General features: G+C 46.3%; 4 protein-coding genes across 5 annotated transcripts; 2 read left to right on the top strand and 2 right to left on the bottom strand.

Moving 5' to 3' along the window:
• Window positions 1-19,674: 19,674 nt before the first annotated feature.
• On the top strand, window positions 19,675-22,086 carry NDUFB4 (NADH:ubiquinone oxidoreductase subunit B4). The gene is made up of 3 exons (XM_084302480.1): window positions 19,675-19,896; window positions 20,158-20,304; window positions 21,932-22,086. The coding sequence occupies exons 1-3, from the start codon at window positions 19,696-19,698 to the stop codon at window positions 21,989-21,991; spliced, it is 408 nt and encodes a 135-aa protein (XP_084158606.1). The 5' UTR covers window positions 19,675-19,695; the 3' UTR covers window positions 21,992-22,086.
• Window positions 22,087-25,771: 3,685 nt separating this feature from the next.
• HGD (homogentisate 1,2-dioxygenase) lies at window positions 25,772-38,747 on the bottom strand (the record flags this gene model as incomplete). The annotated part of the gene is made up of 14 exons (XM_084295798.1): window positions 25,772-25,903; window positions 26,275-26,456; window positions 28,009-28,135; window positions 29,109-29,213; window positions 29,788-29,912; window positions 31,863-31,962; window positions 32,149-32,228; window positions 33,086-33,120; window positions 33,501-33,592; window positions 33,823-33,882; window positions 36,413-36,518; window positions 37,106-37,194; window positions 38,524-38,595; window positions 38,697-38,747. The coding sequence occupies 14 exons, from the start codon at window positions 38,745-38,747 to the stop codon at window positions 25,772-25,774; spliced, it is 1,356 nt and encodes a 451-aa protein (XP_084151924.1).
• A 12,816-nt stretch (window positions 38,748-51,563) lies between these two features.
• Window positions 51,564-63,307, bottom strand: RABL3 (RAB, member of RAS oncogene family like 3; the record flags this gene model as incomplete). Its single annotated transcript, XM_084306391.1, has 8 exons — window positions 51,564-52,377; window positions 54,944-54,982; window positions 55,475-55,546; window positions 56,444-56,594; window positions 58,972-59,086; window positions 61,925-62,054; window positions 62,976-63,067; window positions 63,262-63,307. The coding sequence occupies 8 exons, from the start codon at window positions 63,305-63,307 to the stop codon at window positions 52,312-52,314; spliced, it is 711 nt and encodes a 236-aa protein (XP_084162517.1). The 3' UTR covers window positions 51,564-52,311.
• A 197-nt stretch (window positions 63,308-63,504) lies between these two features.
• On the top strand, window positions 63,505-109,087 carry GTF2E1 (general transcription factor IIE subunit 1). Of its 2 annotated transcripts, none has more exons than XM_084305787.1 (5): window positions 63,505-63,577; window positions 71,580-72,057; window positions 101,299-101,500; window positions 105,363-105,607; window positions 107,579-109,087. In XM_084305787.1, exons 2-5 carry the CDS (start codon window positions 71,610-71,612, stop codon window positions 108,007-108,009), a joined length of 1,326 nt encoding a protein of 441 aa, XP_084161913.1. In that variant the 5' UTR covers window positions 63,505-63,577; window positions 71,580-71,609; the 3' UTR covers window positions 108,010-109,087. The 2 variants fall into 2 exon arrangements, with proteins under 2 accessions (XP_084161913.1, XP_084161914.1); XM_084305788.1 differs by lacking the exon at window positions 63,505-63,577 and adding an exon at window positions 70,929-71,028.
• Window positions 109,088-120,369: the final 11,282 nt, after the last annotated feature.

Genomic DNA, 120,369 nt, shown 5'->3' on the forward strand with positions numbered 1-120,369 from the left:
AGCATTCAACTTGTGCTTGATTAAAGCACTTCAGCTTGCAGGTAGTAAATGTGGAGTATTCCCACCAAACATAATCCTGTGTTATCTGCAGTGCCTCTGACTTTAAGTCTCCCCCTCTTGGTCTCTAATTCCTGCTCCACATTTTAGGAATTAATCCAGGGAAGGAGGCGGCTCCTGGCTCTTCTCCAGCTGCCTGGTGGCTGCCTGGGACCCTCCTGAGCACTGGGAGCACACGCAGGACGTCAGTGGTCACTAGCTGGCACCCTTGTCACCTCTCCCTCGAATCCTGTGGCTAGTGCTTGCTTAATTTGCTCACCTGTAAAGAACTTAACATCCATCCACTGAATTATGGTTTAACTGTGCAAGCTTCCCTGATAATGCTGCTCACTGACATTCAGAAAAGGGCCATCCAGAAAATGGCTGTAAAGCAGTCAGCAGCCTCGAAAATCAAGCTGACAGTGGCATGGGACCGGGGGGTGGGATTGGACATCCCCCCGGTTCGGCACCCTGGCCTGAAAACATTCCTGATGGAAGGCATCCCGTGTGGGCAGCCCCAGGCAAAGCCCTTCCTTCTTTCTTCTGACACCTGAATCTGATCTGAAACCATGGATTTCTTCTTTATTAACAGATGTTAAAGCCCTATCAAAATTACCAGAATCGGAGACTGGCAGTTTTGGTAGCACATCAGAGACCCAAAGTCTTGCATTGTCTTAGCTGCAGTTGCTCAGAGCAGTGATCAGCATTTAATTAAGACAACTTTTCAAGCCTCCCTCACACCTCACACTACTCAGTTAATCTCCACATACATGGATGTGCACATACAAGAGGAAACTGGATCCCAGTATCACTTCCAGTCTCTCTTAAAACCTACCGGCCTAAAACCTATCTTTACATCCCCTCTACAAATAAAGAAGCTCGGATGATAACATATACTCTTATTTGATTAAAATAAGGGGCAGCTGGAGGAGGTAGTGGATGGAAGAGGAAGAGCTTGTTATTGCGTATAAACTCTATTGTGTCATTTGATGAGCATGTCCCTTCTGGCTTAAATGGCCTTCCTGCTGCTGACAATGTTTCTAAGGCCAGCTCAGAAATTGTAAATCATAACAAGCATTAGCTGTACAATTCAATGCATGTCTTCATCAATAGCTGTCTCCCGGGCTCTTCATGACCCCAACGCTTGACACATTGATCACACAGGCAGCACTTGATGTCCCAGGGACTTCTCTTAAGCCATCCCACCCCGCTATCTTTGTCTGAAGAACTGCAGACATTGTTCTAGACCGAGTTAATATTGTCTTTGTGGGATTTGCCACACTGATGGAAAATATGTTAGCTAATGGCGTAGCTAAACAAAACCTACCTCCTGACAATAACTCACAATAAGCAGGCTGCGGTAACCCCTGTACTGAATACATCAATTGGCAGTTGCTGCCAATAACACAACACACGATTCATTCCTTGCAGTACTGCTTCCATTTGAGCCACAATGCCCGATATTTCCTTCTACTCATGCTTTCAAGCCATGTCAAAAAATTATGTTTACCATTTACTTTCTTTTTGCAAGGCACTATAGCAAAATGCCTCTTACCAACCTTTTTTTTTTTCAGGTTCATTGTATCCATTTTCCTAGGAATCACTGTTTGTCCTTACCCTTCAGCCTTACTCTTTTCTCTGCAGACATTTTTTTTTTTCATTCCAAGAGCCTGCAAGAGCCAAGGGAGCTTGTTAGTCTTGAGCAGGTCAGCCTGCTTTCCTTGTTTCTTTCTAAAATCCAGCACATCCCACACTCTGCTTCTCTCACTATTTCTAATAACTTATTTGTAGGCACTGTAGTGCTGGACTTTCACATGTATTTCCTCCTCAAACTCTTCCTCCTCTTTTCTCCCAGTCTGTAAGAAAATTATTTCTTGAAACTATTTTCTAGGAAAATAGTTTTGCAGCATTGCCTTCAGTTCATCCATATACTACCAGAGCTCTTCCTATTACTTTGCCTGTCTGAAGTGGTATTTTCCTTGCTTTCACCATGATTTAGCCCGCTTTCAAAGCAACTTTTTCCTTGCACTACCCCTTCCTCTTTTATACCCTCTCCCCAGTTATGAGCAGTGAATTTATGCTATTCAGGGTGTAAATCTTGAGGGCTGTGTCAATATTCCTTGAGCAGTTGCTGACTTCCAGAGGGAGGCTGCTGTTTTCATTTTGAATCAAACCTGATGCCTTCTCTTTCTGCAGTGTGGCCAAAACAATTCAGTTCCTCTGGGTGGATTTGCATTTTACTGTGGCTTAATTTTAGAATACATTCCCTGCTTCTTGTAGGTAATGCTATTAGGGTGTTTTTTTTTTTTTTTTTTTGTCATGTTTCTCTCTGGGTCTGTCATGCATAAGAATATCATCAGGAGTGGCTCCAGCTCTTCACAGTCTTTATTTTATGAATAATTTGGGGCATATCTCTAAGACAGGCGATATTTTAAGAAGCAGGCACTTGAAGTTCTGCCTTCTTAAAGTCACCAGCATCCTCCTTCCGTGGTCCAGCCCAAACTGCCAGTGCCCAGACTGAATGTTTAGCACACGGCGTGCATTTGCTGTAGAGAACAGATAGGTGACCTCATCTTGGGCCGTAAATAGCACCGTTTTTTCCTTATGGCTCTCTTTGTGTCTCAGTAGTCTATGCACCTACGGATAATAATGAGGTTTCTCCATTTTTTCCTGTGATTATTGTGCAAAATCTGCCCAGTGCTTCCACCACGCTCTCATTCATCTTTAGCTACAGCACGGGCTCTCTCCTGCAGTCCTTTCTCAGTCATGCCAGTGGTGGGTGCCACCGTGTGTGTGCCACCAGGTTCATAATTCTGGGTAGCTGCTGCTCTGGGTAGCTGCTTGGTGCTCTGCACAATGCCATGTGTTGCACCAGTGTCCTGCTGGCGTGCCTTTGCTACGTGCTTCCCTTTAAAACCTGCATGTGGCTCAGGCTTTCTGCTCGCTCCCTCTTCTCTCAGCGATGTGCATGCCTGTCTGCTGTCCGTGCCTCTCTGTTTTAGGAGGTACCACCCCATGTCCAGCACTAGCAAGGGCTTCTAGATGGCTGCGTTGTCCAAACAACCTCTGTTCAAATGCTGAATCGTTCTTCATTCCTGATTTTCTCTGTGTCTCTTTCTGGCTGGGTCTTGTTAAGATCTTTTCCTTCAGCACGTCTTCAAGGCAGTTTTTGTTATTGCCTCAGCTATCCACTCACTATCTGTCTCAGCCTGCCTGGGGCTTTTTTCCTAGAAAATTTGGGCTTGTGCATTAACTTTTTCCTTTGGAGAGCTTCCATGCGTGCTCTGTTCCTCTCCACAGCATTATGTCACCCCGTTTGCCCTTGCAGCCTCTCCAGTCCCCACAGATCACAAAAGGCTTTGCTCCACCCCACTTCTTTCGCTGTCTTTCCAGAAATTGGACTCTGCTCACCCCAAAGCAGAAGCAGGGGAAGCGCTCGAGGGGGGCTGTGAAGGTCAGGGTCTGGCTCCTTGCACAGACCTCAGCAAGAGGAGTGTGTGTGCGCACCCCAGCGAGGCAGTACCCATCATAAATCACCCCTCCCTTTGCTCCCATCCAGCCACAACACCACAGCCACACAAAACAGCCCAATATGTCCTCTTACTGGACTTCTGGAAAGGTGAGGCTTACTGAAAGGGCTCTCCTCTTTCCATCTGACAGGTCAGAGGTGGCCAGAAGCCTCCGAGGGAGATGCAGAGGAGGAGGAGAAGTGCTGCAGCCCCTTTTGTCAGCCCTGCAGCAGCAGATCAGCTGAACAGGACCATGCAGGACCCTGGGAGAAGCCAGTGGGAAAGAGGCTGCTGTTTGGCTTCTTTCAGCAGCCCGATGGCTGTTGCAAACCTTCTGCCTTGCAGGGAGAGGCTCAGACATCTTTCTTCCTGAGTCACGCTATCAGGGGACTGGCAAATGATGGAGTTTAGAGGTAATCACGCTCAAAAGCCCAATCAGATGAAAAATGTGCCCACTGGCTCTGCAGGCACAAAGCCCAGTGCCAGCGACAGTAAATACGGGCCCCGAGCTGTAATACAAGCAATAAATAACAGCACCAACGAGGGCTGGATTTCTCTTGTTAAGCTGGGGAAACTCTCCTCAGACGCCGCCTTTGTGCTGGTGTAAAATGCATGTAAACCGAGAGCAGAACCGAGCCCCGGGAGCCTAGCTCTTACTTCATGCGAGAGAGGCTGTTCAAGAAGTACTCCTCCCTGAAATCAGAGGGAAGTTATTGTGTTGTTTGGCACCTGCCCAAAGTGATTTCATTTTCTGTTGGGGATTAAGATGCATTAATAGCCTGAAGGCAGCACTTTCCTTGCCAAAAATGTCTTTCTTCCCCCCACCCCCCCCAGCCTCGCTTTAAATATGAGGGCTTGCGGGTCAGGAGTGAACACCCAGCAAGTATAACTCCAGCTATCAAATTAAAGTGCAGCGGTATCATTTTCTTTTGAGCAAACACTGAGTTAATTAAAACGTGCACTCTGAACTTGGCAGATTTCACATTACTCACGAGAAAGGTACAGGTCTGCGTGTTGCAAAGGCAGACTAAAAATAACCAGCGGCGCAGCACCTGAATGACAGCCTGTAAGGCGAAGCCACGCTAAAAGTTTTTCTGGCACAGCCCTATCTCTAAGACTGTCATTTACCTTCAGCCCGCTCTCTGCCCCTGATCAGTATAGCAAAGCTGGCAAAAGCCCTCGTGGAAATGCGATTGTGCTGGCCAGAAAATCCTTTCAGCAGCAGAGCTGTGCTCTTGTTGGGGAAATGGCACAACCCACATGGGCCAAAGCCCTCCAGACCTGTGAAAGTCTCCCTTTGAGCCTGGAGAGGGAGCTGAATCCCCAGAGAGCCACTGTGTCGGGTGGGACTGGACAGATGTGGGGCAAGAAACCCGGCGAGCCCAATGTCACCAGAGCCGGTGCTACATAAAAGCAGCAATCTCGGTGCTGACAGAGCCAAGGCAATTTTGCTTTAGGGTTTTGTGCAAAAGATACTGCAAAGGGAGAGTAGCATTTCTCTTGAATACCATATTAATAAACGCCTGTGCACAGACCAAAGAATGACTTACCCTTTTTCCCCCCTTCCCAAACTGTTTTCAATTACTTTCCCCTGATAATCTGGGTTCGGTTTATTTCTGCAGTGACATCCAAGTATGAAATTTTCCTTCTCTCCGCTGCACCTGTCACTCTCCGGCAGATTGATCTGAAAAACACAAAGGCACTTTAGTCATCTGAAAATCCCAGGCAGCAGTGTTTTCGTTCCTACCTGTGTAAATCTGGGGCAATCTCATCTGCTTCAGTACACCCGTTTGATAGCTGAAGGAAGCCAAATAGCTGGCTGAAAAGCATGGGCTGTGAGGGTTGGCTGGCTTGCTGTACATCCAGAACAGCTCAAGAACAAAATGTTTTTCTGTTGCATGGTGTGATGACGTGCCAGCCCTCAGCTGGGCACTAGAGGGGTCCTTATAAAAGATGCTCCGAGGGGGGATAGTAAGCGGAGGGGAGTGGGTGTGTTAGGTTGTGGCAGAGACATAGCAAATCTCTGATGAACGACTTTGTCTGGGTGTATTTACCACGTAATTACTGCACAGCCTAGCCCCTGGACAGGTAGGTGCCAGACACCGGGAGCATCTGTTCATCCCCAAGACGTCCTCTTATCTTTGCCCTTGCCTCCACAAAGTAAACAGGAGCGTGCGTGGAATTCGCTGCATCTATTATGCACTGAGTGAATAACACGAAAGCGTTTGATTCTCGCCTAAAAGCATCATCTGCAATAGATCCCACTCTCACAGAAACGATGAGGCTTTAGGAGGTGTGTTGGAAGTGTGGGCATTAAGCAGAAGAAAGCGGTTTTGTTGTAAGAAGGGTTTCAACCAAAAGGAAAGCGAGCCAACACCCAGCTGCAAAATAAAAAAAAAAACAAGCGTCACGGGCAAAGTATGGCTAAGGAGGGAGACGTGTTGTATCTCTAAAGGCACTCGCAAGGAGAGGAATCCAAGTGATGAAGTCCCAACAGGCTCATATCAGGAGCAGGTCGCTCTGCTAGGTCCCCTTGTAAAAGGAAAACAAAACGGCTCGTCAAGAACTTGCCGAAATAACAGGCAGGGAATGGCTGTCTGGGGGCTGCCAGCTTTCGAAGGGATGCTTAACTTGATGGAGGAGACATCTGGAGGTACGGATGGGCAGAGCGCCACGCTCTTGTGGAGGACACCTCTGCCATCCTCACAGGCTTGCCCAGCCTGATTTTTTTCTCCTTGGGCAAAGCAAACTTTGGTATCCGGATCAGTCTGCTGTCACAGAACAGCCATGGTCTGTGTAGCAAGGTCTGGAGCAGGCTGGTGCCAGAGCTGCTTCCCCTTCCTTACACAGCAGCGAACTGGGAAATGCCATCTCCTGCCAGGAACGGTGCTGCACTCCGTAGGGTGCATTTTGCTGAACCTGGAGCGAATCCTGGGCTTTAGCCCACATCCTCAGAGGTAATTTACATGTCAACAGCAGCTAGGATCAGTCACAGAGAGTGGTTTGCTTCAAATCAGTGTCATAGCCAGGGACCAAATCCATTCTGGAGCACCTTCATCAGGGGCATTTCAATAGCAGAGCTGGTTTCCTTAACCTGATCTCCTATTTTCCTGGTCACAAGTATGAAATGCACAGGTATGGTCTCATCGAGAGGTTCGGCCGCCCCTGTTGCCTTCAGGGTGGATGTTAATCCTATAATCTCCCTCAGATTTGTTGGTGTTGAAATGTCACCTGTGTAAATCTATCGCAGTTCAGGCCACGCAGAACCTGCTCCATGGAGCCTTCCTTGAGCACCGTGAGGACAAATGGGAACTATAGAAGATGCATCTTCCAAAAATCATCACAAAAGTTGTCAGCCTGGCACTAGGGCGAGGGGAAACTCGCTGAAAATTGCTGTGCAGCAAGCAGACAAGACCCCTGTGTTGGTGCCAGCATCACCCTTGTGTTGGTGACCAAAAGCCACCACCATCCCACCATGAATCACAGCGGTGGTGCCTTTGGCAGCAAAAGGACTGCCTGGACGTCATTTTCCTAGCCAATTAACAACCCTAGCTAGCAATTAGGCAGTGCAGACGATGACAGACGGGCTGGTGCTTCAGCTCGTGTTTAGATTTACTAGTGCAGTCAAAGCCTCTGCTAATACAGTGGGCCAAATCCAGGGCACTTTTACAGGGGCTTTGGCTGCATGGTAGCCCAGTGCATTCAGCCAAGGGCCAAACACATGTCTGAGAGCAGGCTATAACAATAAACAGATTTTTTTTTTACTTGCAACATAATAAAAAGTCATCTTAGGAAGTTAAAAGTAGGGCTGCGTGCGTGCCAACCAGGACTGCTTAGCATAGGGAAGAAGTAATAAATATCACTGGCTGGGGGGCCATGGGCTCTCCTGGAAGCCCAAAGCTTGTTTCCTTCCCTTCCCTTAGGAAGGAGGCTCTGTAGGAGCCTATAGTCTATAGGACACTATAGGAAATGTAGGAATCTTCCCTGGAGATTCCTATAGCTGCAAGGACTGCCCATGTTTTGGTGTTGTATCATTGCCATCATCCTGCAGGGACATGTGCACTGAGACAGTACTTTAATACCTTGTTATAAAAAAGCTCTTTGCGAGCTGAAAGCACGTTGGCCAAATGTGGATTTGGGTCTAAAAGGTTGGCTCCAAACCTCTCATGAAATATATAAATAATTCAAGGGATTGATATCCTGCATCCTCAAACAATAAACTCTTCAAACAAGAAAAATCTCCACAGAAGTGAAGGGCAGAAAGGAAGCTGAAAGTCCTCCTTTCTATTTCTCCAGGTAATTTAGGATCCTTAAAAATTGCTTTCAAGTTGCAAGAACAGCTTTCACTATTGCAAAAATAGACAGCCATTGCTAGTTGCTTGTGCGAAAAGAGAAGCTGAATGCCCTCTGCTAAACAGTATTTTTTGTCCTGCTTTTTTTTGCTTATGAATTCTGAATTTCAAGCATTTGCTTTCTTGAACTTTCTGTGGGAAACAGAAAGTCTTGCAGTAGTATCATAAAGGTAATATAGCAGTGGGTTAAAATTTTAACTTAGAATTAATTTCTCTTCTTGCTAATCTGTTAAAATGACTTCTGTCTGCTTCATGTTAAAAAAAGTTCAGCTCAAGTAGCAGAGAAGCAGTAAGGGGAATAGATATGTTTCCTTGCCCTTCAGTTCAGATCTGACAAAATTCTTATTTCTCCACTGACTCTGCAGCAAAACCTCTACAAAATCAATGATTTTCCAGGCTTGGCATTGTCGCTTGAAAAGAAAACTTAGGCAGAAAAAATGCCAAAACAACAAGCCAACATTTTTATATTTTCTGTATATTTTGTGAAGAAATAAGAAGTGAAGAATGGTGCAGTCTCTTCCTGTTTGTGGGACACCTTTGGAAATAAATCTCAATCTGTTACCTTATCATCTGGAACCAGTCTGCACAGGTCCATTGGGTTCAGCAGCTCGAGCAGCCCGCTGTGCAAGGAGCTAGAAAAAAAAAATTAAAATCATTTATAAGCTAAGAGGCTATTGCAGCAGCCTTCCCTGGCAATTAATTTCAGGTGTGACTGACCAGATAGCTTTCTCACCCGAGCTGCTTTAATTATTTCCAGGAGTGCTGTAACCATCCCTAAGCTCTCCTGGGTGTGACTCCACAGCTGAACACCCCCACAAACAGGGGGTTATGTGCCCAAGCACAGATCTGGAGATCTGTGCAGCCACAGGGCTGTGCAAACCTTTCAGCTCTCTACAGAGAGTGAGGCAAGGCAGTGAGAGACAGAGTGGAGTCTTCTCTTGGAAACTTCTTCCTTGTTTCATTCTTCTGATTTGCTTTTCAGGGTCAGCAGGCCTAGTCCTGATGCTGCACAGCGAGGAGTGGAGATTTTCCTAAAGGTTTTAAACTTATTTCTTCCCTGATCTGCCACCAGAGGGCACGGCTCGCTTCCCTGCAAGGCGAAGCACCAGTCAACTGCAGGGGATTTGCCTGCTGGAAAAGCCTGGTGCCCTTTACCTCCCTCTGCCCTCCGTGCCTCCTTTGGCTGGACCTGAAAACCTGTCCGAAAAAAAAAAAGAAAGCACCTGCTCTCCAACGATGGCATCATCATTTTTGGGGGGGCTTGTTGATTAGAATAATGAAAAATTGCTTTAAAACTTCACAAATCAAAGGAAACAGAAATGGTATCAGTGTATCAATAAATGTTATTTCCATTTTTTTTTCAGTGATAGATATGAATGAGAATTTGGTTGTAAAAGGACAAATAAAAGGCATTCTTTAATATTTCCATGTCAAAGTGCTCGGTATCAGAGCCTGCTGCGATGGAGAAGACGAGGAGTCTTCAGATGGGTGACTTAGGGCATACAGATTTCCCAAGCAACGAATTTCCATGGAAATGATCAGGCTGCTAAAAATAAATACCAGGAAATCGAAAGGATCCACTCCACGCAGGCAGAAATGTGTATAAATCAGCATTTCGTGAACACTCACCATAGGGCATCAGCAGGTTTTTAATGGGTGTCTCACACGTCTGTTTGCATCCCCTGTCTCTGAGAAGCTGTCTGTGGGCACACTGGGTGTTAAGGCTGGGCTGCAAATGCCCTGCAAGGCCCTGAGGACAGCGTGGGCCCACAGCTCGATCCAGCCCCTGCTTCTGCTCCACGCTTGGTCTCCAGCCTCGGAGCCGGAGTTAAGCAACAGCAGTAAAAGCACATCAGCATCGAGGTAAATACCCTGTGATGTGACCCGCGGTTTCTTTGGGTAGCTCCTGCCCATCACGAGGTGACTAAAAATACTCCCTCGGTCCCCTTTTAAGCCTACATCCCTCCCTTGCCAAATGGCTCTTAGCCTTCCCTGCCAACAGCACAATAGAGGTGGTGCTGAGGGACTTTGCTCTGGCAGCGCTGAGATCCCACTGCATTAATCTCGGACGAAGGAAATGTCCGGTGCTAAAAACAGCTCCAGGTGTATTTCCAAATATTAGGCAATTTGAAACACCCCTGGGCAAAACTTCTGAATTAGGAATTCGGGAAAAAAAAGCTGGACCGCCTCCTGACCTCGTCCACCAGGCAGCTAGATAACTCAGGCATCAAATCCTCTTTCTGCACAGCCTTTTGGATGGGGAGGTTCAGCTCTAATGGTGCTTTTGCAGTGACTGGAGGGGATTCTTCACCGAGTTTCCCATAGATAAACTCTTGCTTCATCTCTTGGACACTGGGCAGTGTCTCCTGCAACAGCAGGGTTAAACCTCCAGAGGATTATGGATGCTCCAGGTTTACTCTGGGGCTCCTTGCAAAACTGAACAAGCAACCTTACACTGAATAAAGGGCTCTGTTTAAGAAAGGATCGTGAGTTTTCATCCCCCCACCACCCCTAATTTTGTTTTCTTTGGTGAAACAGCAGCTGGGAAAGCTCAATTGCAACCCCGGTGTTATTTTCTGAAGCAGATCCTTATTTCAGTGCTCTACATAGGAACAATAGGAAGCTCCTCTGGAAGCAAGAGCACTGCAGCTTCTTTAAAGCCACCGGCGTCTTGGCAGCAGCTATTTTTACCAGCAGAAAGCAGCCCAGGGTTAAGAATGAAGCTGCAGAAGAAGCACTACCCATCACAGCTCCGGTCTGCTCAGTGCTCCCATTACAAACCTTTTATTTTTTTCCCTCTAGGAATTTTTACTTGGGACGAAACCCAGCATACATAAAACTGGCCAGAATTACTGTTGATCCTTATTACTTTTACTGTTGCTGCAGAGATGCGTCTTGAGAAGATGTATGAGGTTGTGAATGAGACCAGGCTGCCCTTCCTTTTTGAACCCTTCCACGAGTTTGAGACCGTATTGCTCCAAACCCTCTCCCCATTCAGCTATGTGTATTGCTGACTACCTAATGACAAAGTATTCCAGACTTTACTAAAGACTGATCTTTTTTGCTGCCAGACATGATTACAGAGCTTGTTTTGATTCTCTTTCGGTCCCTGCAGGATAGCTTGAAGGCTGGTAGAAAAGCTCTCCTTCTCCAGGAAGCAGCTTCACCGCATCGCTGCCATTTACCTCCTGCTTTCTGCAGAGATTCACTGATTTCGTCTCAGGAGAGGCAGCAGAAGTTTCAGGTCAACAGCAGCCCTCTTTGAGCACGACCCAAGCACACTCCAGCAAACCAGGCCAGCCTGTGTAGACTTTCATCACTCATGCAGAAAGGAGCAACTTAAAGTTCCTTCAGAAAGTGAAGCACCAGTTACAGGCGGCTGTTGAGGAGATCGATAACAAGAAAATAAAAATATAAAGCAAATTTGCTGATTTAACATTGCTTTTCTGCACTTCTAAAAGCCAAAGCAGGGATGCTGCCAGACGCCAACATTTTTCTGGATGTCTCATCCTGGTCTGCCTGTGCTGCCTTTGGAGAGACACAATGCAGCAGGAATTGATTTGAGGAAGTATAGAGAAATGGCAGTGTTTGCTGAAGGGAGCATTCTTGTATTTTTATCACGATGATATTTCTGGCCTTGATTGAAAAAAAAAAAAAAAAAAAAAAAAAAAAAAAGCTTCAAAATAACAAAAACTTATATTGTTTTCTTCTCCGTTATCCCTCTCTCTCTTCCCTCTTGTTTTTTTCTCTGTTTTCCTTAGCAGCTCGTATATGGAGGAGAAAGGGAGGTGAAAAATAAACAAGCAAAAATATTTGTTTAATAGAAGGAGGGAAGGGTGTTTCTGTTTTCTGCCAAATAAAACAGGAATGTTGCAACAAAACAGAGAACCTGTGAAAGCGGTGGTGATGGAGGAATGCCACCAGCCTATTTCTGGCACTATTTTTATCACCACCATCATTAACCCACTGTGCTCTCAGCACTGCCCCTCACTGCTAGGAAACGCTGATGGTACCTTCAGAAGTCCTGGGGTAGATCCAAAGACCCCTAGTAAATAAAAGCAAGTTAGGAAGAGCATGAATGCCTCTGCTGCCAGTGTGCCAGGTAAGCGGATGGAGTGAGGGGCAATAGGAGAGTTTTTAGGTAATTTTTCCCCTTGGCAGCTGCCTTCCCCACTCCCCCCAGCGAGACACGTGCAACCTGATGGATGCAGGGTCTGCAATGCTAAGGGACGCTTCTGTCTTCATTTACATTCCTGATTTATACAACGATAACAAGAGCCCGAAGGAAGCACTGCTCTGCCATTCTATCTCTGCAGGTCAGAAGTTTAAGGTTTTGAGTGTTGCCATCATTTCTCAAGCAATAAAATAGCCAGGCTGCATCGTGTATATCTTTCCCACTAGCTGGCATTCCGCAGCAACAGCCTCATTTGTATTCTGTCTTTTACTTGAGAAAAAAAAAAAAAGAAAAAAAAAAAGAAAAAAAGCCACTCTGCATTGCCACAACTAAGTACTTCCCCACTGCGATACCGAGATTGCCAAACAGTCGCACTAAATTCAACGTGTCCCTGCTAACACATTTTATTCATACTGATGGCCTGCTTCACAGTGTGTTCTCAATGCCTTGCTTTAAAATTTAACCTCCAGACTCTTAACAAAATATATAAAGCAAAATAAAGTGAGTATCCTATTCTGTACAGCTGTGCAGTGGAAACGCCGCTCCTTCAAGGCTGATCCAGCGCAGATTTCAGGCTGGTTTTTGGTGTTGTTCCCCACAGTTTTCACCCGTGTGTTTGGGCAGAACTGACAGGAGGATCCTTCAGGTAAAATAAAGGCTGTGCAACATTTGGCCCTGGGCTACAAGAGCCACGTCACCCCGACACACTAGTTTCTCTGGGGGGCTGGAGAAGAATTCACCTCACCTAATTTTAGCCATTTAAAAGTAGATGTGTCTAGGCTGAATTAGACTCATTCCAGAGCCCATGAGGAAAGACAGGTCCTCTAGGGGATGGCTCACAGCCTCCTAGACACGTCTCAGGGTAGAAGGACTCACGGTCTTGAGCTTCCTCCACCACGTCAGATAGAAGAAGGTGAAGTTCACAGTGAAGTTCAAATTGAGTGGGACAGATCTAGCCTTTCTTTTGTGGACAGAGCAAAACAGCTGGGTGGAAATAGAGGGGAAAAATAGTCAGCTGGTGGCAGTGCTGTGTGTCAGGAGCAGCAGGCCAGAAAAGATTCCTCTCCCTACAGTGTGTGAGACATTTCCTGCAACACTTGGCTTTCCTCTCCTTGAGAGTTGTGGTGAACAGTTAGGGGAAGCCTAGGAGTAATATTCTTCCTTGGCTGGTCAGGCACTTCTACCACAGACGTAGACTTAGCCAATAACAGGACTCATCCATAGACATTCAGCTTTTTAATTGCCAGGATACTTATATTCTCAGACCTCTTGCTTACCCACTCTAGTTTCTCCTCAGCGCTGTGTGACTATTAACAGGCTCCCCTAGGAGGAGCTGGAAGCAGAGAGAGAACTATGAGCATGAATTATAGGACGAGATGCTACAATCGATGTCCTGCAAGCAAGTGGAGACGAGCTGTTCACTGACAGGTTCTCTTTCCTCCACCAGAGCTGCCCAGGCAGCTCCAGCTCCTCCCCAGCTTGGGCAGCTCAGCCACAGCCGTAATTCAGCGCGAGTCAAAAATTTTATTTCAGCAGGAACAGCTGAAACAGCAGAGGGCTTCTTGTCACCGTCTCTGGACATGCCCAGGAGAGGCAGAAATGGTTTGTTTAATGCTGTCTCTCATTACTCCTGGCAGTTTATGACTCATTAAGTGTCCTAGTTTTGTAACTAACTCCTGCTGAGCTCAACACTTGATGTACATTTATGGGTGGCCTGTTGGCTGTAATAACGATTGAACTATCTATAATTCCCCTAACCATGTTAACTCCTTCCTTTGTGTGCCAGGTTTCCTTTAAACAGCTGTAAGATAAAGATACTGGGGACCCTGGTTCTTAGCACTGAATGAATTACATTTACCTGGACAATTTATTAGCATAGCTGTATACTGCAATTAGACACACTCATTTCTAAGCCGAGATAAACTGTGCTGTATCCCAATACCTTTTACACTGCTCCCCTTCTCATTCAAGCCTTGGATTTAACCGTGGGTTTATCCATGCAGGTGGATGACTGATATTACTTCCACACAGACGAAGGTTGGCAGCATACACATCAGTATTCAGTCCCTCGTATGGAACGGGAACAGGAACCAAATGACCATTTCTGTCCATTACAGGTAGAAATTAGAAGTAAGAGACCTCTGTTTGGGAGCTCTCTTGTGATATGAGTGACCTTGTCAGCTTCTGCCCTTCTTTCCAGCTTGCTTTCTTTCTAAACTCAATGAGAATTCAAAACAGAGCCCAGCAACGTGTTGACCCAGCCCGACAACTAACGCAAACAGGGCAACCACAAGCACTCCACAGAAGTTTGACAGACACAAAGTATTTTTTGAGATGACAGCATATTTAACCCGTCTCTTCTGAAAGTGTCATGCTGTACTGGGTTTATGTGGGAAGGTTTTGGTAGCGGGAGGCTGCAGGGTTGGCCTCTGTGAGGAGAATCCAGGAGCTGCCCTATGTTAGATAAGGGCCAGTTTCAGCCGGCTCCAAAGGGACTCACTGCTGGTCTGAGCTGAGCTAATACGAGATGTTGTTTGTGCCTCCATGAGAGCAGATTTAAGGAAGGGGGGAAAAAAACACCTGCTACTTCACAGCAGATGGGAGAGAGGAGTGTGATCCAGCCCTGCAGCCCCCAGGTGGGTGCAACAGGAGGGCAGGAGGTGCTGCAGGCATGCAGCAGTTCCCCTGTGGCCTGTGGAGAGGCCCCTGGTGGAGCAGGCTGTCCCCCTGCAGCCCGTGGGTCCCACATGGAGCAGATCTCCATGCTGCAGCCCCCCCGTGGGTGGAGGAGCCCCCGGTGGAGCAGGTGGATGTGGCCTGGAGGAGGCTGCGGCCCATGGAGAGCCCCTGCAGGAGCAGGCCCTGGGCCGGAGCTGCAGCCCGTGGGGGACCCGTGCTGGAGCAGTTTGCTCCTGGGGGATGGACCCTGTGGTATAGACCCATATTGGAGCAGTTCTTAAAGAGCTGCTGCCTGTGGGAAGCCCCCAGAGATCAGTTGGGGAAGGATGGCATCCCGTGGAAGGAACCCCATGGGGAGCAGGAGCAGGGAGTGACCATGAAGGAGCAGCAGAGATGAAGCATCGAGGACTGACCGCAGCCCCCATTCCCCTGTGCCGCTCAGGGAGAGGAGGTGGAAGAGGGTGGATGGGGGGAAGGTGGTTTTTGTTGGCTTGTAGATCCTCACTGTTCTAGTCTGCTAGCAATAGGCAATAAATTATATTAATTTCCCCATGCTGAGTCTGTTTTGCCCCTGGACATACTCGGTGGGTGATCTCCCTGTCCTTATCTTGAGCCCTTCCCACCGTATTTTCTCTCCCTTTCCCTTTGAGGAGGGGGGAGCGAGAAAGCGGTTGTCGAGGAGTTCAGCTGCAGAGCAGGTAGAACCACAACGCATGTAAAATCACCTCGGAGACAGGCAGACAGGTCTGTAATTTGGCCTAATTTTCCTTTCATTCACTTGCAACGCAGAGTCACTTTGCTGGGCCGCTCTGCAAAGGTGCCACTTTGCGTTATCTGTTGAACAAAACGAGTCTGTGCATATATTTTGGAACATAACCGAAAAGTCACCCACAAAGAGCAGCCCCTATGGTGCTGTGCTTTGCAACTGTGTCTAGAGCAGCGTTGGTGGCACACCAGTGTTTTGTCTGCTGCTGAGCAGCGCTTGCACAGCTTGAAGGCTTTCAATCCAGCATCCTCCCACCTCCCCCAAAAGCCAAGAAGCTAGGAGGGGACACAGCCAGGACAGCTGACCCACAAACCAAAGGGATGTCCTGTACCAAATGGCATTGTGCTCAGCAATAAAAGCTGAGGGGAAAGCGGAGGATGCAGGGACATTTGTGGGTATGGCGTTTGTCTTTTGCTACACACACTGGGGCCCTGCTTCCCAAGATATGGCTGGACGTCCGTCTGCTGATGGGAAGCGGTGAATGAATTCCTCCTTTTGCTTTGCTTCTGTGCACAGCTTTTTCTGTTTTTTATTAAATTGTGTCTATCTCAACCCATGAGCTTTTCCATCTTGTTTTCTCCCCTTGTTCTGTGGAGGAATGGGAGAGAGAGAGGGCAGCTGGGTGGGCGTCTGGCAGCCAGTCAAGGTCAACCCACCAGAAGGTTCCGGACAAAGATTAATTTTCCTGGCTGCTTCTCTCCATTTCGGTTACTGCTGATCATAAAGAAAACAGATGATGTAAACTTCAAAGGCACTCTCATATGAGAATTCTCGATTTGATTCAATACTGCCAACCTCAAACATTCAATAGCCAGTGGTCCTGACTAAAAAGAAAGAAAACACTTGGGGTCTAACCTTTTAAGCCTTGATGTTTGAGTGCACAAGGATGTGATTTTAAGACCAGCATATTCTAGTTCAAGCCTGTGGCCCCACTCTCACCAGTGCCTGTTTTACATTCCTGCTACTTGACAGGTCAACACCAGCCACTGTGCGCTCAGGAGGAGAGTCAAATGAGCTTCTTGATCTGACAGGCAAAAACAGGGACAATTTGTTCATTCTTGCAGAATATTTTGTTTCAAAGGTGTTTTGTAGCATGCTTTGAATCTGTCATACGGTGGCTAAGAGCGAGTGGATGATGCAGGAGGTCTGCACAGGAGCCCAGTTTGTCACTGCAGCATTTCAGACTGTGTGCAGCCATTCCTGCCAGCAGGAAAAAATGCAGTCACTGATTTCTGTCAAGGACTTTGACCCTAGTATTTGCTTTTCCCTTTACATTGTTTTATGCAAGTTTTAGACCCTTATTGTTGGTATCTTGGGCTTTTGCTGAAGGATGATGGTATTTTGAAGTTAGAGATATGGCTTTTGTTAAACAAAGAAAATGCACAAAATCAACTCTGGAGGAGTGAAAGCACCAAACTGCAATGCACAGGCTCGAGTGTCAGGGAATATGCATCTCTGGAAGCCATTTAGTTATTTTCTTACCCCATAAAATAAGTGACATCACTCAGAAAAGACTCCCTGTAGGGAACTTGATCCTCTGGGAGAGAGGATAAGTTAGTGATTAAAGATGAAATACAAAGGTGTTTTCAGCACAGTGGCTGGTTGTTCAATTTTCTAATACAGTACATTACACTCTTAATGGAAATGTTGCTTTGCACCTTCTGTTTTTCTCCCAGAAGAATTAATTTCAGCACCGTTTGCATGCCAAGCATGCACACTCACAGCTGTGAGCTCTGGAGAGAAGGAGAAGGCACAGCTTGGACCTGTGGAGATAAGATCACACAGAGCCTGTAACAAGGCTGGGAACAGAACCCACTGCCTTTGCCAAGTGACTTCACCACAAGACCATCTTTGCTCCTGCCCACAGCAACTGTCCCGCACCATTGCAGATAGACCTCAGAAGCCAACAGACTGGGGGAAAAGCATATGGTTGTTCCGCTGTCCTTTGGGATATCTGCAGGGACAGGAGTTTTCTGTTCCACTCTGTGATCCAGCAAAGAGGGGAAGAAAAAACCAAAAAACAAAAACCACACTCGGCATTTCCTTCAGAGCAGCTATCACTTCCAGTACGCTAATCTTCAATCCTAGCTGCAACATGCACCCCCATACCTGGCAAGGTTGCGTGTGTCAATTATTCAGAAATAACACAGAGCAGGGAGGAAGAGCTTTTACATTTCAGAGAAAGAAGAGGGCCATGCATGGACATGGAAACACAGGCTGCTATGTGATTGGAAGCCCTTGGAGATAAAAGTACCACAGGAGTGCCACATGGCAGGGCTGCTGGAATACGTACTGTGCTGCTGAAGTAGCTCTCCATACGTGCCAGTTATGGAGAGAGAAAATTGTGGAGCTAGAGACAATCACAGAACTCTTAAATCCGATGGCCCTGGTATGTAATGAAAGAGGAAAGTAAAGGGAGTAAATTTTTCCATATAATAGAAACCATGATCCCAAGCACTGGCCATGCTGAAAGACCTGGGAAAAAAATGCAACAGGGCATGTAAGAAGGACATCCTTTGGAGATGACTGTAAATGAAGCAGCTGAAGTTTTCACTTGGATTAGTAGTTGTGTCTTTGTGAAGAAAACAGGGGAAAAAAAGCCAGAGGAACACTGAGTTTCTGAGAGGACTGTAGGCTTGTACTTGAGAGAGGGAAAAGTGCCTCCTGCTGTGCTGGTATGTGCAAGGTACACAAACTGAAGGAATATCCAGCTCATATTTCTTCCTGTTGGAAGCAAACCACAGAGCTCCAGCTCCTAATTAACTGCTCAGACCAAACGGAGATCATCTATTTTCCGAGCACTTGGGTAAAAGCAGAGGGAAATTGTATGAGGTGAGGAAAGCTTCCGCTCTTTTCTTGTGTTGCCAAAGCACAGCGTCCTAAGTAAAGTCAGCAATTTTATTTTGTGTATGCTTAGGAGCAAACTGTAATCCCTCACCCAACATTACCTGAGTCTGTAGAGTTACCTCGGTGTAAATGAGATCATAACTATATATACATACATACATATATATATATATACAGACATAATCCTACTTGGTTCCAATCAGCATAGCCACTATCATTGCTTTGTAAGTTGAAGAAATTAAAAAAAAAAAAAAAACAAAAACAAAAAACTTGTTTATTGGCAAGTTTGTTTCCAGAAAGGCAATTTGCATATAGTTTTTATTTCTCTGTAGGACAAAGCTCTTAACTTTGACAAATCAGAAACTTCCTAAAGTCAAAACCTACAGGCCAGAGCTTGCTCTCTTCACCTTGTATTAATCAGCAGATGTTGACTTGTGAATGCATCGATAAGGCGATCAAAGCAGTGAGTCATCACCAGATGATTCTGAAGGTTATCTGGCAGCTTATCTAAGCAGCCTGGCCTTGGTGTGAGAATCAAAGAGATGATTTGAAGCTGAAATCAATGACAGAGGGATTGTGCAACTTCCAGCATGCCTGCGATACATCACCGACGTAACAAGAAATTGAGTATTTTGCTTAGAGGTGCACAGCCTGCTGCTGTGAAAGACGCAGTGGTAACAGTGTGGTCTGATCTGGTGCCCAGGTTCAGGAGCACATCTCCACAAATCTCCCCACACCTCAGCTCTGCCCTGCAGGTCCTTTTTTTTTTTTTTTTTTTTTTTTTTTCTTCTTCAGAGCCACAGCCTATTTAAACTGCTGAGGCTATTACCAAGAAAGGGATCGACTCCCTTTTGCTGGGAGCACCCAAAAAGGTAAAAATAAAGAATGAAACTTGACGTGAGCCCTCAAGAGTTGCCCCAGGAGGAAAGGATCAGGCAGGCAGCAGCCCGTGAGAGGAAGGCACAGCGACCCTTCTTAGGGATAGCTTAGGGATATGGTTTAGTGGGGACTGTTAGTGTTAGGTCAGAGGTTGGACTCGATGATCTTGAGGTCTCTTCCAACCTAGAAATTCTGTGATTCTGTGACCCTGCACGCTTCCCACTCCTGCGTGGCGATGTTTCGGCAACCCTTGTGCTTTCCACTACAACACAGACAACCCATTTTCGGGCAGCCCGAAGCATAAAGCCTCAATACACCACAACACAGCCCCGCCGGGCCGGCGGGCGGCAGCAGGGAGCGCGGTCCCCTGATGGCGGCGGGGGCAGCGCCTGCCCCTAATGGCGGCCCCGCCCGCCGCGGCTGCGCGCTGCTGCCGAGCGAGGGCTGCACAAAATGGCGGCCGGGCCGCCCCCGAGCGCGGCTAAAGGGTATGGCCCCAACCAGTTCGTCTCGCTGCCGGCTGAGCTCGACCCCGTTGGTTACGATGCCTCGCCGGAGAAGCGGCGTGCTGAGGCTGAGCGCTTGGCTATCCGCGCCCAGCTGAAGCGGCAGTACCAGCTGCAGCTCAACAGCCCGAACCCGCCGACCGTCATCGTGAGTGTGGGGTAGGGGGGAGCCGGGTATGGCCGCCCGGCAGCGGGGTCGGCCCCTGGGGTGTGGGGTGGTGCGGGTGGTGCGGGTGGTGAGGCGCCTTCCCCTCCTCACGGTGACCTTGGTGTCCCCGCTGGCTGTAGGACGGGGATTTGTAGGCCGTGGTGCTGTGTCGGGGGCAAATGGGGTCGTGAGACATGGGGCGCCTGCTGTAGGACTTGTGGTGTGTGAGGGCAGGGGCTCAGAGTTTTCCTTCCCTCACAGGAAGATCCTGCCCTGCTCCGCTGGGTCCATGCGAAGACGCAGAATGTCTACCCTACCTTCCGCCCGACACGCCAGACGTCCTTTAAGGGAGCTTTGTTTGCCATAGGTCCGATCCTCTTCTGGATGGCTGCCTTTAAAATTGAGAGGGTGAGTCTGGTGGTGACACTGAGTGTGAGTGAACACCAGGTTGTAAAACTAAGATCCTTCTGGTGACTTATTATTGGGGTCCCCTTGCATCTAAGAATGCTTGATACCAATAAAGTAACAAGGGAAGGAAAGCTAGATCATAGTACCTATGATCCCAGAGGTGCCTAACAGGTTGCAAAGTCCTTCAGTGCTAAGAGTCCTGTATTGTACCCACAGCTATAGGCAGTCAGTGTCTCTGATCAGTATGTTTTGTTATAATAAAGCTTTTCATACCACTCACTGCGTAAATTAATCATACCAGACTACTATTTTCCACTGTTGGCACACTTTAGGTGTGCTCACTGAATTAAAAAACGAGAGGGAGCTTATGGGTGGCAGGCCTAGCAAGGTCTCTGAATTGCTTGGCCATTTCTCCAGCCCCATGAAGCAAATGGGGAGGAGTATTTATGCTGAGTACCATGTCACATCTCACCTGGATTTTTGAGCTTTTGGACAGCATATCTTGCTTTTGTTCTAAATCCTGAAAGGTGGGTGTCAGAATCTGAGCAGTTGTGGGTCATTCTGAAGATCCTTAGCTATATAAGTAAGAAAATGGTAGGCAACTGGCAGACAGTGGCTGCTATTTTAGATCAAACCATAAACCAGGAAGCACCGATATCAATTGAAGTTAATAGAATACTTGTAATTAATATTATTTTATAGGATAAACCCAAAATACAGGCTTTAACAGACTTACCCAACATGTTAATACAGTTGCTTTTGAGACTTCAGATTTCCTGCAGTACTTTGTTGCACTGGTCTTGTTTCATATGCTGAACCATGCTTGCACTTAGCTAAAAAGTGTGGATTAGTATGTGAGTACTTGAAAATAAACCTGAATGTGTGTGAGAGACATCTAGATATATTTGCCAGGAAGTCCTTTAGCTAGAGTCTTTGATACAGTCTTCAGGATAATGCGTCTTGCGCTATTCCAGTTCCTTTACTGATGTTTGGGGATCTTTCTTTGTTTTACAGTAGTATATAAAGCACAGCAGTAGTCATGCTTCTCTCTGAGGAGTGATTGTTGTGTGTCTGGGAAGGCAGAAGAGAAATTTAAACTGCTAACTCTTGAGCATTTCTTCTAGATTATTCCAGCACAAGTAGTTTGGGCAATACCTTCTGTGTGCCATAACAGTACTCTTCTGAGGAATGGTACTTGACTGTCAAGTGAAGTACAGATGGGATGAAAGTGAAAAAAGGAACAATTAGAAAAGTTCCTAAGAAGTTTCTCCATAATCATGTTTTTAAACTAGATTATTCAGCCAGAAGGAGGAGATAGAGACTAAGTGTATAAATTAACTGGAACACAACTAGTTTGGTGAAAGATATATCAGAGCACTTGGTCTGTGCTGGCCAAGGAGAGGAGACTGATCTGCAGAGATCAGTCTGAGCATCTTTCCTAGCAGATAGGTGAAGGTAAATGCCTTATTTGTTTTTATTTTTGAATTATGACTGCTAGCAGAATTTGTGCTTATGTGATGCTATCTTGCTGTATTCCAGGCTGAAACATTAGAGTAGCTTTTCTGTTAGCCTAGGCTGATTGAAGCTGCTTCTAATAGAGTAATGATGAGTGTTCTCTCTTCCACAGGATCGTAAAGAGAAGCTTATCCGAGAAGGTAAATACAAGCGACCATTCAGTGTTTTTTAAGTTGCTGGAGTCGCAGTGCTGCTCTTGGGTTATGAATAAAGATGTACTGTATGCTGACACTTGTCCTTCATAAGAATAAATCTTAATTGCTCATTGGTTGGCTTGCATCTTTAATAATTACAGAAAGTACTACAGTGTGGGATCTTTATATCTAATACAAATAGATATGGAGGGGATGTCCTGAGCTCACCAGTTAACTCCTTCGGTCTGCATACAAAGGTTCCTTTTAAACTGTGGAAGTTGCTGCTGTCAGAGCAGCTTGGGCTGAAGTTTAAAATTAGTAGCAGGCTAAATAATTAAGCAATCTCACTGTAGTTTCCTAAAGAACTACTGCTCATGTACCAAGTATTTCTTCTGGTGTTGGTTTAACTACGTAGATTGCCAAAATCAGATTATAGGTAACTCCAGTGGTATATTTTAATCATCTTTTTAGGAGCCTGCCTGCATGGTCTCGAAGTTGAGTTGATTTTTTTCCTTTCCCTAATAAAATACAGCCCTAAACCCTGTTTATTTGTTTATTGCAATAAACTTCTTGGTAAAATTGCTGCAGCAATTCTGGAAATAGTGCCTGGGTATCACTGTGTTATATGTGACTAAGAGTGTTTTCACTAATTTTGTGATTCTCATGAGTGGAGGAACAGAAAGTAAAAATGTAAGGCTTTTTTGATTCCTTCACAGTATAGGAGCCCTACCTTTATTTATTCCATGGCCCCTGGAAATAGGCTGTGAGTTAAAAATAAATAAATAAATAAAAATACCACATCACGCATGACTGAACTTTGTATCTGCAAAGATATGTTATCTGCTTATTCTTACAAGAGCAGAAATCTCTTCTGCTGGGGTCAACTGGTATAGGGCAACTCTAAAGCTGTCACTGCCCAGGGTAGTGAGATGTGAGCGAGGAAAAAAGATCTTAAATCAGTCTTGAATTTTCACATGGCCTCTAGGTGCCGTCACAATCCAAACCACCCCTGTTCTTCAGATGCTGTAAAGGATTTTTTTTCTGGAATGTAGAGGTCAATGCCAAAAATGCAATCTTAAACAAGTTAAAACTCCTGTGTGTGGTGTGAAAGCAGCCTGCATTATTGACTGAAGCAAGAAAAGCTCTGGTAAGCGTGCTGCCCTGCGTGATTAGGATGTAAGTACGGGCCATTGGGAGTCCCCGTGCATCAGAGTGAACTGATGAGCTTCTTCACATCGTCACAGAGCAGTTGGGGTTGGAAAGGACCTCGGGGGGTCATGTCCTAGCCCTCTGGCACAAGCAGGGTAACCTGGAAGAAGTTGGCTGGGACTGTGGAAAGCTTCTGAGAGTCTTGACTACAAAGGGAGACTCCAAGACCTCTGGGAAACCTGTTCCCGTGTTGTTACTGTCACAGCAACGGTGTTTACAAATGTTTTAGAAAAGGGTTTTTAAAAGTGCTATCTGTTTTTGCTCCTCATTTTCCTGTCTAGGCCATGAAAGACTCAGGCTGTGGGGGGCTTGGCAGTAATTGTGTGCAGCAGCTGCTCAGGACTGCGGTCTGCTTTTTCAATCCCATATGTGCTCCCAGCAACCCTTCTGCACCTGTCTATGACTTGTTCTTCTACCTTAGCTAAAGCACACCCAGATTAATTCTCTCTGCAGAACTGCTTCTAAAAGGTTGTCACAAATGATATCACAAGGTACGGCTGGGGGTCAGTGCGGGAGAGAGGCGTCAAGACATGGGGAAAGTAGTATTTAGGGAAAGAAATAATTGCTTGTCTGAGCATGCTAAATTAACTATCTTCCTGCTGCCACAAACTAATTTGATCTCCCAGGACCCATTTCCTCGGCTAATTGGAACTTGAGTTGCCACACATGTAAATTCTTCCTTGCAGCTGTATTTGTTTCAGGACGGTTGAACAAATTGTTCAGGATGGGTTGTGGATGAGAGCAGCGCCTCTGGACTTCTAGGCCAGCATTTGTTTGGCGTGCTGCACCTGCCTCAGCCCTTGCCTTTGCAGACAGGAGTGTCTGATGCTCCGTCCCTGCAGATTTGAGCACAGTGCTTGGAGGAAAGCTGCCCTACTTTTCCCTCGTGCTATTTGCAGAACCCCCTGGGCTGTTTTCTTAGGAGGAAAAAAACATGCTGTGCTACTTGAGGTGGTGCTGGGCGTGTAGGGGAAGGAAAGAAGTGTTTCCCTTCAGAAATAGGGAGTGAAGACAGAAGAGCGAGTGTGCCTGATGGAATTTTACCCTTTACTGATGTGTAACCACCCGTGTCTGCTTCAGAGATGAGTCGGTAGCAAGAGGAACCCAAGCCTACAGGTCAGCGGATCATAATTTATGTCCCAAACAGAAAACAAGCTTTTCCCTCTGCCTGTGAAACATTTAGACCTCATTTATCCCTGGGTCAGTCTGATTAAATCAACCTCTCTGGCACATTGAACCTCCTGATCATCCTCTTCGGAGCTCGTTAGAGTTTGCCCTGTAGATTTTATAATGTAATACTTTGCTCCAAGCTGATGCTTTGCTTTTCCCACCCCAGGATCTGGTGCAGATCCAAATCTGGTGGTGGATGTGGCTGACTGAAGTTTGGCCTTACAGGACTGCATTTCCTTCGTTTTTGGTCAATTGGAGATTGTATCTCGGGGGAAGTAGGGAGCATAGATCCCCATGGCACCAAAAATAGTAACTGTTTCACATCCTAGACTCAAACACTTACCCAAATCTCCTCTTAGTTTTGGCAGGCTCAACAGGAGAAATCAATTTCACCAGAAGACGAATGAGGTGCGTGGTTTGTGAGCAAACTAGTTCAGGGTATGCGCGCGTGAGAGACAAATGGCTTGGTAGCAACATCTATCACACATCTGTCTGGCTAAATTCTCCAAATCCTGTTTTGATATGATGAAAAAGTGGGCATGTGCTAAAGCAGAGGCCTGAGGGTTGGGGTGCCTGCTTGTGCGCCCGGTTCCTAGCCTGTTTGCTTGGGCCTTCCCTGTCCGTCCAGGAGACTGACTTGAACTCGCCACCTAGGGCTGAGGACTGAATGTTTCAGTGTTTTTTGAGGTCCATAAAAGTGTGTCTGCACTTGGCCTTTCTTCCAGGTAGCTCCCCAGGAGCAAATGTTTGGGCTGGCCAGACAGGCCCTTTGACATCCACTGAGCTGCAAATCAGCACTAGGGAGAGACATTGTCAGTTGCAGGCAATCAAGTTGATATCGAAGGATGGCTAGAATGAGACTGAAGAGGAAACTTTCCCTCACTTAACAGTGAAGCACTCTGGATTCTCTGACCTTTTCTAATTTGCAGAATGCTTTTCTGACAATAAGGGCTCTTCTTGGCAACCCTCCACAGACCAGCAGGTTGAAATGCCCCCAGTAGAAGGCTTAGGCCTGGTAGAGCCTCGAGCTCTGTTTGGGAAGATCTTCCCTTGCAGACAACATAAAATGCTTTGTTGATCTCTAGCTTTTCCCTGTGAAAGACATGTCACACCATATATTGGAGGCTCTGAAGTGGCGACTGTCACCTCATATCCACCCAGGGTACAGCATTCACACCAACTGCACATGGTGAAAACCCTGCAAGTATTTCAGCTTTGGTGTGTCACCAGGAGGGCTTTAATTGGGTACTTGAAAGCTAAGAATAGTGGTTTTTATTGCATTTCCCAAGTTACATGAACATGATCATTTTGGTGGCTCGGTGGCTGCTGGAAATGCCATTCTTGGAGCACTCATTGCCTGAGTTGACTGTGCCACCACATGCAGGTATTCTGGATTTCCCCATCTTCATTTGTGTACTGCAAGCAACAGATATGTCTCTTTACTTGCGGTTGGGGTTGAAATGGCTTTTCAGAGGTTCCCAGCACTTGTAGTAGTTTTTATCGAGGCGGTTGGAGGTCTTGAGGCCCCACTTGGTAACAGCCATGCTGAGGGAAGATTCAAACATGAAGGCCTGGCGGGAACAGGAAAGGTAGATTAGGCCAAGAGAGTTTGAATCCAGGCAAGGGGGCAAGAAAGGAGGACAGTCATGGTCTTGACTGCTTTGCTCATAGGCTGAGACAAAAATTAAATCAATCAGCATGAAAATTCCCATCCTCCTGCTCAGGCAACTATTCATGTGGGCAGATGATCAGGGCTGCCTGGCATCTAGTATCTCCAGAGGAGCTCCTGGGAGCTGAGCAACGTTGATGAGTATGGGGCGTGAATGCTGCAGCAGTTTGGTCCAAGCACTTTCCAGCTTTCCTGCAAGAAGGTAGGCTGTACTTTGGGAGTGGCAGCATGCTGTGCTGGGTACAAAGCCTTACCGGCTCCTTGGCTCCTTACCATAGTCCCTTCTGCAACCCTCTCAGGCTCCAGCTTGGCTTTGCTCGCCTTCTCAAAACAGTCAGCATCCGGCCCGTGAGGAGTCATCATGCTGTGCAAGCTGGCCCCTCCAGGCTGGAAGCCCTCCTCCTTTGCTTCATAGTGGCCTTTGATGAGCCCCATGAACTCACTCATGCAGTTCCCTGTGGAAGGCATAGAGAAAAGGTTGCAACACAGGAGGAGCACTGGAAAGGCAGTTCAACATAATCACCTCTGCGTTATAGGCACTGAGGCACAAAGCTCATAGCCAGCACTCTGGTGAGAGCCTGGTCTGCTGTCCCAGGTCATAAGCACAAAAACATTTTGTTTGATGTTCTTCCACCACCTCCAGTCCAGCCAGACACTTCCAAAATTTATGCTTTTGATTCATGCAGGAACTGCTTAGTTCTTGAGAGCCACTGTATGCCCAAAGACAAGGAGCCAGATTCTGTCCTTCCCTGAGGAAGAATACTTTAAGCAGACCCTCTGAAACCATCAGTGACATACCACGAACCTAGCTAACAATGGCTAAATCTAATCACTCAGGGGCTTATTAAGTTATGCTCCCTGCTAAGGAAGTACTTTAACAACTGCCATCCCAGTCTTTAGTGGAGCTGATGTGACTAAACATTACGGCAACTTCCAGCTGAGTGGTCATTTTTTTGCAAAACCAGAGCGTGCTTCTGTGGCTCTGCCTTCTATAACCCCTTTTTGCCTCTAGTTCAGTATATGACTCTAGGGGGGAAGTTAAGGCACCAGGAAAACTGGGACTCCGAGTGCACCAAAGCTCTCTCTGAGCACAGAGATTTTTACTGCACATGAGAAGTGCTTGGGGGTTTCTGGCAAAAGAACTAGACCTCTTGAAAAAATGGTTGGAAGAGGAGAATTGCTGAGGAGCACTTCAAAGTGACTGTAGGGAGACATTGATGGAGCTTTTTGTCTGCCAACAGAAGGGCTGCAGGATGGGCAGGCTTTCCCCAGTCTCCTAGTGCCTCATCCACATCCTGCAAGGGTAATCTCAAGTGGGGAATGGGATTTCTAGCATCCATTCATTCTTACGGGTGGCTATGCTCAGGGATTACCAAAAAGAAGCCACCTCTGGTGGTGGCAAACAAATCACCCCAAATGCAGCCAGTTCTCCGAGAGGGATCCCAGTTCCTGACCTCTGGCTTTCCTAAATGCTGGAGGTGCCTCCACCACCACCACCATCAGGAGAGCCAATTCAGTCCTTTGCTGCAAGCCAAATCTCACCCTGCGAGATCTTGGGCAGCTCTGCATCTCCCAGTGCTTCTCCCCACCCATGCTGTCATATTTTCATTTCTCCTGCTCTTTGAGGTGTTCTTTTTGTTCTAATGAGATGTTAAGCAATTCATGGCGGGATGACAGGACAATTTCTGATGCGTCTGCGCGGTGCCAAGTTCGATACGCACCCGATCTCAGCAGGAGCCCCTTGAGTACAGACACATCCATCTACACAGACACAAGCAGCCCATCACCTCCGAGTTTTCCGGAGGTGCTGTAAATAGGAACATCTTTGGTTTTGTTCATTTTCCAAGGAGGACTTGCTGACTCCAAGAAGCTGGATGTAACCGTGCCAAGGGCAACAGATCGGGCTACTCCTTCCCTGAGCATGCTCTCAAATAAATGGAGGCTTGTTGTTTTTTTTTATTTTCTGCCCTCCTGTACTCACGCACAACCCACAAAGAGCAGACGTACTGTGGTAGTATGGTGGTCGGAAGGTGTTGTTGGCTACCCCCCATCGGGGGGGGAATATGACAAAGTCAGCGATCGCCACTCCAGGACGGGTCGACTTGGCTGTCAGGACAGTGAAGATGGAAGGATCCTGGGAAAATAAATAAATAAATAAATAAAAAGGTGAAAAACATGAAACAGAGCAGGGCTCTGCTCAGGTCATCCCAACGGCAAATCTGACTACTGCAGCCATGCTGAGGACTGGAAGATAATTTGTTTTCCATCTCTTTTCCCCCTAATAGCTCAAAATTCCCCTCTGAGCAGAGGGCAGGAGCATCCTACTGGAGGCTCTTTGCCTCACAGCCCCGCTGACTGACAAACTGGGAGAACAAAGGGCAGAGGAATTGTCACTCGCTTCAAGGATTTTTGAGGTTTCCAGTCCGGTAAAGTGATTTTCTGGGCTTTGATCCCAAAACCATCTTTCTCCTGGCAGGTTTCTCCGGAGTTTAAACAATGCTTTCTGTTAGTTGTCTCGCTAGAAGTGCTCCTGTCTCCTTGCACACCCACTCGCGGAAGCAGTGCCAGGAGATGGCACCGCTGCGGGCACCTCTCCCACTGGGCTGGTTTCCTTTTCAGAAGAGCTGCTCACATTGATTTTGGCTTTAGTTATTTTCCGTAAGATCTAGAAATTATTGCAACCAAAGCTGCCAGCTCTTCAAATGAATTTCAGCACTGGGCTCAGAGGAACAAGGGAAGGAGCCCTTACAGTTGTAATAAATAAACCAAGGCAATCATTTGAAGCAAAGGTCTTTTCTCAGAGTTGCATGGTGCATATTGGCTCAGTGTTCAGCCCTCTGTCAGGGCACAGAAATGCTATGCTAAGCTGCATAAAGCTGTTTAAGAAGCTGATCAACCTCCAGTTCTGTCATTGTACCACTAAAGAGGTTGTATGTCTTTGCAATATCTCATTTCAGGCCCAGAAAAACAAGCACAAGAGATTTCACACTACTTCTTACAGGACGGCATATTTTTTATCAGGCACTGAACCCCTGGAGCTCAGAGTGAATTTTGGTGGCACAGCATCCACAAAGCACAGCTCTCCTTTGCCTAGCTCCGGGACTTACCGCGTGGTCAAAAGCAACAGAATTAATGACCATGAAGTTTTCCAGATTGTATTTGTATGGCGTGTAGTTCCCATGCCAGGCTACCACGTTGAAGGGGGAGAAATCCTATCAAAGCAATAGGGACAGAGACAGAGGATTAGCACACACAGCCCTCCAACTTGCTGCACATACGCAGGGCACTGCTCTTTCCCAGATTGAAAATGGGTTTAGTGCTGGTGAGAAGTACAGTGAGAGCGTGAAGCCCTTCGGGCACAGCCCAACACTGCAAGGACATGGTTTTCCTCAGCATTTCCACCTGGTGAGCCTCAGCCCTCCCTCCAGGGCTCAGTCTCTGAGGACTTTTGGATGTCCAATCAGTGCTTGAACAAGGTGCGCTCCAACACTGGCTCTTTGGTATAGAAAATTTGGATTTTCCCAGTTAGTTTTTTTGGGGCTCAATAGGCAAGTGGAAACAGGGAGGCAAAGACCATCACTGAGTCTTTGGGTTAACCAAATTTCCACAGACACATTCTCCAGACTGTGGAGCTTCAGCTGGGGAGACGAAGAAGCCAAGAAGGCAAAGGCTCAGCCCTGCTCCACTTCCCCCAGCAGGACGTCCTGGGACTACACGCATGCTGGTGAGTTGTAGACCCCAGATCATGCACCAGTTTTCCCTTCTGTTCTCCTGGGGTCTCCTCACCTGCTGGGCTGCAAAGAGTTTGCCCTGGTACTTGCTGATCACCGTGTAGCCCCCCGGCACTTGCCGGTCCTCATACCACGCCACGGGCACCAAGAAGTCGCGTGGATTGGCCAGCCCATTGGCTCCTGTGAAAGAAAAACACCAGAGATCTTTGGGCAAGGTGCAAACAAGGTGGCTTTGTGGGTGCCCTTCTGCATTTTGAATGACCCTATGGCTTCTTAGAGCACCATGAAACCTGTGCTGTTCGTGTACTTTTTTTGCTCCTACAACTAGGTAATTGTAATACATCCTAGCATTTCAGTCCATGCTCCCTTACGTGACTAAGGCAGGTCTCCCCCTGTTCTTTTCTGAACAGGATTAGCCCTTCATCCTCAATTAAAGGCATGGAACGATTGGGGAATTAAGCGAAAAATGGAGAGCGAATTGCTTTCAGTTGGTGAACATCCACCTGCTTGGACGCTTAGCCATGCAGAAGCTCTGAAGCTCGTGAGGGGGCCTAACACATTTCTGAACACCTGCAAAAAGAAAAAAAGTAATAAAATAAGGGCTAGTGGTACTTATAGACTCTGGGCACACTGAGGGGTTGGTTGGTGCAAGGAGTGCAAAGTGCAAAGCGCAAAGCGCTGTATGGGTGCTGAAGTATTCTTCTTCTCGTTAGGATTATTGTTGCGAAGTGTTTTGAGTTTCCTGGATAAAAATGCCAGACATTACTACCTGCTGCTAAGGTTTAACAGTCGGTGCTTTTCTCCAGCTGTCATTTTTCAAGTGAAAAGTGAAGTTAGAATAAAATAAGAATGAAATACAAAGGATCTTGGTCTCTGAGGGGAAGCCAGGTAGGTGGTGGGAAGAGGAGCTCTTATAATTACCAGCTCCTGAAAAGATTTACAGGCAAGCACACTCCTTTTCTTTTCTCCAGAAAGTAAATGTTATAACAGATTCCTGCCTTCTGCAGGCTCAAAAAAAAAGCTCCTTCCAACAGTGTCTGAAAAACTAGCTAATGGGAAAACTTCTTACCAACAGGCAGGTGTAACAATACCAATAATCACGTGGAGCAGGCACAGGGCAGAAGCAGCATGGTAAAGGCAGGAAATCCCAGCTTGCTGAAAGGAGAGCTGCTGAAAAACCTTGCAGGCTCGGAGCAGAAAGAGCGTGGGAGAGATGCTGAAGGTTGGGTCGGTTCCTGCCTGTGGGAATGGCCAGCTCCGGCTTCACCAGGGCTGTGAGATGCTTACAGAGGCCCTCTGAGTGCAGATGGGCCATGCCAGGCTTGTTAGTGCTTTATAACACCTATACAGTTTATTTCAAGCATGGCCAGTCTTTTAGATCCCACTGAGAGCTCTAAAACGAGCCTGATCTAGGTGAAAAACAAAACAAATAACATCCCTGCGATGAAAACCAAAACAGAACAACAAAAAGCACTGGTCTAAAAGCGGAGAACTATCGATACTGCTCCTGTAGTTGTTTTAGCTCTTACAGGGGAAGTGAAGCTTCCCTGTGACAATCTCAGCAGCATTAACCAGGACAAGGGAGTAGGAGGTGTTTTCTCAGCCAGAGATGTCTGGAGGCAAGCCCTCCGGGGATGAGGATGGTGAAAAAGCCCGTGCTGAGCACCCGGGGAGAGCTGGCCAGGAGATCACAGCGGGGTTCAGATGCTCTCACGATATCTTTGTCACAGCAGCAAGCGTGTCTGCTCAGCCTGTGACAGCTCCCAGGCTGGGAAGCAGCTGGCAGGGAGGGTCTAATGAGGGTCTAATGTTAATGAGCTTTAACGAAGAGTGGTGCCTGTATGGGCAGCAGCAAGGTGCTCAGGTTTGCACAGGCAAGCACTGGCTTGTGCACGCACACAGACGTTTTATTTTCCCTCCTTTTCATCTGGCATCCCTGTTGTGCTGAGGCTCAGGCTGTGCTTCAGAAAGCTCTGCTGAGGGATAACTGTGCCAGGATGGGAAGCACCTTTGGGAGGAGTGCATGCATGGGAGGATGGATTACACAGGAGATAAGAGGGTGGTTTGGGGCTGGCAATTCCTCACTCTGTCCCTGTGAAATTCACTGTAGGTCTGATGGGAGATGGTTACCAATGGGTCCCAGGTCAGGCAGCTCAAAGTGTGCCCCATACACCTCCAGGATGTAGCCTCTGGTCTCTCCAAACACCTCCACGCTAAAACGCATTCCTTGCTGGAAAACAAAGGAAGAAACCAGGATCATCCCGGGACCTGGCTGACAAACCAAGGGCAGCTGAGGTCCTTCTGGGTCCATCCAGCCCCCAGAGCTCAGCAGAGGCCACGCAGAGCTCAGGTTTTAGCTGTCTGCTTCAACACCGGGCTCTGAGCCCCCTCACCTCCCGGATAACACAGCCCTTACCTGGATAACGCAGATTTCGTTGGGCTCCACGAGCATCTTCCCAAACTCAGTCGTGATGAGCAGTTTTCCTTGCTGGGGCACTGTGGATGCAAATAAAGGTAGAAGAGTAGGGGTAGAAGGTAGAGGAGGTGAAGCAACAAGCTGACACCAGGTTGGCTTGCACACCTTCCTCTCTGTCCCCTGAGAGGGAAGCAATTACATTAGCCAGGGAATAATGTCTCCTGGAACTAAAGAGCTCACATTTTGACTTGAAAAAACAGCAAAATTGCAGAACCTGCCCTAGTAATTTTACTTCATGGTAGCGAGCATGAATGACTCAATAACTATTTTATGGGAGAAATGTTTCTGTCGGTGACCCCAAGGCATTTCTGTCCCTCGGTCAAGAAAGATGTAAGTAAATATCAGGCTTGCAGGGTTGTGATGCTGCTCAGAGTGTTTTTTTTTTTTGGCGTGTGCTCACTGTATGTGCCAAGCTCAGCACTCATTGTGGCAGCCTGGTTGCCCAAGGCTGGTGGAGTGCAGGAGCTGAGCTGCCATGCCAAATCATCCTGGACTGAAGCAGTGCAGGCATCTCGCTGTGAGCTGCTCAGAAATCCCAGGGATTATATTTTCCAGAAAACCTCCACAGCGTGCCTGATACCAATCTGGGAAGCACGGGGGAGAGATCTCTGAGCACCAGGCTGGGGAAGCTGGGTCACTGCTCAAAAGCAGCGTTGGGTTTTGGCATAGCTGCATGCCCTCTGAGCTGCTTGGGAGCGATGGGGCAAGCCTGACTGCCCAGCTGCTGCCAAGCCACCAGGTCTGGATGGCACGCGGGTGAAGCCAACCCTCCTCAAGTCCCTGCAGCTGGCTGGCAGGCTGGAGGAGGAAAGAGGCAGGTGGGTGGCAGCCCAGATACGTCCTGTGGGGGAAAGGAGAAGCCAAAGCAACCACTCACCAATCAGGAAGTCACCGTCTGAATTGTAAAGGCATCTAAAGAAAAAGAAGAGGAAGGTCAAGGTGTCAAAAAAAATAAAAAATAAATAAAAAAATCAGGCATTTGCACACGCTGTCACAGAGTCACAGCATGGTTGGGGTGGGAGGTGACCCCTGGAGGTCACCTGGTCCAACCCACCTGCTCGATCAAGGCCACCTAGAGCTGGTTGCCCAGGATCATGTCCAGATCTCCTTGGCAAGTTCCCCGCCTTTGTGGCCTTGGGCGAAGCAGCCCTTGGTCAACGGGTAGCGATGCCCACCAGAGCCTGCGTGTTCACCTCCGGGGAGCAACTCCAGTCCCAGCACCACCCCTCTGGCCGCAGCCCCGTGCCCAGCTCCCTCCTTCACCCCCAGCCCCTGGCAGCCCAGTCCCTGACCTGTCGAGCATGGAGGTGTTGCAGACGAAGATGTGGACGGCGATGCCGTGGCGTCCCCTGGGCTCTCCGGCGCCGCACAAGGTGTGCAGTCCCTGCGGGCAGACCCCCAGCAGCATGGGGAGTGAGGGGCAGGTAGTTTCGGGGGCAGCCCCCTTCCTGCCTCACCTCATCCCTTTGCTGGGGCTCACCGCACACACAGGCACCCCCTTGCTCCGTATGGCTTTGGCCAAATACATTGTTGGCTTTTCCTTAAAATCTTAAGTTTTTTTAGAAGCCCGAGGCAAAAAATGAGGGCACCCGGCAGCTGTGGCCCCCCACTTACGCTCACAAAGTCCAGCTTGTTCTGGGGGGCTTTCGGGATCTCGAAGGGTTTCCATCTCAGCTAGGTTGCAGCACACAGAAAGCAAGAAGAGAACACCAGTGGTTATAAAGCAAATGATAATATTTCATAAGAAAGTACACACACACACACACGCCCTCCCCTCGGCTTGCTGAGATAGCTTTCTCTTTCCTCTTTGCCTTGCTTAATTTGGTCTGCAGGTTTCTTTTGATTTATGGGGCTTTTTCGCTTTGAGCTGTAATTTTGTAAAATCATTGGCTGGCCTGTGTGGGTGCCAAGGTTTTTTCAAAAAAAAAATAAAATATCCTATTTAAAAGCTGTCTCTTCCACTATTACTAACAACATTGTCGAGAGCAGGAAATTTCAAATGAGCTGGCTTTCCACGACCAAATTTCCCTGCTCCTGCACTCTGCGCTGCACCAGGCCATTCATCCCTCCATGACTCGAGCACGTTTCTGCACACTCCCTCTCATTTTCCCCACACCCAGAGCAGGCACATCCCTTCCTGCAGGACTGGGGGCTGCCAGCTGCACTGATTGCTCCTCCCAAACCTGCTGAGACCCTCAGGCAGAAGATGCTGGGGGAGCCCAAGGTGTTCATTACCACTAATAGCATCATCTGGGGCTCTGCAGCTCTGGGTTACCAGTGCCACAGCTGAGAGCCCCTCACAGGTGGGATTTTGGAGCAAATTCACCCAAACACCCCAAATCCTCACGATGGGGCTGGCTTTTAGCCCGATCCTACTGGCACCAGCCACCAGAAATGTTCCCGGCACGGATGTGCTGTACCCCAGGTGAAAGTGCCAGTGGTCCTGGGCATCCATGGGGATGCCTTCTGGCTTCCAGCTACATGGCCTGGAAGGTCTTGGCATGTTTTGGGGCTGATTCCCCAAGAAAAAATAAATAAATAAATAAACATAATATTATGGGACTGTGTGTCTGTGCCAGCTGTTTCTGAAAATTGTGAACTCCATGGGCAAATTTCTGCTCAATTTGAAAGGGGTGAAAAGAGATACAATCCCCCCATGCCTCGCAGATGTTTTTCAAGCCAAAACCAAAATGTGGGGCCCCAAGTGACTCATCAAGCTCTCCTTGAGAGCCTGCCTCGGGGGGGAGCAGAACCACTGCTGTGCTGGACCCAGCAGGTGCATCCGTGCACGAAGTGAGACAAAGCAGGGGCTCATCGCTAATTAGCCAGCAGCACCCCAGGCCCGGCCCCCAGCTCTGCTCTCCAAAGCCATCTGCTTCCCAAATGATCCTGCTAATGACTGTTTGAAGCCTCCATGGTTGGGAATTGGGAACCACTGGCAGCAAGGACACGCAGAGGGATAACAAGAGGAGACACAGAAGAGAGCAGGGAGAAAGGCTGAGTGGGGGAAAGAAGAGAAATAAATATCAGGAATGGAGGTGGCCTAAAGGGAAGGAAACTTTCTCACTGGGGGGTATTGAAGGTGACAGTAAGTCTACAGGTTAAATAGTAAGTTTAGTGCAGTTCCTGTGTAACCTCTCCATTTTCACTTTGGTCTCAGAGTGGGTCCCTGTTGGGTTTGGGTTTCACCAACGCAAGAGCAGCAGAACAGGGACCCTGAGACAGGAGAGAAGTCCAAGAGGGTGCTTGAAACAAAGAAGCTTTCAGTGTTGACTCATTTTCTCCCTGCCTGTCAATCACAGTTTCCCTTTGTCACCTCTTTTCTAAGCTGGAGAGCTTTCTTTGGCATTGGCATTGCTTGCACCCCTTATTTTTTTCATCATCTTTGTCCTCTTTTATGCTTTGTGCACGGTATCTTTTATAATTCTGCCCTTGTCCTTGAGCAAGATTCCAAGTTTAGAGATTTTTTCCCATTGACTTCAACGAGCTGTGCATAAGACGCGTCCATATGGTGATGCCTTTAGATGGATGATAACGGGGAAAGCTCCTGAAGCGAGCTGGGCAGGCCACAAAACACCACAGGGAGCTGAGGATGGGCTCTGTGGCAGGCTGCGAGCACTGCTGCCAGCCAGCAGCAGTGAGTTTCATTGGGGAAGGAGCACCACGGGCACCTAAATGTGAGCCTGTCACCACCGCTGCTCGGTCAGTGGTTAGAAAACATATTCCAGCAGAAATGAGAAAGTATTTAGACAAATGGCGAGGCTGCTGGCAGGCTGGGAAATGGCTGAAGATGATGCATCAAAGGGCAAAACCTGAGAGGAGCTGAAAGCAATGAGCATGGGGTTGTGTGGAGAGGAGGGCGGCAGCTGGGGAGAGTCAGATTAGCAAAGCCAAATGTCCCGGGGCTGGCAGGAGAGAAATCATGATTAAAGATGATGGCGGGGCCGTAACAGAGGAAGACAAATGCCGTGCCTCTCGAGAACGAAGCCTGATTTCCCCTGAGAAACGGGCTGGCAGCCTCCCCGAGAGCACGGGGAAGGAGGGGACGGGCAGCAAAAGCACAGGGCGGCTCGGCCCCACGATGAGCTTTTAACAGGGGAAGGAAGAGAGGAAGAGAGAGCAGCCCAGGTGGTGGAAATGAGCCCAGCCTGAATCCTGCACCCTTACACCCACCGCAGGTTGTCCTCCCCTGGCCAGCAGTTACCTGGTTGGGGTCGGGCTCCACCTCGTCCCAGCTGTGTGTCAAGTGTCCCTCCTGCAGGGGCTGGAAGGGCTTGTGGCAGACCGAGGGCAGGATCCGATAGAGCCAGCTGCGGGGAAGGAGAAGGCGAGGATGAGCCTGGGGATGAGGTTAGGTCCTCCCACAGATCAAACCCCTATGGGCCGGGGTACAGATATATGCTGTTACAGCTGGGTAAATCTCTCTCTAAATCTCTCTCTGTGTTTACATATGCTCATGCTCACAGACACACGTACATATATAAAAAAGAAAAGCATACAACCCAATCTGTGGCTGAAATAGGGCTATCTCCGGGGTGGGAAGCCAAGGCTACTCAAGCACAGCAGTTCAGAGGGGGCAGGGATGAGCACAGTACCTAAATGAAGGCCTAGGGAGGGCTTCAGAAGATACAAGGTCACAGCCAGTACCTGTTTTGGGGTGGGTTACTGAAAGCAGCATGCTGAGGCTCATTATACCCATAGGATCATTAATGAGCCCATGCGGTGAACACCAGATGGGGGTGGCACCACGGGCAGGACGTTTGCTCCAGGGCTACACAAGCTGGCCCCCAAATCGGTCATGGCTCAAGTAAACCCCACACCAGGTGATGGTTTTGGCCTTGCTGCTCCAACCTCTGTGCCCAAACACCCCAAAAAACGCCCCCCTGGCCCATGGTACCTCCTCCTGTTGGTGGGCCGGGGGCAGGTGAAGGCCGAGCCCGAGAGCTGCTCCGCGTAGAGGCCGTAGGGGCAGACCTGGGGGTTGTTCTGTGGGGGGGAAGGAGAAACCAGCAGTGAGGGGCAGCCCCATCTGTATCATTTAACTATTTTATTATTATATTTCATTGTTTTATTATTTATTACACCATTTTTATTCTTAGTTTGACCACCAGATATTCAGAGGGGCTGCCCCAGCACAGGGAAGCAGCACGACTGTCTGGCTTTTCCCTTCCTATGCCCTAAGCATCCCTGACCCTTCTGCCTAGGGAGAGATGCCCAGAGCAGGCATTTTGGTAGCGTGGAGCTTCCTCCTGCCATTGGAAATTGTTGCCTGAGAGTGGGAGCAATCACCGTGGGATCCCTTGCTTTTCTGTGGGGTTCCTGAGATGTGGGAGCTGGGGAGAGGGCTCACCCTGCAGCATCCCCTGCTGCCCGGCCAGGTGAGCCTAAGGAAGAGGTAAAATGCCTGGCACGTAGCTCCCGGCCCTAAAACTTTGTCTTGTTGGCACGGGCACGCAGCGGAGCAGGGGGATCAATAGCCCTTGTCGTTTTTATCTTAGCCAGCACTACTGCAGATGCCAATCTTATAAACACTGCAGAGGAGAAAGGATCCACCCCTGGGACTGGAGATTTTTCGTCTCACTTGCGTTCAGGTTTTCTATTAACTCTTCTGACACCGAGCCCAAACTCAGCCAGGATGAGGGCACCTCATTCGACCCCGGGGAGGGCACGGCCAGCCTGGAAATTTGGGCTGGAGTAAGGAGACAGGCGTAAAGGAGAGGAGGGAGCTTCAGTTCTTCAGGGGTTCCTCCTGTATCTGCAGACTGAGCAGATAGCACCAAATGGAAGTGAATCTTTTCTTTAAAACAACCCAATATGATGTGTTTTAATCGGCCAGTTCATGGCTGCAGGCATTCCTGTCCCCTCCCTGCAGGGAAGCTGCCAAAGATCGGTAACCTGGGGGGATCTAAGCCCATTCCTGCAGAGATCTGCGAGCACTGTCTCTGTGCCAGCCTTGGACTTCTGATCCGGCTCATCCCAGCACCAATTCCCTCATCCTCAGCGTGCCTGAGCCACTGTCATTCCCAAAATCCTTCCTGAGAAGCTGCTGCTGAGCAGCGGCAAGCCAGGCAAGTCATAACCCCCAGGTGAGACTTGGAGCCTCTCAAGTAACCTAAACATAGAAGCTATGAAAAGAAACACTCCAATCTGATTTTTGCCAGCATCTTATTATTCTTGTCCTGCATAAGGGAGGCTCCTGAAGACTTCTGTGGCGGCAGAGAGTAAGAAAATACATTAATTTAAAAAGAAGCCCAGGGAACAGATATTCATTCCACTCCATGTCATTTTAATAAAGCACTTTAACACACTCAGTACCTGTCCCTCTGGTAAAGCTCCAGGACAGCGTGGATCCTCAGAAATGTGTTCATTTCCAAATCCTGACATGTACTGCAAAATAAACCACACAGCTCATCAGGCTTTTGAAAACACATCAAAACCTCCCCAGACAACTCACCCATCCCATCCTCATGCCTTTTTTTCCCCCATACTCTTTGCAGGCGTTGAGAGTTTCCCCAGGCGATCTGCATGATGCTTTCCATGCACCATTTTCCCAGCTCCTGGGTTAGGTTCATCAGCTAACTGTGGGGTGGGCTGGGAGGCACTGACAGCATTTGCTCTTCTGTTAGGTCTATGTGTACATTTTGGTGACATTCTGTGCCATAAGGGCACTCGAGAAATATGCCAGCTATCTCAGGTACGGTCGGGCTCAAGACCAACGGGGTGATGGCACAGGAACATTATGGAGTGTCTCCCAATGGGGCCTGAACTGCCTGCCGTGGCAGCAAACAAGAATTAGGGTGACAACCTAGGCTCCTCACGTGATGTGTAGCTGAGGGATGTGTGGAAGGAGCAGACCTGTGTGCTTTCCTGGGGCTATGGTCTGAGGGAGAGCACGGCCAGCAGCTGCAGGACCCCAGGGGATGCTGCAGGACCCCAGGGGATGCTGCTCCCAGCTTTGCAGGGCCAAGGACAGCCCTACATCAAACCTCAGACATGCAAAGGGACAAAGCAGAGCCCTCAGCTTCCCACTGACAGAAATGTAAATACGGCCCCTTCAGGTCACAAAGCACCTCCGCCGAACCCTGCCTGAACGCAGCGGTATTTCGGCAGCGATCAATGAATGGCTCAGCCTCGTGGCCCGGAGAGAGAGTTAAATATTAATGCTCCCTCCTACCTCCTCTGCTCGCCTGCAGCCTGAAGGCGCTCGTGGCATTGCTGAGAGAGGGTTTGTTCACCCAGACCTCCCAACTTTAGGTCGACCTTTTTTCTAAATTCTTTACTTTCACTGTGGAAACTGTCCCCACATCCCCTCCCCGAGCAAAAAATGTTGCAGCCTCATTTCCCAGGGCAGCCAGGAGTGCATTTAACACACATCAATACAAGTTTGCACCGGTGCTTGCCCTGCTCTCTGGGACAGCAGAGCCTGACCACGTTATATTGGTGCCTGCACTGATGCTCCCAGGGGTCCTCAGCCTTCTGCAGGCTGCAGACCCCTGGATATTTCCTGGATATATCTGAGCTCCCCTGACAAAATATGAGTTTTCTCAGGTGCCTGTCGGGTATCTGTGAGTAAAATCCATTCCCAGAGGGACCCGGGCTGGCCAGCAGCCCTGCTTGGCCCAAACCTTGGTTCCTGTGGGGTCACGGAGGATGTTTCTCTCCTTGCACACGCTGCTGGGGCTCTGCTCTCCCCCCGCTTCTGCACGAAGCAAATTGATATGCAAAGCAGCAGGTCACCTAAGCAGCCTTGGCAAGTGTAGCGTGCTGGTGCATTTCTGTCCCGTTTGAAGGGAAATGCAGCACCGTCTGGTGGGACTGCAGCACTTCCAGCTGAACCCAGACCTCCACGCTGCATTCTCCTTCACCAGCACCGTAAAGACAGCAGGAGGGAGCTTTTTCCAGCAGGGCAATCTTGGTAAAATGGGGAGGAAAGTGGGCAGGGGAGGATGCTTATTTCCTCCTTTAAATCACAGCTGGTGAGGCCCACAGATTGCCATCAGCTGATGCTGATGCCCCATCAGCTGCCCCTCACACGGGCTCCCACTCAGCCCCTTTTCTCCTGCTTGGTGGTGTAGGACTAAGAAATAGATAAAAAAATAAAATAAAATAAAAATATAAAAGCTCAGCACAGGGGTTTGGTGAGGAAGAGTGGGGATTTGGGGGGTGAACCTGTCCCTTGCATTGCTGGATCCCCATGCTGCCATCCCCAGCGGTGAGTGCAGGGAGAAGCTGCTGCATCATCGTTTGGGCAAATCATTTTTCCCTGCTCAGAAAAAAAATAAAAAAAATCTTCAGGTAACTGCATTGAAGGCTGAAAAAAATAAAGACAAAAAATTCCTTCTGGCAGTCAGGACTGCAGCTGCAGGAGGGGAGGTGGTGTCCTGACGGTGATTTATCACCCGGAGGTTTTGTCGCTTCAGGGTTTTGCCTGGCTGTTCCGTGTGGCTTTTCTCATTCACTCTCTTTTTTTTTTTTGTCTTCCCCTACACCAGAGGCTTGTCTCCTCTCCTTTCCCTCGAGGGTCAGTGCGAAAGATGACGTGGTTTGCAAAAAAAAACCCACAAACCTCTCACAAGCCCCCACGTGTAAATGCAGGGCTGGTGAGCCGGAGCCTGCTATTTGCATCCTCACACGCTGTCTGGGGGGTAGAGTTTTTTGTCTTCTTCCTGATTTTATTTTCCTGGCGGTTTGTTTTCCAAATAAATCAGTGCCGAGAGGTGCTAAAAATGTCATAGGGCTCAGATGTTTCATATGGAGAGGAAAACAGTGCTCGGGTCCAGCTTTGAGCCCAGCTGGGGCAGACGGAGATGCTCCTAACAAATTGTTTGCTGCCTCCAGAGAGTGCCAGCCCGGGGGGCAATGGGGCTGTGTAAATATGGGGCTGTGTTGGGCCAGGGCAACTCATCTTCCTCGTGATCAGCCCTTCTTCTCCACGATCAGCCTTTGGTCTCCACAACCAACCCTTTTGCTCCGCGGTTTTTGGTCCAAAGTGACCTTCTGCTGGCTCACTGCTTTAATCCCACGGCTCCTCCCGATCAGGGGTTATTTTGGTAATTTGGAGAGTTGGTTTCTCTGTGAAACAAAAAGTTCTCCGCGGTCCTTTCCTTCCACTTCTGCTTATAATTACTGTTCTTGTTATTTTGCTCGCGATCCCGCAGCTTTTCATGAAGCAGGATCTTAGGAATTCATCCAATTCCACCTTGTTTTTGTGTTGTTGCTCTTCAGTGAAATTGGGAGAGATGAAAGCCCAGCGCTACATAAAAAATTCAGCACAAATCATTGATTGGGATAACCGGGATGCAAAGCAGAGTGCTCGCAATGGGCGTCACGATCTGACCTATAAACCACAACCTTTTGCTCACCGGATTAGACAGCAGGGATGGGGGAAAAAAAAAAAAAAAAGGCATTTGAAGTCCGAACACACGGGCTGCAAAATAATTAAGGCCCTTCTTCAAACGCTGCATAAGACATTTCTCTATCCGCTGCTGCTGTGGGAGGCAGGGAAGCGACAGCCAAACAAACCTCGCAGCGCCGTGCATCAGCTTGGGTGGGCGAACACGGGCACAGCCAGCACAAACCCAAAAGGAGATGGATGAGCACAGGGGCAGCAGCAGGGAGAAAGCTGGGGGGTCAGGGGCTGGCAATGGGATCTGCAGAGGTGGTTTGGGGCAAATGGTCCTCCATACTAAAACAGTGGGGTGTTGGCACAAATTGGGGCTGCAATCCTATAAATGAAAAATCAACCAACATCCCACCCTTCTTGCAACCCACCCCGTGCTGGGAGAGGATGATATGGTTTGCTGGGAGGAGCCAGTGCTGGATTTTACAAGTGAACTGAGAAATTGCCCCAGGATGGAGCTGCTGGGGAAGATTGCAGCACGGGTTGCAACAGCTGGGCAGATGTTAGCAGCCAGATTTCATAGGCTGAGGGGGAAACACCCCCTGGCAGCCAGGGCAGGAGGGAGTGGGGGAAGAACAAATACGGTGAGGAAAAGGTCCTGAACTGGCCCTGACCGATCGAGGATGATTTCCAAAGGAGGAGAAAAGAGCAATAAAAGCTCGTTCAGGTGAAGCATAGCAGAATCCTTCATCCCCGGAGAGCTTTAAAACACACCTCGAAACATAAAAGAGGATCACATTAAAACTAAATGAGACATGCAATCTCCGGCCAAAACATCAGCCCAGATCTCAGCTGCACACCTCAATCCCTGCCTGAAGTTGTCCTGCCACCTCGTTGCCACCAGCCCCCGTCCAAAGGGACCACGTTTGGGAAGTCTGTCACCAAATGGAGACACAGGGGGTGTGCTGGGGGCAGGCAGCCCCACCACCAGCGTGCACGGCCCCTTACCTTCAAGCCCAGCATTCTGCTCCTGGTCCTCCCCCTCTTCTAGCAGGTGCACACCCCAAGGAGGTATTTGGCCAGTGGCTTCTTCAGGTGAAGTCTGCAAGCGGGTTTTTGTCCAGCAAGGGGGGCTGCATCCACCGAGCCCGGCTGGCCGCGGGCTGGAAGTGAGAAAGTCCAAGGGAGCTCTCAGACTGTTTGCTCAGCCCAGTCCGTGTTTAATCAAACACCGGCCTTTCTGCCCAGGACCAATCCCACGAGGGGTTTGGAGATAAGAAACAGGGGGCGAGGGGGACACCGATTCCTCACCGCTCCTTTTCCTCATCAGCTGCTGAACACGGGGTCATAGCTCTCACACGCGAGGGAAAAGAAAGGACAGGGCATTTAAGAACAAGGAAATCCCATTTTTGATTTTTTTTTTTTATGAGCCTCTTTTGTAAATTATACCAGCACTGTTTGTACGTGACCCTCTAAATGAACACATTTGTTCATTTTGCTTCTGTGTCTGGTACTTAGGGGATAGAGAGGATCACATCCCTGTGCTGGTGAAGACAGTGATACTTGCGAAACAGTGTGCGGCAACATTACACAGCAGTTTGGGGCAAAACGGGAGGATTCTGTATTCCCGACACTGGAGCTGGGGAAGAGAACTTGCAAAACTCTGAAATATTAATATTTCAGGAAAGCTGTTGCTGAGAAAGAAGCAGAAGCACGCAGGTAGCACCAGAATACTAATGGCAACAGGGCTGCATTTCCAGAAGTTGCAGAAACAAAAATGATTGATTTTTTTTTTTTTACTTTGAATTCTCTTCTCTCTTAAAAAAAATAAAATAAAAAGTAGCCATATCTTCTTCCTTTTTGTGTCCGGCACTAAGGCTTACACTGAAATTCAGACATGACCCTGCAGTTGATGTCTCCCCCTCTCCCGGAGCACCCTGGAAGCCCAGAGCAGTCACTGGTTACCTCCTGCCACGGCAGACATCAAGGGCTCTGGCTGCAAGAAGGTCAGATCCTGGCAGTTTGTCTTCTCCAAAAACATCCTTACAGTACCCTGAATAATACACCAGGGCCACTGAGCCTGCCCAGGACTTTATCCAGTCTTGTCTTGAAGACTTCAAGGATGGAGACTGCACAGCCTCACTGGGCAGCTTGTTCCACTAGTTGATGTCCTCGTGGTCAAAAAGCTTTTCTCCTATGCAGCTTGATCTTCCCATGTTTCAACTGGTGGGAGCGTTGTGGAGAGATGACCTAAGAAAGGAAGTGTCCCATCCTCTTTTAAACTTTTTGGGGACTTTCAGCCTGCTTGGGATCCAGCTTGACCCACTGTCTCCAACTCTCCTTGCTCGGGGACGGATCAGGGGCTGAGCTCAGCTCTTCTGATTTCATGAAGCTAGTGTTTGCATCCCATAGTCACCAGGAACAGAACAGCTAAACTGGCTGTACAGTGTTAGCAGTACCTATTTGATGTTTACTCTAAAACGGATCAAAATTTAAGCATATTACAATGTGAGTACACTGGTGACAAGTTCACCTAGGAACATTGCTCATTTCATTATGGCAGTGCCTGAAAGCCTGAACCATAGACCCCTGACTCCCTTGTGTTAGGCTCTAGAAGAATATAGACATAGCAATCTCCAAGTTATAAGCCTTCTTTAGGTCTCTGTTACTGCTTGCCATCTCACCACAAGCCCACAAAGGCTCTCTCCATACCCTGGCCTCTTCCAGCTTTGCCACAAAAAAATCTTGCCTGCACTACAGAATTCTCCAGCTCAAGGAGAGCTGGAAATAATTTAGCTCACCCTGAGTAGTGATTCATCATCGCCAGAGAAATAAAGCACCCGGCACCTGCCACCCACCCTGGAGACTCCTCTCCTACCAGACAATATGTCAGAGTAGAGTTCTTCTCACGCTCCTGACAGTGAAGAATTACCCATTTGACTACAGCTGTGGAAAACAAAGTTGCAGAGTTTCAGGGGCTTCAAGATTCCCTTATCCCCCCCCCGAGCCATGCAGCAGTAATTTTAGCTTACGGTCCCCTTTGAGAACCTACATTTCTCTTTGCTCACACCTCTTTACAGGTCCTGCTCTCTTGTCCTCGTGGAACAGGCAAAAATAAAGGGCTTGGTTTTGAACTGTGGGTAGATCTACTTCCTGCTTGCTCTTGTTTTCTTCTCTAAAGTAGGGAAGGACATGCTATGATCACTTTACAACACACTATGTAAAGTTTTCAAAGCTAATTAGGTTGTCTAACCTTGCTTTTCCATGTAATTCAGGGAAAAACATAACTTAATGAGATGCTGTTGAACTGATGCTGTTGGCCTTTGTGATTTATTGACCTTCAAATTATATGAAATGCAGAGAAGAAGGATTCTGAACACTTCTGGGGTGTTCCTGACTTAGCCCATCCCATTTAAGAGAGAAATCATAAATCCATGCTGACTACTCCCATCATCTTCTTGTCCTTCACGTGTCTGGAAATGGTTTCCAGGGTTCACCGTTCCCCCACCACCTCAGGGATGGAGGTGGGACTGGCTGGCCTGTAGGTCTCTGGACCTTCCTTTTTGCCCTTAAACGTGAATGTTAAGTAGTGGTCAAACACTGTGATATATTGGATGGAGAGGTTGTGTATTCTCCAGCTGTGAAGACAGTCAAAACCCTACTGGACCTGGTTCTGGGCAACCTGCTCCAGTTGACCCTTCCTGAGCAGGGGGGTTGGACTGGAGGATCTCAGGGCATCCCTTCCAACCTCAGTGATTCTGGGATTCAGCTTTAGCCAACCCCCTTAGTTAGCTGCAGTGGCTCTTAAATATAGATCTTATGAAATATTAAGTATAGAGGTACTTCATTTACGTTAGAGCAACTACCCTTTTTGCTATATGAATCATAAATATGATTCATAGTCACAATGAACTGCTATCACATAAACATGATTCATAAATATAATAAATAACGGGTGGAAGAATAAGCCTTAAAAGTGTACAGTGTCTTCTCAGCTACTTTTCTGGTTTTATGACTTCTGCCCATGCATGGTTCCACGTAGCCTCTACTCCAAAGAGATTCCAGCCAAAATTTATGGCAAGACCCGAGAGAGATATGTGAAGAAGCATGTCACCAGTATCGGCAGCCTCGTGATGTACTTGATGTACTCATAGGCACCGTGGGGTAGCTTTGCAAAGACCTGCAAGGAGCTCATCTCTGTCAGAGAAGCAGAACGAGAGGAAGCACCAAGTGGCTTGCTTGGAAAGGTAACAGCTTGAAAACGGCAGCTGGCATTCAGCATTGCAATGTGAATGGAAGATGGGGAGAATGGAAAAAGCCTCTTAAATAGAAGGCGAGGCAGCATATATTTCACCGAATAGACAAAGGGGACTCAAATAACTAGACTTCACGGCATATACCTTAAACAAGTGGATGCCCAACCCCCAAACTAAAGCTGTTCTGGCCTGTGTGTGTAGACCTGAACCTGCTCACAAGGCTTGGAGAAGGGCACTGGCATGAGCAGAGCCTGCTGGGCAAACGCCAATGCAGCAGCACAAGGCAGCAAGGATGGGTTTTGTCACCGGTGCAGGCAAAAAGCCCTGCCAGAAATCCCAGAAATCCAGCGTGACCGCTTCAACTGGATGTCACACAACAGTCAGAACCACAGCAGACGTCATCCCAAATGTTTGGAAATGCCTGGAGATTTTCCTCTGCTAAGCTGCCAGATTTGGCAAGCGTGTGCAATGTATGTAAGAGGCAGCAGAGAGGCAGGTCCTTTCGGACGTGGCCGTGAACCTGTTGCAATCACCTATTGCTTCTCACGGTGACATTATCTTACTTCCAAAAGGACCAATCTCTTCTCCTATCCACCCTTATCCAGCCAAAATGCATTGATTAATGTATACATTTATTAATCTATCCATTCATTCCTGTGTCTGTGATCTCATCTTCCCTAACATACATTTTTTTCTGCTATTTGTTAACCCTTTACACATTGCCAAATCCTACAGAAGTTCTCCAGAGCAGCTGCCTTTGTTCATGTGCTAGTATACTGCCTAGTACCAGGGGATTTAATCCTTTCTTGGCACCTTTCATCATAATATAGGACAATAAAGCAATAATATTTACACTTTTTTTTTTTTTTTTTTTTTTTTTTTATCACTGCCAACAGCTTTGTGGCAAAAAGGCCCTTTTTAATAACATACTTTTTTTTTTTTTTTTTTTTTGGCTGTTATGAAATATGTCCTTGTCATTTTTTATTTTTTTTTTTCTGGGACCATTCAGCAGCAGATGCCAGACAGGTTAATTATTATCATTTATTTGTGCAGGAAAGGTCATAAAAGTCGTCTGCGGCAGAGAACACCCGCTCGTTGTCACCCAAAAACAGATGCTGCATGGAGAGAGGCTGGAGAAGCCACCTGCTCACCTTGTTGTCATGCTTCTGCCTTCAGGCTAGTAGGACCACTTCCAGGAGCCAGGGGGGAAATTCAGTCACCTTGGCCTCTTCTGTCCTTCCCCCTGAACAGCCAAGGAGGGTGCTCGATTTGGACAGTCACTGAATTTTGTGATCTGACCTTTTATTCCTCAGGGATACGACAGCCCCTCAAGCCCACGTAAACTGCAGCAGAGCAAGCCTGATGAAGAGAGGATGGCATCAGACCGCAACATAAAAAACTCTGAACTTAGTCCTAGCCTTCAGAGCGAGTAGGCCTCCTTGTCCTTTAATAAATCTTTAACCCAAAGCCAGCAGTCCATTTCCACTTTGTAAATGTTAACTTTCAGGCCGAGGGGACGTAGCGGTGCATGGGTTAATCACACACCGTTTCACTTCATGCTCCTTCTCCTAGTCTGAAAGAAATGACTGCTCCTTGGCTTGGATTGTTCACACAGCACTGACTTTCCTTCGGTTGATCTAGTCAGGAAAGAGCTTGCATTTTTATTTATGAATTTGACGGGTGTTTGACATCTGGAGAAAAAATCCGTGCTGCGAGGGAATTTGCCTGTGCAATTTCAGTAGGTATTGAAGCAGAGTTTCTGCGCATCGATAAGCCCAAGGGACACAACGAGCTGTATCTCAATGATATAACGTCGAGGCAGGGAAAAGAAAACAAATCTGTACTTAATGGTAAGAAACTACATCTGCAGCTACGGATCTAGTTTCGAGAACTGTTTAGGCACAGGTTCTGTGCCTAAAGAGCCACAAAGGGATCCCATGCTTCATTTTCCCCATTTGTTGACCAGGTCCTAGAATAAACCCACGGCAGTGCAATGTGTAACACCAAGAACAATGCTTCAGTTTGTAAAGCCAGCATTTTGGCTGTGTTAGGCTCTCACTACTTTAGGAGAACTTCGCAGTTGATTGAATGATTGAAATTTGAGAGGATCGGGACTGATGTTGTCCTCCTTTCTCCTCTTCCACCCAACATCTACCCCATTTATTTATTTATTTATTTTTTCCCAAACCGGTGTCTGTCTGAGGACTTAATGCACAGTGCTGCAGCAAAGCACACCCTAAGGAAAGCTTTACCTCTGAGCACTTTCTGGTAACTTGCCAGCCAGTGACAGGTTCATCAATAATGATAATAGCTTTTTGTCAAAGAAAACTAGCGCGCTAAGCCACAGACAAGCTCAGCCCTATAAAAGAATCAAAGAAACTGGCATCCTCTTAAGGAAAGCGAGACAGGAACATGACTTCTAATGGGAAGAGCTGGCTAACAAAAGAAAAGGAAATAGAAGGATTAAGCGCTCTTTGCTGAAAAGCAGAAGCAGCCCTTCTCTCAGCAGAGCCTGTCACCTCCTTATCAACTGAGAAGCGATGATTCAAGCGCTGACTTCACCGCACCGAAAAAAAACTGAAAAAATCTACTGACTGCAGGCTCCGACACCGTAGTTTGTATCTCGTTTGTGATAAATGAAGCACCTTGCAGCTGCCTCTGCAAATATTATTGTTATATCAATAACGAAAACTGGTATTAAGTTTGCCCCCCAAACCCCATTACTGGGTAAGTTCAAATTGCTTAAAGCCAGTGGCACCTTTGCTGCAGATTGCTGCAAGGAGCAGGCAATCCTGTTGCTATTAACCCAAAAACATACATTGAGGAGTTTAAGGTTACTGAAGATACGGTTTTCCTGTATTTCTGTTTGGAAATCAAGAGTGCAGCTTGAGGGGTTTTCCATAATTGGGACATATTTGTGCCCTAAGTCACTCACCTGGACATAAATCCACCAGAAAGCTCTGCAAGCCCTCTGGGGAGAAGGGAGGCTCTCTGCTCATCTGAAATACTTTTCACCTGTGTCTGCATCCAAGTCTAACATACCTCAAAAATACATGCATGAGCCTTCTTCCCTGACGCCTTAGACTGGCTGAGCATTAGGTACACAGCACCTGGGCACTATTCCTGCTGAGAAAATAACAGAGAGAGGGAGTAGTGGACCTAGCACTTCGTTTAGAAGTAAATGTAATTGTGTCGACATCCGTGATTCTATCACACACCGTGTTGTCCTAAAAGGAAAATAATATGCATGATTGTAGAAACCCAACTACTTTATTAGTTTGGATTGATTACCTCTGATTAAAACCAAGAGAAAGATGCACCTGACCACACACCCCACCTACTCTGCAGGCTACTGGTGCCTGTAAGGGACTCTGCCAATTCCCGTGGTTTGTCTAATTTATTATTCTCTTCCCAGAAAACAGAGGCTACCACTCCAAACCAAAACAGTATGGAGATGTTTAATGAGAGCTAAGGCATGTGCCAGCCACGTAAATGCAAAAACCACAAAACAGGGATGCTGCAATTATCCTAACCCCAAGCACAGGAAAACCATGAAATTTGGGGATTATATTTAAACATAGCTTGAATATGCTAATATCCCTCACTTGGCCCCAGTGAAATGCTACAAGAAGAAAAGTAGGTAAAATACTTGGGGGAAAAGAAAATGCATAAGTATTTTACAAAGTAATCTATTCTAATCTGGGACCACAGATGCTAAAACACTGTAATCACGGTCACATGGGTCTGCAATCATTTTTCAGGGCCACTGACAGAGAACAGCACAGAAATGTAGCCTTTGCCCTTTAGAATTATATCCCAGTGACAGATTTCTAAAGGATTTCAGTGCATTAAAATTAACTGTATTGAAGTTTAGATTTATTTATGGCCTGGCAGAGTTAAGGGTGGTGATATCTGAATAAATGTTTTGACAACACAAACAGCTTGGAACAACTTTGGTTCTCATTTTCTTTAAGTGAAACATCCAGACTGAAATAAAAAAGGTAGATTCTTTAATTCTCAATGTCTTGAAAGCACTATAGTTTGATAGACAGATGCATCAGAGCCATGCCTCCGGGGAAGCAGGCTTCACTTTGCAGAGGAGACAGCGGGACTGACCACGAAGTCACTCGTCACACCATGCAGCAAGTCAGTTCAACAGTGGATGGAGATCACCTGGCCTGGACAATGAATATTTGGGAGGAAGACAAACACAGCTCTTTCGGGTGACAATTTTCAACTGGTGTTGGGACATTTTCAGGCCAGGTTGAGTTTTATGGCCCACAGCTGGATGAGTGAGCCCAGATAAATGTAGCTCAGCTCCAGCAGCAGCCACAGCCTCAAGAAAACGCCGTCAGCCTGCTAACCTTCTACTGCTTGCCCACATGCTGCATATTTTTCCTCACTGCTGGTCCTTCACCTTCTCTTCCTTCTACCACAAGAGTATTTATTTCTCATTTGTCCCTACATCCTGATTGTCATAACCTTCAGTCCCACTGACACGCAGGACCTGCGCACCCTGTCCTGTTTGTGAACTGACCATCACAAGGTTTCTCACACTCTGGCTTTGTTTCTTTGTGGAGGCTCAGGAGTGAAACGCTCAAACACAGGTGAGTTGCAACCAGAGCTCACCCTATAGCATGCTAAGCAATGCTCCTTTTTTATTAAGCGAAGAGGAAAAGCTGCCTTGGAAAGCTGCTGCTTTCATATCAAAGCCCTGCGCCACCGTTGCTTCATGCAGCATTGTAAACTGAACAGCTTTCCTCACTCTGCAACGCTTTCAATTCTCGTAAAGCCACGGGGTGAAGGAGAAAACAGGCCTAGCTTTCTTGACGTATTCTACAGCTCCTTGGTAACAGGAGGGACTCCAGAGCTCCACAAGACAGAATCTGACCTTGAGAAAATAATTCCAGCTTCCATTGTCAAAGCAGCAGAGACAGACACTCGTGCTGTCATGAGCTGCATAGCTCAGACATGAGTTTTCTGCTGAGAATATTCTGATACCTTATTTTCCTTGGCCATATAGTAAGCGTAAACTAATAACCTATTTCATACAGGCATCTATAAACTTAACGCACTCACATTTGCAAATGTTCTGAGACCTTTCTGGAAATGGCCTAAGGAGAAGTAAAAGATCCATATTTTTAGTAAGTTTGACTGGCGCACCTAGCTGTCACTTTTGTCCTGATTAGCGGCAATCGGCAGCTTTCCATTTCTTTCCAAGCAGCTGCCAGGGAAGAGCTGCAGGCAGATGTAATCTGGAGACTGCGGAACTCAGCTCGCTGTCATTTTCACACCAGCATTTTACTTTCTCCTACTCCCATTTATTATTAATCTGTAATTATATCTAACTCCAGCTCCTAGTTAGCCTTTGCCAGAGGCTTAACCATTAGCAGTGACTGTGAGAAAGGAGGGGAAAGGAAAGAAGAAACTGCCATGAATCAGGCTTTCACCACTCCATGTAATTCTGGGGAGCTCGGGCTATTTCGGAAGCAGCTTCCACAGTAGATGAGACCACCCCAAGTGGACAGTCCTGTGTCCTTAGCACTAAATGTGAAAAGGAAACATCTAATCAAAGAACTTATTTTCTAATCATACTCAGTTTCTACTTTTTACAGGGCTTTGTATCCCTTTTAAATTTCTATCCATTCTAATTCAGCACTGGATGTTCTTATATTTCATGTTTTCTGAACCTACTGAGTGTTCAGGCTCAGCAAGACCACGTCGCATATGTTCCACATAAGCACTGTATAAGACCACACTTTTTCCAGCACTTTTCAGTGTATTGCCTTTTAACTTAAGAACAACAAGACACTCAAGTTTGAACAGAAAAACAGGAGTACCCGATTCACTTCTTCCTCTCCAAAGTAAACAATTTGAATTTAAGCAGCAGAATTAATACCATTTGTTTTCCCCTTGTGATTTTTTTAGACTTCAAATCCTTTTTCATCTCTCACCAATTGCTTTTATCCCTTCTGTTATATAGGGCTGAAGAGTGTGTTTCAGGTGAGACAACACCATTAATTTAATAATGACATTCTATTATTTTCCAGACCATTCTTTACCCATTCTTACATTTTGCTCGTTTGTTTTGTTCACTTTACTGCAAATAAGAAGCCCATTCGGTGTCATCTTTCTGTTAGAGGTAAGATGAATGAAATTCAATGCAAAGATTGTCCATAAGCTTCCAAAATATATGTCAAATATATGTGCTATGCATGATAGTTTCCCACAGCAGTGTGGGAGGCACTGAATTTATTGCACACTTTCCCCAAATGTTCCCATATCTCCAGACGGCCTGCAATCCTAAGAAAGACTCTAGGTTTCAAATTAGATTTCTGGAAACTCTTCAAGTCTTTTCCAGCAAGAGTAGCTTCAGCAGTCTACCCAGCCAAAGCATGATTTCATTTTATTCTGCCTGACATAAGAATTATTGTCTTTAAGCATCCAGTGGGAATGGGAATGTGGTCAGAAACTCAGAGAAGTCATCTTCCACTTCTCCTTCAATGTTCAGTCGTAATGAAGGCTCTTCAGCGTTCCTCCTCCAAACCTCTTTCTTTCCGAGAAGCCAGGAATCTAGAGACAAGAGATACGTCATCAGAACCAGCAGGAGCTCCCTCTAGACCATATTCATGTGCCTGTTACCAAGCCAACTGCGACAATGCCTTCCACACTGTCTCCAGAATCAGGACTAAAACGCTAGCTTACTGCTAGTGGAGCACCATCAATTAACCAAGACTGGAGCATGGATCTTTTTGTCCGTAAGGCTCTTTTGGCAAGGCTTAAAATGAAAGCCTTGATTTCTTGGGAAACTCTTAAACCAGTTAATTAGAGATTCCAAAGTCCGTATTTTCCCCCAGATTCAAACAGTAGAAGAATCGAATCTCCACTGATTTTTGAAACTGTAAAATATTACTACGTTCCATTAAACAACTGTTGATGCTTAATGCTGTCTAACCTGAGACAGCAGTACTTCCCTGGTAGTTGAAAGCAGTGTTATCAAACGATGAAGGCTTTGAGAAAGCCATCAGAATAGAAATGGCTGCAACAATGCAGAGGATTAGCACTCCTGTTTTCGCAGCCTATCTGTACGTACTGCTTACACTGTGACAATGAGCGCTTACAAAAAAAAATCTACTCAAAACCATCAGAAGCTTCTCTGGCTTAATGGTATTTCAAACAGATTTGCAATTCAGTGCACCCATGAATCCCCTGTAAGAAAGAGATACATTGGCCTCTAATACTGTATTAGATGGCTGTCCTATTGGTGGCATCACAAAACGGTGATAACAGTCTGGAATAACTTTTATGTCTAACTGCACATAAGCAGAACCAGCAGCCTCAGTAAGCACATCCATATTCTGATAGGAGATATAGTATATTAAAATGGAAGGGGTTGGCCAAGCATACAGATCACGCCAGAATACGGGCATGTATGGATGATACGGGAAGAGAATGTAATTCACAATACAAAGCAGGTTGTGTAGGTTACACACCTCACTGGTAAACTGAGGAAGCTAACGAGCTTACTCAAAATAAAAGCTCACTACAGACACACAACTTAATTTTAGTTAGGACTTTCAGACCTGAAACACGAACATATATACAACGTACTCATCCAAGAATTATTTTGTTCAAGCCTGAAAAGCAATCAACTCTAGGAGAAGCCAGGCAATTTTGCACACAGGTTCAACTCATCTAAATTGCTCTGAGAATTCAAAAATCAAATCATTATAACTCAAAAGCAGCAAGACACCAGAGCTAAAAACTTAGTTGCTTTAGCATTTTTTGTATTAAAATCAGTAATTAAGAGTAATAATTATTTATATGAGATCTGATTGAGGCCACTGCTATCAGCAATTTGAAACTTATCATTCATTTTGTCCTGAGGTCTCGGGTACAAAAGTACCCGAGAACACAAGTGATTGAAGAAACCTGTTGTAGAAAACCCAGAAGCAGAATCATAAGAGCTACATTAAATAAATCACTTCTAATAATAGCATCATGAGGTTACACTGAAACCTCCAGTCCAATTTGGATTTTGTCTCTTTAAATATGACTGCCCTCTGCCCAGGATTTGTTTTAAGCTTTGGAGCTATTGTCAGAGAGGCAGAGGAAAGTAGCAATCAGCAGGCTGTAATCTTTGGCATGAGGCCACGAAGAATATAAAGTTAATCCCTGGCTAGCCACTAAAAGTGATCAAATAAGAAAACAAAAATCTTACGTCATGCATCAAAGACAACCAGCGCACAAGCAGATTTCTGCATTAAGCTATTATCCCCATGAAATGGGGACTGCCTTTCTCTAGGATGAGAGGAAAGGGAGGAAAAAAAAAAACAATCTTGCAGAACTCAAAGAGGAAAAAGCAAATTTATTACTAAAACACGTAAGAACACCCTCATAGAAAGTAAGCAGTTTGTAATTCCAGATTTTTTTCCACTCGCCCTAAGGGGCTTTCAGCACAGCTACACTTCGTGATACATTTGATTGTATTTCACAGGTGCTATTCACTCTAATTTGCAAGCACCTCACAGACATGATGAGTGGAACCTCACTATTCCCTTTACGGAAGGCAACGCATGGGAAAACTGGGGCAACAAAAAGTTGAAGTGACCTGCCCAAGTCATGAGAGTCACTTCTCTGGTTCTTCACCAACTGCCCTGAACACAGTTCATTTAACTGCTTAGGAATGAATTACACGCTGGTATCATACTGCTGTTTTTCCTGTGGTTCCACATGCTCTATGATAACTACCTGTACAAAATACAAAATGCTAGTTCTAGCTGTGCAAAAATGCTTTTTCACTGACCTTCAAGACAGCATCTCTAGCCTAAACATGTAAACAGGCAGCCTGAAGCTGAGAGATCTGAAAGAGATTTTATTTGCTCATTCTACCTCTACTAGGTTAGCATACTTACTTATTGCACTGCTGATCACATTAGACAGAGATTTCAGCTGACAGAAGTCAGGCGTTTTTCTTCCTATCCAAAGCAGCTGTGCTCCCACAGATTTAAAATCCCAGCAACCAGCATAAATTTGCCTTTAAGTCACATGAAGCCCATGTTTTAAAAACAGCCTCCATCAGCAGTTCATATGACACGGGGAAAAAACAAAACAAAAAAGTATGAAAAAAATTACACACCTGATTGCCATCTCGTAAGAAGTATCTCTTCTCTATAACCTGGGAAAAACAGTGAGAGAATGATCTTAGCAGGCACACATAACTTCAGATTCCGGCCTTACTCGGTCTCCGAGAATGATGCACACACTGTCTGTATCGAAGGGCACCTATGGAGCCAGTACCACCAATCTAAGAATCAAAAAGCAACCTGTACCACTTTGTACAGTCTGCACCCTCCTCCAAATAAAATCCAGGCCATATTTCCTCTTTTTAAAGAATGATCTGTAACAGGAACTGATCTGCTCCACAGGGAACACAAAGTGCCTTAGAGCACTCCTGTTATTTTCACAGTAGGCCTCGATGCTCTCTTGTGCAGGAGAGGAATGTGCAAAGTTTCTACTTTCCTGAAGTTTGCTTTAACCAGGAGCAACAGAGCTCACCGTAGGCCTGTAACTTCCCACATTGCTACTTCAGCAATATTGTTCCAGGCTGAAATCACAGACAGTGTCCAATACACAGAACAATAAAACCTATTTTATTGACCTGACTTACCTTATCAAAAAATCTGCTTAGCTTGACAGCGTTGGAAGAACCCGCCGCCAAGTAACGAGGATTGGTGCAATCCTAGAACCAACAAACCAATCACACAGAAATCAGTGCTATGTTTTGAATTTGAGACCAAACCAGTGTTGGTAACACACCAGTGTTGTGACTTTTGCTGAACAGTGCTCACACAGCACGCAGCCTTTCCATTCCTCACATTGCCCCACCCACAAGCAGGCTGGAGGTGGGCAAGAAGCTGGGAGGAGACACAGCTGGGACAGCTGACCCCAGCTGGCCAAAGGGATACCCCACCCCACAGGAGGTCATGCTCAGCCATAAAAGCTTTGGGAAAGAAGGAAAGCAGTGAGGTTAGGAGACATGGTGTTTGTCTTCCCAAGTAACCATGATGCATGATAAAGTCCTGCTTTCCTTGAAGTGGCTGACCATCTGCCTGTTGAGGGGAAGTAATGATTGAATTCCTTATTTTGCATGCACAGCTTTTGCTTAACCTGTTAAACTGTCTTTACTTCAACCCACGAGTTTCCTCACTTTCATCCTTCTGATTCTCCCCCTTCATCCCGCTGGGTGGGAGTGAGCGAACAACTTAGCTGCCTAACGGGGTTAACCCACAGCACACATACATACACGCGGTGTATATACATATACAGAAATAAGTAATAGGGTCTTGATGTTTCATTCAAAAATACTTTGGGTCAAAACCAAGAAAAGGGAAAATTTAAACCCTGGCCATCAATTCCAAGCTTTGGTGACCTTATCTAACCCCCTCCACCTCCCTGTAGTGAAAGAAAGGCTATCATTTCATCACGTAGCTGAGACATACAATCAAAATGTGCATGACTCCAGCACTACTGAGAAATCCTCTAAAAGCCCAATTTTTGTAACAACATTTCTACTTAACAAAAAATCAGAATCACTCCCATTTAAAAGAAAAACAACATTGGCGACAAGGATACTAACCAAATTTATCTCTTCAGCATTGAAATCCTCAGCCAGGAAAGCTGTTCTGGTCAAAACTTCATTACGCTTAGTTTCTGGGATCTGATCCAGCTTAGTTCCTATTACCAGCAGTGGAATCTGGTTATCAGCAAACTGTTCACGGTCATAGTCACTGTTGAAGGAAATAAATACAATCCCGAATGGAGTGATGGTCATCTAAGTGGGCACAGAGGCAACATCAGATTCCCCAACCCTTTCAAGTAAGTGTAATTTACAGAACATCATTTATTTAAGTGAGAACATGCTCTATCTGTAAATTAAGGTAGGGGTTCTGCATCCAACTCTCTACACAGAAACTGAAAGAAAAGAGAAAAAAAACACATGATTGGATTTCTTCTCTGCATAGAACTGCAGGTCGGAAAAAATGCTAGGTAATTTACACAAGCAGGACAGAAACAGGAATTCCAGTACTGTACCAAGCATACATGTACTTGGCCATCAAAGACAGAGCAGGGAGCTGGCAATTCTGTCTGACCAACCAAAGTTCCTCAATATAGAGAGTTTTTAACGTAGAGCAATGAAATAAATGGCAGATGGAAAGGGTTTCATGAATTAAAGCTGGCTGCAATAACACTTCTGAGGTGTCGCATTACTAACTTCTTCCAGAGAAGGGCTACAAAGCTGGTGAAGGGCCTGGAACACAAGTGCCACGAGGAGCAGCTGAGGGAGCTGGGGTTGTTCAGTCTGGAGAAGAGGAGGCTCAGGGGAGACTTCATTGCTCTCTGCAACTGCCTGAAAGGAAGGTGTAGGGGGCTGTGGGTCAGCCTCTTCTCACAGATAACTGCGTGACCAGCGTGACAGCGTGACCAGCAGGGCGAGGGAGGTGATCGTCCCCCTGTACTCAGCTCTGGTGAGGCCGCACCTCGAGTACTGTGTTCAGTTTTGGGCCCCTCGCTACAAGAAGGACATGGAGGTGCTTGAGCGGGTGCAGAGAAGGGCGACGAAGCTGGTGAGGGGCCTGGAGAACAAGTCCTACGAGGAGCGGCTGAGGGAGCTGGGCTTGTTCAGCCTGGAGAAGAGGAGGCTCAGGGGTGACCTTATCGCTCTCTATGGGTACCTCAAGGGAGGCTGTAGCGAGGTGGGGGTTGGCCTGTTCTCCCACGTGCCTGGTGACAGGACGAGGGGGAATGGGCTTAAGTTGAGCCAGGGGAGTTTTAGGTTAGATGTTAGGAAGAATTTCTTCACTGAAAGGGTTGTTAGACATTGGAACAGGCTGCCCAGGGAAGTGGTGGAGTCACCATCCCTGGAAGTCTTCAAAAGACGTTTAGACGTAGAGCTTAGGGATATGGTTTAGTGGAGGGCTGTTAGCGTTAGGTTGGAGGTTGGACTCGATGACCTTGAGGTCTCTTCCAACCTAGAAATTCTGTGATTCTGTGATTCTGTGAACTAGTGATAGGACTAGGGGGAATGGCCTCAAGTAGCACCAGGGGAGGTTCAGGTTGGAAATGAGGAGACATTTCTGCTCAGAAAGAGCAGTCAGGCACTGGGACGGGTTGCCCAGGGAGGTGGTGGAGTCACCATCCCTGGGGGTGTTCAAGGAAAGGTTGGACGTGGTGCTTAGGGACATGGGTTAGTGGGTGACATTGGTGGTAGGGGGATGGTCGGACCAGATGATCTTGGAGGGCTTTTCCAACCTTAATGATTCTGTGATTCTGTATTTAAGTAAAGGTAGCCACTACAAGATGAATACCAGCAAGCTTTGATTCGGATGAATAATGATCAGATAGCCTATGTAAAATTGATAGGGTTTTAATTAAATGTCATTACAAGTCCAAGTTCCAACCACTGCCCTTAGGATGCCTTTAATTTTTACCGAAACCAAACTTTATAGAAAGCAATTTTACAAGTAATAACAACTTGATCAAGTGTTTGCTAAGGGCCTGAGGATCTGTCCCTGACAGAAGTGAAGCTTTTGATAATTAAAAAAGTTGTGAAAAATCTTTCTGTGGAAAAACTGGAGAAATTTTCAGTTTACATAATGCAAACCCCGTCTTTCCCTTCTCCCATGTTTCTATAGAAGCACTTGTGCACCAGCACAGGCAAATAAATAATTGATTCTTCCCCAGAAAGCTGCCCTTGCATTCCTGCTCATGCACGTGGTTTATCAATGATCTGAAAATCTCCTTGATTATGTGTGTAACAGGAGGACAGAGATAACAAGAGGGCATACTTGACAAGATGTTGGAAAGCTAATTGTTAAAGTGCTCTTTATGCAGAGCAAAGAAAAGAGAAAGACACAGTAAACATCTTTTTCCTTAAAGCAAGATCTAATGTTTGGGAAGCTACCACCAGAATGGCCTGATCAGCAGTGTGAAATGAAAAGAACAGCTATTTTTTTTGATACTACCCCATTTTTTAAAATTTCTTTATTAAAAGTTCAGCCACACCTAACATTGTGTAGTTTTCAAGTATCTTTAGGGACGAACAAAGGCTTCCGTAACAGTCTGGAATTACTGTGTCTTAATCATGCACGTATGTTTTTCACTCACCCGTTTGTCACAAGAACTCCTGTTGGAGCAACGTCTCTGTTGAGTGCTTCCAAAGACCAGCGATACAAATTCTGGGATGATTTCTTGTTGGTTAAGTCATGCACTAAAATTATCCCTGAAGTGAAAGAGTAGGTAACAAGATGTTATTTAATGATACATATTTTTTTTTCTTATCTTCGGAAAATGACATCTGCAGGTTCCCAGATATCTGAGAATCAAGAAAGGGAAGTATAATCGGTAAAGTAAATGAGTAAAGCTGACAATATCAGGATGCAACTGTTTTTTTAAAGCTGCTTATCATGAATTGGATAAGAGCTATGAGAAAAATCTCATGAAAGGAGGAAAAGAACAGCCATCTCAGGTTTAACCCATAAGAGGTTTGCAGGCATTCCCTGATTCTGCTTCATCGGAGTCCTAAGGATACCCAAACTCTATCAGTGCAGCAGAGAATTCAGCCTTTCTCTGTTTTGCATAATTAGTAAACATAACTTTTTTTACTTTGTCACGCCATCTAAGAAGTCTAAAGGCTGTTTTTTCTTTTTTTCTTTTTTTTTTTTCCTTTCTTTTTTTTTTTTTTCTTTTCTTGGTTTACAGAGCACCATTGCTTTCCTGCATTTTCAAAAACTGATGCCAAGTACCTGGGGAGGTACCCAAAGGGGAAAAAGACAAACTTTCCCAGCCCACCAAATGGCTAGGAGTTATGCATGAATTAAGATGATGCTATGCATTACAGCTACCATTTTTCATTGCTATGATCCTTCAAAATGTAAATTCTGAAACAGGAAAACTGCCAGACAAATCTCCTAGCTGTACTATTAACAGACACCCACTTCTGATAACCGCAGTTCCTAACTCAATTACCAACTCCTGCTAGCAAATATCTTCTATTTATTCGCACCTTCTGCAACCTGTGGAATGTTCCCACTTCCTCCAGACTTTAAACCATCATTAATTCAAGGACAAAATGGCGTTATACCTTTTATCTTCATTAGGGTTTGTTCTCAACACACTTCACACCCCACAGATGTAGAAAACACGTTAATTTAATGTTTCTTTTATTATTTTTAATTGAATTTTAATTCTTTCATTTAATCTCAACACCCAAAGATACCACCCACTGTACACACTAAAAACAAACCACATTTCCACCCCACATTGCTGTGCGGAGACTCACTGCTCGGAGAGTTCCCGGCACGTCACAACCATATCCCTACTTCGAAGCATTTATCTCAGTAAGAGCATAAAAAGGCAGCTAAACCACCTGCCCACCCCCAGCACAGGGAGAAAAAGCATGACACAACGTAACCTGGCCTATGGCAACAGCCTGAGAGGCACTGCTGCATGATCTGTGAGAAACATGCCCCACCTCCTGACAGTCTACCCCAGCTGTGTTTTTGATAGGGCAGTTCCCTTATCTGCTTCACTGAAAACTTACACAGTTGCACCAGCAGAAACGACTGCCAACATCAAAAAAGAGTGGACAGGACCAATGACCACTCAAGGATGCGTTCCTCCCACACAAAGGTCTGCAAGCCGCAGCCTTGCTGCATTTCCATTGTCCTAGACTATCACAATCCACGCAGCAGACGCAGGGACACTGGAGCTGAAGATCTGTGACCAAATGAAGAGCAAACTCTATCTGTCCTCGAAACAACCAGGTCTCCCTGACAGTCTGCGCAGGCACTGCCACGACCAACATGAACCATCCTTTGATGTCAGGTTTTTCAGATCACCGCAAGCCTAGAAAGGACGTGCAGTCAGGCAGAGGGAATGCATTCATCTTCTCTCCTTACATCAGGTCAAACTGGCAATTTGTGAGACAAGCTCTAATGAAAGAATTTATCTAATGAAAGAAACCAGAGCCAAGGCTAACTACCGAAGCCAATGGTTTTCATATGCAAGCTGGCTAATACTATCTTTTGGGCAGTGGAGATAAATAACTCTGTTTTAATAACTTCATCAATTACAGCTCAGATACATAACTTTGAAATTTCATCTCCTAATGTGCTGTTCTAGGATATTTCCAAGTCTGACCCGCGCAGGCTGGCACACTGTGAATTTGGTGTCAAAAAGAAATCCATCTTTTTCACGTACCAACAAGGCTTACTTTGGGAGCACAACTCAACTCAAATCTTATTTAGAGAGGTCTGGTTAACAACATAAGAGATACCTACACACAGTTTTCCTCCTGGGAAAGAGGAAGAAATAGCTACTTAAACAAGCACAGAGCAAAAACGCTTATTGTATGGCTTAACTCCTTACTGATGGTACAGATGAACCACCAGCCGTTTAACTCAGTACCTCAAAGGAAGGGATGCCATCCTTTCAATGGAATAAAGTATTACTTTCCATCATCAGCAAGTTGCGAGATTCAAGTACTAAAAAATCACTTGGCAAATTGGATGAGCAGAGGGCAAGATGGCCATCAGAATATTGCAATCTTATGGGAGAACAGTTCAAATTTGTCAGGATACAGCTATCAAGGTTCCTATCATAAATTCAAGTTCATACCATGCCATACATTCAAATAATGTTTCTCAGCTATAGGTTTTGGAACTGAACAGGCAAGAAATTATTGGTGATATTTCTGCATTTCTATCAGACCTGGAAAGGCGAAGGCAGCCTTTTATGTCTGCAAGCATGACTGGAAAGGACGCCACCCCAACTTCAAAGACTCCCTGTTGCACCAGCTGCACAAGACTGAAGGGAAAGGTTGACGAAGCTCATTTGTACAGGGTTGCCTAAAATAGCTTTGCAGTTTAAAACTGAATCCATAAATTCTGTCTAAGAATGACATCAGTTTCTTTCTTGTATAAATGTATAAATCTTGTATAAATCAGAAAGAAGAACAGGATAGCCCTCAGCCAGACTTAGAGGACTCCTGCTCTGGAACCAAGAGAGAGCTCTTAACAGAAAATGACACAGAAAAAAGATTTACACCAAGCAAACTTACCATTCAGTGAGTTATAAAATACTGCTCGCGTGCTTTTGACACTAGTGGCACTACCCACTGAACCTCCAACATCCCACAGCTCAATATAGTACGTCTTCTCTTCCGGAGTCCCTTCTTTGTAGTCATGGATCTAGTGGAAAATTCACATCATACATAGGCACAGCATCAGCTTGTAGAAGTTAATCCATACAACGCTTTCATGTTCAGGTGAAATACTGCATTATAATTATAATCTCTTATTCGCTACTGTAGTGATACAGATGAATCACCAGACCTTTAACTTGGTATCTCAAAGGAAGGGCTGCATGGATAGAAATTTGGAAGTTTTAGTATGGACGGGATTTCAAATCTTTCGAGTGGGAAGGGACTGGATGGATTGAGTCAAGTGATGGCCAACGGCTGTCATAATTCCTTCTCCCATGAGATGGAGCTGGGTGAGTCAGCAGGGAACATTCTTTCCACCCAAATATTAACAAACCTTACACTGCATGGTGTACTTAGAAAAAACATGTTGCTAAAGCAGATGTAAAGACAAGGGCATGACTTCTTGTGCTTGTTAAAACCTGCACGGCAGTACTGCAGGACTAAGCGTATGGACACACTGGATTCCGACTGACTGCACCAATTCCCTCCCCACATTCCCACTGCCATCTCAACTGAATTAACCAAGAAAAAAAAAAATATTGGTTTGCTTCACAGCCAAATGGATTGCCGTGTTTCTTCCTCTAGGTTTTGGAAACACGTTTTGCAATTCTTTGAGGTGAAACACATAGACAATAACAGAGGACAGCTCCTAACCCACGGCACAGCATCCCAAGGAGCGTGCAGCAAATGATAAAGGATGAAAGTGTTTATTGCTGTGCCACAAGGACTGTGCATAGGGCCAAGTGCTACGTGATGAAGAACCTCATTCCCCTGCAAGGAGCAGGAAGCACAAGAGGTCACGCTCTGTACCCTCCACATAAAACAAGGTAATACGGGTGGCCACGGCCCTTCTCCTCCTTCACCCTTTTAAACTTTTACACAACAAGGGGCCCAGCCCGGCACCTACTCGGACGTCCACCGAGCAGCCCACCGTCCACGACGGGTTTCCCAGCACCTGGTTGTGGCACAGCAGGTGCACGAGCGACGACTTCCCCACACCTGAAACAGCACCAAAAAAAATCAAAAAACGGGCCCTGTGAGGCACCGGCGCCCAACGGCCGCCGGTAACGGCTCTAACGGCCCTAACGGTCCCGGTGAGGAGGGGGGGGGGGGGGGGGGGGGCGCAGCGGCTCACTGCGCATGCGCCGCGGTGGCCGGCGGGGGGGGGGCGCCGCGGGGGTGGGCGCACTCACCGGAGTCGCCCAGCACCAGCACCTTGACCCTGTCCAGCGCGGCCATCTTAGTCTGCCTAGCAACCGCGCCGCCGCGCCCCGCCTCCTCCCTCCTGCCTGCCAATCGCTGCCGCTGCCCGCTCGCTCTCTCTCAGCCCATTGGCTGGCTGCCGGAGGAGCCGGCGCGCTCCTCGCTTCCCATTGGCTCGTCTCGCCCGCGCCGGGCGCCATGTTGTGGAGGGGCCGGGCGCCATCTTAGCGCGTCGGGGGCGCAGCGCTCTGACGCGGCCGGCGGAGGCGCCGCCCGGCGAGGAGGGAGAGCTGGCAGCCGCAGGAGGTCAGTGCCGGCCCCGGGCGGGCCTCGCCGCGGCCCCGACCCGTCCTCCGGGGGCCCCGCCGTCGGCAGAGCCCTCCCCCGAGGCTCGGGGGTCGCCCCCCTTCAGCCGGCCGAGCGCCTGGCCCCGGCCCCTGCTTCGCCTCAGGCTCCCGGCCGGCTACCGCCTCGCTTCTTGCGGTCTCTGTGGTGTTTTTTTTTTTTTTTTTTTTTTTACGTGTTTTTTCCTTTTTTTATTTTTTTCCCCTCTTCATTTTTCTCATTTTCTCTCTGCTGAGCCCCTCGTTCATCTCTGGGATGAGGTGTTCAAAGCCCCGCGTGTGGCAGGGCGGAGGGTAGGGCGCAGCGCAAGGGGGTTTCTGCTGAGCTCGGGGCTGTGTCTGTGCAATTTGGGGTTTGTGACATTTCTGGAGGCTGAGGAGCAACCGGAGCCGCCACGGCTCTGGAGAGGCACAGCCTGCTGCTGCCAAGAGGCCTGTTTCTAACCCCATTCTCTTCTGCCAGGTTTGGCCATTGACTGAGGCTTCAGTTCACTAGGTCAACAAGATGCTTTACCTGTTTATTTTCTTCTGGCCTCAAGAGTTTGATGCTTCCCAGAGGAGCAGGGGAGCATCACATCTCATAGTGGCAGTGAGCTGTTAAATGTGCATCACCTGCTAAATTTGTATCATCACAAATAGCTCAGAATAAATAAGAAAGATCACCATCATGTAAAAAGTCTTCAACAGTGCACGGTTAACTTACAGCTTAACCAAATACAGATGATTTAATATCGTTCAGCCATGAAAGGGAGCTTTTTTGCTCATCTCTTCCCTGCCCTGGCATCCCCTCACTTCTTCTGGCTCTGTTGCTTGTCAGACTTTTCTACTAGCAGATTCAGTCAATTACACTGTTGAAAAGCAAACCTAGCAAAAGAAAAAGAAGGATATCTTCCTGCTTTTAGTGCGTTAATTGGTGCACGGAAAGGTGCTGCAATGCCAGAGCTGGCATGAGAGAAGACAGAGCCATGTGCTTGGGACGGGAGCAAGTATCTGTCTGACAGGATTAAGGGATGATGGGAGTTTCATTCCTATCTGCCCCTCCCTTTAAGGTGCTACTTACGGGTCCCATTCATGTAGGATGCTTTAGGAAGTTCTTCCAAACAGACTATAGGAATTAAAGCTGATCTAGTATCTTGTAATTATTTAGTTTCTGCTTCTTTATTGCTTCCGTCCACAGAATATGCACCTGTTTGATGTACCTTGAGAAACTAAAACTTTTCTGAGGCTAATACCTTCATGTATATCTTTACTACTACTTTTCTGAATTCCTGGAACTCAGACAATAAGCAGCAGCATCTCTCTTGCTGAGAAGCGTGGTATTCAAGGTCTCTCGAATTCAGGGTACAAAGGAGGATTCGTGCTTCCATCCAGTCTGAAGCTAGGTTAAGCCCACCAAACTCTAGTGTAATCACAACTTAGATTTGATATTTTTGTGAAAAGCTTTTTTTTTTTTTTTATTTCATTTTAAGAAAATGAAAGCCTTACCACTTGATGATGAGGATCAATTCTGAGAAGTCTCAAAAATAACAGATGTACTTCTGCTGGTACACGTTCAAGTAACAGTGTAAATCTTGAGCGTGATGTCCATGGTTAAAATGTTCTGGTGGCTGCATGTTGGAACCCAGTCAGTTTCATCTCTTTTTGCCACCACCTCGGAAAGACTCACTCTGCCATATCCTTGGCCATGCTTCCTTCTGTCTGCTTTGCACATGCTCTAGTCTGGAAGCATAAATGATTTAATTTGGGAACTTTCCCCCAATGCTCTCCCTCTGAAATACCCTGGGTTTTAACTTTTTATCAGAATTATTCGCCTCACTAAATAAATAGGTAACTGACAGCACAGAATGGGGTAGCAAAGCTTACCACTTGTAGCTGAAGGCAGCAAAGGAAAACTTAGCTCTGTGTAAGAAAGAATAATTTGACTTAAGCTGTGACAGAAAACTAAACCTTCAGTATTCTAGCCAAGTGTCACCTTCAGTGAATAGTGCACTCTATTTTGTCTGCAGCTGCAACTGTAAACAGTTTTTTAGTGGTAATATTCATCTGAAGTACTTCTGAATACATTTGTTTGTATATAAATATGCGCATGTAGGTGTTCCTTTAATTTAGTGATACTTTGCTGTTTTTAAAGGAGGTTTAGATGATGAATATGATGAAGAAGGCAGGCTCAAGATGTAGTTCTTGAATTTCTGCATTCATGGTCTGCATTCATGTTGCCTTATGTGAAGCTCTATATTTTGAGTGAGAAGTTTGGGTGAGAATGACCTGAATTCAGCCAGGCCTTTCAGCCTTCCTGTGTGCAGCAGCACAGGTTTTCATTGGAAGTAGTAAGCCCTGTAATACATGTGGCCACTCGTTTTCAGTTTACGGAATGCCAAAAAGAAGGTAGGATTTTTGTGAAAGCAGACTGTTGTGGGTTAATTTCTTCTCTAATACTTGAGGGCAGGTAGGTTTTGCAAACAAAATTAATTACTTCACATCAAGATAGGGCAGTGATCCTATAGTCTGCAAGTGATAAGCTTTTGGTGGAATGTCAGAAGACTTTAGGTTTGGAAGTTGTGTTATAAAGACAGTCCTAGCTAACAGGGACACGTTGTGCAGATCATGATTGATGCCATTTGCTGTGATCACAGAATCACCTAGGCTGGAAAAGACCTGTGAGGTCCTCAAGTCTCCAACCATCAGTCTGACCTACTGAACCCCATCTCTGAGCCATGTCCCTTAGTGCCACATCCACACATCTCTCAAATGCCTCCACAGATGGAGTCTCTACCTGTTCCCTGGGCAGCCTGTTCCAATGCCTGATCACCTTCTCCCTGATTCAGTTCTTCCTAATGTCCAACCCAAACCTTCCCTGGTGCGACTTGAGACAGCAGCTGAGGTTACGTGGCACACAAATTTAAAACCTTGATGGCATCTTTTCCCATCATAGTTCTGAAATCTGTGCTTTCCTTCTCTGTGCTCAGGAAGGTTCAGAATCGCTCCTGTCAGTTCAAACCCATCATCTTGTGAAAAGCAGTTCTTAATTTTATTAGAGTTGGAGATTATAAAACTAGACTTGGAGCTTGCAAGAGGCTGCTGCAGTGGGACCTGGTATATAGGGGCTCCCAAAAGCCTGGCATACGTAACCACATGCAAAGGCGAGGGACTCTGTCCTTGGCAGCTGAGTTTGTAAAGCTCAGACATGAATACAGGAAAGATAGGAAGTTAATAGGGACAGTTTATGGCAAATGATTTGCTTGAATTAATGAATCAAATAGTAGGCTGATAAGTTCTCTAGAATTCATATTTCAGACAAAACAAAGGTGTTTTTTCATTTTTATTTTTTTAAATACCTCTTGTGATGTAAGTCATTGCCTGCAGTTTTTTTTTCCTCCTAGCAAATCAGCAAAACTTGGTCCTGAAATTGTTAGTGAAAAATAGCATAATCTAAATTATATTTGGGGGGTGAGGGCTGATAGGAAGCAAGTTTCCCTTCCCAAGTGCGAATGCCATGTCTGATAGATCCTCCTAGCTAAACCTGCAACTTCAAGTTTTCCTCCAAAGATATCTGGGGTGTTTTTAGGGGGTTGCATAACCCCAATGAGTCTGAGGAAGATCCCAGTTTTAAAATATTTATGTTATCAGATTTATAAGCAGTGAAACTTAATGATTTCTTTTTTTGTGTGTGTGGTGAAGCTACCAGTGGAGTCAAGCCTCAAAGTTAGATGATAAAACAAGGCAATGATCATTTGCAGCATTAGATATAAATTCAGGTTAATTCATTGGCTGAGTTGCATTTTCATAATTTGTACCTCTAGTTTCTTCTGTTTTGTGGCTTCTAGGTGTCATCTTTATAGTAGTTGTCCTCCTTTGTCTCAGCTTTTGTCAGGAAGAAAAACAGATGTAACATCCTTAGCATAATTCCTGGTAGAGTTCACAAAGCTCCTGTTATGACAACATCGATCTACCTTCTTTGTGTACCCATAATACTGAAATGTATTCATGCAGTTGCACAGAACAGTTCCCGAATAGTTTCTTGGTGAAGTCCGTATGTTTTGAAACCATGTTTCTGAATGTTGTATTGTCCAGTGTGCTTTGGTGGTGGTGCCACTGGGTTTCTTTTTTCCCCCAATAATGTTTGTATGCTGTTAAGGACAGCACAGACTTCATTACGAAATGGATGCACGTCCATTAAAACCTTGTTAGGAGATGTTATCGTATTTCTTTGCACATGTAATTAATTCAGGTTTGACTTACTGCTTTGACGGGAGGTGAAATCACTGCTTAAGAATGCAGGGAACGTCCTTTGCTTTTGAATCTTAAAATTACACTCCTGCGACATTGGATTAACGTTTGTGAGCTGGATCTTGGCTGGTGAAGGGTAGTGAGGATTTGGAGTTCATGTGCTGTGGCCTGGGATTTTTCACAGTGAGGTGATACCAATTTCTAGAGCAACACTGCTAGGTCCTGGCCTGGTGAGTTCTGGCGATGGTAACACACTTTCCTACCACTGCCCTGTATCACATCACTTAGGTAAGAATGTAATTAAGAATGCTGTTGCAAAATCCAGCCTTCATCCTATGATACACATCTTGTTTGAAGTCTAATGCCTGAGTGACCAAAGGCAAGGGCTCAGAGTCATATAAAAACTTGTTTGACCGTGTGTCCATACTGGTGCTTAGAGCTAAGGTGGTGATGTTCAGCACTGTTGACTTCCATGTAGCAAAGCTTGGCCAGGGTGTTCTTTGACCGCTTATTTTCTTTAATTTCCTTAAAGCTGACACTGGTCAGTTTTTTCACCCAACGACTTTCTTTTGCAGGATTTAGAATTTAATCCTTGCTAATCAACTCCTTGAAGTGGAGTTTGATGGGGAAGAATGGTTTGTGGTGTTCACAGAGTGCTTGTATTTCCATATATCCGTGCCTGGAAAAAAAAAAAAAAAAAACAGTGTTACACTCGAGACAACAGCTACTACCTGAGGATAAAGAGGAGTTGGATGTGACTAGAAATTTCTAGTAAAGAAGATGAAATAGTATGAAATCTCCTAGCCCCGCTAGGTGGAGGGGAAAGAAATCTAGCATTTGGCACTAAGAAATTGTATCGAATCTTTCCCTTGGTTTTCAGCAGTAGTTAAAAGTACGTAATCGTACAGGAGGTTTTGTTTATTAGTGCCTTGCATTATTTGTTTATTAGTGTCTTCTAGGTCTAAATGTAAGATTTGAGTGGGTTGTTCAGGAAATTGTACCTTAAACCTGTTGGAAAGTGGCTGTGGAAATCTGCAGCTGTCTTATCAGTGAGATTTTTGCAGAGAAAATGCTTCCCATCAACTCTCAGGTGATGCATTGAGAGTGAGATGTGCTTGCTTAGAATCATAGAAACCACTTTCTGCTTTTTTTTTTCTTCCCCTTTTAGTAACAATTGATGTTCTGAAGGTCACTCTGCCCACTAAAAGCTTCATTCCCAAGCTTTTCTGCAAGGACTTCGTAGGGGGAAATGAATTGATCAGGAGGGAGATTTTTGCTTGTTTTGAGGATCAACACTTAGAAACCTATTAACTTCCAAAATTTGTCTTTTTAATTCACTTCTAGGGTGCCAAGCGTGACTTAAAGTTGATCTTTTTATTAACGTCATTCCCTGCCTAAACTTTGAATAAGTAGAATTAATCAGTTTAAATAAATAAAGGCTTCTGGCTAGACTCTGCATGGACATAGTTGTGTAGTCTCTGTACATTGCTGGCAGTTTCAATCAAAACCAAGGTTTAGCTCTAATTGATTGTAAAATTGTGAAAATACCAACATAATGAAACGGATTTGCAGGCACAGTGTCCTGTGACTGTATTCAGATTGACTCTGGCTTCTTTAAAAAAAAAAAAAAGACTGTTTTCAGTACTGCATGGCTAACTCATCCTGGAGCATCCTTGATTGCTGACACTTTTATCTTTACCTAGCTTAACGCAGAGCTCCGTTAAAAATGGCCTTTGTGTGAATTAAACCATAATGCATGCAGAGAAGGCAGACTCAAGAAATGCGTGCATCGTGGCTAATTCACGCTGGGATAAACATAATTGAATTTCCTTGAGGGGAAGGAAGTTGGAGCTGGACATCCAAGCATTGTCTTCTGTAAGCTCTTCTCAGGCTGCCATCAAACAGCAGATTTGGTGAAGTTCATTTCAATTTGAGCGCTGTGAGCAACACTTGGCCTTAAGACAGAGAAAGAGAAAAGCTGAGGTGGGAAAGTATCTTAAAAGAAAATAATAAACATGTTTTTTTGGATTCAAAAGGCAGAAAAAAAGAAAGCAGTGCAGCCTTAATTTATTCAATAGCACGCTCCACAATGCAAAGCCTGATTGCTTTGTAGTTGCTCTGGCCATAACCCTTGAGAGGAATGTACCTCAGTGCAGAGGAGGGTGGGGGCTGAAGAGAAGTGAAGCTTCAGTAGGTAAGGTTGCTTAAAGGTTTTGAGGGGGAAGCATTTCTATAAGTGATAGCAAATTTGTGAATAGACTGAGCTGATGGAAGTGCGTCAGCAGCTGCTGGGTGAATGTAGAGTCGTAAATGCCAGAATGGTTTGGGTTGGAGGGGACCTTGAAGCCCATCCAGTTCCACCCCCCTGCCATGGGCAGGGACACCTCCCATCAGCCCAGGCTGCCCAAAGCCCCATCCAGCCTGGCCTTGAGCACCTCCAGAGGTGGGGCACCCACAGCTTCAGCCCTTTGATCACCCTTGTGGCTCTCCTCTGGACTTGCTCCAACAGCTCTGTATCCTTCGTGTGCTTGGGGCCCCAGAGCTGAACACAGGTGGGGTCTCACGAGAGCAGAATAAAAAGGGGAACGTCACTTCCCTCGCCCTGCTGGCCATCCTGCTTTTCGTGCAGCTGAGCATAAGCCTGGCTTTCTGGGCTGCAAGTGCACGTTGCTGGCTCATGCTGAGCTTCTCATCAACCAACAGCTGAGGTCCTTAGCAGAGCTGCTCTCAATCCAATCTCAGTTCTGGGTTATGCCCGTGGCAGAGGTGACAATATGAGGAATTCCTTGCATGATCTGATCCTATGTATTGATCTTTGTATGGCACAGGGTCATGCAGTCGATATGACTAGTTGTGGCACTTTACGTTGAGGTAAAGAAAAAACAAAGTGAAAATACAGTATTTCGAAATCTGCCTTGTCACAGGACAGTAAGTTTATGAAGTATTTATCTCTTAAACAGAAAATCTTGCTGCGTTCAGTATGTCTTGAACTTTGCTTTGCTTATCCTGTTGCATTACACGCGGGCTTCTAAGGGCTGAATATGGGACTTCAAATGTAGGATCAGTCCTGTGGAAGGACACGTGTGCCCACCTGTGATCAAGGCTCAAGTGGTCTGTTAAGTAGTGATTGATAGTGCTAATAGTTTTCATGCTGCAGACAGCTGACCAAGATCTACGTATCAGAACGTAAGGAAAAAGCCTGTCTCTTCTGATGGGAGCTTTTGTTTGAATGTGTACCTATCTGTACTAGCAAGCTGTCCTCACATAGTGTTGCTATCCAGTGATGTCTGAGGAACAGAAGCAGGCAGGGATATTTATAATGGGATGGAGGGACATGCAGTAGGGCCACAGAACTATCCCACTTTCTTGGGCCATCCGAGGTCCTTTTTTGCTGTAGTCTTTCCAGCAGGACACAAGTCTCAGCTGATCATGAAGTTCTGTACTGGACTCAGCTTCGAGAGAGTTTTCTTATTCCAGCTTTGGGTAGAACTGAAGTCTGCTGAATGTTGTGGTAGCAATTTGTGTGCTTTTGTTTTCCACCATCCTGTTATAAATTAGAAGTGCCATTTCCAAATTCTACTTCTGTAGAATAGATATTAAAAACCAAGGGGAAAGATCAGGGTTGGGGAAAGGAAAATGGAGAACATCCCATCCTTTTCTTAGCTGTAAGAAAGATGCATGCAAACTGCTGAAGTCACAAGACTGGTTACGAATCCATCTGCCTTTTCTCATTGCAGTTTACATGAAGCTCAAGCTCTGAACCTGCTATGACTGACCCAGACGTCCTCACTGAGGTCCCTGCAGCTCTCAAACGCCTTGCCAAGTATGTTGTGCGTGGGTTTTATGGCATTGAACATGCTTTGGCTCTGGACATCCTCATCCGAAACCCCTGTGTGAAGGAAGAGGACATGTTAGAGCTCCTGAAATTTGACAGGAAGCAGTTGCGGGCTGTCCTCAACACCCTCAAGGGTGACAAGTTCATCAAATGCAGGATGAGGGTCGAGACGGCTCCAGATGGGAAAACCACCCGTCACAACTATTACTTCATCAACTACCGCCTGCTGGTTAACGTGGTGAAGTACAAGCTGGACCACATGAGGAGGAGGATTGAGACAGACGAAAGGGACTCCACCAATCGCGCCTCTTTTAAATGCCCCATTTGCTTCAGCACTTTCACAGACCTGGAGGCCAACCAGCTCTTTGACCCCAGGACAGGTAAGATACAGTAACAGTGCTTTGGCTTTCTCCTTCCTTAGTGCCAGGCTTTAAGGAAAGTCTTAGGATAATTCTCCTGAGCTTGGCAGAAGGTCGAGATAATGTTTCTGCATGTGGTAAGTGTCTGAATATCAAAATACTGTAAAAACGTTGCAGAAAAATGTCGTGTTTTACTGCCCCACTGCTGTTTGTTTTGGTAATGGTTGCAGTGGTTCTTGCAGAATCTGTACAGGCAAATAGCAGTTTTGGTAAAACGCTTGGTAGTAAGCTGAGTGACAAGCAGTAGAGAAATGGAAGTCTTACCCCAATCAAACTCAAGGATGAGTAAGGGGAGCGGTCCTTTTTGGAAGAAGCTGGCTTTTTGGTGTAACCTGGTCTTGCCTTTAAAGCTGCATGACTTCTTGTTTGCAGAGAGGACACACAAATCATGGAGTTTTATATGCAGGAAATTTGTACTATAGATATGGGCATGCAGGGAGTGAACTGTTACTGTTTAATTTGCTTCTAGCCATTTCATTATGCTGTACAACCTGGCTTCCCTAGTGTAAACCATTCTCACGGAAGTTAAATTAATTCCAGACTTGTCTGTGCTTGGGAGTAAACAATTTTTTTTTTTGTCAAGTGCGTGCCTCAGTGGAGGTGTGTATCTGTCTCATGCATACAAAAGCAGAGTCATTCCTGGGTGTCAAAGGGGCAGGCAAAATGCTTTGTGTCTTCTGTGCTAGGGAAGAAAAGGAAAAATACCTGCACCTGATGAGATCCTACTTTGCCTCTCTAACCTGGGTTTATCCTGGGGGGAAGACAGGGAACAGAGGTTGGGTGTCAGGCCTCTACCTTCTGAACTAGTTTCTTGGTGCTCTTTAATGTTTCCTTTTAAATTCTTTCTCCTGTGGACAGCTTTTATTTTTTTCAAAGTTTCATTGTGGATTGTGTTGGCCACGTGCCTCCAGTGCCTTCTGGAATCGCCTCTCTCCCATTCAGGCCTTTCACAGAGAGGACTCTGGAAGAGGTGTGAGGAGGAACCAGGTTCACTGGACTGTTCCAAGGATGCCTTTGCCCTTAAGTTGAAAGGCAAAGTTGGAGGATAACCGAAAGCCTCACAAATTTCAGTCAGGGCTGACCTGGGCTGCAGCCACATCAATAAAATGTTGTGAATCAAAACGCAGGGCCAAAGAGGTCCATGGAGCAGGTAGAGCATGGAAAGCATCCTCTCTGCCAGGATAGACCAGGCTGCACTTAAAATGGCAGTCAGCTTCCCTTCCCTGTCAGTGATGGTAGGAAGGTTTTGAGCCTCTCTGCCTGTAATCGTTCTGTTTCGATTTGTGAAGCGTGACTTGTGAGCTCTGTCCGTACCTCGGGTTTGTAGTGCTCTTCAGTTACCACAGCATCAATCTGTCTCTCAGCTTTAGCAGAGGTCTGGTTTGTATAGGTTACCTGTAGGGTACGGGCCCTCAGTTGGAGGTCTTGCTTCAGATCTGTTTTACTCCATTTGTGAGTATAATTTCTGAAATAATTTCAAAACAAAAACAAAAAAAACATAAAGACCACTAAAAACAACACAAAAAAAAGAAGGAGCAGACAGTGGGGTTTTTGTAGACTTTTTTTTAATTATTATTTTTTTTTTCCTGTAATAAGTTACTGAGGACATGCAGAAGCAAGTATTTTCCCAAGTCATATTACCTATGTACTTTACTGGGATGTGCAATGCTGTACCTATGCTGGGTTTTAGCTTCCCTGTGCCTTGATGTTGGGAACTTGTGTGAGAATCTCTGGCCATCTTCTGTCTTTTCTTCTGCTTTCCTGGAACTCAGAAACTTCGAGCATTTTTAGTCTTCTATGCCAAATAATGTAAGCAATGCAAAATAAGTTCAGTTAATGTTCTGTCTGTACTCGGAGAACTGGTAATAAAAATTAAAAACATTTATAGCTTTCACTTGGGTAAATTCTGCTCTTAGTGCAATTGAGATGTAACCAGTTGGCCTTATGCAGCTAGGGTTGGGCATTACTGTAGAGTCCTGCAGTGCTGACTTGGAAGTTGCATCTATCTTTCCAGGCCTTTCCTGTATAAGAAGGTGAATAACCTAGAGTCCTGCAGAAGAGAGTATTTTTGTGTATGGAAAGATTGGACTCGTTTCACACAGCTAATTGCAATTAAAAACATGTAGGAAGAACTTTTGATTCATAAGGTTTCAGATTTCTGTTCTATCTATTGACCTGACAGCAGGCTCGTCAGGAATTGCTGCAGACTGGCCTCCTGCACCGAGCTGACAGTTCTCACCCACTTTGAATGTGTTGAGATCTACAGAAAGAAAAAGGCTAATGCTACACGATTGAAGTGTTACTTTGAGCCTCGTGTTTCAGGAGGGTTGACTGAGAAAGGAAAAAGATTGTAGTCTTCCTAGAAGATCCTGTTATGAACGCTTGAAAAACTGATCATTCCTTTTCCTTTGTGTCACCGACTGCTGTCTGACCTGTGCTCTGATATTTCATCGCTTTGTTCTGCATACATGCTAGCAATCACCTGCAGCTGCTATTGTGATGAAGCCTCACACAGGTAGAAAGCTGCAGCCATTCCCTTAAACAAGGTAAGGGCCCTCTCTTGAGGCAGAGATGTACAAGAAAAAGATTAATTGAGTTACAGTAAGAAAAGTCAAGTGTTAAACGTGTGCTGTGAGTAACAGAGCCAAACTGGCTGCTTCCTGACCTGGGCTGACAATGGACACTGACATAAGTCGCTGGTATGACTTTCATCTGCATCTTCCACAGACTTTGGGGAAGATTTTTCTTCTTTGTGCTTTTAAGTGTAGAAACTACAGAAATTTCTGTAGGGCAGTTCTTGAAATTTTAGAGCAATCTAAGCAATTAGATGCTATCGTGTGGATTGGTTTTAAAAAAAATAAACATCTCAGAGGTTTGAATATGTGCAAGTATGTTCTGTGGAGGCTGGGAGGGGGGATCCAAGGAGCTGCATTGTCTCACCCAGTAGAGGGAGCTGTCTTCTTTCCTCTATACGTACAGGCTTGGGTTGATTAATTTGTTGAATGCCACAAAAATGGAATTTTTTTCATGGATGTGTGTTCTGTAGCATGATTAAGTGGGTCTGGTTGAGCAAGATCTGTAATGTATCCTGTTCTCATACCCTAATCATATTTGTAGATCTAGTATAGTGTTGGAGTTGCCTGTCAAATTCCAGGTCAGTTTGAAAGAAACTGTGACTGGAAACTGGAATAGGGAGAGTGGGGCTGAAGTGAAGGAGTGAGAGAAACGAGATCCTGAAGTGCATTACAGTGGCTGATACTAAGCCATGGATTTCCTTATGTATTCTAAATACTGAACTGTATCAGGATATCCAGCAGGAATTGGAAATATGATGCTGTTGGGATGTTTTTAATTGTGGTTGTACTTACTAGAGTCTTTTTGGGAATGATAGCAGCTAGGAACTTATCTGCGCTCTGCCCTCCCACAGTTTGGTCCTGGTTTGGACCAAATGAATGACTTTGGGTACGGCTGCCCTACTGCTCCTGAAGGCGCACTGTAGTAGGAGTATCCTGAGTATCAGAGTCTTACTCTGTGTGCTGATACCAAATGTAATTTGGGAAGAATGGATTGAAAGTGCCAATATCAGTTTTCTAGAAGGGGAGACAACACGTTGAATTTTGCTTTAACCCTACTTGTTTTCCTGTCACTCATGTAATTTGTGTACTTCATAACAGGCTTGCATGGAACATGTTCAGAGGCTGGCTCTCTGTACCTGTCACGAGGCACCTCACTATCACATTCATTCATTCAGCTGAGCTTTTGTATGATTTGAGCCCTGTTATTGAGATGGGGAATTTGACCAGTCCTTGATTTTTGCCTTGGTCTTGTGTGTAGATTTCTGGAGCCACTGCCTTTTGCTTCTGAGTACTCGGCTCCTTGCTTCATCCCCAGTGAGCTATTCAGAACACATCTGACTTCTCTCCTTGTTCTGAATTTCTGCTTCCTCAGGCAAGTTCTTCCACTATCTTCAAATCTTCCCAATCTGATTCAAATTGCTTCTGAGCCTGTTCTTTTTTCTTATGTTCCCCCTTCTCCCTGTTTTGTTGTTTGTTTGTTTTTTTTTTGCCTTTCCTTTTTCTTCAGGAGCTCCCTTGTCTGTTTCTGGTACATCTCTTTGTACTCTCTCCCTTTCAGCCATTAGAAAAAGAAATCCTGAAGAACTATTCATTCCACATATTTATGCTATGTAGTCAATCCTAGATTTGTTCTTTTTGCTGTTGATTCTTGTTTTTTAGGTCGACTGATTTTTCAGAACAGGCACGCCGGTTAGCTTCATCTGCCCTGTACTGCCATGTATGTGCTATATCATACTACTACTACTACAGTTCACAGCTTTACCTGCCCAAACCAGGACTTAATCTTTGTAAATTGGCATACCAGAAACTTTCCCTGAGAAAGAAACAGTTGAGAGCAATTCAGTTTGTAACATCACATTCTCTGAAGATTTTTTTTGTCTTTTAGTTAGCTTCCCAACTGTATGTAAACCCTTCCGTGTGATTTTTCTTGACTTTACAAGCACATTTTCCTTGTCTGTGCTCCCACATAAAGGTTTTGGCAAATGCCAACAGAGGGAAAGTGCCCATACTCTGCTTAGTTTCACTGTTTCTATTCAAATTTCTGGCAAAAGCTGCAAGAGTGCTCCTGTCAGCTTTACTCTGCTTCAGAATGATAAGGCCTGGAGCTAGAGGGAGAGAAAAACTGAGAAAAACATCAGAATTAATGCAGGCTTTTCTGAAAGTAAGAATACTCTTCAGAATGCCTTCCAAGGGATTTGTAGATTATATCTGCAACCTGAAGGGGACGAGTACAAGCTGGACGCTTCTTCTCATGTACCCTTTGGTCCCTCTGTGGGTCACTCAGCTTGATGGAAAAACGGGTGACAGTAGTGCTAGAGCCGGTGCTGTGCTGAAGGTGAGGGCTGTAAGGGCCTCTTTGGAGGCAAAATCAGAGACTCAGTGGAGCTGTTGCCTGTAGACTGCTGGCAAACTGATTCCCTGTATTCCAAATTGTCTTCTGGCTGGAGTGCTGTCTTTTTTTTTTTTTTTTTTTTTTAATCTATCTGATAAATGCAAGCCCATATTTATAGTATTGATAGCATTTTTGTCTGCAAAGGACATCGTATTATTAGCAGTGCAGGAAATAGTTGCCCTTCAAGTAACGGTTATCACTTTAACTTTTCTTCTGGCTTTGCAAATTGGAATAGATAACAATAAGATCTCTAGGATCTGTGAATGTTGCAAAACCATTTGCAGTGATATCCTGAAAGCTGGACTGCAGCGTTCCTATCTTTTACTCTATTAACTCGCTGTTCTTTTGAAACTGCATGCTTGGTAATAGCGTCTGCAGAGTGTCAGCCTTATGGGCACGGGCATCTGTTTTTCACTTGGATCAGGAGCACGTCTAGGATCCTGTTACTTGTGTGGTGTTTCTACAGCTGGATGCAATTTGAGGGAATAGTATGTGGGCCTGCTTGGTGTTGCGGCTCCATCTTCTTGGTTGGAGTGTTTTTAAAACAAAAAAAATAAATAGGAATTTCTTTGGATACTACTTCTGTCCACTTAGGTCTTCCTGTGCTTGCTGTCTGGCTCAGCCTGTGCATAGTAGGACAGGAGGAAGAACCCCTTCAGTTTGGAGCTGCTGACATTGTGCTAATGAGCTGGAGTAGAAATGGCTCTTATTAAGAAGAGGAAAGCATTCCTCTCCCAGTTTTATACTGAATATGTATTAAATCATCTGGTACTTCTGAACGATCAATAATTTGTCTAATGCAGTCCTTTTTTTTTTTTTTTTTTTTTTTGGAATGTTTAATTTACCTTTTCAAGAGAGAAATGTCTTTGACTGTTCAGAAATCGTTATAGCATTTTTCATGCAATTGGGCTAAAAGCAGCCAGCACAGTGAGATGAATGAGTAACTCATGGTGCTCCTCGAGGTAACACCAAGTGCTTCTGAAGGTGCTTTTTTTTTTTTTTTTCTTTTTAAGATACTAGATTGCTCCCCTTCTCTAAATTGCAAATCCAGGTCAGCAGGAAGGGAGAACTATAGCATGAAATTCAGTGTAATGTTGTTTTTCCGTAATGCAGCACGTCAAATTTGGTTGACACCTTTTGAATTTTCTGTCTTTTGCTGCTTAAACTATGCCTGCGAAATACACACACGCGGACAATTCTGCATATACACTGCAGCCTGTGATCAGAGGGAGCTACAGCATTGCCGTGCCCTCAGAGCACCCTCCCTGCCTCATTCTCCGCTGACACCTGCTGTGCCCCCTGACAGAGCTGATTAGCTTGTTTGCCATACAGTGTGCCTGAAACTGCTGACTGGGTCCCCGGTCTCTCTGCACAGCTGTGCAAAAGCTATTGCCTTTTTCTTTTTCAAATGAAGACCTGCAGTGTGTTTGCTCCCCAAGCGCTGCTAATTGGGCAGAGGTTGGAGGCCTGAGTGTGTCCATCCCATATGGAAATAGGTCTCGGAGCACACGTGCCAGGTAGGCATGGTGCTGGTGCATCGTCAATGCTGAGATGGCACAGAAATGCTACGCTTATGGTGGGCAAAACCAGAAAGCTGCAGTGAAGCAACAGCAAAGTGGAGCAGGCATCTCTGTCTCAATCTTTCATGGGTCTGTAGACAAGCCTTATGACGTTGGGAACTGGGTGGTAACGGGGCTTTCCCACCAAATGCTTCATTGTGTAGGTTTCATTAGCTTCAGTTCAGCTATTTGCAAGTCCTAGAGAGTGAGGTGCGATGGCAAAGTAGCTTTGGTCATCTAGCAGTTCTTCAAGACGCCTGACAGTATGTTCTGAAGCTGTCTTTTGGAGCCCTGAAAAAAACGCAGCTAAACCAAACTGATGTAGAAATAGTCTAGAAAACGTTGCTAAGCTGTACACAAGCCCTAGAAGACAAATGAAAGATGCCTACAGTGATTACCTAAAACCAATTCCATGTCTAGAGGAGTTTTGATTTGCTTTGAGCATGAAAAGTAGGTCCTCTGGAAATGAGGAGGCATTTCTTCTCAGAAAGAGTGGTCAGGCATTGAGACGGGTTACCCAGGGAGGTGGTGGTGTCACCGTCCCTGGGAGTGTTCAAGAAAAGGTTGGATCTGACACTTAGGGATGTGGTTTGGTGGGTGACATTGGTAGTAGGGTGATGGTTGGACCAGATGATCTCAGAGGGCTTTTCCAACCTTAATGGTTCTATGATAAATAGAAAGCATAACATCATGGAGGGTGGGGTTTTTTGCTTTTTTACACTTGAACAGTATGTGTTTTTTTTTTTTTTTTTTTTTTAATGTGTTGAAAAGAAGGTCAAAGTTGGTCCTTAGTGTCGCTCAGTTCTGTGCTTAAGGGGTGTGCATCTGAACCTTAATCTGCGAGCTCGGACAAGTACCCTTTGCCACTAATCTCTTGCACTGTCTGAAAAATTAACAACTTCCCCTCTGGCAGCATTCAAGCTGTTCTTTCTGTTATCATGGCAGTTCAGACTCATTTTCCAGCTTACGAAGAAATATCAATTGTATGAATGAGTGAGAAACATGGGGTTTCTATAGCGATCTGATCAATTGTGCTGCGGGGGTGCCAATGAGAACACGGTTTCTCCTCGCCAGTTTCCAAAGCAGCTGAGTATTGCGAGGCAGAAGTTGCTTGCAGAAGCACGCCAAGTGAAACTGCGGCAGGTGTCCTGCTGAAATGCTTGATAACTGGCAATAATGCCATCACTGTACATGCCAAACGTACACTTCTTGCAGTTGCAGTCCACGTGTGCCCTGCCAAATCACAAGATCTGCTTCCTTTCATTTACAAGAATAAGCATTAGTTATGTCCCGGCCAGATTTGCTCGGAGTCTTAAATGTGGAGGATGGAGTTGAGGTCACCGACAGCAGCCTCGAGTTAAAAGCAATATTGAATTTGGTCTTAATGGAAAGCTGCTGGTTCCTTCTACCCCTCTGATGTTTTGGGACAAGAAATTGGAGGGCTGATTTTCCAAAGAGTGGGTGACTGCTGTGAAGCTGCGTGCGCTCGTGTCACAGATAATGCTGATGTCAGTAAATCTATGGAGAAATACGGGCACAGCATAGATGCCTACGGCAAAGTGACTTGAAAAAAGGTGGGGGGAAGTAAACAAGTGCAAATTCTGCTAGAGAATCCTCTCTTGCCCACCTACTTCATGTTTGTTGTTACTGTCTTTACCCAGAAGCGCCAAAACTTGCACAATGAAATGGAGAACCCCCAGGGTGTGCCAGCGTTGGACAGTCTTGCGTTTAAACTACTTGAAGGGACAAAACTGCTCCACAAGCAATAGTACTCATTCTGTTTCCTACTATGTTTTCGGAGAAATAGGTGCAGTTGGGATGGCATGTAGGTAGGCTGTTCATCGCTTCCTTTTTTGTTCTTGAGTTCCGTTACAAAATAAAGCCACAAATAAGGTAAGGTTTAGTGTTGTTGAACATGCTGCTAGTCACTTACCAGCTCGTGAACGTGAACATTTCTGTCGGAATTTGTTGAAAGCTTAGCACCACCAGGAACAGTTCATGAAATCTAGCTTGTCATTGTCAAATAGTGTAAATTTCTTAATTTCGGTTCCAGAAATGCAGAAAAAAAGTCCTCTTCTGTCACCATACAGCTGCTCATAAACACATTTCTCCCTGTGTTTTTCAGTCTTGCTTTAACCGTGGTAGTGATTCTGTGTAGCCTTCATCAGTGACTTCATGTGAACGTCCTGCGGCATATAAGATTTTACTCATGAGAGCTCTGTCCTGCTGCACAAAACACTCAACTCTTACTTTGGGAAGTGATTATCCTTTTCCCTGCATCATCCCCCACAACTGTGGGCTGAAATTGAAGCAGAAGAACAAAACTGTGCTTGGAGCCTTCATGCTGATGTATTTACACCACCGCTGTCCCCCGGGAGAGTCAAGGTTCACAGTTTTCTTTTTCTCTTGTCCTATACTAGATTATGGGTCTATGTGCTTCTTCCTCATTCTAATTACACTCCTTTTTAATTAAAACACTTCTCCCATACTCTGCAAAAAGGAGTAGAGGATATTTTTTCTGTTAATACGAGAAGATGTGTTTTGGCTGGGTCTTTGCACTGTTAAGGTCTCAACAGTTAACAGAAATTGTTGATGTTTGAAAGAAAAAAATCTGTGTAGCCGTATTGGCTATGTAGATAAGAGAATTAATGATTTTGCTGCTGGAGGATCAAGCTTTATTGTCACCTGGAGGTAACAGAAGCTTTCTTGCTTCAGAAATGTGAGATTTGGGGAGGAAGAAAGATGAAAATGAGAGTGGGAGATTAGGGGGTGGCAAGTGCAAGACAATATTCATTTTAGAAGATAAGCAATCCTTTTGCTGTTCCACCCCAATGTGCTCTTCAGGGAAAAGCAACGGTAGCGAGAGGCATGAAACCTATTTGGTGAAGATTTGCATTTCAAAAGGATTGGCAAGGCTTTTAATTCCCTCCATCAGGAATGGCCAGGAAAGGCATTTCATCAGAACACAGCATCGTGTCTTCAATGATTAAAGGAAATCTGGGAGTCAGAAGGAAATAGGCAGCTGCTTTGGCAGAACAGGAGCAAGCTCAGTAATGTAAAATAGCTCAGATAAAGCCCATCTGAAAATGGATCATGGAAAAAAAAAAACAACTTCCCCTTCACAGTCAAACATTTTCTTCCTCTGAAGCTGTTCAGTAGTCTTATTCTTATTCTCCTGCTTGTTCCTGAGGAATTAAATGTGCCTGATTCGCTTCTTGGTCGCACTGCCATGTGGTGCTAAGGCAGGCTGTCTTTCCTGCGTTACCTTCGCTGTTGGTCTCCACTGGTGTGGCCCCGCTTGCTGAGAGGATTAAACTGCCCTGCTCCTGGGCACGCTCTCACTGACAAGAAGAAAAATGTGTTACAGTTCTACTGCAAGACTGACTATGAACCCTAATGTCGGTGTTTATGGGAATATCTGAATGCTGCAGTTTTAAGTTGTGAAGAGATCATTAGCAACTTCGGGATATAATTCTCTGGAGTCAAGAGAAGAGACCTGCTTTTTTATTTCCATAGTAATTGCATTCAGTTGGTGAAGCTGGTCTTAAAAGGCGTTTGCTTGCCTGTCCTCAGGCCTCAAGCAAAGCACCTATAGTACACCGCTGCAGTGAGTGGAGGACAAGGTTATAGCTTGACCATAAAAGACAAAGGATTAGGTGATTTGTGATGCTTCATTCAACCTGAGATGGAGGGATGGCTGTCTTAATTGTTCTCTCTGCTTTGCGAACAAGATCATAGGAATAAATCACGTTTATTGCTGGGAACAGACTACATCAATTTTACAAATCCCCATTTTTATATGAGGAGTCACTAACAGTTATAATTAAGTTGGCTGGTATATATACACAAATACTCTTGTAAAATCCTTAAAAATATATGTTGCAAAGGAACTAATGAAGCAAGAAAAACGAAATAATCTTCATCTGCTATATTTGGTTTTATATAAGCTAAAATTTTCAGAAGATGCTGTTTCTGTGCAGAAGGGCTGTCTCTGTATTTGGCTTGATTCTTTGGGGCATTTTAAGGTATTTAACTCAAGGCAGGCTGTGCTTAGCACAATTACTACACAATTTTTACGCATACAATTTTTTATGTAATGACCAAACCTTGGGTGGCCACACCAGAAAGCTTCTGCCGAGCTGTGTGTTCAGCCTGTACCTCGTCCTTCCTGCTGGCCAGGGGTTTGTGGCTCGTAAATGCCTTGGTGGTTCGTCTTAGCCTGCCTGGAGCTGAAAGCCCTAACTTGTAAAGCAGACAGGAACTTGCGGCTTTCAAGGAATGAAGGTCACTCTGCAGCTTAGTATTATCTCTGCAATGAAATCCTAATCATGTCAATCTGTTGTACATTCGGTAGTCTGAGTGTTAAGGGTTTGCTGCCTTGTGTTATCAACTCTGCAGCGGTGACAGTCTCATCCAGGGACAAATGGCTTCAGTTGTGAAAACAGAAGATGCAGCAGAGCCTCAGTTTAACCCATGCTCATGTCAGCATGCAGTCTGGGGATCCTCCTAAATGTTTCTGGGGTGGCTGTCATTCAGGTGCCACAGTAGAAACCTGCAGATTGAACCACTGGGCATGAGCTCCAGAGATCCCCCTTCTACCACATTTGCATGGCTTTATAACTTAACAGTTAAGGTTTCTACCTTCAAAAGGGGAAATATTAGGACACCTTTCTTCACGCTTGCCTGATTTCTCTGGTTAGACTGACAGCTTTGCAAGCAAAGTCTTTCTCAGTACATTTTTTTTTTCAGGGCTCCACTTCTGTGTGACTCTGAGCCTCTAGATCCTACACAAGTAGAACTCATGCCTTAGAAATACTGAGCCTCTGCTAGTCTTCAGCACTGTTGTAAAATTCCTTGTTTGTTGTTGATATTTAACTAGAAGACAACATGTTTGCAAATTTCTGAGATCCTTTTCTCTCTTTCTGTCTTCTTTTGGGTTAAAGACACTTTGGGACAGAAATGAGTCTTTTATGCTCTGCTTCTCTCCCTGTGGAGTACAGCTGATCAGTTCATCGCTGGTCTTATTAGCTGTAAAGGAAAGGAGTCAGAGCTCATCTCTATTTCAATTTTAGATACTACCTCTCTTCTATCAAATAAGTTGAAGTGTTAGAAATGCACTGTGCACAGATTTAACTAACAGAAGGAAATTCACCTGCCTCCTTGCAGTTGTGCTAATCCTGCCTGCTCTGATGGAAGTGGTTATGGTACTGAGCGTGAGTACGTACTTAAGGAGAAGAAAGGCAAAAGGAAGTAAACAACACATTGGGCCTTCTATATGGAACTTGAGAGCTCAGATATGTGCAATTAACGTCAGTGTGTTTGTTCATAATCAGTTCTGGAAGGAACATTAAGACCCTGTAAGCTTCTCAATATGGGAAATCAGGAACATCAGTTTTAGAAATGTTTGAGAATTCATTTTAGTAGGAGTTTTTTTTTTTTCTTCAGATCACTGACTGAATCAGAATATGTGACAATTTCAAATATGCATTTGCTGATTTCTTTTTTTTTGAAGGCTATATAAAACCACTTTCTTTAATATATGCCAGTGTTTGCATGCAGGTATGCAATACAATTTTTCAGTGTCAGAACATTGATTCATCAACTTGTGATGGCTCTTCATTTAAGAACTGCTGTCAGCTGTGATGCAAAACCCTTCAATACATTTGTGATATGCTTTTTCTTTTTCACATTATAGCAGTTAGAGCTTGAAATTGCTGTCTTACTCAGAAGTTATCTCGTTGGAGAATATCTCGAGTGGTACGGTCTCAATCACAGGCACTCACTTTGATCTTGTCCATGTAGGTCCTTGTAAGTGTCCTGAAATTGCAGTGTCTGAAAAATGAAGTTATGGCATACTGTCTTCATCCCCATTCTGCCAATCTCAAGGTGCATTTATACAGCTTATGACTGTCTTTCTTTGGCAGTATGGAAGGGAAGGTGCTGGTACAGGTGAGTAACGTAAAAGTAATGTGAAAGGCACGATGCTTTGGACTTCAGTAAACTTCATCTGGTTGACTTCTGACAATTTCTGTAGTTTGTAAAGACAGTTTTGCATTCTAATTGTGGTATCTACCAGAAACATTTTCCAATTCTGTCTCATTAGTACATTTAGTACATTGCACGTGTGTATATTGTTCTACTTTCAAAATCTTTAGTAGAAAGTTAGGAAGAACTTCTTCACTGAAAGGGTTGTTAGACATTGGAACAGGCTGCCCATGGAAGTGGTGGAGTCACCATCCCTGGAAGTCTTTAAAAGACGTTTAGATGTAGAGCTTAGGGATATGGTTTAGTGGGGACTGCTAGCGTTAGGTCAGAGGTTGGACTCGATGATCTTGAGGTCTCTTCCAACCTAGAAATTCTGTGATTCTGTGAAGTATGAAATTAAGTGAACCAAGGTAGACCCTTGAGATGACCTTTCTGGCTCACAGTAAACAGTCTAAAAATGGTGTTCTTTACCTTTTATGCAGTCATTTCATGATGAATTTATCTGGCCGTATTTCTTTATATTCTTGATGAGTCTACAAGACAGTTGAATGTCCTCTCTTCTCCCCAGTCAAAATATTTTGCTTCCCATTTTTCCTCTTACCCTCTAGCACCTCCAAAATTTCAGATTTGGTTCACCCTTTTTCTGTAATAACTTATATTCATGCTCAGTTCCCTCTATACCAGTAAATTCTTTTCTGTGCTTTGGCCTCCAACTCCCAGTTTTCCCCAAGTGTCATGACGTATAGTCTCTAACAAAATAAGCCATGAACCTCAGGTCTCCTCCACCCTTTCCCAGATCTGAATGCCAGCTGCAGGGCTTGCTGCCATCATGGTTGGTAATTTCTGCTTTAGCTCAAGGCACGTGCTATCCCTCACTGAGCTGCAAGAGAGTACCGAATCCTTTTTGGGGGAGGGAGGAAGACAGAAGGACATCTAGAGCAGGCTTTTTTTTCTCATTATACATAATCTATTAGTCTAGTAATACATGTATAAAAATTCAAAATTGGTTCACGTTAAAAAAAAATGAAATTACTGATAGGGTGAGTGATCAAAAAAGCTTGGGGGGGACCAATCAAGCATATTTCTGCAGCTTCATGTTAGTTCCCTTCCCTTCCGAAGAGAACTTCTATCCCTTGCCTAGTGTCAGGATGTTCATCTTGGATTTTTTTGGGGGGGAAGGGGGAAATCCAAAGCATTATCAATTTGTTATTTAAGGGTTAAATCAGACTTTGGATTTGTTTTTGAATTTGAAAGGCAGTGTTTGGTGTTCTTCTTTTTTTTTTTTTTTTTAGAAGATTTTTTTTTTTTTTAATAAAGTACCCTGATCTTTCACTGACTGCTTTTATCCAAATTCTGAACATTTCTTCCTGCTTTCACAGTAATTTTTTTGTCTGTCTTTCCTTGACCCTGAAGTAAATTCTTTATAAGTGCTCAATGCTTCGTTGAGAAATGGAGAGACACTTCTCTCGCATCTTTGATCCGTATTGCCATGTTTTTGTGGCGTGCATTGAGCAGACAATGAAGAGATGAAATGGGGATGGTTATGACTTTCAAGTGATGAACCATCTGCAAGTTAGTCCTTGGAGCGCACAGAGACGAACGCCACTAACTTTGTAGTGCTATTCTTCGTCTCGTACCCAAGGAGAACTGGGAGTATTCTGGTTTGGGATTGCAGAGATAACAAGTGATTGCTTTTGTGCCTGCTTCCTGTAACAATCTCTGGTTTTCGTAGTGCATCGAGTGACTGGTGCAGGTGCCAGCAGAGCGAGGTTACGTGGTTTGGGGTTTTGGTTGTGTTTTTTATTCTCTGTTCGCCTCATTTAGTTGTAGCTCTGAGGCAAAACAGCCCCTGGTTCCTGTGTGTTCACATGGAACCAGAACAAATTGCTTCGTTCCCCAGATTGTTGTGAGTGAGGTAAAATTAGTCTGAAAATATGTAGAGAGGTCAGAGTTCTGTTAAGAGGAAAGCTAGTGCAAAAGTGTAGAGGATCTTGGATTGAGTAAGTGGGGAAAGACCCTTGAGCTGGGCAGGAAGGGAAGTTCTTCGTCCTTGCACCATAAAAAGAATATTTAATAGGAAAATAAAGAAAACTAAAAACACCTTCCTCTCCGTCTACCTTCTTCTACCTCTTTCCCCAAAGCAGCACAGGGGAATGGGGGCTGTGGTCAGTCTTCTAACACTTCGTCTTCATGGTCCCTCTCTGCCCCTGCTCCCCGTGGGGTCCCTCCCACGGGATGCCGTCCTTCCCCAGCTGAGCCTGGGGGCTGCCCACAGGCAGCAGCTCTTCAAGCACTGCTCCCACATGGCTCCATTCCACGGGGTCCATCCCCCAGGAGCAAAGTGCTCCAGCACGGGTCCTCCACAGGCGGCAGCTCCCCCCAGACCCCCTGCTCCTGCGTTGGCTCCTCTCCATGGGCTGCAGCTCTGACCCAGGGCCTGCTCCTGCAAGGGCTCAGCTCTGGCCAGGGGAGGATCCCTTTTGGAGCTGGCTGTGGTCTGATGTGGGGCAGCTGCTGAGCTCTTCTCACAGAGGCCACCCCTGCAGCCCCCCCGCTACCAAAACCTTGCTGTGTAATCCCAATGTCAGCGTTTTCACGTATAATAAAATGTGCTGGCATTTGCTGGCAGCAAAATGAATGAATTAATTAAAATCCCAATAATTGTGTCAGTGTTCTTCTCTAAAGGAAATAACTGGCAGTGTTACAATGAAGTTTTGTGAAGTTATTCACATACATGAATGTGCATATCCATCCATCTTAGGTTTGTAATTGGTAATAACTTGGCGTGACAAAGCTAGGAAGAGGCTGAGTTGAGACTCCCAGAGTTGCTGCCTTACAGGTTTTCTCTGAGGCTGAGTTGTTGCCATTCTCTTCCCCGAGTCACAGTTGGCATCTGTAAAATCTTTCATTTGCCTCTGCTGCAAAATGCCAACTGTAGGATGGCATTCTTCATTAGTTATTACTGCTGATATAAGAACAAAAGGCAGCCCAAGAAATTAATGCAGCTAACATTTCTCCTACTTTGAAGACTTCGGAAGGAAGCTAAAATCAATCTCAATGTTGGCTTTGCTTTAAAACATCATTGCAGAACATTGGATGTTCCCATACCACAACTGGATAAATGAGAGAGAATTTCCTCCTAGACACAGGCGCTGAAAGTGGATGAGGCATTCATCTCCCCAGCTGGGTGTTTGCAGAGCAGGTGTGCACACCTGAGCTGCTTCCCGAGGCTTTCCTAGCAGAGAAAGGCTTTCCTGACACAGCTTCTGCCTCACCGCCGCTAAAGGGAGCCCTGCTGAGGAGTGAGGTAGCCCGTACGTTCATGTCTGCGCTGTAAGAGTCTTGTGTTCAGTGGGAAGAATCCTTCCGAGCTGTCGCAGGCACCAGATGAAGGCGAAGCCTGCCAATTTCGTTCGAAGACTCTGGAGGACCTATTAGAACGGCACATGTTAAAATCAGGCTCACATATGGTCTGCTGTAGTTAAACTTCTCTTTTGTATGGAACAGTCCAATCCGGAGAGACGCGGAGCTGTTGCACAAAAATAGTAGGTTTTGGTTGTAGTAAGGAAAAAATATGCATTTCAATTTTGGATTTATTAAAAATAATAAACACTGTAGTATATAAAATAATTAACCTACTACTTTATCAATGACTGGCATAAAACATATTTACCATTCTCCTTTGCTTTTGTTAAAACAACCTGTAGCAAGCTGAGAGCCCAGATACCTTGGCTTAGGTTCTGGATGTTATTTTCAGCGTGAAGGTAGCTTTTGGTGCCTTCTACATCTGTACGTTTTTGTCTTCACCCCTGAAACTGCTCAAAAGTTTCATGGATCAAGAATGTTACAGGTTTGGTGGTGGTGGTTGTTTTTTGTTTGTTTGTTTTGTTTTTTTTAGTGGTGGTCACTTATTCAAATTCAAGCTGAATTAAGCTCTCTTCCAGCCCACTCTCCAGTCAGCAAGTCCACTCTACCTACCAAAAAGAGAATCCGTGACTTCGAGCATTCCTCCGAAGTGAATACACTAGAAGCAGCAGAAAATAGGATGATGAAGAACCGTGTGTAGGAATCAACCTGCAGTTCTCTGCTTTTTCTTTTCAGCCTGTTTGTGCTGGAGACTAGGAAAACAGGGCAAGAGCATCATGAGATGTTGGGTGCTGAGTCATGCACAAGATCCTGTGTTAAAGTCAAAATCATTGCTGTGACTTTAAGTTAAACAGGTTAGCAGATGGTCTGTATCAGTCATGTGTAATGTGCTGGTGCAAGTGTTTGCTGTGATTCCAGTAAGAAAGGCACTCAGACGCAGTGAGGTATTGATTAAAATGTCATTTATTGGAGCTAATGAGAAAGAAAAGGAGAACAGATAATATTATGTCCCTTGGGATGCTGGGAACCCCGCGTTGTGCAGCACTGGACAGATTGCCAGTAGGGCACCACACGGTGTGCAGAACCTGGTCTCTTCACCAGCATTTTGGTCTTTAGAGTTTGTACAGGATTTTCTTGGAAGAAAACAATTTAATTGATCGCTTCAGCTGCTGAGCAGAATAAAGTCTGCATTTGAGCGTGTGGTTTCACTGTAAGATGGTAAGACAAGGGTAGGCACTGGTGGAGTAGTCGCTGGTGCAATCAGGAGCTGCCTTCGGAGTCCTCTCGTGTGATTCACTGGCTGTCCCTTCAGGTACTGTGACCTGGGCATGTGAATTTCATCAAAAACATGGTAGAAAAGTTAGTCTTCCCCTTTTTTTTCCCTAATGAAGCGTATTTGTTAAGCTGCCACTTTGTTCCCTTGGAATCATTGCAGCATGTGCAGCTGCGCTCCGTTTATCACCACAGGTGGTCATAGGGCAGGATAACGCAGGGTAACATAGCATCATCTCACGCCTTGCATGACATAGTTGTTAATACACACAGCAACCAGCTTCGCTTTTGCTGTCTGCAGCACAGCACTGTGGATTCCTGTTGGTTTCATCCTTCGTGGTGACCAGAGATCATTGCAGTGTGTTGCCTGGACAATTCGCCCTTTCTGCTCCCCCCCTTCTTTAAAACCAGCACAGTATCTTCTACCTGGCTCTAATGAATTTCATAACGTGGATTCCAGAAATTACTTCATTTGGATTAGCGTTGCTGTCTCCCAGAGCATTTTAACCCTCCTCTGCCCTCTTTTTGTTCATGGAATTTTTTATCTGCCAGTCACTAGAAATGTTACAGCAGCCTGGTTTAGCCACAGAGCTGGATCTGGTTTGGGCTGGAGGCTGGGCTAGAGGCCTGCAAAGGTCCCTTCCATCCCGAGCCACCCTACAATTCTAGTCTTTTTCCCATCCCTCACGTTTCACCAGCTGCACAAAACTTCAGGCTCCACCTGATTTGTGTCTAAGTCTGTATGACAGCCTGACATCCCTTTCCAAATGTGTCCTCTCCCTGCAGTCTGCTGGTGGCTTCAGCACATCTCAACAGTGGCACGGCCCCAGTGAGTCCGTAATTGCCACCTCCTGGACTACACTACTGGACCTGAAAGAGGGTGTGAAGGTGAGCAGGGTCCTGCAGTTTCTAGGTGAACCTCCTCACTACCTGACGACTTTCAGAAATGAACCAAAGAGATCCAGAAAGCTTTGATTTTGAAATCTTTCACGGGTCACACTCTTGGTTCCTCGGATCCTGCGCTCCCCCAGGTGTCTAGCAGCCAACGCCACCAGCCCTCAGCACATCGCCCCCAGGGGAAGGGCGCCGTCCCTGGTCCCTGCCGCACCACAGGGAGCAGTGGCTGCTTCAAAATAAATCCGAGAGCAGATGGCGAGGCAGATTATTGTTCATCCTAGGGCGATGCTGATGATGTGCCAGCTAGCTGCTGGTTGTCTATCAGAATTAATCAGGAGATGGTGCGGCACATGATCAGCGAAGCCACCGCTCCCCCTGGGAAGAGGGAAGGAAGAGGAGAGAAGCAGCTATGTAAAATGAGTTGTCAGAGATGTGGTTGTCTCCAAAGATAGGAGAAGTTGCCTGTGAAGGGGAGACTATTTAAAAAGAAAAGCAGGAATGGGCTTAGGGTTTGGGTTTTTATATGCACGCATGCTCTTTTATATAGCTGCACTATGCCTAGCTCCTAAAAAGCAACTGGGTGCATGTGATCAATTTCTCCCTGCTTTTGTCTCACTGGAATTGTAAAACATCTGAAATAAAAACATTCAAGAGATTTATAAAACCTTTATGGATAGGAGCTGTACAGATAGCATGAACCACGGTGCGAGCATATGCCTGGCTTGGCTTTCTGCTCTGTGTCAGGAAAGGACTCGCCGCTCGCTGTGCTGAAAGCACTTCACGAGCATTCACTCCCTGGATACCCACAAAATAAACTAGGCAGAAGCTGACTCAACCCATCGAGCTGAAAGACAGTAACAAAGGTACAGCCTCAGAGTTTTCATGCCTTAGCAGTCTGAAAGGTAGTTTACCCCTGGTGTCTTTCTTCTGTTTTTTTTTTTTTTTTTTTTTTTCCTTACTGTTTGACTAAAGAGGTTAATGAAATGGCATAACAATTAGCAGATGTCGTGTTTTGTTTCATCAAATTAAGAAACAAAAGAGGGAGTACCTTGTGGGTTGTTGTTTCTGTAATGGAAGTCAACAGGAACTTCAGGTCGCTTAGAGGAACTGTCAGTCTATTTTATTAACTCAGTAAAATTTGTTAAACTAAATTTCTTATTCTGTGTCTTCAGCTTCTGTTGCCCAAGCTACTTGTCATGACACAGATTTCCTCCAAAGATACATTTTTCTGGGGTGTGATTTATGGAGAACTCACGTTACTGTTTCTGAAGATGATTTAGGTGATACATTAAATACTTGGTTATCTGAGGCTATCAGGCATGGACAGTCTACTTAAAGACCACGTTTTATACAAACATACATTGTGAGATACAAAAAGTGGGATGAAATTTGCTTTTTTAACTACTACTCTTTCCTTTTATACTTTTTAAACATCAGCATAGTCCTAGGTTGTTAAAGGGATACTTGCCATGTCAAATAATCTGGGGGCTTTGCCTGTACGTAGCAGTGAGTGAAAGGCAAGGCTGAATTAAGCTTTTTTGGCTCTTATTTTTCAGGTGATCAAATTTGAGATGTTAGCAGTGAGGGGAAATCAACCCGAAGCAGAAATAAGATAGAATGACATGAAGAGAGGTAATCCCTCTGGACTCTGAAAATTTGCAAATGTCAAGGAGGCTTTTTTATTGCTTTGCCTGGCATTACTATAAGCTTCGTCAATATATCTCCTCCACAGCTCCACGAGCGAGACAGCAAATCACCAGCAGGTTATCTGAGACAGCAGGAATCTTTAGGTCAGAGACGTTCTTAAAACACTCCTGATGCCAGCAAGTCCTTCTCTCTTGCTGGTGTTGCAGATGATGAAATAAATTACTGGTTTATCTCTCGTTAGGTATAGGTCAGGCTGAGCTGGAAAATTTGTCTTGCGGGCTTTGTTTCTGATCAATTCTACCGTGTGCCATCGTGGGAGGGCCAACTCTTAGTGTTTTACATCCCTAGCACCTGAAACTTCCCATCTTTGTTGTCTTTTAATAACTGAAATAGTCTTGGGAATTAGTTTATTCCAGTGTCTCTGCACTTCCAATCTGCTATTATTTTTTTTTTTTTTGGCATGCAGGTTTCTAGAGTAATTTAATGCAAGTTGTGTACTCAGGGGGTGCTCTCTTAATCTTAAATATTTGGGTGCAGGTAGGAATGGGTGGCACACATACTCTGCAGTGAGAAGATTCCCATTTCTTCTGGTCAGCATTACTCATTTTGACCATGAAACCAGCGATAAGAGACTGCACTGCAGAAAGCAAAACTTGCCCTTAGCTGCAGAAGGTTTTTCCCTCTGAGTAAAGCACTAATTGAAAACATTCCCCCCCCTTTCTAAGTATGAAATATAGGTGAGAGTGACAGGAATTTGGTCTCTGAAGGGTTGGTAGCAGAAATGCTTAGTTTTTATCATGTGCCTGGGGCACTCCTGGTGGCTCACCAGGCCATGCTGGCATTTTAGATTGTGTTCTGAACACTGGTCTTAGCAGTCCCTGCTGTACATTTCGCCCTGTAATTCCCCTCCTCCTTTCTTTTTTGGACGTTTTGGTAGGCCTAGAGTGTGTCAGCTTCTGCTGGTGCTCCAGCCTACATCCTAGAGCCTGTGTGATGGTGCTTTCAGCACCGCTCCCCGTTACAGCGATGGTCAGCAAGAGAAGGGGTGAAAGATCTTTTAAAAAGATTTATAAAAATACTCTGTAATGCAGCAGAGTTAACAGGTAGGACTTGCAGGCAAAGCATACGTGTGCACGTGTCAGAAGGGAATCTGTTACCTTTTGAATGAGGGAGAATACGAGGTAGTTGATAGAAAATGCTACCTTGCATCATCCTTTGTATTCCCAGCAAAAAATGAATCCCCAAAAGTCAATCGGAGAGCAGTACCCATTCTTATCTCATACTGTTATATATCTTGGCAGTGCAGGGGCACCTTTCAAAGAGTGCAGGCTAGGAGCATGATCTATCACAGCAGTAAACAGCAAATTCAGTGAGGGCTGCCTGCGAGCTGCTCCAGACCTTTGGAAAGGAGGATAATCTGCTCCGATAATAGACTGGCTTTGTTCTGAAGTAACCAGCATCTGAAAAACCTGCTTTGTTCCTGTGAAGGGCCTCCAGAACCTCTCAGAAAACCAAAAGGGAAAAGCAGACGGAAGAGCAGCGTGTCCTTTCGGAGCTGGCCCATCTTGCAGTGCCACTGAAAAGAGCTGGAAACAACGCGCTGGCGCGGAGCTCGCCGTCTTGCTTCCTCCTCCTCGCTCTTGCCAGCTGCTGCCATCAGGCATCCACGGCCACCACTGCTGGAAGCAGCGGTAGGGAAATACGCACGCTTCTGCCATTGGCCTTCCAAATGGTGCCTTGGGACGGTGCTCTAAGTGTTTCGTTCTTGCTCTTTGTTCTTCAATAGATTTCTGGGGTGTACACGAGCAGATTTGCATGAAACGCAAAGCCTCGGCATCCCTTGTGTAACCTTCTTTTCAACTGGAGTTTATTATAATGAGGAGAAAATGACATTTAACTTATTTATTTATTTTTATTAATCTTCATTGTTCTCTGTTGGAGGTCCGCGTAGCTCTGTGGAGGAAAGTCATGCAGTAGGGAATTTTCCTTACCGCCTGTTAATCCTGAAAGGAGTCTGGAAGGAAAGACTTCTGGTTATTGGCATTTCTGAGCCATCTTCTATTGAAATTGATGCCCTTTTGGGCTACAGGTGGCACAGGAGGTGTGTCAGGGTTGTAAATCCCTCTTCTCAGGGAACATGTTGCACGTTGCTAAAGGGATTCGGTAGTTAGAGCAAGCGTGGAAGAAGAGATCTCTCCCAGAAAACCAGAAGTGCCGATGTGGGTTGACAGATTCATCTCAGGCACGGGAATTATTTCACGGCTGCCGTTGCCTGACACAGGAGGCTCTTGAATGAGTCTCAGGACATTTCTCTGCTGCTTTTTCCTTGTCCCTTGGTGCTTGAGGTTTTCAAGGAAGACAAATGCTGTCCTTACGTATTCTAAGGTGTTGCCAAGGGTGTCTTACCTCAGCAAGTCCTATTTTTACTGTTAACAGCAGGGTTCATTTTGTGCCGGGAGGGTCCAGAAGAAGGGCTGGACGCTATTTTTGGCCATCTGTAATAACGTTCCAGCAGCACCATTTTTCCAAGTTATGCCTAGGATAATGTAACTGCCGGAGTAAAATCCGCTCTGCAGCTTAACAGAGAGACCTTCTGTTTCCAGGACTGCCAGTCCCTCGATTTTTATACATTTACACAGTGCTCTCAGGGAGAATAAATAATACATGAACATATGCACCGGCTCAGTGAAATTTCCTTCTGATTGTAGCGAGACACCGGTTGATGGCAATTACCAAATCTATTTCCTTCACCATTTGCTAATGGTGCTGGGTGTTTAAGAGCGTGCCTTTCTCTCCTTTGTTGTTGTTGTTGCCACGAGTTGCCATCTTCTTTTTATTTGCTGAACAAATTGCTTTGATCCTTCTTCGTATGCTGGAGAATTGCGGTTTTGAACCCTCCTGAACAGGTTTCTTGCAGTATTACCTCATCTGAATCAGAAATTGTGCCACTGCCTAAGTGCCCTTAAACGCTGTGTCTGCTGTATCTATATTACAGAACTAGAAGCTCTGAAAAGAAACCGATTGACATTAATCCCAAATGAAGTGTTTATTCTCTCTTTAATACCTGGTGGGCAATTCACTCCTCTGAATCCACATTAAACAAGAAAAATGTTTAAGAAGCATTATTAGGGCTCAAGATCAGGTACTCAGAAGCCAGAGCTGTACCTGGGTGTGCATATATTATGAAACGGTGTTGAATTGTATGATCAAATACTGGTTTTTACACTTAGCAGATTCTCAAAATAAACCTGTTTTTGGGAGGCTGGTTTGGAGGAGTAGTATTTGTACGGGAGAAGCATTTAAGGCTGCTTCCCAAACCTGTTGTGCGTGTGGGTTAGACAGAGAATGCTGTCCTGAGGAGCAGGATTTCGTACTCCTGCCTCCACCATGGAGCCCTGTACCATGGTGAACAGGTCAGTAAAAACAAGTTGGTGGCAGGGGAACAATCCTTGCTCTTCCCCAATTTCACACAAACCTGTCTTAAAATTTTAAGGCCTGCTGCTGGGAAGTATTGATCTCATAGCTCTTAACTCAGTGGGTTTTGTGCTAGAGTATGTACATACCTAGGAGAAACTGGGTCTAGATTTGGCGTGTTTAGTGTTAAAAGGAACTTCTTTCACTTCATTTTTGGTTCTTGATTTCCCATTTGTGAACTGGCTTAGGAATTCAGATGTCTGCCCACAACCCAGGATGTCTGTACCTGGTGGCACCTCTCCCGAAGAGGGAGAGAGACAGGAGGAGATGCTGTGCTTCCTTGCCTGCTACCAGGAGAGTTGTCAGCGGTGGGGCACAGGCTGCTGTGTTTATCACCAGCCTCATCTGGCTTGTGGCTGTGGCTGTAGTGCCTTTCCGAGGGGTCTCCCAAAATTTCTACTTCTCTGCTTTCAGCCATCCCCAGCCTGTCACTGCATCTGACCAGCATCACTGCATCTGCTCAGCTGCAGTCTGCCTCGTCTTCTCTGCAGCCAGATGTTAAAGCAAGCTTCTTCAGACTGCTAGGGTAAAGCCTGCTGCGTTTCCAGTTTCAGTGGCAACACTGAATGTTTCATTCTGGAATTCGGGTTACCAAATCTTCCCTAAACGGCACCTTTTCCTACACATGGCCCACTGCTTGTACCAGAAGAAGCTTGAACAGTAGCATGGATGTCGTGGGGTGTCCAGACAGGGCTGACAGAAAAATGAATGCTTCCTGTGTCACATTTCAGGCCGGAGCACTGCAGTCAGCCTTGGGCTGTGGCGTGTCCTCGAGAGCTGGAGATCCAGCGGACCATGAAACCCGTCTTAGGAAGATGAGATGTGGCGTTGCGTTTTATGTAACACACTGTGCTCCGTAATTGGCTTTTTAATGCATTTATGGAAACGTTGAAATACTCGCAGAGAGAACAGTATTGCTGTGGTGTTCGGGAAGCATTTATTTGGTGTTTTTTTTTTTTTTTCTGTCCTTTGCCTAAAGCCACCGGGTTTTTGGAAATCAAATATGAATATAAATGTACTTGGGGCTATAGGTCTCCACCGTGGGGAGAAAAGAGAGATGGGGCCAGGGAAGGCTAGGAGGTAAAATTGAGAGGAAACTCATCTTTCCTTGGGGCAGGAAGGCGTTTCTCTCTCAGACACGAGGAATTGGTTTCTCACTGAGATGCTGAGGATGCTTTAATGAAGGCTGAGCAGCCCCGTCAACTCCAGGAGTCGCTAAAGATGAACAGCTGCTGAAGCCTAATCTGCATCAGCATTAATGCAGTTAACCAACAACTGTTTTAACAATCAGCTCTGCTACTAGCCCGGTTCATTAAAGTCCTTAAAACTCTCTTCGCTTCAGTTTAATCCCTCAGAGGTGAATGTCCTTACATCCGAACGTGGAGGTTGTTGTGGCAAATAACGATCCAGGCCTGCTGTAGCCACTCAGCCTACTATTTCTGGCTGTAACGATTCGGGAGGGAAGTGCCTTTAGGTGCTGTCCTAAGTAGTCCTCTAAATCCTGAAAATCAATGCGAAATGAAAGGAACTTAATTATAATTTGTACTGACAGCACTGCCTATTACTTAGGGTGCTAAGGACTCCCATTACATGAGCATGGATTGGTTGTGGAGGGAGGGGATAGGAGTTGTACTGATCCCTTCCCTTCCCTTCCCTTCCCTTCCCTTCCCTTCCCTTCCCTTCCCTTCCCTTCCCTTCCCTTCCCTTCCCTTCCCTTCCCTTCCCTTCCCTTCCCTTCCCTTCCCTTCCCTTCCCTTCCCTTCCCTTCCCTTCCCTTCCCTTCCCTTCCCTTCCCTTCCCTTCCCTTCCCTTCCCTTCCCCTCCCATGGCAGTGGGAAGAGGCTGGTACTGGAAAAAGCCACCCAGGGAAAGAAAGTTGGGCAGGGAGGTCTGAGAAGTGAGAGGCTCTGGAGTCCAGGCTGAGCAAGCAGGAGCAGGTTGCCCAGACACCCTGCTTCCCCCTGCAGCCGACCAACGCCGCGCTAGCAGCTTGTCATCTTCTCTGCTGCTCCGTTCAGTCAGGTGGCAGGGGGCTGTGAGGAGCAGAGGGCTCCACACCTGCTGATCACCATGCACAGCATCACCTGGAGATGGGCCTGTGTCTGGTTCCCTGCTGGTAGGAACCTAGCAAGCTCTGACCTTTCCTCGAGATCTTCAGTCGTCCCTTTCCAACATCACACGAAGCACTCGGGGATAGGAAGTGCTGAAATGAATGCTGCTTGCGCATCCTAAAACATTTTCCCTACCACGGATTTTTTTTTTTTCCAAAGCAATTGTGCTTTGCTCAGTGAGAACGATGAGCTGAGTGCATATAATGTTTTTGCTCTGGTTTGCTGCAGAAGAACTAAAAACATGTACAAGTCAGCCATTTACTGGAAGAAGATGGCTCCAGTACCCACAGCAGCATGATCTGATGACCCTTCAGGTCAGCTGTGCTTCTGTCTTGCCTTGGACTGGTCATTTCTAGGTAAATTTCTCTAAGGCTGTCATTAGCCGTTTCTCCTAACTCATTTGAGATGCCCGATTCTGGAGCCTGGAAGATAATGGGTAAAAGCCCTGCGTGCTTATTGCGGGAACAGAAGTTCCCGAGAAGCATTTCTCAGGCATTACAAACCAAGTGCCGCTCAAATCTGCAGATGCTGCTGAAATTTTGCCATCTGTGCCTTAGCTCACCCCCCATGTAATGGTAATAATGCTTCTTCTAAAAGAAGCTTGTAGGAGATTTTGAAAATAAATTACCTTAATGTTTTGTGGTTGCAGTGGAGAATAAAGAACTGGATGAGGCTGAAGGCTGGAGTAATAAAAATGAGCTGGAAGGTTGCAGTGTGAAGTACAGTGTCGTGTACCCAGCATCTCCTGCAAACCTCTCCTGTGAACATGGAGCTCATCCACTGGGAAGCGCAGAGGAGGAAAGGTCTGGAAGCATTGCGAGATCTTGTGATAATTGAGGCAGCACTTTCATGATCTTAAGAGGTCTCAGCAGTTATCCCAGAAGCACTAATGCCACTGGGCTTCTGGGAGGTCTCATCTGGAGAGTTGTGTGTGCTGCAGCTTTTCCCGAGTAGCAGAAAGGTGAGAGAGAAAGTGATCAAACGAATGGGTGGCCACTTTTATGAGGGGAAGGAGAACGTGTGGCTTATTTGGCCTTACAGAATGAAGGTGGAGGGGATGAGCTGGAGGGCAGCTTGTCAATATACCTGGAGGGTTAACCAGATGGAAACTGGCTGGGGTGAGGTACAGTTGGCAGCACAACGTGGATGGGGCTTTGGGCAGCCTGGGCTGGTGGGAGGTGTCCCTGCCGTGGCAGGGGGGTGGAACTGGGTGGGCTTCAAGGTCCCTTCCAGCCCAAACCATTCTGTGATCCAGCAGAAGACCTTCCTTGTGTCTTTAACATTCAGTTCCAGTTAAATGTGTGCATAGGTGAGGAGCCAAACGAACACGGTGGGACCGGTTTTAATTCTGATGTCTCCTCTCTTGGACAAGCTCCTCTGGCAGCGTTAAGCTGGTGCATGCAGCCGAATTCGAGCAGATGCAGCACGCACGTTTGGACACACCGCGTGCAAGGCGTGTGGGCGGTTGACCTTTTCCTTCTCTCGAGTGAAATCGAGTCATTAGGAATTAGCTGCAAATATCCTGGCCCTGTGCTTCAGAGCTTGAGCTGCGCTAATCGTAGCACGCCTTGGGGAGCCACAGCACCGGCGAATCGGTCCCTGAGGGAGCAGATGAGGAGATCTCTCTCTCAGAAGGCTGGTTTTTAACATGCTGGGTGCCTGAGCGTGGAACAGCGAGGTGTGTGTGGACAGAAGGGGATGCACGTGCTCCCTGTTGATACGTCCAAGGTGCAGGGAGGCTCAGCACCTGCTTGCCCTGGCTCGTGCAGCGTATTTGCGTGGCAAACCAGCAGTTGTGTCCAGGCAGAGGGAAGAAATACATCCCAGGAGTGGGCACGCGGCCATTCTCAGCCTTTGGGTGGGCTCCACTTCATGTTTGTCACATCCAATACGCATTTGTGAGGAGAATGTGTCACTGCTGATGTGACATAAAAGCTCTGGTGACATTTTGCGACCTCTTAATGTCTAGCAGAAGAGGTTCCCAACAAGTAAATGCCATCTGCCATGGCAAGCCAACTCCTCGGTTCTCTGATCACATATGCCTCTTCTGAAATGCTGCATCACCTCCAGAAAATCAGCATATTAATGGAGGAAGCCTGTCATTTCACTCATTCCCCGATTCTTTACATAATCCATCTCTTAACTTTATTTTTTGCTTGTGAAGAACCCTGAGGGGGGGACGTTGCAGCAGATCCACGAGAGCTCCAGGAGTTCCGTTCCATTTATTGTCTGATTTCTTGGTCCTGTGAACCGGAGTCATTCTCCCCCTGCTTTGAGTCTTTAGCAAATACTTAGTGTTCACAAATGGACATGAGAAAAGCAGGAGCTGTCTCAGGAACCTACAGCAGGACTTCGGGGTGTGTGGTGAGGTGGGGTTGTAAAAAGAGGAGAGGTTTCTCTGTTAACCTGGGTTTGTTCCCTTAGTCCATTATGGGAACCGAGATGTGCTAATTATTTTCAATTGATTCAACTTGTGCCAATTTGTCAGGCTGATAGCTTCAGATGCGGGATAAGGAGACCAAACTTTGGCCTCAGTTCTTGCCGGGCTGACAGCTTATATAATTGTCCCGTTCTTGAATCGATAGCGGCGGATTTTGCAGGATGAAGAAGTAAGCACAGAGTTTCGTGCTTGGATGGGAGAGGAGAGCGCCGTATTTACTTACCCTTCACGGCACGTGCTGCTGTTGTTGGGTGCTCTGGCTGTTGCAGAGATGTGACAAACTTTGTAAAGTGACTTCTTTGCAGGAAGTTTGTAAGTGTTACGCTCCACAGAGACAACACACTCGGATTAATTTGCAAGTAACGATGAGCAAAAGCTGTTTCAGATGGTGCCAAGGTAGAAAATTGCATTTCTACAGACTGTGGTGAGAGGCAACAGATTCTGCCTCCTGTCATAAACAGTGCCTTTATACGTTTTCCAAGAACTGTGGAAGCATTGTCTAGCCCTCATAGCCACCAGCGAAGAAGCTAGGTCTGTTTTTATCGCTCTGTTACAGGCAGAGAAGGAGATACACTGAAAAACGAAGCGACGAGAGTAGCAAATCTGTGCAGGCAGCAGGACGAGACACCAGCAGCCCTGGCTTGCAAGCCTGTCCCGTTACCTCGTGCCCTGGGCCAACCCCATTCTTCCAGCTGTGTTTGTACCTGGTGTCAGTGATACAGCCGGCTCCCGACACTGATGGTTAGACAGAAACATGCCGATTCCCTGACACAACCTGTCCTCGGGCTCCCTGTTAGTAAAAAGACACCTTTCCCTTTCTTCATTAGGGTGCCGAGAGATGATACCAGGTGTGTGTCAGTGCCACGGGAAGGATACGTAAAAAAGAAATGACACAGGGCCAAGAGAAATCCCGAGGTGGGAGCGCAGCATTTGTAGCCACGTAGCTGTGCCCGCCGTGTGTGAGGACAGGGCAGCGCACTGTGCTGCTCCCCTCGCTGCAGACCATATGGTGAGGGCCTGCTGCGAGCGCTTGCCCAAGGTTCCTGCTCGCAGATGGAGCAATGAAACCAAAAGGCCTGCTGTGAGTTCAGTAGTTTTTTTTTTTTTTTTTTGTAACTGCATTGCCATGCAACCGTTTCGGTTGCCTCTGTTTGACCTGCTTTTCTAGCTCATTTAAAACGTCTAGCAAGAAAGGGCGTGAGATTAGGAGATGTCTCAATGGTGGTACTGCAACACACCTGGGCTTCTCAGAGCAAGGAGCTGCTCCCCGAGCTGGGTATCACCGGGTGACATCAAAGTGCTTGTTGCTTTTTCTTGGCTGCTTAATAACCAGGTGCGCTGCGTGTGGGAAGGGGTTGTCAGAGTGAGAAAAGCTATTTAGCATCAAGCAAAGAAAACAGTGAAGCGCCCTTGTTTAAAACGCTGCGCAAAGAGCTGGCCTTGTTGCTTTTCTTCTGACGCTTTGCAACTTTTTTCATTTCAGGAACTTTCCGCTGTACTTTCTGTGAGACTGAAGTGGAAGAAGATGAGTCGGCAATGCCCAAGAAGGATGCAAGGACACTCGTGGCAAGATTTAACGAGCAGATCGAGCCCATCTACGCGCTGCTTCGTGAGACAGAAGATGTTAACTTAGCTTATGAAATCCTCGAACCAGAACCCACAGAGATCCCTGCCTTGAAGCAGAGGTGGGAACGGGCCCTGCTTTCTCTCACTGCTTCCTCACAGCACGTTGCTCTGCTCCGTGAGGTTTTCCCAGACCTTCTGCAACCCCTGGCTGCATTCGGGTCTTACTTGTTCTGCACCAAGGGTGCTTCACTCTCATCTTTCTCTCAAACCCTTTTGTTTATTCCTTTTGTTTCCACCCAGCTTTGGAAAGTAAGCAAAATGCATTCTACATTTCATGTTTCAAATCCATATGTAACAAAACTTCTTTTTCTGATTTTCTCCTACTTGTTACACAACTCGTTTTTGGGGGGAGACCACGTTATAGTCAGAAAATGTTTAAAATGTTCCTGCCCATGGGAAATGACACTTTCCTTCAGAACATTCCTAGCTGTACAAAAACAGATGATGTTTAAATAATGCAGAAAGATGTGGGGAGCTGTCAGTTTTGTCAGCTCTGGTGAAATGTGATGCACTTCTCTCTGTTTTAAAAAAAATAATTAAACACACAAGAAAAAAATCTGTACCATGGGGATGGGGGAGAAGCATTCCCACAGTTCCTCGGGGTGCTTGGCTTTTGTTAATGGGAGAGCGAGCAGGATACTTTTTTTTTTTTTACATTCAGACTAACCTTGAGAGAGAATGTTCATCATATATTAATGCTGGACAGTTTCTAATTAATATAATAAAAAATTACTTGTCTCTTTCTAGCCAAGAATATAGCTAATTTTGCTCATCATTCTGAGAAAAACAGAAGCCATGTAGGGAGGGGAAAAGATTTTTCCAAGGTCATTCAGCATGTCTTTGTTGATATGGGGAGGCTTTGAAGCCTTTATTCCCAAGCTGAATCACGAAATTTTGCTTTAAAAACCCACTGCTGTAGTTCGTGTAGTAGAACCGGGATAACCCCACCAAAAAGAGGGTCATTTCTCAGCCTTCCCATGGCTACCTTATCTCAGCGCACAGGAAAGGAGCACAGCAGAAGCCTGGTGCAGTCCCACGATTAAATAGCAGCACCCACTTGCTTGACTCTTAAATACTTAAAAAACATTGTAAATGATTAATTACTCTGAGCAGGGAATGACAAAATAAATAGGCATTTTTAAATCCTTACTTGAGCACAACTCGCTTCAGCACATACAATGATTTAATTATTTATTAACGCTTATTAATTCAAAGCAGCTAATTGCATGAAAGTGCTGCTGTGAGATCTTTTTTTTTTAAAAGTGCCAAACCCTGGGTTATTTATTCTCTCTCCATTTTATGGAGCCTTGAGTTTCTGAAGTCATTGCCGAAACTGGCATTCGATGCTCCTGAAACAGACAGAAAAGGTCACAAAGTGCCTGCGTCTTCTTTTTTTTTTCAGAGGCACGGGCAACTCGTGTTTCCAGGTGGTAGCTCTAACCAGCCTCACTGACAACCTGTAGCTGTCACTCACCTGCCAACGTGGCTGGTCACATCTTCATTTACACTTTCCTAGGAGGCAGTTCCTTCCCGTAACCTTGGCAGAGCATTAGTTAGCACCACAGGTTTCAAAATGCACGTGCTTTACCCGAGCCATTCTCCGTGGTATCCTAAAACAGATGAATTTGAATACCTCCTCCATTTTCTTATGTCAGGATAACATGATGTTATAGAACATAAATCCCTGCAGAATTCATTTCTGTGGTCATGCTGTCAAGGACCATGGGTTGTTCCCTATGAAGCCGAAGCTCTTAAGAGCAGCTAAACGAAAAAGTGCTTTAGTTCAGACACAGCACAAAAGGAGTTATCCCCGTTTTACAAGACCTTTTATTAATAGCCTGGACAGGATTGAGATGAAGATTTCAGGTTGTTTTCCCATTGCTCAGTGTGGTTTCTGCGGGCCATACCTCAGCTATGTCAAGGATTATTTATGTCACCTTTGAAGGCAGCTTAACCACTTAGTGAGCGATTTCCATCAGGGTAAAAGAACAGAGCAAATGGAGCCAGAGCTGGGGCCCTGAGCTGCCACTGTCTGAGCAGGGTGGCCTAGAACTAGGGGAAAAATACATCTTGGATCAAAGAGAGAGAAATTACTGTAAGAGTGCACTCCCTCCACCTGTTCTGTGCTGTCTGTATGGCAGCTTGCATGCCTGGCCTTTTGCTGGTGCCTGATCTAGGGTGCTCAACCTCAGCCTTTGGATCAGGTGTGCTGAATAGCAAGGTCTCCTCTTGCAGCGAGGGATATACCGCTGGTCACGCAGCCTCGAGGTCGTCCACTCCCAGCAGTACGGTGAAGATGCAGTTGCCCAAACAGCGCAGTGAGTTGAGACACGCTCACAAAGCTCGCTGGGGTCAGAGAGTAGATAGAAGCTGTCTAGATTATTCCATGCAAACGTGACACGTTGCCGGAGATGGTTTGAAGTAATTCGCATGGTAGGTGTCTCTTACAGCTGTTACCTTCATCTTTGAATCCCTCCTGACGTGAGGGAAGAAGTGTTTTGCTCCTAAATGGTAGTGCGTAGGAAAGAAGTCCATTTCAAACACACTTACGGGGACCTCTGTGCAGAAGTATTATTAGGCAGCTCCTGGCACCGCCGAGCATTCAGCTGTCACGCTGCAGTCATGGAGAGGCAGAGGCTGGGGGAGAGTTGCATTGTGTGTCTTGTGAGGGAAGTGGATTACATAAAATTGTCAGGGAAACGCTGGTTACAGATTTCTATTGTGTGGGAAGCAGAGCGGTGCTTTTCACAGAACACATGCCTGTCTTGGAAAACTGAAAGGTACCAACACTTGAAATCAGGCACTGGGAAGAAGGTCTCGGTGTGGTTCCTTGGCTTATGTAAGCAACCCATGGGCACGGGTCTTCTCCTTCAGCCCAGAAAATCAAGGCTGCTCTGAAGCTTTCCTGGTGGGGCTGGCTGTGGGAGAGAACCAGCTAGTGTGTGGACACGTGCTAACGCAAATATTGTGAGGTATTTTATGAAGAGATCCCAGCAAACGCACTTATAGGAGGTCATGAGTAGCCCTGAACCAAGCAGAGGCTGAACAAACCAATATTTTGCATATGGGGAAGAAGGATGATCACCTACCTTCATATTTTCCCCTCTTACTTTACACCTAAAAACCGGGCATGCTGAGCTCATCAAGCAGTGGTTAAATCCATGCCGAATTAAAAAACTGCATATTGGTCAGGCCTCCAACGACAACCTTGTTTTCAGCTTCTCCTTTGGAGGGAAGGTTGTTGGGCAGATAGCAGCAAGTGAACCCTGCGCACTCACATCTCCTTTCAGCTCAGCTGATAGCAGCTGGCAGCAGGACAGGGACACTGCTGGGATCCTTCACTGATTCCCTCGGGATGAAGATCTTCCTTCTCAATACATACATGCATGTAGCCAGAGAGTATTTTCAGCTCATTGCCATCAGCATGCAGAAAATGCTCCACCTGATGTCCTCCTCCCATCAGATCCAGGCAGATCCGTGTCCTCTCTTCAGCAGTCTCCTCAGTTAGAAGGGAGCCTGGAGGAAAATGCACTGGCAGCAGCTCCTCTCAGCAAACAAAGGGGTGCTAGACTTTGACTGGCCTGCCCTATGCATCGCTTATCACCTTGCTCTTGTTTGACTGGGCTTTGCTGCTGTGACTTTTATTTCAGGGTATTCTGTAACTGTAGGATTGTTTTTAGATCCGTGCATCCGCAGCCTTATTGTTCCCTCTTCTTTTTGGCATCTGTTGTAGAAGTTCCCGTGGCCTTATGTAGAGGTGCCAAGGTCCCCAAATCAGCAAGCTGGTGTAGAAATTCCCGGCAGCACCATGAAAATGGCAGTTTGTGCTGCAGATCCGGGGAGATAATCTAGCGTGTTACAATGCTGGCCAAGAAAGGGCTCGTTCTGAGTGCTGCTTTTCTCTCTCTGACTTTTACCTAGCAAAGAACGTGCAGCTGGTACGGGTTCGGGGACAGCTGGCGTTACAGGCGGACACCATCGGGAAGCGTGGACTACGAAAGGCCCATCCTACGAGGACTTGTATACCCAGAACGTTGTCATCAGCATGGAGGACCAGGAGGACATTAACCGGTCTGCCAGCGACGGGAAGCCAGCCAGGGAGAGGCCAATTTGGCTCCGGGAGAGCACGGTGCAGGGGGCGTATGACCCCGATGAAATCAAAGACGGTAAGGAAATGCGCAGAGCACAAGTGCTGCTCCGCTTCTGGGAGTGCTGGGAGAAACAGGTTCCCTCGTGCGTCTGCAGCTGTTGCTCCCAGCACTCCAGATTTTGTCTGCTCCCCCCCGCTGTGCAAAGCACCTGTGCATAGGTAGATGGAAAAAATGCCCATTTATTAGATCCGGGATGGAAATGTAGGTCAGTAAAGCCGAGCTGCCCACGGAATTGCATGTTCCTCCAAAAATGTTACTTATCCGTTCCTCTTCCTGTACCCTTAGTAATAGGTGTTCTTCTGCCTCGAGAGTTTATTGCTTTTCGATGAGGGCTTTCCTCTAGAAAGCTGAATAAGATGCTGCTGGAAAATAGAATTTATTAACATTTGGTGACTCTGAAGCCTACGAAACCTACCGGCAGTGTTTTTGTGCTCCCAGCATTCTTCTTGCCAATTATTTTTCAAAATGTTTCATGTGGAAAATCTGTCAGAAAGAAAGCTTCTGGAAGCACAGTAGGACTGTCTGTCACAGGTGAGTCCTTACTGCTTCCTAGCTGTTTCTAGTTGCCTTTGCTTTTATTTTCATTCACGTTGAGGTCAGGTTGTTGGTTGACCATAGTCAAGATCTTGTAGCGACCAGAAGAAACGTTCTGCACTGCTAAGTTTGCTATTTAAGCATGGAGACCAAAAATGGGAAATAGAGACCTTTTATCATTGGTGTGTTAGGGAATCGATAGATAAAATCTTCCAAGTCACCCGATGATTACAGAATGACACTGTTGGTGCCCCAGGGAGAGAAGATGGCAAAAGGGAATCCCGTGTAAGCACAAGCCCTGAAATCATTCCTCTTCCAGTACCTAGAGAGCCATGCTGAATTCTCACGCAGCTTTTCAGCTAGACATTCAGTCCACGTCTCCTTCTAAATTGGTTCCTTGAGGTGACTTTTGGTGTACACAGCGTAAATGTTTCTGAGATGCTGCTGAAGGACGTTGAGGGGGAGTGTATCTCCTTGGAGCACAAAGGCGTCACTGCTTAACCTCCAGCACTGCTGGAGATGGAAGCTGGTGGAAATAGCCTGAAATTGGTGCTGGAGCACATTTCTGTGACTCTTGTATGATACAAACAGGAAGGCAGAAAACTTGGGACCACTGGCAGAAAGCATTCACTGCATGGATCTGTCAGGAACAGTGCTCACGAGCAGGAGACCACAGAGTCCAGACTTTGAGCCACAAAGTTTGGACTTTGTGGAGCTGCCCCGGGCTGCTGAGCACCAGGCTGCCAACACAATGCTTTTGGTCTTCCTTTCTTTCAAGATTTTTTCATTAATGACAGTAGTTGTAGCCATCACCTGTTACTACAGCTTCATTTACAAGGAAAACACGAGTCCCATAAAGTTAGGGATGGGTCTTTAGGCCTTAACTGTACCACAGGAAAGACTCCCCCGGATTTTCGTGCTAAATGCAGAACTTAATTCTTAGTTTACCCATTTCTCAGCATTTCTCTGTCTCAAGCGGAACAAAGTACATGCTGCATTTTCAATCCTGGAGGGAAACGCTTGGATGTCCAATGCGTGGATACGGTGCACAACGATGAAAGCCCAGGGATTGGAAAAGAAGTCAAGTGGTGTTAATGTATGAAGGCAGAAAGCCATCCACCTCAGCTCCAGCAGCTGTTTTTATGCAGCCCGTTCCAGTGCAAGAGAGAAAGTTTTCCACAGGGAGTCTGTTGTACTTTTTAGGCCTTTTTTTGTACATAAGGTTCTCTGCATTTCTTTTCTTTCTTTTTTTCTTCCTACAGCCTGTAGGTTTTTCAATGCTGGGTGGACTCGCAGTTCTCTCAGCAAAAGTAGGATTAAGAGAAGTTTTCTTCAGAATGCCACTTTTTGAGCAAGAATTTTATCTGTTGAGTCTGGGAGCTGCAGACACCCTGCCACAACAAACCCTCTCAGCTCACGAGAAAACCCTCACTCCCTTCTGTCTCTCTGCAGGGGGCCGGGATCTGGACGCCTTCCAGGAGCGTGAGGAGGGCCGGGCGGCCCTGGATGACAACGAGGAGGTGATGCGTGCCCTGCTCATCCACGAGAAGAAGACGCCCTCCGCCTCAACCGTCACCGTCGGGGGCTCCGCTCCTCTCTCCGGCGCCAACGCCAGTGACTCGGAGAGCGAGACGAGCGAGTCGGAGGAGGAATCCCCTCCCCGCCCCGCTGCCACGGCCACCACGGCGTACGGGCTGGAGGAGGAGGAGGAGGATGAAGAGTTCGAGGTGGTGGCGGAGGACCCCACGGTCACAGTGGCTGGGCGCCCGCACACCTACAGCCAAGTGAGCCAGCGCCCCGAGCTGGTGGCCCAGATGACACCGGAGGAAAAAGAGGTTTATATAGCCATGGGGCGACGCATGTTTGAGGATATGTTTGATTAACTGCTTCCTGAAGGGGCTTTTTTTGTTGTTTTTTTAATGATTTTTTTAAAGCCAGAGACTCCCTTGTTAAACAGAAGGCTAAAATGCATCTTGCCTCCCCTGTGTGCAGGGACACTGGGGCCTGCAACTGCTAATCTCAGGCATCTTGCCCACCAGAGAGGGGAGCAGGAAGGCTGCATGTGCCAAAACAGGTAGGGGAGGACATGTTTTAGGAGGGAGGATGCTTGCAAGGTAAAAATTTTAGAGTTTTAGGGTTGCCTGCGCACAGGCACTGGTTTAACCCTCTGGCCACGGAGCGCTTACTCCTGAGCAGCCCCGGGGGCAGCAACCTGTTACTTTCCTCGCTCCCCTTCTCTTCTTAGTCACTCTCAGCACCTCAAGGTCAGGGGGAACTTGAAACACGCAGAGGGAAAGCCTTGGTGAGCGCTCACAGTCACCCTTTGTCAGTGTAACAAAAGCCCCGCGCGCATCTGAGCTGTCAGAGCGCTCCGACTGGCCCGGAGATGCCTTCCTTTTCCTGCAGTGCTGCCTGGCGCTTCTGCCTCGCTCTGTCCAGCCCCCGGTGTGGCAGACGGTTGGTGGCGGGCAGAGAAATGGCATGGCTAGCTTCTGTTTGCAGTCACACCACCACGGTTGCATCATTTTAAGAGGAATTATGCAAGTTTAAATTCTGCTTCGGCACGCTCTCTTCCCACAGGAAGACATTTACCCGTGCCTGCAGAGCAATATCAGATTTGTAAAATGTTTTCTCTATCAATTGAAAGTGTTGCTTTTTTAAAATTGTCGTGTTTTCCTATCCGGCAAGAGAACAAAGCAAAAGGATAAAAGAAGTTTGTGTTTTCGGAGGGTAGGGGCAGTACTACGTGCTGCTCGGTTTACATGGGCAGCATCAATTTGCTGTTCACGGAGACTGTAAATCTGTTTTATACTAACTGTGCTTTCTAGGTTCTGCTAACCTTGTAATGCCTCCTCTGTGGTTTTATTTTCAGTTTCTCCCTCTTTTGATCTCCCTCTTTTTTTAGCATTTTAAATTCGCTTTTAAGTCATTTTAAGGTGGAATAAATAAATAGAAACTTGTTCCCTTTGTTGTCGTCCAATTTGTGGTGTGTCTATGTAGAAGTGTTGTTTGCTTATCATTTCAATTTACTCAATTCAGGAAAACAACCAAGCTGAGGCCCTCCTTTGGGGTAAGGACCATTTGAAATCCCACATAATATCTCTGCTCCACGTTGCTTCTCCTAACCAGAGCTGACTTGAATGCCTCCTGTTACCTTCTGTGCTTGCAGGGAAGATTCTTCATGAGAGCGGTGCTTTTGTGGGCTCCTTTTGATCACGATCCATTCCTTTCCACCTTCCTCGGGGGATGCATATGTGAGTGAGAGAGGTCCCACAGACCTTTGTTCCTGGTTAAAATAAGGTGGACTTCTGGGATCCAGCATCAAGCTTCTAAATGCCGAGCCAGCCAGAGCTGATAAGCCAGATTCAGTGATCAGCAAGCAAAAAAACAAAAGTTCTTTACCAGTTCTGTCTAGAATTTAATGTGGTTGAATTCAAGGCTAACCCTGGAGAAAAGCAGGTCAGTTTACAAGGAGCCAAGGCTGGAATCTGAGAACTAACCCTGAATGCAGCACAACTACTCACAACATACTGGGAGTTTTTAGTCTGTGAAATCAAGCTGTAGGTTTATAAGCTTAAGTGAAGAAATCTTGGTCCTTTTCCCTTTCCCTTTCCCTTTCCCTTTCCCTTTCCCTTTCCCTTTCCCTTTCCCTTTCCCTTTCTCTTTCCGATACTGCATATATATCCAGCCCAGGCTTCTATGAAGCAGGGGCTTTAATCTTTTCCACCAAAGTTCCCGAAAAGCAGCTTCCCCCATAAGGGAGCCTGTGTCCATCCAATTCTTCCTTCCCGTGTCACGGCCTCCTTCAAACAGACCCAACCGGCTGCAGCGCTGTGGGAGCCGAGGGAATTGAAGATCCCCCGGAGGAAGGGTGGAAAACCAGCATCACCTCCTCCCCGAGACATCTGAAGAGAGCTGCCCGCTGGGTGCCTGCCGCAGCAGGGTGTGCTGCTGGGGAGCCTGACAGGCCAGGGGGGAGGCTTGCAAGGTTTTTTTTAGGGTTTTAGGGTTGTCAGCCCCATCCTTGAGTCCTGCGGCGCAGCAGGGGCTTGGGCTTGGTGCTCTGGAGGAGGGAAGCGTCACGAGGTGCTGCAAAAAGTCACTCCAAGCCGAGAGCAGAGCAACAGCAGCAGGGCCACCCAGGGCCACCCTCTTCCAGAATTACCCAGCAAAATCTGGGCTTTTTCCTCTCTGGGATGCCTAACGAGCTGCCAGAAGGTGGCTGCTTATTTAACGTCATTAATGAGGCTGAGAGAGAGAATGAGCCTCATTGATACCTAAGCGAAAATCAGATTTTTTATATTATCAAGAAGCACGTTAAGGGCAGCGAGTATGCACGCAGCCATCCTGGGAGCAGCTGACAAAGAGCCTCTGCACGAGATGCTCGAAATATAACAGGTATTTTTGCTTAAAATACGTCCCTGACCTAAATATAATTTGATTTCCATCCCTTTGAACAACTCGATGCTAACGAGGCAGGCAGGGATGGCAAGGAGGAGGCCGAGGCAGCCGCAGCACGGCAAGCAGCTCGGCTGGGCTGCAGCACACAGGAGACCCCGCGCCTGCCTCCCCTCAGCACAGCCACAGGAGGAAACCCCACGCTGCCCACCTGCAGGAGCCAGCAGGGATCCGGCCCCAAAATCAAGGCGGATGGGATGCTGTTGAGTGAGCACGAGCGTCTGCGTACAAAAAGCAGGTGCATCTGGCAAGGAGGAGCAAGGGGAGCGCGCCGTGCGGGTGTGATTAAAGCCCTGACGTGCTGCTTCTGTTTGTTTTTCACCTAGAAGCTGTGCTGCCAGCCTCTGCCATCCCGTTACTTGCTGAAAGAAGGAGGGCGAGCAGTGGTAATTCTGCTTAACGTGAGCAGCGCTGAGGAGCCTGGCTTGTTTCCACCCGGTAAGCCGGCCCTCCTGCTCAGAGACGTTTTTTCTCCTGCACTTGGGACAGTGGAAATCCGCCCGGTGATGTCAGGAGATGAAAACCATCCCCGGTACAGCGATGAAGATGGGAGAGAGCCGGTGCCAGAGGGAAATGCAGCCTTTAGAAGGTGACGCATCTTGAGAGAAATTTCCCTCTCGCACCCTCTCCCAGGCCACACGGGTGCCGTAACACAGGCGAAGAAAAACGCAGGGTGCCCACGAGGCCCTCGGCTCGCAATCCACTTAGCCTGCTGCGTTCCCCTGCCTCAGAGCCCATTAGGCTCATTCCCTTTGGGGATGTTAACAGACAAGGCATTTGGTGCAGTTTGGGCAGGAGCTGCTGTCAGAGCAGCATGTAGCAGCTGAAGTTTTTGTTAGCCGCTCATTGGAGACCATCTGAAGTCCGTAATGAAAGTTTATCTTCCCAAATGACAGACGTAGCAAGCTGCGTGGATTCGTCCAGTAAGACAGGCGTCAAAAGTCTCACATCTCCAGTCCTTCCCCTGTTTGGTTTGGTTTTAATTTTGCGTTTCTCCCTCCTCACGCAGCGGGCACCACCATCAGGGATGCGCCAGCGGGCCTGGTGCTACCACAAAATGAACTCTGGCTTAGTCGTGCTAATGGGCTCCTCGTGGGATCGGTAATTTACAGGCTAATGGAGCCCTCCCAAGGAAAGCCGTGAGTCAAGCCATTAGAAATAGCGAAAACAAACAGAGTAAACGCTGCGCCTGGAAGTGTGTTTGCTCGTGTGGTCAGAAACTGCACAGGAGATGGCGCTGGAAAGAGCAGCGCCCTGCTTTTGGCAAGTGTCCGGAGCAATCTGAGTCCGTAGCGGACACGAAAACTGCTTCTTGCCCATCTCGGTTCTCATAAAAGCATTACCACTGGCAACCCGTGTTGGAAAGGACATAAATAGAGCATCCAGCCAGCCCCCAGGCGGGCAGGAGGCAGAGGAAGAAGCAGAGGATGCAGAGGAGTTTTGGCAGAGGGGGACGTGTGCTGCTGGAACTGGGGTTTATTGCCCTCCTCTCCAGCTCACCCTGAGGGGACAAGTCGTACGAGGCACAGCACGGCTGCATGTGCAGGATGCTCATTGCCCATGGAAGCAGGGAGGAAAATGGAGAGGTACCAGGAGAGCAATAAATGGGGCACTTATCTCCTCCTTAATCACAGCCCGGCCTGCAGGAGGCCTGCAGGGATATGTAATGGATTAAATACAGGTATGAAATGAAAGCTTGGAAATGTTTCCCTCACCTGAAAGGACTGAGAGGCTGATGATAGCACAGTCTCGGTTTTGAGGCCCATCCTGAAATTTCCTGAGTGTGCTTGCTGGCAATCCCAAATGGACGCAGCACAGTGCTCCTTCTCAAGATGCTTTTAGCCCGGGGAAGGAGACACGTCTGCGTTTCATTTTGCTGAGGGTACCACGAGTATTGCAGGGCTTTCTGGCTCCAGGGCTGAGCCCCAGGTATGAGACATTAGCGAAAACCCACAGCTTTTTTTACAATGAAGACTATAGCCGCATGAGAAGAGGTATTTCTCCAGATGCCTTCATCAGCTACTGACACAAACTGCATTAAATCATGCAGGGGTGGCTTGAAAATAAGGTTTGGGTCTCTGTGTGCCCTTTTATTAGCAGAAGGTTCTGGAATACGTGGCTGAAGATGAGGAGTGGTCTCCGTCCTGGTACCACAAGCTGCTGAGTGCAGATGGGATGCACAATTATCACAGAACCACAGAAAGCTTTGGGTTGGAAGGGACCTTAAAGATCACCCAATTCCAACCCCTGCCATGGGCAGGGACACCTCCCACCAGCCCAGGCTGCCCAAAGCCCCATCCAGCCTGGCCTTGAGCACCTCCAGGGCTGGGATGGGGCACCCACAGTCACAGGCACAGTGCGTAGCACCTCTGAGGAACCCTCACCAGCCCTTCTGGTGCTGCTGGACACCACGGAAGGTTACTGCTCAAGGTGATGGCTACAATTACAAGTACATTGTCAACGTTTGTTTTTTTCTTTTATTTTCTGCCCTGAAATTCCCCAAATGGTCTTCCGTTGCTCTCGCCCCTTAGGCCCAAAAGGTCTTGCTGGTGAAATATTCCTCTCTCCCCGCTTTAAAATGACTGAAGTGGAAAATACGTGTGTTACTGGATTTCCTTCCAGGTGTCTGGCAGCTTAATTAATCTCAAATCACATCTGAATATCTTGTGAGATGGAGGCAAGATGCTAATCCACTTGCATAGGAAAAGGCCTGTGAAAATAATCCCTTCTGGGTTCCCAGCCCCGTGTCTCCTCAGCAGCCACATGCTCATGGCCCCCAGGTTCCCTGCTGTGTGCCAGCCCTTCTGGAGGCAGCTTTCCTGTCCTGGAGCTGAATATCCATCTTCCAGCCAGCTCTGCTAACTGGGTAATGCCCAACCTGTGTCTAAAGCAGCTTCCGAGTTCAAACGCAGCCCTCACCAAGGACGCAGCTGCTGAAGAGGCAGGATGAGAAACAGATGCAAACCAGGACGCCAGACAAACATCCCCAGACTTTGACACACGAGATGTTTATGACCCAGACTATTTACGGTAAGATGTCAAACATAATCTGAAGATGAACAAATAGTCTTGCAGCTAAACGAGCAGTAGAAATAACGCCGGCTACAGGCACGTATGAGATGCCTCTGAGCCTGGTCATTTCAGTCACGGTTTAGAAAGGATGACAGAAGTCTGACAGGCTCAGTCCCTTCACTTCCCAGGTCTTAAGGAACTGCATTATCGGGCAATCTATAAAATAAATATATATATAAAAAAATCCAAGCTGATTTGCTTTCTGGCAGGCTAAATCCCCTTGCCTTGCTCCTGCGCGACCTGCAGCGTGTCCTGCTCTGTCACCGCTTCTGACAGGCTTTTATTCGAAGTAAGCTGAGCAGAGAACTTGTCACTCAGAAGTCCTTACTGGGTAAAGCTGGATATTGACAACAGCTCACTGCAACCTTGCAATCTTAAGGAGTGACTCCGGATATCCTATGCGTGGGGGATATCTGTGAGCAGAGCAAACTGAAAACGCCGTGCCCCGCTTTGTTTGCACTCACAGCTCAGTAGTGAGTGGCAAATTCCAGGCAAAACACCCCTAAGCTGAGGGTGAGGCTGCACGCAGGTGTATGCATGCACAAAGCCATGCATACATATTTATGTAGCTAGAGTATTAAATGACTCGTACCAAAAAGAAATGAGTGGCTTGCCTCTGAGATGTTCTCTTGCAGGAGAAACAAGGTGTGGAACAGTGCACCCCTACACAGGGGTGTCTTAGCTCCTGTATGCATACACAGATGGGTTAACTCAAGGCTCACCTGTCTTTAAACCTTGTGCAAAGCTGCCAGGCAGGTTGCTGTGGCTTTGTAGCTGTGACTTACTAGCACCAGAGTCTATACCCTGTCCTGAATCTAAGTAATTTTACCGGGATTTGCTGCTAAAATGTGTGGCGTTGCTAGCGCTTGCTGGCAGAAGGGGTTCATCTATTCCGTATCGAAATATGCACATTTGAATTTCCTATCTCCGATTAATTGGCAACCTCAGGAGGTGGCCAGAACATTGCTCTTTTGGTGAGCTCTGCTTGCAAAGCCTGAAGGTGGAGGTGGGGAGCAAAACGGAGCCTGCGACCGTGCTCTTGGCAAGGGAGCGGAGACAGCCCGGCTGCTACAGCATCAGCAGGAGGCAGGTGTGTCCAATTCCTTTACAGGATGTGATTTCCATGCTCATCAAGTAGTGGAAACTGGAATAAATTGAATTAATGAGCAACTGGAAGCACCTAAACCTAGTGCAATGGTGAGGAACTGCTAGAAGGGCTTCGCCGTGTGGTAAGGTGAGGAAAACAACTGCTTAGCCACATAAAGCAATAAGGGCTGGCAAAATGAGCAGGGAGGGAACAAAGCAACCCCCAATGTGCCTGCGTACTGCCCCCGCTGCTTTGAAAGACCGGCGTCATCGTGGATCACCCTACGAAGACTGATCAAAATTCAGAAGGGATCGCAAAGGGGCACAGAAGTCTGGCAACCACCTGGAGAGGAGCAGGAGCTTGTAACAGCTGTGCACGTGCATACCTTGGGGTACTGGCTGCTGCCCTGCAAGTTCCCCGTACCTAACCTCAAAGGGACATATTGGCACTGTGGGGTGACAAAACCCACAGCAGTCCTGTCACTTCAGTGTTGTTTCCCCAAATCTCACCCTTCCTTGCTGCGGGGAACGATGCAGCTGCTCGTGGCACTGTGGCTTACAACAAGGTCTGGCTTTCCCTGGTGCACAGTGTAAAGGGGAAGATTTTTCTCTGCACATTACAGAGCTTCTGTAACCCTAACAGCACCACTGAGTGCCCTCCCCTCAAGAGCCGAGATGTGGGACTCAGCCTGCAAACCCCAGCCCTGATGCTGCTACTAGGATGCCAGCCCTTCACTTGTTCCTCTGAAAGACACAGTCTTCAGCGTAATTGAAGGAGCTAAAAAAAAATATTTTTTAATTAATGCTATTGACAGTTTATGGGAGAAATGCAATAAGAGACACCCTTGGTGTGAGGCTGAGATTAAACCAATTTAAAAATTACTTTTCCCCCTTGAAAGAAAAACTAATTAACTCCGAAGTGCTGGCAATGTAACAGCTCTGAGTGGTGAGTGCATATATTTAGTACTTCGGTTGTCCAGTTACGGGCAATGCTAGGGGATAGGACTTATAACAAGTATATTATCTCCTCATCAGAGAGATGTTTTTTTCATTTGAGAGAGAGTCCAAGCTCACAGGAAAAGTCAAGCTTTGCACGAGCCATAATTAACAGCAAGGATGTGTACTGATGAAGTGCTTGGAAATGGACAGATGATTATTTCCCCGTATGTTTAGGAAAAGATTTTTCAGAGTTGCATTTGCTGAGATTTATCCCAAATTCTTATTCTGGTGTCAAAGACTCCTGGAAGGAAGAGGGCAAACTGGAATATCTTCCCTGTTCAAAAACCATTAAAAGTCCAACTTCAGCGTTTTTTAGTTATGTTTTATGAGTCTCCTCAAGGCTTTTTATTCTGAGATAAAGCTTCTCTCCTTGGTCTTTGGTGCTTTGGGATGACTTAGTGGATCCCTTAATAAACACATACCTAAATGGTTCTGGGCCAGGTAAAAACGAAGCGTATGGATGTGGCTATTTAGCAGAGGCACTTCGTGTGCCATCCTGGAACAAAGACCTGGTGAGACATACAGATTTGCTCAGTACGATGAGAAGAAACTTTCCACCTCTGTGCTGTGGTGATAGAGCCCCATCCTCACAAATCAAAGACGAAAGAAACGGGGCTGGGCTTGCTAACAGTGGTCGCACAGGGGAAGGAAGAGCCCAGTTCAGTGAATGAAGTTCAGAGTCACAAGCTAATTGAGGCTGGAAAGGTGCTCTAGAGGCCACCTAGTCCAAACCCCGACTCAATGCAGGCCTAATTAGAGCAGGTTATTTATGGCTTTGCCAGCTCCAAGGATGCAGATTTTACGACTTCTCTGGGCAACATTTCAATCTTTGATGACCCTGATGATGAAGAAGCTTTTCCTGCATGAAGTTAGAATTTTTCACGCTCCACCTTGCGCCTGTTGCCTCTCCTCCTACCTCAGCACATCTCTGAGAGAAGCCGGGCTCCACTTCTCTGTGCCTTCCCATGGCAAACAGCCCTAAAACCTCCCCACACCTCATCTTTAAGGCTGAGCAAACCCAGTTATTGCAACCGAGCAGCCCTACACTGAAATCCATGCTAATATATTTTGGGGCAGATACCCCAAATGGATATAATACTCAAGATGCAATGTTCAGAATGAAAAACCTGCTTCTGCAGCTGGTGTTTCCTATCCAGTGTTAGCAACGTGCCCTGGGTCTCAGGGTAAGTCCCAGGTCCAGCTCTGAATAGCCTGTGAGGTGCTCAAACCATGGCAAAAGCCTTGGGGACACACCGTGGGAGCTGGGATCGTGGGGTGACCCCACCAGGGACGTCAAGGGAGCCAGGCAGGGCTGCCTGCAGCTTCTTGAGCTGTGGGTTTCCTTGAGCTGATGGCTAGCTCCACGTTTCTGGAAGATGAGCAGATTCCTTCTGTGGCACCGAGTGGGCGGGTGAAGGGCAAAAGAGCAACCGAGATAACGAGGTTGATCGTACAAAGCATCTGCTGAGCCCAAAGCAGAACTGAAGAAAAAGCGAGGGACTGAGGAAGCAACCTCACCACCATCACCCCCCCACCGTGCTGCAGTGCTGCTGCTGGCAGGATAATGTCTTCACGTGGCTTGGAGCAGCTTGTAAAATATTGTTAAATCGCTTAAAATTCTCAGGGAGATTTGGATTAAAGTGCAGGCTCTCAGAGCTTTTATATTTATATTTGTGACTGGTGTGTTTTTTCCCCCCTCTGTTATCAGGCTGTGACTTTTCACAGACTCCTGTCACCAGTCGCTCACCCCCACCATTGTGTCTGAACGGCCAAAGGCTGAATTATCAGGAGCAACTCCGAGGTGGGACTCTTCTGCCCAAATCCATCCCTCGTCCTCCAGTCCTCATGCACTCCGGGATGCCCCAGCATTACAGCTCTGCCCTTTTGCTCAGTGCTTGGTGCTGCCCATGTGGAGGCACAGGCACCGACCCCGCTGCTGATGAAGGGCTGAGCATCTTTGCAGAACTGCAGCTCGAAGAAACTTTCCAAAGACAATTTCCAGAGTTTGGCTACAGGCAAATCCTAGTTACAAGGAAAAATGTTAGCATAGAAAATATGAATGTCGCTTTTGAGAAAACCCAATTAGGTTCCCCAACAAACACGACCTGCAATGATGCGAGAGGCTTTCTGATTGCAAGTTCATCTTAATAAAGGCAGGAAGTGAAGTAGCAGCCAATAATGGTCATTACAAACCTTATTACACAAAGCAAATGCGGATAACGAAACGTCTGATAGCCATGCGCACAAGTCACCAGCTAGGAAACCAACAGCTGATGGAGGAAGATAAAGCAGTACCAAAAAAAAATATCCCAGTTTTAAGGATTAAGGGCAATAAGGCATTGTTAAAGGATACTGAGACCTGATGAAATCCTTACTACAGTACAGGATAACAGGATTCAAAGGGGCCTCTTGGATCATCAAATCCTCCTGCTACCTATCAGTAGCACGATGCCGTACAATCTCCTCCACGAGAACACTGCTGTTAAAGAGGCTGCTTTTGTACCCAGATCCCAAGGAAGGGGTCGAGGGGCATCAACACATTTTAGAACTGGATAATTCAATTAGTTATAACCTTCTTGTGATTTCCTACTTAGGTTTGCTTGTCGGCATTTCATACCCATTTTCTCGGGCAAAAACTCCACTCAGCAGGTTCAGCAACTTCTCTTCCCGTCGTTGGTCCCTGTAGGTCCAGTGCTAAAGAAGGCAGAGTTCCTAACCATGGTTCGCATAAAGAAGAAATATTCACTGAACATTTATGTCCTGTATCTGGGAAGAAAAGGGATGTGCTCATTTCACGGGAAGGAAAACAATGTTTCCTGTCTCCTCAGCAGCAATGGGGGACGTTAAATAGCAACAACCTCAGCAATGCGCACGTCTCGGTAGCAGAGAATTTGCAACAGGAATATTGAAAGGAGAATCTGAGGAGCTTCCATTGGCAGTGATTTGTAACATACATTGAAAGACAAGGCGAGCTACAAAGGACCAGCAAAATGCTGCTGTTACACTCTTGATTAAACAAGGTGAACCAGGGTTGTCCTTGGAAATCCTGATGTCCTGGGCACTGCTCCCCACGGAGCGCACACAGAGGACGTTGTTGAAGGTTGTGTCTGTGCAGCCAGCACAGCAAGTTTGCTGTTCATGTCAGAGGCACGCCAGCAGCTTCCAACTCTGAGTCTACACCTCAGAATGGGACTGTGATGACCTGGATATCCCAAGTCCAATTAGCCTGAAACCAGCCCCAGACAAAATCATGGCTAAGCAGATACGGGAGGTGAGTAAATCATTAATGAATAGCAGCACAGTCAATGCCAGTCAATGCCCAAACCTATTTTCTTAAAAGCAATCAATGAAACCTCTTATAAAAATGAGGTTTCATGTTTATCTGATTAAGGTAAAGCTATCTTTATAGATCTTTGGAAATCAGAGATGGCCACTTGACAGTTTCATGTGTCCTTCTGCTTTAAAAATAAGAGCAATAAAAGATCAGCATGGCCTGTACTACATTGGTGAGATTAAAAACTGTGTAAGAGCTCTCCAAGTACTTGTCAAAGAGAAAGAGCTCGGTGAGTTTTTTTATGGGAACCTCAAGTTCAGCCCAGAGAAGATCAAGAACTGACTTGGTTGTGATCTATAAATGCATTTCTGGGAGGAGCTGGCTCTGTCCTCTGGCTAAGCTATGTTTGTAAAATAATGTAGCTCAGACTGAAATCACACAGCTTCCAGGCCAGAAGAAAAAAAAGTTTTGCATAAGAAGAAGCTGGCCACTTGACCAGCTCGGAAAGGTTCACAGGTATCTTTCTATCCTAATTCAGTTTAATTCCACAGGGACAGTGTCAGCTCACACCACGGTACCTGCATCACTACAAGCTTCTCAGCCCCCAGCTCGCAGAGGCCAGCCCAGCAGCAGTAGGCACACATCGCAGTGCAGGTAGGTATTCAGGTGTGCCAGTCACCACCTCTAAGCTTTGTATGTTTTTGGTTTTTTTTCTCTGTGGTGTATGGTGCAGCCATTGACCCCAGGGGCAGGTTCTTGCCTGTGTGCACTGTTTCCAAACAGCTGCCTGCAAACACTGCAGATACACATCTGGATTTCGTTATCTGATCTGCTGCAAGGGAGTCACTCGGGTAGGTATTCGAGCATCGTACCACATTACTTCTGGCACTGTGATTTCTGCCTGGTTACTTTGGGAAGGGAGGAATACATTAGCAAGCAGTGGAGGAGAACCAGAGCAGCCCCATGGATCAAAACAGCTGGAGTTTGGGGTGGGCAGCCAGAAGCTGGTTCAGGGTACTGTTACTTAGATCCCCAATGAATTACCATTAGTAGCTGGAGTGTTTTAGGAGTGTTTCTGGAGCATGTCTTCTGCTTCCATTTCAAGTTGAAGGAATCTCTGTGAGTGCTTCAAGGCTGTTCCACACCGCAAGCCAAAGCAGGAGATGGAGGCCAACCAGGAAAATCTCAACAGAACGCTTGCCTAATCTAAGCTAATGTGCTGAAGCTGACAGCCCCACAGGTGCACCCACTTCTGTATGCAGGAGGCTGAGGGAGCTGAATATTTATGGCTATCAGACTGATAACTACCCCTGGCACGTCCTTTCCTTGTGGGGAATTTGCTCAACGCAGAAAG

Source organism: Netta rufina (genome assembly GCF_964035555.1).
Source record: "Netta rufina genome assembly, chromosome: 1".
In the NCBI taxonomy this organism is placed as follows: domain Eukaryota; kingdom Metazoa; phylum Chordata; class Aves; order Anseriformes; family Anatidae; genus Netta; species Netta rufina.

Coding starts and splice junctions, on each gene's coding strand:
- GTF2E1 (XM_084305787.1), top strand. CDS start 71,610: ATGACTGACCCAGACGTCCTCACTGAGGTCCCTGCAGCTCTCAAACGC. Junction 101,501..105,362: donor ATCCCTGCCTTGAAGCAGAG/GTGGGAACGGGC, acceptor ACTTTTACCTAG/CAAAGAACGTGCAGCTGGTA. Junction 105,608..107,578: donor CCCCGATGAAATCAAAGACG/GTAAGGAAATGC, acceptor GTCTCTCTGCAG/GGGGCCGGGATCTGGACGCC.
- NDUFB4 (XM_084302480.1), top strand. CDS start 19,696: ATGGCGGCCGGGCCGCCCCCGAGCGCGGCTAAAGGGTATGGCCCCAAC. Junction 19,897..20,157: donor CGAACCCGCCGACCGTCATC/GTGAGTGTGGGG, acceptor CTTCCCTCACAG/GAAGATCCTGCCCTGCTCCG. Junction 20,305..21,931: donor CTGCCTTTAAAATTGAGAGG/GTGAGTCTGGTG, acceptor TCTCTTCCACAG/GATCGTAAAGAGAAGCTTAT.